At 43.1% G+C, this 109,492-nt stretch overlaps 2 protein-coding genes across 2 annotated transcripts; one reads left to right on the forward strand and one right to left on the reverse strand.

The window, feature by feature from the left end:
• Positions 1–27,181: 27,181 nt before the first annotated feature.
• ARL3 (ADP ribosylation factor like GTPase 3) lies at positions 27,182–79,267 on the reverse strand. Its single transcript, XM_015420134.1, has 6 exons — positions 79,178–79,267; positions 60,051–60,194; positions 53,933–54,049; positions 49,142–49,192; positions 47,419–47,604; positions 27,182–30,472 (listed from the first exon to the last, which is right to left on the reverse strand). Exons 1-6 carry the CDS (start codon positions 79,178–79,180, stop codon positions 30,425–30,427), a joined length of 549 nt encoding a protein of 182 aa, XP_015275620.1. The 5' UTR covers positions 79,181–79,267; the 3' UTR covers positions 27,182–30,424.
• A 216-nt stretch (positions 79,268–79,483) lies between these two features.
• SFXN2 (sideroflexin 2) lies at positions 79,484–107,713 on the forward strand. Its single transcript, XM_015420135.1, has 12 exons — positions 79,484–79,496; positions 86,621–86,785; positions 87,182–87,352; positions 89,890–89,988; positions 91,721–91,796; positions 93,075–93,160; positions 99,380–99,440; positions 100,562–100,628; positions 101,734–101,783; positions 103,522–103,571; positions 104,097–104,144; positions 105,567–107,713. Exons 2-12 carry the CDS (start codon positions 86,625–86,627, stop codon positions 105,664–105,666), a joined length of 969 nt encoding a protein of 322 aa, XP_015275621.1. The 5' UTR covers positions 79,484–79,496; positions 86,621–86,624; the 3' UTR covers positions 105,667–107,713.
• The last annotated feature ends 1,779 nt before the right edge of the window (positions 107,714–109,492 follow it).

Genomic DNA, 109,492 nt, shown 5'->3' on the forward strand with positions numbered 1-109,492 from the left:
GGCATCTGGCGGCTCCGCTAAGCCCCGTGCGGGGCTGCGAGCGCGGCGAGGTTCATTGGTGCATGAGAGGAGCCTCAATTTCCGACCATTCGGTCGAGAAAGAGGCTTTCCTCTCGCGCGCCCCAAGTCGGAGCCCCTCCTGGGGCTCGTCCGGGTCTCCGCTTGCGCGGATTCCCCCCTCGGCCGCGGGCGGGCGAAGACGCCCTCGGGAGCGCCCCGAGGTTGCGTCCGCCATTCGCGGAAGCCAAACCGGAAGCTCCTGAATTAACTTGTTTTTGTTCAACGTTCAAATTGAACACCATGTCAAGCATGGTTTGTGCCTGTGCAGTAGCCATTTCTACAGGCTCTCCTGCGTGTAGTGCTATAAGAACATAAGAAGAGTCCTGCGGAATCAGACCAGTGGTCCATCCATTCCAGCATCCTGTTCAGGCCTGTAGCTACAGTGGGGCATCTTGGGGCTGAGCCCTGACTTAACTGCCCAGGCATCCCGACTTCCCATCCAGCCAGTTTATTTTATTTTATTTTTTGCATGTGCCACGGTCGTGCTGTGCCCTGCCCCGCCTGCCAGCGCCCTTGCCCCTGTTTCTCTCTTGCTTGCTTTTTGGAAACTTTTACTCTCCTGTCGCTCCTGACACAGCTTTGGGGGTGTGTTCAGGGGTGCCCCCTGACTTATTTAAATGCCCCCTGGAGTAAGAAAAATCCTGGCTATGGCCCTGATCCTGTCTCACACAGTGGCAAACCGTTTACTATGCAGGGCCAGCAACAGGAATTAAAGACCAAGGCGTTCCCCCAATGTTGCTTCCTACCACTGGTGTTCAGAGGTTTTCTGCCTCTGAACTTCTGCTTTTAGTCTCATGGCTAGTAGCTTCTGGTGGATTTACCCTCTATTAATTTGTCTGATCCTCTTTTAAAGCCATCTATGTTTGTAGCCATCTTTACATTTTTTGATGGGAAATTCCATACTTCTGCCCTTTTGTCCATCCTGAATTTAATGTCCCTGAATTCTAATATTTTGGGTGGGAGAAGAAGTTATTAATACATAATTTTGCAAATCTCTGTCATGTGTATGTATGTATGTTTGCTTGCTTGCTATACTCTATAGTTTTGCTTTATTATTTTTATATAAGAGTTTAGCAAACAAAACTAGCTATCAGAAGGAGGGGGCTTGTTTGTAAATTAGGTAGATTCATATCATTTTCAACGTTTTCATATTGCAGAATCTGGATTCTCTTCATGTAGACTGAGTGTGACTAATCCTTAAGTTCGGTGGTTGGATGTCCTACCCAGACTCTGAGACAGAATTTCCTGCTTTCTTCATGTTGCCTCCTCCTCTCCTCGTTGATGTGCATGTGGCTCTAGTTTGGCACAGTGTCACCTGGCTTCCGCACTGAACATGTGGGGAACTTCCTTCCTAAGGTCTGGATGAAGATGCTTATTAAAGGGAAAGCTTTGCCTGTGAGAGAACTGACAAAGCTAGTGGATCTCTACATAACAAAAGCCTGTCTGTTCCCTGTTATGATGGAATACACAAGGGGGAGAGTTCAGACAAGTCCATTTTTGGTGAAAATGTGAGACAAAGGGAAGCTGGAAACAGTTTGGCTGGGATTTCTTCAAGGAGTTTAACCTGGAGGAGTTTTGGTGTGGGGAAAAATTGCTAAAAGCCCAGCCAAATCCTCCTCTTTAGATCCTGATGACAACGTAACCTCCAGCTATGAAACTTTCAGCTGGAAGCTAAACAGTTTCTCTCTCTGCTGTTCCCCCTCCCTAACTTCCCGGCTGCATCTTTTGCTACATCCGGGCCAGGAGGTGAACTTCCTGGTTGCCGTAGAAACAGAGATGAAGGCCAGATTCAAACAAAGCCAACCCAAAAGTGCCTCTTTGTCTGCTGGTGCCTCAGAAAGCATCACGATCCAAGTAGTCCCCCCTCCCATTTTGGCTGATCAGGGGTGTGTGTGTGTGTGTGTGTGTGTGTGTGTGTGTGTGTATAAAGAGTCAGATGGAATCTTCATGAAAGAGGATGACAGTTGGTAGCAGGCCCTTGCAATTGAATGCCTAGGGCAAATGTAGTCAGATAATCATGTCAGTAGCTGTACTTATTCTGAAGCAACACCCACTTTCAAAATAATTTTTAAGATGGGGGAAGGGGGTAAATGCAAGCTTTTTTTAACTAATGGGATCATCTGCTTCAATTGAAAGTTTGGAATTTTTCATTCAGAATTCCAGAATAAGACGGATTACAGTGGGTTTATGCAGACCCTTCACTGTTTTACCCTCCAGGCAGATTTTACTGTATTTCACAATGAGACATGCAGCTGCATGCTTCAGTTTTCAGGTGCTGATAGGTGTACTTTCAGATGCTGATAACATGGCACCAGAAAACAGCCAGATCTGTATTTTCCAGTACCATGTTTTTGGCACCCACTAATAAGGATTTATGCATGCTATTGCCTTAATATGCCAGCACCAGAACACTGAAAATATGCACTCATTCTAAAATATAGTGCAAATCCATGTGCTCAAGAGGCAGAATTGGCAGGTACCAAGAAGAACATACAAGCAATATAAGTATGCAGTCCAGTTCCTCTGTGCATGCTGATACTGCTAATGTACAGTCTTGCAGAAGTCCAAGCATGGCAGAAAGATGATGGAAATGATGAATACGCTTGGAACATTTCTGTCAAGAACTGAGTGATAACATATTCTGCATTCCACAGAGATCTGGATCATATGTGGGCCTTCCTGAACAATAATAGTCTTTTCTCATAGGCCTTGGATTGGAGATCTGTCCTTCCTTACACATAGTCCCTTGTTCTAAAAGAGATGGAATAAGGGGCCATCTAATAGGGGCATACACTCAAGGACTAGGCCCTGCAGCCAACCTAGATGCCAGCCCTTTCCTCATCCCTGTTTATTTCCTCATCCCTGCTTATGCAACACAACTGCTATTTTATTTCCAAATTTCTTGGTACAGGTTTTTTGCTTATTTATTGTTCAGCATGAGCATAATAAGATAGATGGGGGTGGAAATCTTCTTGAAATGGGGGAAATTAGATATTATAGAACTCAGCTAGCCTTGAAGGTTGATTGCATACGCCCAACCATCCTAACTGTGAGGCCAGGATGTGTGAGAGTTTGAAAATGGGAGACAAAAAAAGAAGGAACAGAGCTGGAATCAAAAGGATGTTATGGGCAGTACTATTATGTTAGAGACCAGTATAGTAAAATTTTCCAAGTGCAGGTTAATTTGGGTTTTCCCAGTACTGCAATTTAGGGTTACCAGCTCTGGGTTGGGAAATACCTAGAGACTTGGTGGGTGGAGCCTGAGAAGGGTGGGGTTGGAGGGGGAGGGAACTCAGCAGGGGATAATGCCATACAGTCCAGCCTCCAAAGCAGCCATTGGGACTTGATTGGGGTGTAATACAATAGAGTCCACCTTCCAAAACAGCCATTTTCTCCAGGTGAAGTGATCTCTGTCACCAGAAGATCAGTTGTAATCCCAGGAGATCTCCAGCCACCGCATGGAGGTTGGCAACCATACTGCAACCAGACTAGAAATTATTATTTTTTATTTAAAAGAAAGGTAGTTCTAATAAACATTAGAATATCGAGGTCTGGGTTCTTTTATAATTTAGACTAACTGCAGGTGGGGACTCACAATACTTGCGGGGGGAAATCCCGATACTCACCGGGGGATTCCCCTCCCTTCACTGGTGATTCCCCTTATGGCTCCATGATGGGGGAGACTTGCAGAGGGAATCCAGGTGTGCTCCTGAGCCCTATGTCCTCCTCCACCGGGCATCCTCTGCTTCCATGAGCTGTGGGGGGGGGGGGAATCCCATATCTCCTTCCCAGTGTTAAGTCCAGTGTGGCTCCTGAGCCCAGCAACCTCCTCCTCTTCTGCTGGGCCTAGCGTGGCTCAAGGGCTACCATGCCTCTGATGCTGGGCCAAGTGTGGCTCCCATGCTGCTGTGCTGCCAACATCAGGTGCAATGCAGCTCCCAGGTTGCCACACCTCTTCTGCTGAGCCCAGCATAGCTCCCAGGCAGCGGCACTGCCAGTGTTCGGCGCAGTGCAGCTCCTGGCCTGTTGTGCTGCTGCTAGGCTCAGCATGGCTCCCAGCCTGCTGCATCTGTGATGCCAGGCCCAATGCAGCTCACAGCCTGTCTGCTGCAGCACCAATGTTGGGCCCAGCGCTGTTGCTGTACCACTGGAAGTAAATGTGTTCTCTGCACTTGCACAGAGAATGCTTTTTTAATTGGGGGGGATTTAATTATTTTTTTAATTTTCAAATTTTTCTGCAAACCTAGGGGGTCCTCCAAGTTTGCAGAAAATCTCTTTTGCCTCCATGTAGCCCCAGTGTATGGATTTAGCTATCTGCAGATGAGAGCCAATGTGGCTAATAGGATACGGATAACCTTGCTGCTGTATTCAGTTTCACCAATAAGGACTAAGGACAGATGCAGTGTGTGAGCAGAATTCTAACATGCACTGTTGGAGTTATGTCTGAGGACTCCCCCTTGGAGAATGAGGATTCTGTGGTGGCTGACCCTGGGGAGGCTGTAACCCTGGCAGATCTGGTGGTTCCTGGGCTCTCCAGCTCCCCGGATCCTCAGAAGACAAACTGCTAGCCATGGCTCCTGGGCTTGACCTGCCTATTGCCAGGGATCCCACGGTTGCCTCAGGAATAGAGGAGACAAAAAGCCTAGCCGGAAGCTCAGCTCTGACAATGGACTGCTTGGATGACTGCATGGGGCCTCAGAAGACCAAGATTCACTAGCTTTGTAGGATGCTGAGGTCGGGGGGTTTAAAGGCCGTGTAAGAAGAAGTAGTGTAATACCATAGAATCCACCTTCCAAAACAGTCATTTTCTCGAGTTGAACTGATCTATGTCACCTGGTGATCAGTTGTAATCCCAGGAGATCTCCAGCCACCATCTTTCTTACATATGCAGGACAGAAAAATAAGTTTTATTCAGTACAGGGATAGGAGAAATAAGGATGTTCCGTAATGAGGCTTAAAACTATTTACAGGTAACACACGGCTTTTGCTCACATGCTCAGATTGGTAAGGAGACCCAATCTTCAATGGAAGCTTTGCAAATTGTCCTGCGATTGGTATGGAGTACCTTCTCTGTAGAGCAGTGATATTCACTCAGTGGTTTGGGTGACACATGTGGATGTTTGACATGCGATGCCTGACTCTTCTGAGCTCTGTTCCCCAATGTGGTACCTGACCCATGTTCCAGGAAAGTGAGCAAAACCGTTGACTTGTGAGGCCTGTGGATGGCAGATGGCTTGCACCTTGAAACAGCTGCCCCTAGAGGGACTGGAGGACAGGTAAATTTATGAGCTTCCCTGAGATGTGAGCTTTGTGTAAAGGGCCCATCCTCTCCAACTACCCCATCACCTTTCTCAGCACCTTCATCTGAACACCTAGGCAGCTATGGGAGGAGAACAGGCAGGCCACACAGTTCACTACCACCACCACCACAGCAGCCACTCAGGAGAGGAGAAAGCTGGTCACTATGGGTTAATGGTGGTTCTGCTCCCATCTCCATGTCTACCTTGTAGGGTTGTCAACCTACAGATGAGGCCTGAAGACAATCCCCATCCCCCTGCAGAAAATGGCTGCTTTAAGGGGTAGACTCTATGACATTTTACCTCACTGAGGTCCCTCCCCAAACCCTACCACCTTGCTCTTCTCTGGAAGCCTTTGAAGACTCACTTTGTCTCCTGAGCCGATGTGGTCCATGACGAGAGGAGAGTGAGAATATGTAGAGGGAAGTCCTTCTCCTCACTGCAGATACAGAAGAACTGGCTAAGGCTTCAACAGTAGTAGGGAGAGATAACCCAGTCTGCTCCGTAGTAATCTGGTAATTTAAAAGGTTTAATATTAATAGTTGCATTATTATGTGTGTGGGTTTGGTGGGGTGATACAAAGGCAATACAGTAGTGTTTTGTACTGGGCCCAACATCAATAGACCCAGCTTGGATACACAGAACAATAAACTGTTAGGATCTTGGGAGGAACCTATCGACCAGGAGTACCCCTGTAAATAACCTATCATGGGTAGTGGGTGTGTGTGGGTATGGTGTTGGTCACGAATTTAAGCAGGGCTTCAGTCCTGCTAGGGTTGTCTTTAGTTTGAGCTGAAATCACAATAAAGCATGAGTTGATCACAATCGCATGTCGAACCCAGTATATTTCAAGTAGTCATGTGGCTCTTTTGTTTGATGCTGCTTGTGAATGTAACTCTCTGTGATGCCGAAAGTGAGTACCACTGCTCTAGAATCATTCAAGCATAAATAAGAAGACTTTCTTGATGACTTCTTGCCAAGGGTTTGGATACAGAAGACTACAGTTAGAGAAGGACTGTTACTTTTATATTTATTTATTTTCAAAGCTTCCTTACAGATAGGATGGTTGAGAGAATTTGGGTAGAGGCAAGCAGGATGGGCTTGAGTCAACTGAGTTTGGAATGGGATGAATGGGTAGAGTTGGAAACTTGAGCACCACTAATAGTGAGAGTAAGAGTTGCCCTTGATCCATACACATGGCAACAACCATTTTCATTGATACCACCACAAAGTTCAAAAGACTTAATGGCACTTGCCTTGGGGGTGGGGGTGAGGCAATTACCATTGGTCCCCTGCTCCCACTGCAGACCCCCATTTTGTCCCCACTACTATTCCTAACGACCTGCTTATGCCCAGAAGTAAAATTTCAGCGAACTACAGCAGGAGGGAGATAAGGGAAAATCCCACTCTGCAGAGTCAACAGATAGTTGGGTAGCCCCAATACATATAATTATTATTAATCGTAGCTGTAATTTGTCAAATATACACCATCAAAATTCTATCTTCTATTGATTAATTATATATATGTAAAGTAAAGGTAAAGGTTCCCTTGCTCGAAAGCCAGTCGAGTCCGACTCTAGGGTTGCGGTGCTCATCTCCGTTTCAAAGCCGAAGAGCCAGCGCTGTCCGAAGATGTTTCCGTGGTCATGTGGCCGGCATGACTAAACACCAAGGCGCATGGAACGCTGTTACCTTCCCACCGAAGTGGTACCTCTTTATCTACTTGCAATTTCTTGCTTTCGAACTGCTAGGTTGGCAGGAGCTGGAACTAGAGACGGGAGCTCACTCTGTCATGCGGCAACTCAGGGCTCAAACTGCTGAACTACTGACCTTCCACAGCCTGCAGTTCAGCGTCTTAACCACTTGAGCCACCGCAGCTCCATTTTAAACTAATTTTAAATACAATACAACTGTTTTAATTGCAGCCAAACCGTATACTATGACAGCATCTGATATGCAGCACTGAACACCTTCCCTTAACTCTGTTACTTTCATATTAGCTGATGACTGTTGAGCTACTTTCTTCCAGTATATCAGAGGCATGTTTTGCCTGAGTCTTCTGCGGCAGATTCTTTTGTTTTAGAAGTCATCTCAGCTGACAGTCCTTAAGCATAATGGGAATTGAGTGTTAAGGGAGGGGAGCAGGTTTAATATGTCTGCTGTATCTAGAGGATAGTGTTTTTAACACAGTGTTTTTAACTAGAGCCCTTCTCACACTATTCCAGTTCTGTTTTGACGGCCTTGGTGGTACACATCAAGGAGCAAGTCAGGATAGGGGTCTCCCCAAAAGACTTGCCTCTTTTTAAAATGTCCTGTTATAGGCAGCATTGAAGTTTTAGCTGCCGAACATTGAAACAACTTTTCCCCTGCATATTTCTTCTCCCAGTGCCACTTAACATGTACAAGTTGAAACTTGCCTCCCTCCTCAAAACCTTCTTTGTCCCCAAATATCCCCCCCCCCTTTGCTGCTATTTAGGACACAGCTAATCAGTCAATCTCAGTGCTGGATTCTATCTCCTGCCGAATCTGTGCAGGATTCCCCCCCCCCCCCCCCCCTTCTTGATCAGGCCTGGGTTTTCCTTCATACCCCAACCCGAGATCTGCTGATTTTCCTCTGATCTGGCTGGGAGCTCCCCACGTGCCTCCAGCTTTTGATAAAGCCACCCCTCATTTTGTCATACAGCTGCAATAAAGGAGTGTAGCCTTATATATGAAGCAGCTTTCACAGTGGGATGGATGTAAAATATGCATTCATCCATATATTTAAGCAAGGGCCAGGTTACTGCCTTGCAGCCTAGTGCAGCGTACAAGGCATGTGAAGCCTGGGTGAGAGTTCCCAGATGCCTTTTTCCACTTAGGAATGCAGCCCCTTGCAGATGGTAGGAGGGGCTGTCCTGGCTCCCCTGGGGAATGGGGAGGGGACTTCGTACACAGATACTGAGGATGCAGCATGACTTGTTCAGCAGATACTGTCGATGTGGCAATATTGGAGCCGTTCTGTCGGGAAGAGATAAAAGACCAAAAAAAATATATATATTGTCAGATGAGACACTAGCCAGTACATGATTGTCCCTTGATGTAGGCTTCTTAAAAGGGCAATGCTGTGCTGAGTGCTTGAAATTGCTTGGACCCTTGAATCTTTCCCCCCATCTGCCCCACAAGGTCTTCCTTTAGTTTGCTTTTGTTTGACAGCTGGGGAAACTGTCTTAAAAAATGAAAGTGCAGATTCCTAGGCCAGGCTAAGAGGGAGAGGCCTACCCCACTCCCTGGAATGTGGATAATCTTCACCCCCCCTCCTCCCCTTCCATGTATACAGCCAGACAGTGTAATCTAAATTCTAAAAAAGTGCATGCCTTAATAAAAAAAGCATTTCGTCTGAGCATATATGAGCTTGGAGGGAGAGATAGGGTAGAAGAATCCTGAACATTAGTGTGTTTGTTCGTATTTGGTGGTAACTGGAGTTACTGTGTTGCTTCACTAAACCCTGCTGAATATTTGTCTCCAGCAAGCAACATCCTGTGGTCGTGAGTTCCACAACAACAGTTACAGTTTACTTAAGCAAACCTTTTATTCTCTGGGGTTTGAACGTGCCTTCTTTTTGACTGAGCACTTGCCTTGCTTGTTTTCAGAAAAAGAGAGAAGGCTAAAAAAGAGAATAGTATGGCCTGCTGGCTGATTTTAAAAATGAAAACATTGTACTTTTTAAAAAAAAACTTTGTGGTGACTACACTGATAGTTTTGTGCTGTCTCTGAACCAAAATACAAAGAAGGCTTCTTTCAGAAAAGATTCAGCTTGCTGTTTTCCCACTAGTAATTATGATAATGGAAGGAGGTTTTGTTCTGCTCCCTGTGGCCCCTCCCCCCGCCGCCATGTTTCCTGCTGTTTTGTCTCTTGGCACTAAGCTGATGCCTGATATATGAATGAGCCTTTGGGACAGGATGAATTCCTGAACCCACCCATATGTTAGTCACTAGAGCTCCAGGATCCTCCATTGTGGCAGGATCTCTCACTGCTCTGGAAACATTTGGAAGTCTGTGTTGTGGAGAAATCATTTGGTAGCTCCTGTGTCAGAGCTGTCAGCCTCCAGAGAAGCAGAAAGCAGGTATGAAAATATCTTGCAGCATGATCCATTCCACCAGGGCTTTTTTTGTAGAAAAAGCCCAGCAGGAACTCATTAGTGTAATAGGCCACACCCCTGGCAGCACAGCTCATTAGCATATTAGACCTCACCCCATGCCTTCCGTTGGCTTGCCCAGGTGCCCTGCGGCTGCAGGGAGCCCAGTCAAGCTGGCCCTTGGAGGGAAGGGAAGGCAATTTAAACTGCCTTCCCTTAGCTTGTCCGGGCGCCCTGCGGCTGCGGTGAGCCCGGACAAGCCGGCTCTTGGACAGGCCAGGGAAGGCATGGGGAGGCATTTAAATGCCTCCCCGATCCTTCCAGGCCCCCCCCCCGGCCCACCTGCCTTGGAGTCGCTGGGGGGTCACTCTCCAGGCCTTCCCTCTGTAGCCACACACGCAGAGGTTTTGGCTGTAGTGGGCATGGCCAACTCTGAAGCCAGCCGGAACTCCGTTCCTGTGCATTCCTGCCCAAAAATAGCCATGCATTCCATACTATTGTGACCCACCCATGGGGGAATGGCAATGAAAGAGCAGGCCCCTGTCTTTTATATTTGTGATGTCACCCACCCTAAACCCCATGGAATAGGATGAGTTGCAAATCGGAATGCAATGTTTTGAGGCAACAAGTCAGTATTTCCTTCAGCCTCAGTGGGTGCATGTTAAGTCCGATGCTTAACAAAATAGTCAGAGAGTGATTTCAGCAAAACTCAGGTTTATTTCAGCTCGACGATCACTTCTCTAACACGGTACAACTTCTGATAGCCCGAACAGCTATTCCATTGCAGCTGCTCGGTATTTAAACATTCCGGGCTAATGTAGCCACACCTACTATACAATTATCAACCTATCAGGTTGAGCACATAAAGGACCAATCAGAGTCTTTCCCACTTATATACATTTGAACCTGATTGGTCGCATTAGTCTTGGACTTCAATCCCTGTTCAAGACGAAGCTTAACATTGCTTCCTTATGAGATGTTTCACAATACATCTTAACGTATTCATGGCAGCTTCTGAATACATTACAGTGCACTTTTAAATGCACTATAACCAGCTGTCTTTGAAAGGGGTACACATTTTTTAGAATCATATGTACCAGAGCTCAAAGTCTACCTGAAAACTGCATCTTCTGATCAGGAAGCCTTATCCTCAAATCACAGATTTATAGGAGCTAATCACAGTCCCTCGGTATAGAGAGAAAGGCACTTTGCCTATGTCCAAAATCGCTTTACGTACATTACTTTACAGCTCCCAGAACCTTGACTCTGGGAATTGGTTTGCAGTTTATATTGTGGTGTATCTTGCTCAAATTAAGTCCTGAAAAATAATATCCCAGGAAAAACTGAGAGAGAGAATTAAAAATCCAGACAGTCACATCACAGTTTTCTATTCTGACAGTTACAATATCTACAACCACACAATAAATTAGCTTCCTTCACCTCCCCAATACATTTCCATGGGTAGCATTTATTAGCTGTCTGTTGACTAGAGCTCCATTTTAAAATAAAATAAAATCTACCCCGCCATTAGATTGGGCCCTCTAGTGGCTGTTTTGCCACCATCAAACTCCTTTGTTTGCTAACCAGCAGTTATACTTCATCAATATTTGGGTTGCTGGGGTGTCTACTTTGCTTATTCTCCAACTGTACCATTTTAGCCAATGTGCTGACACTTTAAAAAAAATTATTTTGGCTTTCTTAAAAGCCACCAGGTTTCTAAAGAATTCCAGTCTCTGCTGAATGCTTCCATGGACTGTAAAAATTCAATAGGAATTTTTTGGTGTAAAGTAGAAGAAACAAACTCTGCTCTCATTGGATTGAACTTGTTAAAAAAATAACAAGCTAACAGGTAAGGGTGAAACTGGGCCTCGTTTTGACATTTCCTGGTTTCCTTCTCAGAATCCTGAGAGATATAGCTTTATACAATGTTTTCAATATCCTAATAAATCTCTCACAAAACTATAATTCCCAGGACTGGCTTGGGGCAAGAGAAGGTTTGCAAAGTTTAGTGCAGAATGTGATTAGGGCTTTTTAAAAACTCAGTTTGTATAATTGATTCTGTTTATGTTCTTCACAGGTTGGATCCCACACATCCGTTTCTCTAGCGGAGGCTCTTTTCCTTGGTGGGAAGAGACTTCCTCTGACAAAAGAGGCTCTTGCACTGACAAGAAGACCCTCTTGTGTGAGAGGAAAGTCTGTCTGCTTGAGGAAATCACCTATGCTAGTGGGGCAAGTAGGGTTGCCAAGTGTAAATTCCTCCGGAGCAGGGGACTCCTGTCCAGTGTCTGGAGCGCGCGCAAAGCAAGCAAGCGCCGCACGTACGCCACCCGGAAGTGACGTGAGGACGCCGGGCATGCTGGGGGCGGGGCCACGACCATCCGGGGGAAAACTATAGAGTTTTGCCTCGGATGACTGTGGCCCCACCCCCAGCGTGCCCGGCGTGGTTGCGTCACTTCCGGGTGACACGCACATCGGGGTGGGTTTTCCCCCGGGGCCCAATCTGCCGGCGGCAGGGAACGGGCCTCTGGGGCGGGGCTTTCCCCGCCCCCCGGGGGGACTTGGCAAGCCTGGGGCAAGCTTGTGCAACCCAACCCAAGGAACAGTTGGTCACTGAATCCCCATTTTTGATCAGTAGAAATAACCAGCCACCTCGTTGGTTTAGGAAATTTAATCAGATGTTTACCACACACTTTCCCCTGAACTTATTCTTCAGTCATGTGGGCTAGAAAATCTTGTTTAAGATTTAAGGTTCTTACGATGCTTAGCAATATGCGTGTGTTGATAATAACCAGTGCTTAATTTCTAGAAAGAGATGTGAGGCACTAGTCTGTCTTGAAGACCCCACTTTCTGACCTGCAGTTCCTTCCTCCTTGTCCCTGGGATTCTTTGTAGCTGATGAGATAAAGGCTTTCTGTACCTGCTCAGGATGTCTTTCATTTGTTGTTTCTTAAGACATTTCAGGGCTGAGCCTTGGCACAAATTATACTTTGATAACCTACCTGCTCGTCTTCTGAATTACAGATGAATGTAACAGCCATGTGACAGTGTCTGATCAGTTTTTTTAAAAAGAGAAGGCCACTTTGTACTGTGGCAGTGTTTGATTGACTTACGATAAGGGGTACTCATTATATTGCACAGAGCTGTTATGCTGTGGAGCAGGAGACAATGTGTTTAGATAAAGCAGAACCTTTTAAAAACAAGACAATAAAGAGGCCTCCTTAGCACTAGTGTAATCTCGGCCCCAGACTATACCTTTAATGTCAGTCATACCTCTGCTTCCTTCATGTCCCATATACAGAGTGGCTACAAATTTGTAACCTTGCCTCTTTCTTAAAGCCATTGTCCCAAGGGTGAGGCTGTGTTCTTTATAGTTCATCATCCAACCTGAGAACTTGTTTTGAATACTAAGGCTGACAGCTCAGGAATCTGTGAAATAAGAATGCTCAGGAAGTGGGCAAAATATTTTTCTCAAGCCAGCAAGTAACCCTAGCTATTCACCACTTGTCTGGGATTAAAGAGGAAAGTTTCAGCACTAGTCTCTCATATCGGTTGACGCTCCAGGATCCGTTCTTATAGAAACGAAGCGCTCTCTCTCTCTCTCTCTCTCTCTCTCTCTCTCTCTCTCTCTCTCTCTCTCTCTCTCTCTGTGTGTGTGTGTGTGTGGAGGGTGCGTTTATTGTAAGACAAATAGACAAACTGTACTTCCCACTTCTGTTTCACCTCTACCCGTGCACATTCCAGCACCTCAGCCCATTTCTGCAGTGTCAGCAAAGACCCTGAGCTCAAGGAGTTACCACTGTTTACCTTCAATCAAGACGATTCAGTCTCAATCAAAAGCACCATTTGGATAAGCTCATCTTTGCACACAAAAAAACCAACAACTTGTGACTCCAAAGTAGGTCAAGTAACCCTCCAAAGAGAGAAGGGAGCATGCGTCTGGCAGCAGAAGAATCACAGCAGCTGTGTTCCCCATTTATATAGGGTTATGGGTATAATATGGATCCATGCATATGTATAGCCATTTACAGCTGTCAGGCCTTCTGTTCATTAGGGCCAACTGTCTGGGAGCCAGAGGAAATGGTATAGCTGAACACAGGATAGTATGCTGGCATGTTTGTAGACAAAAGTGCCACCAGCAACTGCAGCCCCCTCCCTTCTGTCCACCCCCCCCCCAGCAGCTGTGGTGCCATTGACTGCTCTTGAGTCAGCAGCTTTTGCCTAGCTCCAGCTCACAGTCATCTGACATGACCTTGTTGCCATCTTCACCATGGCAGATGCAAGAAGGTTCACCTGGATGGGAGGAGGTTAAGGGAGCATGCACAACTCCAAGCAACTGTTGCCATGGATTCTGAAATGCTGGGGTGAGAGGAGAGGAGCCATGAAATGGTGAAAGGGGGAGAGACAGCCAGAATCATTCCTGAGATCCTGTTTGCTAAAGAAGGCCACCCTGATTGAATAGGTAGAATGATGAAAAGAAAACTCTTGCTCATTGGAATGGCTGTGAGGAGCAGAGGAGATTAGTCACCTGTCATATGGAGGCTTTGTAGGAGCAGTGCAACTTCATGATACCTTGAATACACTGTGGCACCAAGTAGAAATCCACTATGGACATATAAACTCTCTGCTTGTGTATAGATATATTTTAGGTGTGAAACAAAGACTTTGTAGTAGTTGGATGGGTCATCAGTTATATGTGAGAAGCTACTTACTCTTAGAGCTGCGGTGGCTCAAGTGGTTAAGACGCTGAACTGCAGGCTGCAGAAGGTCGGTAGTTCAGCAGTTCAAGACCCGAGTGTGCCGCATGACGGAGTGAGCTCCCGTCTCTAGTTCCAGCTCCTGCCAACCTAGCAGTTCGAAAGCAAGAAATTGCAAGTAGATGAATAGGTACCACTTTGGTGGGAAGGTAACAGCGTTCTGTGCGCCTCGGTGTTTAGTCATGCCGGCCACATGACCACGGAAACGTCTTCGGACAGCGCTGGCTCTTTGGCTTGGAAACGGAGATGAGCACCGCAACCCTAGAGTCGGATTCGACTGGCTTTCGAGCAAGGGAACCTTTACCTTTACCTTTTACTTACTCTTATGAAGTGGTTTCTCTTTTAAATCTTCACTGCTTCTTTGCATTTCTGAACATTGTCCTCAGATCACTGTACAAACCAACTGGGGCTTATATGTGGTACACCATACTCTTGCAAACATGGCTGTTGGGAGGACTACCTTGCTTTCCATTCTCTTTCGCCCTCCCAGGATATTACCAAGGCTTTCACAAAATCTTAATATTAGCGACGGATGGAAATTATTTAAGATCTTATTTAGATGTCACAAACAAACTCAGGTTTAAGATGGGTAGCTGTGTTAGTCTATCTGTAGCAGTAGAAAAGAGCAAGAGTCCAGTAGCACCTTAAGGACTAACAAAATTTGAGGCAGGGTATGAGCTTTCGTGAGTCACTGAGTGAGCTCTTGCTCTTTTCTAAACTCAGGTTTGTTAATGACAAGCTTGAGACTGGTTTATTCTTGAGCTTGTGTGTGCTTTCCCCTTCCTGTAGCACATGGAGCCACTAGTGAAGATTCCTTGCTTTGGAACTTCATCAATCTTGCCATAGTTTATTGTGGTATCAAACTTCAGATGCTTCAACACACTGGAGTTTGTTTCTTGTTCATACACAGGGATTCTAAACCACAATTCAATCCTGGTTTGTGGGCTAGAAAAAATTTATTGAAGTGCCTGAATTTGGGCATCATTGATAGGGTTGCTGCTCTCCAGGTAGCACCTGGAGATCTCCCACTATTACAACTGAACTCCAGATGACCAAGATCAGTTCCCCTGGAAAAATTGGCTGCTGTGGAGGATAGACACTATGGCATTGTACCCTGCTGAGGTCCCTCCTCTCCCCAAACTCTGTCCTCCCCAGAGTCCACCCTCAAAATCTCCACGTATTTCCCAACCCAGTACTGTCAACCCTGATCATTGAGGACATTTTGGTTTAGAAATTCATCAGTCAGTTTTGTACATGAATAGAGGATGGAGGGAGTGCACAGGTCCAAGATTAAACCTGGCTCATGCTCATGATGAATAGAAGAGAATTTGGCCATAATATCCAGTCTAAGAGGTTGTGCTGTTATGTCTGTGTTGTACACAAATGCTGTAAGAATAAGAATATATTGTCCTTTGTTTCCACAAAGGAGAAGTATGACCACTGAGCCAGTGTGATGTAGTGACTAGTATTTGGGAACCCCAGGTCTGAATCCCCACTTTGCTAATGGAAGCTTACTGGATAACCTTCTTTAAAGCCCTATATGGCTTGGGGCCAGCATACTTTAAGGACTGTGTTCTCCCATATGAACTTATCTGTCTGTTCCGGTCATCTGCGGAGGCCCTGCTTCAGGTGTCCCCACCATCTGAGACTAGACAGGTGGATGTCTTCTGTTAGTGGGTAAAGAAAGACTTTCTTGCTTTGTTTGGTGTTGGTATTGGTCCTCCTTCCCTGTTGTGTTGTTATGTGCGTCTATGTGTTTTTATTGAATGGTTTTTTTATATATATACTCTATTTTAAATGCTGTTTTAGTTTTAATGTTGAAACATTTTAATGTTTTTGATATTTGCTGCCTCGGGGACCCTATTTGGGTAGAGAGGAGGCACAGAAATATTTTAAATACAATAACCAACACCATGGGATAAAATTTTGCAAGGATAAAGTGGAGGAGAGGAGAACGATGTAAGCCGCTTTGGGTTCCCCATTGGGGAGGAAGGCAGGGTATAAGTGAAGTAAACAAACATAGAGCTATATCATATTTCTCCCTGGTGGCTCTTCTGACAATGCAGATAGCCATAACCTTCAAAGGAGAGTTATCCTCAGCAGGGGAGGAGAAAGCCCCATTTTTCTAACTAGAGCTTGCTAGCTTTAATTGGTAGATTAATCAACAAAATTCTTAATAGCTCACTGAGGGCAAAATTTAATGTGGTGGTCTGAGAGAGTTCAAGGGCACTTGTTCAGTTATGCAGGTTTTTTGTATTTTGATGAATTTGTATAATAGGGAAGATGAAAGAGAAAATATTAAATGCCGTATTACTTCTTCCAATGCTGAGGGCCAAACTGCAAATTACAGGGAAATATATTATTTTGAAATGTTATGAAGCAGTTTTGTGGACCCTGATATGGAGCAGAACTGGGGCAGGTACTTCTTTCTTCTGCAGATTTTTCTGATATTCGTCCCCCTGAACTAATATTAGCCTTGTGGGGAGGGGCAATCATGTCATACTTGAGTTTTCCTTGCCAATGCAAACAACAGCTCAGGCATAAAGGAGGTGATTTCTCTTAGGGGAAATGGTGCAGAGGGAAAGGGTTAAATCCCCTTCCCAGGTGCTGTGGCCCAGATTTAAATGGAGGGGCCCTAAGGCAAGTTTTTACCCTTTAATGTATATGTCAAATTTGACTTCGAATCTGGCCATAATGTGGTTTGGCCTCAAGTTGGATATTTTGTTTGCTAAATGGCCACCTATCACCACTCCAACAGTATCTCAGAAAAGCTGAGGTTGCTGTGCTGTGCTAATGGACTGGTATTGAATTGGTTGCGAGGTGATCAATCTTTAAACAGTGAGCCGCACCCCTGCTTTTTCAGATTACAAACAACGCAGGGATTGGAGTGGGATTCTTATGTCTGCTTGGCCTTTTCTGTAGCACCTTCGAGGCAGCCCATCTACTGGAGAAAAAAGGGGGTCAGGCATCAATTTGGACTTGATTGCTCAGAGTTAGTCAGGTGTGCACTTTGGGGCAGCAGAGCTGCATGATCAGCATCTGAGAAGCACACTTGGTTGTGCCTGGAGAACATGCTGGGAAGAACACGAGGGAGTCCGACCTTCATTGTATGCCTGTTCATGACACCCAGCCTGAATGTTTCTGTAGTAGGGAGCAGGGGTCGGTTGGAGCCGGAGCACACAGGAGCTGTGTTCCGGGAGTGAGGCGCCCGGGAGGTGGGCACATCACCAAGCCCCGCCCCCTCCTCAGTTTTCCCGGGCCGCGCAGACGGGCTGCCTGCCTCATCTTCAGCTTTTCCGGGCCACACGGAGGCGAATGGAGAGCAAGAAAAAGTGGCACCATGGCCCAGAGAAGCTGCAGCCCAAGCTGTCTTGTCTGCCCAGCTGTCTGCTCGAAGCACCTAGTGCCTCCCGAGCTGTCGAACGCACCATCTACCTTGCTGGCTTTGCTGCCTGCCTGGCTAGGGACTACTACCACCACTGCAACTGCCACCTCCCCACCCACCTCTCCTCCATAAGCCCTGCTCGGCACGTTTTCCCAGGCGAGGCAGCTGCTGTTGCAGCAGCAGCCCCAGCTGAGGAGATGCTGGTAGCCACTAGCCGGGGTTTGCCCCTTCGCTCCGCCTCCACTGCCTCCTCCTTCCAGCGCCTTCTCTGAGCACACACTGGGAGCAGCAGCCGGGACCTATCTGAGCACTTTGGGCAGCTCCGACTGAGGGTGAAAGGCTCTGCTCTCTCCCAGCCCACCCAGCCATGCAATTCCGCCCAGCCCAGGCCCTTGGTCCTGGGAGAAAGTATCAGTGCTGATTAGTATCATCCACTGCCTCCATATACTGCCCGGTGGGGTGGGGCAGGTGGGAACAACGGCAGGTTTCCATTGCAACTATTTATCTGTCTTCCCAGCCTGCTCTTCCTAACGAAGCTCAAAACTTTCACATTCTTCTGCAAGAGCCGGCAAACACAATCCATGGCATGCCTTACAGAAGCATTCATTTATCTGTCCCTCTAGGCACACGTCCCTCCAGAGCTGCCTCCAGCCCAGCTTCCTGCTGCTGCACCTGTGGGGCCCTGGGAGTCTCCATAACTTCTGGGCGGAGGAGGCACGCAGTCCTTAACGCCCAGCTTTCGGGGGGGGGGCTAAAGCTGGATAGAAGCTACTTCTCACTCTGCGCGGTTACCTGTGACTAGAATGAGAGACTACGGAGTGGAATGACAGCACCTGGACATAGCAGGAGTGGTCTGGGACTATCATTCCTGTCTCAGAACACTCCTCCTACCCCAAGGGGCTCTCATTCCACTCTGTGATCTCTCATTCCAGTCCCAGAATACTCCTGCTACCATCAGGCATTGTCATTTCACTCTGGGGCTTGTCATTCCAGTTCCAGAACACTCCTGCTACTTCCAGAGACTGTCAATCCACTTTGGAGCCTGTCATTCCATTTGCAGAATACTCCTGCTACTTCCAGGGGCTGTCATTCCATTTTGTGGTCTCTCATTCCAGTCCCAGAATGCTCCTGCTCCCCCCAAGGACTGTCATTCCACTCTGAGGCCTGTCATTCCAGTCCCAGAACACAACTGCTACCACCCTGAACACTCCTACTACCCCCAGGGGCTGTCATTCCACTCTGGGGCCTGTCATTCCAGTCCCAGCCCACTCCTGCTACCCTCTGGGGCTGTCATTCCATTCTGGGGCTCATCATTCCATTCTCAGCATACTCCTGCTACCCCCAGGGGCTGTCATTCCACTCTGTGGTCTCTCATTCTAGTCACAGAACACTCCTGCTACCCATAGGGACTGTCATTCCACTTTGGGGGCTGTCATTCCAGTCCCAGAACGCTTCTGCTACCCCCTGGGGCTGTCATTCCACTCTGGGGCCTCTCATTCCAGTCCCAGAACTCTTCTGTTACTCCTAGGGGCTGTCATTCCAGTCCCAGAGTAGTCTATTTGGGCCCAGAAACCCTAATGGAAAATCCATTCCGCATTTTCTTTGCAACTCTACTTGTAATGGAGCCCATGCAAGTAAATTGGAATTCCTGGCTCCCATTATTTCCAATGGGCCTTCAAGTGTCTCCCATTGTTTCCAAAGGGCAATCCTGTCCTTCCTTTTAGTACATCACTCTGATGCTTTCTGCCTTTCTTTCTTTTCCCATCTATTTGCTTTCTTTCCAGCTCTCCACTTCCTTCCTTTGCTTCCTTCCTCCCCATCTCTTTGCCTTTCTTCCTTTCCTTCTTCCTTCCCCCCCCTCTCTCTTTCTTTCTCTGAGTTGGCAAATACCTGGAGATTTTTGGGGTGGAGCCTGAGCGGTGGGTGTTGCCTTCTGACACACTTCCGGTGATGTCAGGGTGTGTGGCATATGCAAATAAGTTATGCTAATGAGCTATGCTAATGAGCTCCTGCACCTCTTTTTCTACGAAATGACCCCTGGTAGGGAGGATTGCTCCCTCTAAGCTGTGGAGTCTTGTGAGCAGAAATTCTACTTTGTGAGCTACTGGCATTAAAGTTGTGAGCAAGCGATTTGGCTACTGCATAAATTAGTTTGCTCTGGAGCCATCCTTCCTAAGCTAAGACAAAAATGTGTGAGCCAGAGGCTAAAAAACTGTGAGCTAGCTCACACTAACTCAGCTTAGAGGGAACACTGGTAGGGAGTTCTAAGCATCATGCTAGAGCCTTGTCCAGCAAATGAAATTGCAAATCAGAACAGATGCCAGTAAAATGGATGATAAAACACTAGCCCCCATGATTCCCCTTCACATAGGCATCAAGGGCAATTAGCATCACAAATGAGCAACTTGGCTGGCTCTGCCAAAGAAGTTGTGTTGTGTGTGTGGTGGAGACAGGAGACTCATGGACATACCCTTGGAAATGGCCTGGTGCCATTACAGTGTCCTTCAAAGTCTGCACCACTTTGTGCAGCTTATGATTCAAAGTTTGGAAACTGTGACCTTGAAGGTACCTGCATTGTCACTAGTGGCTGTGAAGAGTGAGAAGATCTGGATGTAAACAAGGGCACATCTTCTGCCTCTTCCTCCTCTGGATATGTCTGGAATAAACAGTGATCACCCCACCACATCCTTGTAGCAGAACTGATCCCAAGAGGATAGCTGTGTCTCTTCCAGAAAGGTATCCAGCTAGAGCTGATGTGAATTTCTTCCCATAAATTCTTCTTCTCCCGTTAGTTGCCTACCAGTATAGTATTTATTCAAATGCTATAAAAACAGGGAGTCATTTTAAATCTGCATATAAATCACAGTTATGTCCAATAATTTTTAAAATGTATATAATATGGGGGTGTTGTTGCTATTATCTTACATTCAGAGTTGATTTCTATTCAAGTAAATGGGGTATTTGATACTTCTGTTGAGGTTTTATAATATTTGATAGCTGAGATACAACTACATGACATGCAATGATATTTTATATTTTACAGTTCTGATAGCCAATGTCCAATGGATGTATATCACCATGGTTTCCTGTTTACCTTTACAGAACAATTTCCACATGGTAGATTTACCAAAGAAATTTCTACATCAGCTGTAAAAACCCTGCAGAACAGAGGAATGTTCATGGGTATGCATTCAGTTCATTCTGTGACCTGTTCCTCAGTCGCCACAAAGCACCGAGGAAGTTCAGTAAAGGTGGGGAAACTGTCGTTCAGCCATTCTTCTCACTGAAGAACACACTTTATAAGCTTCTGAAGAAACTTGGGGATCTCCAGAAGACAGGCTGAAAAACATTGTTATCAATACAAACAAAATAGTATTTGAAGATGATGTATTTGACATTGCATTCAGTAAGCAGCATGCAGCAACCATAACGAATTAACAATTTACGAGATCTTCTATTTGAAGACTGCCAAACCAAAACAACCAAGAGATTGACAGCACAAGTCTCTAGCATTTGTCTTGTCCCATTCTGAAGGCGAAATTGAAATTTCTCATTTTAAAAAGATGACAGAATTGGAAGACTTGGCAAATTTAGAATATTTGTGTGACTCAGATAATTCCAACTCAATATCAACCCTTTAATTCAAATATGTGTTTCTCTCCCTTATGTCCTGTTAAGCAGTTCTGCTAGAAAGCTGTGCTTTAGGTAACTTCCAGGTTCTTTTCTAGAGATGCCATCATCTGTTCTTGTGAAACAGAACTGACAGTTTCTTTAACCAAGGCTGAACTCTGTGCTGATTGAGTTGATCTAGCTTTCTTCGTGCTTTTTTAAAAGTAATAATTGCCCTCATCTCATGTGTGTTCAGAGAGTGGAAAGCATGGTGTTCCCCAGGGCACTGAGGGATTTTCTTGGGTGTAGGTTTCAATCCTTTTTAAACCATGAACTTGCTTGGTGGCTTTAGACAAATGTCATAATCTCTCATCTGACAAACAATGCTAGTGCCCTACCTTACAATGTATTGTGAAGAAAAAACTAGATCAAGACTGGGAAGGAAAGGATTTGATGGATACTGTCCAAATATCTGGCCTTAAAACTTCTGTAGCCTTCCATATGGAGGAAATGTCTGCAGCCAAAGCTGTGGAGCTGCTTGTCTTGGTAACGTGAAAATGACAGCTTTTTAAAGGATGTGGTAACTTGTGTCTGCTTTTTCCCTATCTGTTTGGCTGGCAAAGCCACGTCTGAGTGGTTTCTCTGCCTCCAAAACAGTTTACTGAATCAGCCAGGCAGAAAGCATCAATTCTTCACATAGTAAGAAGAGAAAGAAAGGGATGGGCACTAACTGGCTCACAAGCCAAAATCCAGCACAAACTTGGGCCGGTTCGGAGCCCCTGAACTGATGTTTGGGGAAGGTACCTTCCTCGAACATTTACCAGACTTTGGTGTGGTTCAGTTTGGCTGTTCGGGGCCATTTAAACCCTAACAACTGAGCAGTGCAGTGGTCCACCACTGAGCTGTTAGGATGAAATCTATGTGAGCTATTTCAACCTAACAGCTGATGGGTGCACCCACCCCTCTGTTAGGTTGAATTGGCTGCCTACCATTTAAACCTAATAGTGGTGTGAGCCCACCCATCAGCTGTTAGGTTTAAATGCCTGCAAGCCATTAAATCATCAGTTTCACTCCCCCCTTTGAAAGGGGTGAAGTGAAACTGACAGGTTAAATGGCTGCCAGCCATTCAACCCTTCCCAGAAGAAAGGGGGAACTGAACTCGCCAGACTGGTTCAGTTTGGGTGGGGGCGTTTTGGTTCAGTTTGGGGTGGCCCCTGAATTCTTTCTGGAATAATTTCCTAAGTGCAGCCATTGAAGGGGGAGGAAACTCTTTTCAAAATGGAGCTGTCTGGATATCTTGTTCGGAGGCCTAAGTAATGGCTTACTGAGGACAGGAATTGAGGTGAGGTACTGGGTGTGGTGGACATGCTAAACAGCTAAGAAAATGTCGGTAAAGGCTCAGTGACAGTTTGCTTTTATGTTAACGCTCTTATTACCATATTTGGGGTTGGATAGGCATTCCCCCACACACACAGATCGGTGACTTGTTTCCCCTCTCCAGTGGAACTTGAGGCATCTCTTTTGCTTGAAGCATGTACATCTGTTTTATTAAACTTGTGCTACAAGTATTTCTGGCACTTTCTTAGATCTTCCACTTGCAGCACACTTTAATAATCTGGATCACATGGGATAATCTACTAGAGGTGTGGCATATGAGGTTCCTACAATAGCACAGCTAGATTCAGTAGCACAGTGATTGAACTAGAATATTGTCATGACCCTTCTGGTGTAGCTGAATGGTGGCTGTCAGTCAGAAACTACCCCATTGATTCCATTTTAGCTGATTCATGAATGAAATAGAATAAAATAAACATATCTTCAAGACTCGGAAGTGTAAGGGGGAGAGAAAATATTGCTGGAACTGGTCAGCTGGGGGACTGTGAAAAAGATACTGGCTTTTTGCAAAATTAAAGTGGCAATTTCAGAAAGGTGGGAAGGAGAGAGACCATTTCAGCAATCAGGCATAAGCTACGGTGGTTGAATCCTCACTTGGTACTTTGAAGCTTTTCAGTGAAGAGGAATGCACTCTCTTGTGGTAAGTGAGGCTACCACCATTTTATAAACAAGTGTTCTTCTGCCAGTACTAACTTTCTTCCAAAGAGATCAAACCAGCATGAACTCTTCCTCGTGTTGCCCCCCCCCGCGCCTTCATGAAAATCTCCCCCTCTCCACCCCCACTTCCTCTCACTAGCTTTCAGACTAATCCCTCTCAATCTTGTAGCACTTTAGAATGTCGCTCAGCTGTCTCCTGCCTCACAGATGGTGGGTGTGGCTTTGTAAAAAGTCTGCAGTTGGAATAAAGATAAAACAGCTGCTCTAATTGCTTTATGGCTTTAGCCATGTTTGCCCAGCTGTGTAGACCCCTCACTCTGCTGGGCCTAACTTGAATTCCCCTCTTGGTTCGCACCTGTTCAAAGGCAGCAATGACAGAGGGCAGCAGGAGGGAGAAATGTACCTTTTCTCCCCTTCCTCCACCTTCGTCTTGCTGCTCAGTATCCAAATGTCAACAGAGCTGTGAAAAGAAGGCATGTGGCAGCCGCATCTTCAAGGAAGTTTACAGGACTGGTCCAGCTCTTGCAGGCACTTGTCTTCCTTCTGTGTGGTGATAGTTCTACTTGGCTAAGCAGTTCGTTGCCACAGAGGCCAAAGTAACCTGTTTTTCTAGTAGAACTCCTTTGAACATCTGCATACTATGCAAAACATTGAGCAGGTAAAGCATCTGTCAGGACTGTATTTCTGTGCTGGAAGTTTAGTTGGTGACCTTCTGGCTGTCGCACAGCTGTTAGAGATACAAGAATTCTGCTGGACTGAAAATAAACAGGTTTGCCCATTAGCCCCTAGCCACCGTGGATGGAAACTGCATCCATTTGGGATCAGGTTAAAAAGGGCAGCCATTTTGAACCACAGAAACACATCCATTGGCAAGGCTCAGGGTAGGGCTGCCAACTCCAGGTTGGAAAATTCCTGGATATAATTGGGAGTGGAGCCTTGGGGAAGGCAGGGGTGGAGCAGAGGAGGGAGTTTGGCAGGATTGTGATGCCACACAGTCCACCTCCCAGAGCTGCCATTTTCTCTCTGATCTTTGTAGTCTGGAGATCAGTTTACAATTCCAGGAGAACACCATGTCCCACCAGAAGGCTGGCAACCCTGCCTCAGGGCTGCTGAAGGTCGGAGTTTTCTGTAGCATTGTGAAAAAGGGCTAAGCCATGGAACCCATGGAACCCAGTGGCAGCACTAGACAGACTCTCTTGGACGGAATTGTGCACTTTCAGCACCTCAGTTCCCGGTGGCACTAAAGGGAAAGAATGCAGTATCTTCCACTGTGAAAGCGTGTGGGCTTGGATGGGTGAAGCAAATGTGTGTAGCTGTATAAAAAGGAGACTATATCTGTGCCTGCCCAATGTTAGACAGGTATATAAAAGTGGGATGGGACCCATGGGTGCTTTTTGATCCAGAAACATGCACAGGAGCCCCATCATTTATATGTCAGATAATAAAACAGTGCTCTGCTTCTTGTATGTTGAAAACCATGCCTGCCATGTTCTACTGATAAAATATTAGTGAGAAGCTCTTTAGGAGTAGGACTTTTGTCGCATAAGTAATATCCGTATAGGGAAAAATATGTGTATCGGCATTCATGATTGTTAGGGATGCCACACTGCAACTTGGAGAGTGTACATGCCAACCTAAATTCGCTGATGCTGGGAGATAAGAGGTACCTCTGGCTTTTATCTACCTCATTGCAGAAGCTCAAGGAGGTGGACAGATGCCAGGAACAGAGGGAGAGGGAAAAGATGCTGTTGACACCTTCTCCAAGGGCAGTGGGGAAATAATATGCATGTTCTCCAAGTTGGAAACTGGCAACTGTACATACCATCAAGTCAGATCCTAACACCAGCACAGGTGATATGTGCAAAGGAGTTTGATTTCCAAATAGTGCTGGGAAAAGAAACTATTCGCTTGTCATCGAAACCCACACACCAATGCTGCCAGTGGAATCCTAACTCAGTTTGATTGACTTGTTTGGCACTACAGCTTAGCCAGCATGGTGGCTGGCACACTGTAAGAGAAGAATGTTCCTGGCTGGGTAACATGCCCCAAGCAGCTGTATGGGAAATGAGGCAGCAGGAGTGACTGTCTAGCAGCCTGGAGGTGGGTTTACAGCAATGACAGCTGACAGTACTGCAATCTATGTTGTGTTGAAGGGCTCAGTCAAGGATACAAGAATCTTTTAGTTCAAACAATAGAGATGCATCAGCAACCACAGCAATAAAACATGCTGCTTTCCCCAGCTCTGGGTTTCAACATACAGGGCCAAACCAAATCCTTGTCATGTTAAGAGCCCCCAATTTATCATGTAAATGTAAACGCTTCTGGGTGTATTTCTCCTTACCTGACATGCAAACAAGGTCACACAGCAAACCTATCGTAAATTACATAACATTCTGTAGTTTAAAAAAAAAGCAACAGGAGAAGAAAATGTAGAAACCTGGAAGCAAACAATAAATAATGGTTTGACAAGTTAAACTACTCCCTGGGCATTTGTTTGCCAAAAGGGCATTTTTCATATCCAAGCCATTAGGAAAATGAGAAGTGAAAGAATTTGCTCATTTGCCTCAAAAACATCAATTGGGATAAACCATCCTCCCAAAATTAAGTAGGACCATGTAATATTTTTCTCCAATGATTTGACATCATGCCAGATGTGGTGTGTGTGTGAGAGAGAAGAGGGAGGTCCTGATGTTTTATGGCCCCGTTTACTGATGATGACTTCTCTTCCTGTGTTTTCCTGTACATAATGCAAATTCTTGTAGCTGCTTGATTAAAGCACAACAAAATAGAGCTCATAGCAATTTGCAACATTCCAAGTTTTTAAAAACAAAAAACAAGCCCATGTGCTTAAAATAAAACACCAAGCTTAGGGATCAGACTTTAAAATATCATTTACATGGGGCATTAGAGTGTTCAAAGTAGTTTATGTACTTCCTCTCTGCAATTCCCAAGCACCTTTGCAAAGCTGGTTAGTATAATTATGTGAACTTGCTTTATACTGAATCAGACCATCAATCAGACCATCAGTGTCTGTATTTTCTATTCAGAGCGGCGGCAGCTCTTCAGGGTCTTTCACATCACCTACTACTGATCCTTTTAGTTGGAGATGGTGAGAATTAAACCTGGGACCTTCTGCATGCCAAGCAGAGCCACACCCGATCATGCCATATTGCAGAGGAACTTGTCTAAGGTAATTTATGAATGTACAGCTGAGGTAGGCCAGTGTCATAGAATGGTCAGAGCATTGAATTAGGGTTGAGGAGACCCAAGCTCATCCTACTGTGCCGTGAAGCTGTCTGGATGACTTTCACGCTTTCAGTCTAACCTAATTTAAAGAACTGTTCTGAATTGGATGTGGACTAGGGATGCCAGCCTCCAGGTGAGATCTGGGGATTACCCAGAATTTCAGCTCATCTCCAAACTACAGAGATCAGTTCCCCCTGGAGAAAACGGATGCTTTGGAAGTCTGGCATTGTACCCCACTGAGGTCCCTGTCCTCCCCAGGCTCCACCCACTCTGGAGCTGGCAACCCTACCCCCCCATCCCCCACTGGTGGCTAAGGAGGACCTTTCAACCCTGGTGTGGACATGTGTGTTGCCCTGAGCTTCTTGAAGGTTGGAATAAAAATGTAACTGCTCACAGACTGCACATTTAACCATTCATACTAGCTCTGCCACTTCTTAGATAACTATGGAATGAATACTGAAATGGTGCTGAATTCATGGGTACCCAGATGTTCTGTCTCCATCCAGTTCATCAAACCAGCTTGAAGGACTCCTATGCAGGAGTTTCATGCAACTGTCTTCAAGTGAGATTCCAAATACTTTGGACCCAACAAGCTCAAAGTGTTGTTTTGAAACAATCAAGCTCACAAAAGTGTCATTTCTACCAAATTTTATTCAAGGTTGCCAAACATATACACTGAGGCTTAAATATCACCAAATATCACCATGCCCCCTTTTGGTTAACTTCAAAAAAGAGAAACCAAAGAGCTCATAAAGCCAGATGTTCCCTAAAATAAGACAGAATGGGAAAGCAGAGATGGGTTTTCAGCTATGGCTTTTGTAGCATTTGAGCATCATCTGGCATATTAGAGAGGCCTTTTTTGAAAGCATACCCAGCCATATATAATCAAAAGGACAAGCAATTAAACCACATCTGAACCATTATTCCATTCTCAGTCTAATGTATTACACAAACTACTACCCAGGTCTTTCAAACTGTATTTCAGCCATTCTGGTTTGCCCTTAATATATATAAAGATGGCTTGGTGACATCCAAATAGGAAAGATGGGTTGGTTTTAAAATGAATGGTCATTTACCAGCATATTAGCTTGCCAGGGACTCAGAGTGTAGTAATTTCTCCATCCTTTGAGTCACATGAATTTGTACTTAAGAAAAAACATTTTTCCCACAGTATATACCTATAGTGTAGAACTCATTGTTTGGGGGTTCTGTGAAGGCCAAAAGAAGAAATGTTTAAAAGATTAGATAAAATCATAGAAGACTGGATCAAGAACTTAGATAGGATAATCAGATGACGAGAATTTTCCTGCTCAGGCATTCCTTTCTGTTTGATAAAGACTTCAACGATTCCTTGTATGTTGATTGTGAAGCATCCATTTGGTACATGCCACACTCAAATGCAGGATGCTGGGCTTCTGGGTAATTTGTTTGATCCAGTCATGTAGTTCTCAGAAGTTCTGGGGTTTGTTGATGCTTGAACCATGGTGGAGTCTGACTGGTTTGACAAGCTGCATTTGTACTAGCGAGATCTCATTTTCCACAAAAATATCCTCAGCATGAAAAGGTAGAGACAGAGGCAGGGCAAAAAATGCAACAACTGGCATCCACTGTTTATGGTCTAGGGAAATTCAGTTTTCATGCCCAAATAGAACAGTTGCAGATGGTAGGAGGCAGCAGGGTGAGTTAGCTCCAGTTTGTTATCTCAGTGCTGTTTGGGAATACTTTTATAAACAGCAGAGGGAGAAAGCATGCCTTTTCCTGAGCTGAACAGACTGACAGATGTCTGTTAGATTTTAGGGGAGGATGTTGCAAACGTTATGCCATGAGCAGACAGGCACTCCAACATCTGGTCTGAATAGCCTACAGAGGTACTTTATTTCTATTAAATTTGGGCTACAAGAGCAAAAAATGGTGTTTGCAGTAGCCTGTATATAGCAAACCTTTAGAGGAATATTGTTTGAAAAATATGGATCATTAATTACAAGAAGTCACTAGCTATCTGACATAAGAAGCATCTTTTAGTGGCCTTTCATGAGTTTGTGGAAATATATTTTTAGCTGTTTGGTCCACGTTTTTTTTTTAATGGATTGATTTTGATTGTAATCTGTACTTTTATATTCTGTATAATTCCTGTAATGTTTAGGGTTTAATTTCCTCACCCCCCCCCATAAACAGCCTGGAATAGGTGGGGGATAGTTTTAATATATCTAATCTGGAACAAGGAATTACATTTATGTTTGTTGCCTATAAAGAGTACAGCAAAGTCCAAGTCAAGGTTTATTACAGATGTTCTCTGCTGTTAGATTTGCAATTGCTTCTGTTAGAGTAACAGGGCATAAACAAATACCACAAAGCGGTGAGTGAAAATAGGTTATGTGATCAAAGAGCATCTGAAAATAGCTAATAAAGCACACATGTTGCTTGAGGTTTAACAAAGAGAGTTTACTTTCTCTCAGTCACATCAAGAAAGGGCATTATAAATTGCCTAGTCATTTTCAACCTCACAGACTGGTTACAAACTGCATGCTGAATTCACTGCATACAAGATTGCCCTTACCAAATTACTCTGCGCTCGAACTTAGCTGATGACCTAGAGGCAAGAAGCAGCCTCCTTATGTCAGACTGTGGTGTAGTGATGATAAACTAAGATGATTATTTCCTCAAAGGGCAGGATGCTTCCTTCATGCATCAAGTAAGTATTCTCCATGGAGGACTTTACAGACTGAGAGGGTGTTCTTCTCTAGCACTTAGTACTGATGCAGTAACACCTGCCCTTGCCAGATACCTTTCCCCCTAAGCCTGTACGCAAATGGATCAAATACTTCCTGAAGGGTATAATTTTTGAACGTTTCCAGGCTGTCACTTCCTGCACCGTTAGCTTTGCAATTTAGTTCTAAACCAGAAGCGTAAGAAGATTGGGCAGCCACAACTAATCCGAATTTGGACGAAGAAGCAGTAATCTTGCCAACCTTGCAGTCTACAGTATGCACTGCCTGGGATGCTGTATGGCTTGCAAGTCCTAAGAACACTGAATCAAAACCTACCTGTAAGCGTCCCTGAAAGGGGCAAAGCCTAAAACCATTGCTAATTCCTTACAGTAAGAATTTGAGCACAAAACTGACTGTTGCTATGATGTTCAGCTCTGTCCTCCCTGAGACAGTGCAAAAAGACTGAATGCCAAAGGGCTTTTGGTCGTACCCACTTAACCTAAACTCTGGAAATGTTTATGCCAACCATAAATGCCAAGCTGTGTTGCAGCCTTACACTATTTTATTTGAACAAACTGCGGCATGTCAGTGCCTTGCTGCTTTTGACATTCAGATTGTAACGTTTAATTACAACATATGTGTAGTGGCAAGAAGGGCAGGCATACTGAAGCATCTTGCTTCAGTGTATCCCCATGAATGTCTTGCCAGCATTATGCAAAGTAACTTACCGTTTTAAAATTGAAGCACACATGCTAGCAAAGCACCAGCATATTTGTTGATGAGACGAGCTCTGAATGGTACCAAGTGAGCATCCTGAGTGACTTCAGAACTGATGTGGGCTCCCATGCACACTGCTACGACCACCCAAAATTTATGGAACCCACTTGAGGTGTGTTTTTTTAAAGACCCAAATCTGCTTCTGTTGTTTTTTTCCAACTCAGTATCTAGGCAGATGAATACAGAGACCTTTAATACTATTTATGCAAAAAGGGGGGGGGGGTGCATTTAAAAGGAGGTTGTATGAGAATAGGTACTAGAGAATAGGTAAAGTTCCAATTCAAGCAGTAGGCTTAGCTGCTGTTCCCATTTCTAACAGCTGTTGCTGCGCACAGATGGAAAAATATTTGGTCAGACACGAGCAGCCAGCTAGTGCATTTGGCTCTGGCAGCCACTCTGTTCCCATGCAACTCAGATGGACTTATTTCTTCTTTGCATTGACGTTTTTGCAGACCCAGTTCATGCCATCCTTCAAAAACAAACAAATAATAGAAGAAAACGTTAGGTGACAGAGAAAGGGAAATCTGTGCCTAGATCCAAACAATACCCCCCCACACACACACGCACTAATTCAGTTCTGTTGACACTCCTCTCTTTTCCTCCTCCTGCTCGTTCCCCAGTCTGATTATAATTTAAATGATATACATCATGAGCCAGAAATGCTTGGCAACTATGGTCAAGAAAATGGATCAGAATGGCCCATTCTTTTTTTTTCAGAATTGTGGTCAAGTTATCAGATGGGAAAATTCTCACTTTTTCTAGGGCCCTTTTGCCACCATGAGTTGTTCAGCTTTGAACATAAGAAATAATAGTGACAGGGACCCATCTTTAACTGCAGGGCTGATGTTGCTCTCATCCCTTCAGACAGAATGGACTACAAATACAAATAAAAAAAGATCAAAGATTCATGGCTAATTCTGCTGTGTGCAACCTCAGATGAGCATTTCACTTATTTTTAGCTCTTCCTCCTCCCTAGACTGCAGGCTTTTGCATCACTTCCCTTTATTAAATGACAAAGTTGTGCATGCGCAACCTGATAAATATTATATGGTTGTCAAAAAATGGAAGGAAAAGTCCCTGAGATGAGAGAATGAAACAGCTTCCACTTGAAGAAAATAACAGATTTTTTTTTGGGGGGGGGGGGTTGCACAGCTGCAAAGCTTCAGCATTTAACAAAGGGAAGGGGGAGTAAATTGGGTCCAATAATAAAGGAGAAAGGGCACCATAACGGCCAGAAAGTGAGACAGCTTAGCAACTCTGTCCACACCGATCATTAACCTTTTCAATAAGGAACAAGCTTTTGCATAAAGGGAAAAGAAAAATAAAACTCAGGGATGACATGTAAAGAATCTCAGATTACAGTCTGCATGAATGTCAGCAGCAGACCACACAAACATCTGTTGGTCTGGACATGGCCTTATCCAAACAGGGGGGAAAATTAGGGCTAGCTGACTTTTTAAACTAGTCTATAGTTCTGTGTCAGTAAGCATGAATAATCAGGGCTGTGTATTTGATTGTGTGGAGAGTGGTACATGTGACAGCACTGGGAGTCAGCTCCCCCCCCCCTTTAAAAACACATGCAGATGTAGCATATGGAAGGATTAGCCTGGACAGTAACTTTCTAGGGATGGTTAGGTATTTAATATGCAAAATGTCCCTGGAAAAGATTTCGGGCCCCCCCCCCCCCAATAATGGTAGCTCAGCAGAAATCTATGGCCCTTATAACCTCAAGGTACCTAGCCTCCCTTCCTCCTACCACCAGAGGGTTTTTTTTATGAGAAACTCTCAGTTGTTACATACTGCAATCAAAATACAGGGAGTAAATGTTATACAAAACCAGCAGAGTTTTCCAGTAGAGGTAGAAAACAGCCGTGTCAACTGCCTTCGCTCTACTGCACCTTTTAGAAATCTGCTTGCAAAGAAAAAAAATGCTTTTTGCAACAATTCCTGCCTTCCTCTGTTGCCTCTGAAGCAGTAATCACATTTGCACACATCATGGCATACAAGGCAAGCATGTAGGTTTATTTGCTGAAGCAGAACAGCTGAGACAGCTTAAAGCAATAAATATCAGCTGACACCCCTTTGATATTCAGCACAACAATCCCATAAGCAATACATCCCTGCAAAACAACAGCCAGTCATCCCGTTTCCCAGCATGAAGCCGACCAGAACCTAACATATATAGAGAGACGCAAGCACCACCTGATGCCACAAGGGAACTCAGCCAAAGGGATTCTGGGCTACCCGAACATTATACAACCGAGGCTCATAAAGCAGAGTTTATGATGGGATTTACCGTGGCTGCAAGCCTAACTGCATTGACTGTATAACAAGGGCAAAAGAATGACAAGGCACTATGAAAGAGGAAAGGTGAACTGCACATGGCTTTTCAATTCATATCTAGGTCACTTAACTTTGAAGGCAGGAACTAATCTCAAAATAATTTTTTCTAGTGCAAGCTGATTCAAAGGGAATTGTGGTTGTCTCTCATTAGTTTGTGGAGGAAGGCTGAAAATTAACAGACCCCATGATCAAAGAGGATAAAAAATATCTACAGGTAAACCTCTTCCCATGCTCGCTCCAGACAAAGTTCAATGATGGGAAATAAATTTTCTCATCAGATAGCTCAAATGCAGAGAAGAGATAATGAATGCTAGTGAAATAACTGGTGGGTGCAAGAAAAAAATAAGCTGTAATTACAGAAGTGGGAGGAAGAGGGGGCTCAACTGAGAGCAGGAGGAGACTGGAAAAAAAATCAGTAATGTTTCTAATACACCTTCTTTACGAGTTTATTTTCTTTAATATTTCAAAACCTTGAGTGTATCCAGTTTAGCATCAGGTTTCCAACACTGGCAGCCAGATGTCCCCAGGAAGCCCGCACAGAGGGCACAAATACAAAAGATCTGCCCTGTTATTTGTCCCTAGCATCTGATACTCAAAAGTGCATATGGACTCTGAACTTGGAACTATTGTGGCTAATAGCTTTTGATAAGACTGATTCTCCAGGAATTTGTCCTTAAAACTATAGAAGCCAGTAAAGCAGCACATCATATGGTAATGAATGTTGTGTTACCTATCAGTTATGTGAAGAATTACTTTTGTAAGTCTGTCCTGAAGGGAGTGCCAATCAGCTTAATGGGGTGACCCTGAATTACAGTATTATGGAACAGAAAAACTCTCCTCCAAATAACTCCTAACATTATAAACTCCGATCATGCCATCCTTTGAGTAACGTAAAAAGCTTTTGAGTGCTTCAGCCCTTTCCTCACAGAGATGATGCGTTAACCCCTTGTTTATTTTGGTTGTCCTTTTCTCCAGCTCTGTCATACTGCTGCTGAGATGTACACAGCATTCCAAAGACAGCTGTACCACATATTTATATTACAGTCTTATGATTCTGGTTCCTTTATTTTCAGTTGCTTTCCAAATAATTCCTAGTATGAAATTTGACTTTTCTCATTGGTGCTCAAGTTATTTCTCTTGGATGGCCAGAGACAGTTTAGAACCTTAACTACAGCTGTAAAATTGGGCTTCCCCCCCCCTCCCAATAGGCATTACATTAATAATGTCAGCATTAATAAAATAGCTCTGCCCTGGTTTTAAACTAGCAACCACAACACTGCTGTGCATGGAAAAACCAGCCTGGCAATTTGTGAATCTGACTTGCAGCCCTGGGGCAGGGTTGGGAGAGGAGGAGATGTGGGTGGGTCTGGTTTTGTGCAACTAAGAGAAAGTTGATAAAGGCCACTGCTTGTTACCTCCCAGCGTGTCTCACCTTCTCCCCCCGCCCCCCATGCAGGGCAACCACAGTCTGTTCCCTTCCGTCCGTCTCAATGCTGATCAGACTCCACATTTTGGGGGGGAAACTAATTTAGTTATCAGATTCTGATGCTGTGTGTTCATGTTGCCAGTGGAAAAATCCAATAAATGGTTGATTTAAAAAAATTAATAAAATAGCATCAATAAAAACAAGATGATACTCTGGGAAGCTCATGAGGACATCTCTACATTGTTTCTTTTCCTGTCTCCATATGCAATTGAGGGGGCTTGTAAAGGAGCAGCTTGCCAGAGGCATGAATCTTTGGCATGAGCCAAAGGGCTCTTTGCCTGGGGCTTGCCGGCCTGGGGTCCAGGGGTTTCACACTGCAGCTAGGAAGAAACCTCATGGGTGAGGGGAGAGCAGCACTGGCCTATGAATGGACTGAGATGGACCTTATGGACAGTGTTAGCTTTGCTCCTGACTAATTTGCTCTTGGACTGCTTAATGGCTATGCTGTGTTCAGTAAGATAATGAGTGTTGGGGGCTTCTTAGTTATTCTAGAGGCAGCTTTTAAATGGCCTAGGATGTTTGATAAATACACTTTTTTAATATGGATAGGAGCTGGTAGATATGGGGGTGGGGTTTTTCAGAGATGGCCAGTAATAGTAGTGCTTGCTGCTTATCTAACCTTCATCCCATCCTGACAGATACTGGTACAAGGGGTCCCTGTTTCCTGTGCCTCTTCATTATTATTGTACAATACTAGATTGGTGAGGAACAAGACTGGCGAGGAACAACTCCTGTCTAGGTTGTTGTTGGAGGAGATTGATCTGGCTTGCACAACTGAGACTTAGTTGGAAAGCTGTGGTGTGCTATATCTGTCTCAGCTAACTCCACTTGGTTTTGTGGTCCTTCATCAACCTTGCAGTGGAGGTTGGGGAGAAGGGATGGCTATCATGCTCCATGAGTCCTTCCCCTTTCACAAACACTCATTGCAAGCTATGACCAGCATTCACTGTCTGCTCCTATTGAGTTCCAGGGAAATACTGGGCATTCGATTTATTTACTGGCCACCTAGTCCCCCTGTAGGCAGTGTGTCTAAGCTGGAAGAGATGCTCTCAGGCTTGATGTTGGGAATATCTAGACTGATTGTTCTGAGGGACTTCAGCATTCATGCCGAGGCCATCTTGCTTGGGCCAGCTAAGGATTTTGCAGCCTCCTTGGTTGTGACTGGCCCCAAACATGAAAAGGATGTGCATTGGACTTAATTTTTTAAGTTGAAACTATAGTGAGCATTGTAATATGAAGCTCCTGAAAGCTGTTGACATGGTTGTCTCTTGTCAACTGCTCTCATGGCAGAACCCAGCCCTTGGTCTACTAGAGAGCTGGATGACCTGAACACAGCCAGGAGGTGCCTAAAGTGGCATTGTAGGAAAACACAGAGTGAATCTAACAGTGTATTGTAGAGCTCATTGGAAGACCCATGCGGTGATGCTGACAATGGCACAGAAATTTTATTTATTTGTTACCATTGCATTAGCTAAGTTGCAACCAGCTCAGTTGTTTAAGGTTCAGCACTTACTGGCTCCAAAATTTGAGCCTTTAAATTCTCATGAATAAGTGATTAGTTCAGACAGGCTTTACAGTTTTTTTACTGATAAAATCTCTCAAATATGTTCCAGTTTGGGTGCTGGTTGTACTATAGACCAGAACACAATAAATATCCAGTGCATCACCTGGTCCATTTATGGATCATTTACACCCAGTTACCATGATGGATGTTGACAGGATCTCGGCATCTGTGAGGGCCACCACTTGCTCTCTGGATCCTTGTTCATCTGGGTTGCTGGAATCATGTAAGGACCACATTAATGAGTCCTTGATGTCCATCATAAATCAATCACTGACTTATGGCATCTTCCCTTGGCCACTGAAAGATGTGGATATCCATCCATAGCTTTAAAAAACCATTGCTACAGGAAAATGATGTGGCCAGTTATCACCTAGGTTTCTATTCTGCTCTTTCTGTACAAGGTGACTAAGAGAGCAGTTGCAAAACAACTTCAGGTCTTCCTGGATGACTCATTTGCTCTGGACCATTTTCAGCGTGGTTTCAGGCCAGGTAACAGGACATAGACGGCTCTCCTGATTTTAGTTGATAATCTACTTCTAAACACAGACGAGAGCCATGCTTCTTTGTTGTACCTACTGGATTTATCAGCATCTTTTGATGTAGTGGACCATGCCATCTTGTTAAAATGTTTGGAGGTAGAATCAGGTATCAGGGGAGTGTGCTCTGGACTGGTTTAATTAATTCCTAATGAATCAGGCTTAGAGGGTTGCTGCTGGAGACCAGTTGTCATCAGCGTAGGATTTCTCCTGTACAGATCTACCAGGACTGATCCTGTCCCCCACACTATTCAATCTCTATGTAAAGTCCTAAGGAGAAATCATTCATATTATTGGAGATGGCTGTCATCAATATGCTGATGACACCAAGCTCTGTATTTCTGTATCCTAATTGCCTGGTGATGTGGTAGAAGTTTTAAACCAGTGCCTGCTGTGGTTAAATGGCTAAGAGTGAACAAGCTGAAATGAATCCAGACAAGAAGGAGCTAATGTTGGCTGGGAAGGCTGAGGTCTTGAACGACACTATGCCTCCCACATTCTATATTGTTCAGCTGACACTTGTTGACCCAGTAAAGAGGGGTTGTACTGGTCTCCAGCATTATTGCTGGAGAAGCAAGTTAAGGCAGCTAAAAAAATGCTCTCTTTCACCTTCATTTAGTCCAGAAGATGGATCCCTACCTTTACTCAGCTGATCTGACCATATGGATCCATGCCACAGTGACCTTGAGACTAGACTATTTGTAAGGCACTCTACATGGGTCTGCCCTTGAAACTCAGAAACTCCAGTTGATACAGAATGCTGCTGCTCAGTTACTGCTGGGATTAGACAGAGTCTAATTCTGCAATCATTCCCTATCAGTTACTGGGTTCAATTCAAGGTACTGGTTATCTCATTCAAAGTGCTTTATGACCTTGGACCCTCATATCTACAGGGCTGCCTCTCCTGCTATGTTCTACCACAACAGAGTTGCTCATTTGAGCTAAGTCTTCTGAAGGTACCATTCTCCCACTGGGTAAGATCTATAGCTGCCTATACACAAGCAGTCTCTGTTGCAGCCCCCAACCCATGGAATGGCCTGCCTGAGGCAGTTAGGAAGGCCCCCACTTCTGTCATTCTGCAGAATGGTATATGGTATTAAAAGAATGATTAAGGAAAGAACTTTTACAAAGGCAGTCTATTCCACTGTTTATACATCTTCACATTGTTTTTCACTTTTGTAATTCCATTTTTGCATTGTTTATGACATATTGGCTGTGGTCACACACTTTCAATGCACTTTCCAACTGGTTTTTGCCAGTGTTTACAGTAAAAATCCAGCTTGAAGTGGACTGAAAGTCGATTATTTAGTGTGTGTGACCACAACCATTATGTTGGATATTTCTTCTTTTTGCATTATTTTTCATTTTCGTAATCCTAGTCTTACTGCATGGTCTGTTGGATGTCTCATGCCATTTGACTGCATTGCTTTACACTGCCTAATTCACCTTTAGTTTTAGTGAGAAAGTATAGTACATAAATAAATAAATAAATACTCTAGTACAGTGGTTCTCAACCTTGCTAATGCCACGACCCTTTAATACAGTTCCTCATGTTGTGGTGACCCCCAACCATAAAATTATTTTCATTGCTACTTCATAACTTTAATTTTGCTACTGTTATGAATCGTAATGTAAATATCTGATATGCAGGATTTGGCGAGATTTGGGAGCCCTATCCTAAGACCACTGAAAATTTGTGTTTTCCAATGGTCTTAGGCAACCCCTGTGACAGGGTCATTCGACCCCCAAAGGGGTCGCGACCCACAGGTTGAGAACCACTGCTCTAGTATATGAACAGTATAAACCACAATCCTTTTCTGTCCTGAAATCCCTTTTTGTCCTGAAACTTGCCTAAGTTTTTGCTATATGTGCAAACTAAACACACCAGAAATCCAACCACGAACTATAAATATAAAAAGTCACAAAGAAGCTAAGGGAACAGGGTCAGTAATATTTTCCAGACCAGCTCCACTTAAATCATCTGCTGAGTTTGGATGAAATTAAACCAAACAGAACAGTCCACTGTGTCCTAAGGTTTCATACAATGTTGCTGGTTTACAAAGATCCAAATAGCCCTGGCTCAAATATGTGCACTCAAATTTCAGTATGTCAGGATCTGGGGAATGAGAAGGTCCTAGGCACTATGTACAGTAACTAGCACGTCTTGTAATGTGAGATCAGTGTTGTAGTTAAAGCAGGGCAAAGGTACTGTTATGTACTAGCTTTCTACTCCCAAAGGACAGCTGTCAAAGCAGCAGTTTTATCTATCCTAGCTATGAAAGCTGGCTATAGCATTCCAACAGAACCAATCATAGATGCAGTTAGTAACGCTGTGAATCAGAGAAGAGATGGGGCATTGGCTGGCGTATAGAGGAGGGGCTGGGACTGCAGCAAAAGGAATATGTTAGAAGCCTGAAACATTTCCTGCCGACAGCTCTGCTTCAACAGCAGCAAAGCAATGCTTCACGTAGACCCTAAAACAGATATGTCAGCTAGGAATTCATGCCATAAATTAGAAATCAGGCAAGGTCACAAACTTTGACCCTTAACCCTGCTCTACAGTCCAAGGAGGCTTAATTCTTCCACAAAGCATGGGGTCTGCCATTATCAATTAGATCCAAGGAGTTTAAAAACTGGCTGAGAAAATTTAATAATCTCCTCTGTGCCTGCTTGTACAATCACAATCCTGTCTCTCACACCTGATGGGACTGACATGTCTGTGCTGTAGCACTGGCCTCTTGGTCCCTACAATATACAAGAACCCACTATTTTTTAAACAGCATATGCCTTTCTTTTGTTTCCTGTAGTCCAGCAATCACATCTCCTGCAATGACATATTCTTCAATGGCCCCTGCTCCTCCTCTACTGTTAAGCATTCATGAATGTTTGTAAAGAGACTTCCTAATAACTGATAAATAACAGTCTAATGAATAGCAAGATGTGCCCATAGAAAGTAGGCTGTGGAGGGACAACAGCTGAGAAGGAAAGAATTGTAAAAAAATATAGCCACTGCTATGATATAAGGACATTGATAAAGTGAAACAGAATTTGAGTCCAGTAGCACCACAGAGACCACCAAAATTTTCCAGCATATAAGCGTTCAGGAGTCAAAGCTCACTTTGTCAGATACAGCAGCAAAAAGAGTACAAATCTGGAAACCTGAAATACAAACTATTCCCTTTATGTCCATGGGGTCGCGAAGAGTCGGACTCGACTGTGCGACTGAACAACAACAAAAAGACCCATTGTGGAAATAAATACAGTGGGCGCTAGAAAGAGGCTCTGGGAGAGTGCCATGGCAACCTAAGCAGGGTATAAGGACACAGAGTCCACCATTTTCTCCAGGGGAACAGATCAATGCCATCTGGAGAGCAGTTGCAATTCTGAGTTATCTCCAGCCCCCACCTGGAGATTGGCAACAGTGGTTCCCCATTACGGACTGGATGGTTTGGAGGGCAGAGTCTATTGCATTGTACCTGTCTGAGGCCCTACTCCTCCTCAAACCTCACCCTCTCCAGGCTCCATCTCTCAAATCTCCAGGATTTTCCCATCTGGAGTTGGCAACCCTATCAAATTCCCAGCCAAGCATCAACCTACATTTCCCCCTCATTGATCAGCTTTCCATCCCCCCCCCACCAGTAGCCCCCACTGTGCTCTGAAGCCCTGACTGCCACATATCTGTGGCAGTAATGGGGTGACTGCTGGCACCTTTTCCTATCATTTTTTGCCTTGTGGTATTCTGCTTGTGGTGTGATCTGTCTTTTTTGTGGTGTGACATGATTGTGTTATTAGGTTTGTTTCTTTTGAAGGGGAAGTGATGTGTTGTGAGTGAGGACATATTTTACCTCAGAATACAGCAGGTCCCATATGCAACTGACAGTTCCAACTGTTTCGTGGGGGGGGGGGAGTTTGAGGTGCGGAATGGAGTGAAGTCCAGTCAGCTTCCATATCAAAATGACCTTGAAACGCTGGCCTAATCAGAGAAGAGTGGCCTAGGCTGCAGTGGGTGGGAAAGAACTCAGGCAACACAGCCAGTGGATAGAGACACCTTGTAATTGACACATCATGGAGCCAACTGATTTTGGAGTGCATAGAACGTTGTGGGACCACTACTCAATTATATATAAGGAGAGATTCCTAAAAACCAGGGAGTGGTGCTAGCCTTCAGCAGCAAGAACATACCTAGCTAAGAGTCTAATTTTTAGCAAATGTCCTGATGCTTTTTGAGCATTAAAACTCTTTTTCTAGGATATTATAATACAAACACAACAATATACCTTAAGATGGGGTAATTATTCTCACTGCAATTTTAAACAATGCACACAGTACTGTGTACATACAATCAGAATATTTTTGTTATAATACCAACATGTCCATGCTGCTTAATAAAGTTGCTTAAGATTTATAGCCTTTAAATAAAGAGGCATAATTTGCTTATTCTTTAAAGCTTTTCACCACCTGTTTTATAAAAATAAATGTCACAGACAAACCATAGTAAGCAAAAGGAAAAACTTATTCACTGAACAATTCACTTTAAAAGAATATTTTCTAGTTTAGAATTACCTCCATCCATTTTATATCAAGGAGCCCAGACTCAGAAAGCTTTCAGCTTTTATTTTGTTAAAATAATGGTGTGGAATAATTTATTCATGTCTTAAAAAGCATTCTTTCCCCCCCTGTGATTTGTATTTGAAGGTCTTTTGTTAAAAATGGATTTAAAGGACAATAAGAATATTTTAAAAAGAATAACCCTTAAAGAAATAGATTTTAGAAACTCTATTAGACAACAGGAACATGATGGGGGGGGGTATTAGATTTTTCATTACGATTATTATAAAGATTTTGGTTGGGTCATTTTTTTAAAAGAAAGCTGGCCCTCTATGTACTTCTGGATATTTTCCTCATATGTCTGGTTTACCATAAGACCCTTGAGCCAAAAAGGCATCAGGAAAAAAACCCCATCTTTATTGCAGAAGATCCAGATGTGCACTGACAATGATTTCAGCTGCGCACTGTCAGATTCAGTTGTCTGTGGTTCTTATTGCTAGGAAGGATGCTACATCGGCTTCACCCTGAAATGTGAAATTACTTGCTAGGCTTGGATATAAGCTTTCTCTAGAAGGGGAAACCATCTTTTCATTTCCCTTTCATCAGATTTGGCACAGAGAAGAGGGAACCAGTTCATCTGTGTGATTTAGACCATGCTGTACCTTTCCAGCATCTGAGGTTCTGAACTGTACTAAGTTCCATGAAGGGATGAGAACAAATTTTGATCGAACGTTTTAATGGAAGTAAACTTTTCTGGGAATGTAAAAGCATACTGAAAGGTTAAGAATAAATGGATAGTTACATCTATCAATTAAACGGTTGGAAGTTTGCATTCATTAAAATCATTAAAGTATAGTAAAAACTTTCTCCTCTGAACAATGCCAGAAAGCCTGTCTGGTGCAGAGAAGAGAAAACAAAGCTGCTTCATCCATGGTGACCATGAGGCTGCTCTGGAGTGGGGCTTGAAGTGGTGGTGATCTCCATGCTCAAGGGCTCTTGATCAGAACCTTTAGTAGGCATCCAAAAGATCACCAGGATTCTAGCAGATTCTTGTCTTAGTATTTTTTCTTGAATACACCCAAGTCAAATAATAGTTAAATTCTCTAAATGTATATCATGTATTAGCCATAATGTAATCTCATTAACCTTGAAATCCCCAGTCTTAATACTCAGTTCAGCACACTATAGCATCATCCACTGACCTAATTAAAATCACCTTCAAACTACCTCTCCTTTATTTGCGGTGCAATCCTGTGCAGAGTCACTGCAGTCTAAACCCAGTAAAAGCAATGAATTTAGGCTTGAGTAATTCTGCACAGGTTTTCACGACTGGTGTCATTATTTATTCTTTTTTGATACTCTGCCCTGGGGCTATCACAAAACCCACCCCTATTAACTCAGTCTCTGCATATGACTATTCTACAGAAAGTCCTGTTTTCTTCTCGAATCCAGTTACCACCTTGTACTTTTATTCCTGACACAATGGCCTCATGTGTAATTTCCTGCACCCAAGGTGGTATTTTAGCTTTATTTTTATAGCCTTCTAGATATTGGATGATGCCTCTGTTCTCTGTCACCAGCCTTTGGGCTGGTTCTTTAATGCTAAGAACTGGGACTGAAATGCTAAATCCCTTTTATTCTGAAGACATGGTGTAAAAATTCTTGTGTGTCTTTCTCAGTGCCACTGCACAAATGAACTATCCTTTAGACACATTTGGAGAATACTGGCATCTGTTCTAAGGTGGGAGAGAACTCTTAATACAATTCACAAGCCTCACCTTCACAATTTGATCTCCTTGCAGATGCCTAAAAACAGTAACTAATGGGTTCATCTGGAAGGTAGGGAACTAGCCCCCCTCTCTGTAATTTTTAGCACTGCACTGGCATCTGCATTCACACTGCAGTGCTTACCCAAAGCCTCTGTACCAGGTGGATCTTCTGTTGTCTAAGTAGATGTGTATTCTCACCCAGACCCAAAAATTAACATGCAGCGAATTACCCACAGTTAGACCTAGACCATCTTGACCAGGATAACCCAGGATAGCCCAGTCTCCTCAGCTCTTGGAAGCTAAGCAGGGTCAGTCCAGCTTAGTAGTTGGATGGGAGAGCAACCAGGAAATCTAGGGTTCCTATGCTTGCCATAAGTTGGCTGTGACCTAGACTGGGGCCCTACAGTTATGTGCCACACAAAGACAATGTGTTCTGCAAGCAATGTTTCATTCTATTGGTAATCTGTATGATCAGCACACTTCCTGTGTGCTGGCAACGTTCAATTATCATGGCTATGAAAAGTTGCCATATACAAAAGCAGAGATCAGTGAAAATTGTTTGGAGAATTAATGTCCATCACCATAGCAAAATGGAAAACATTAGTAATGTCCAATATCTTCATCTAATAAAATATTTAAATAGGCTATACTCATTTAGCTTATAGTAACTTAATATGCATTGACCTAATTCTGCAGAGGCATGGTTAATGTCTTCATTGGGTATGGATTTTAATAGAAGGCTAGAGCAAATGGCATTGTAAAGCCACAAAGAAACAAATAGGGCACAATTATTTGGTTTATTCTGGGAGGAAAACACTCAGACTGTGGTCACACACACTAAATAATCCACTTCCAATCTACTTTCAATGCACTTTCCAACTGGATTTTGTGGGAAAATAATTAAGCAGCAGTAAGGAACCGAGAAAGTGTGTAGTTTCATATTATTATCTTGTTACAAGAACATTTTGGAAAATGCATTGCAGGGTCCAATTTATACATTGCTACTTGAAGGGTAAGTGGTTTGTAGGTTTAGGCCTATACCCCAGTGTTGGGGAAGGGATGGAAAATGAAGTGAATCTGCTGACATCTTGTTCTTCCTGACTATATTTGTAAATTCTATTGAAAAATATTCTGTTGGTAAATAAACAGATCTTCAGTGTTTGCAACTTAAACATTATTCAGGACATGAAAGTAAAACTAAGGTAAAAGTCTCACAGTAACATTTTCAGAAAGCTGCAATGCTTTGAGACCAACAAGCATGGCTGCGCTTGTCATGTTGAAGGGATGGGAGGAAGGGTAAAAAGGGAGAAGGTTGAGTTGTATTTCAAGCTTCCTTTCAAAGCTGGCAAAATCACTTTCATCACTCAGTTAAAGCTCCCATATTCATTCTTTCACAACTTATGCAAAGAATGGATGCATAAAATTATGCTATACCCAATGTTATATTTTGATACTGGGAAATGTGGAGTGATTCGGGGGGGGGGGGGGGGGGGGGGGTTGGTGCATGAGTAACATGATTAGGAGATCAGACAGTGCAATGTCTATTTCAGACCCAGGGCTTATGTCTAAGATGAAGCTAAAATGAAGAGCCCTCTGTCACAACACTGCTCAGCTCACATGAGAGGGGGGGCCCTTTTCAGCAGTGTTTCTGGAACTAAACAGGGGTAAAAATATGGCATCTAGGCTTGCCAGCCTCCTAGTGGGGCCTGGATTTCTCACAGAAGCATAACTGATCTCCAGAATACAGAGATCACAGTCTCCCTAGAGAAAATGGCAGCTTTAGGGGACAGACTCAGTGGCATCAGCTGCCTGCTGAGCTCTGTCCCGTCCCCAAATTCTGCCCTCTGTAGGTTTCACTCCCAAATCTTCAGGACCTTCCCAAACTAGAGTTGACAACCCTAGAGGCAGCAACTGCCACTTTAAAGGAGGCAACCTACAGCTTGGTGCCCACTACAATCCCTTTCCTAGCAAGTACTTTGCAAAGATAAAAGATAGGATCCCAATTTTGTAATGATTTTTTTCTTCTAGTAAGACATTAACCTTGGCAGTAGAAAAGAGCAAGAGTCCAATAGCACCTTAAAGACTAACAAAATATGTGGCAAGGCATGAGCTTTCGTGAGTCACTGCTCACTTCTTCAGATACAGCTAGAATGGGAGTCCATTTGTCCTATTTATTTATTGGAAAGTGGAGTGATTTCAGATGTGGAATGACATTAGCAGGCAAATGACAATAGCAGGTAAATTACAATTGCTGACATGATTGGATTTAGGTGAGATGTGCAGAGGGGTAATAGACGTGGAGAAGTCAGCATTGGTAATGAGACAGGAAACCTAGGTCTCGATTCAGTCCAGGTGGATGCATTTTCTTGAGCTTATCAATTGCAATTCACCTTCACAGATTCTGTTGCATGAAATGACACCTTTCATTGCAAAAAAAATTAACCCCATGAAATTTGGTTCTATATCAGCAGGATCAATACCATTAGGACCATCCTGTACATAAAGAAAAAGTGCCATGTTGGCTGTCTATGTTGAGGATGGATTTGCCACCTAAGTTTAGACTCCCAGTGCAAGGTAATATTTATCAAGCATAGTTCAGCTATATTTAGTTAGACATGTATGGCAAACTCACCCTCTTCCCTCCCTCACACACAGGATTTTCTGTCCGTTTCCCTTTCTTTCCCTTTCTGCCTGAGCAGCCCCTTATCTATTTTCGTCTTATTTGAAGGTTTATGGCTGTCCCACCCTGTCACGTTGTTATATTTTGATGTTGGCTCAGCCCAGGGACTTGAGGGAAGAGACAAGATCACCTCCTTATTATTTATTTATTTATTTATTATTTTCAATTTGTATCCTGCCTTGCCAGAGAACCGGCTCAAGGCTTCCTTAACTTGAGTACCTTATACTTCTGAAAATGGCACACAAGAGGCTTTTGAGAGTTCAAAAATAAACAAAATATTTTTATTCAGCGTAGAGGGGAAAAGGTCAGAGGGAATCAGGAGTAAAATGTCTGAGGTGAATCAATAATAACTCTGAGGTAATTTAGTAAATTCATAAACTCCAGTTAATATGTTGCCAGCAAGTAAGAGTTTTAAGGTTTTCACGAAGTCTTAGAATCTGAGTTGAGAGGCTTTGGTCTCAGTGTCTGCTAGACACTCCAGTATAACTTCTTGTATTTAACTGACTCTTCAGGTTTCAGAAGGTTGGGATACACTACCAAGTACCCCAATTCCTTCTCTAAACAAACCAGGGATCACTCCACTCTTTAGCGCTATCTCTCTTTTCAAGTGGGCAAGGAATTACTTCTCTAAACTAGAAGCGTTGTCCCCTATTCTGGCCTGAATGGGGATCTTCAGCGATCCTCCCACTCTTCCTTGCCACCTTCCCAGTCCTCAAGTCAGTGCTAAATTGAATTCTCCTCAGCAGTCAGTTCCCAAGTCTTTCTGCTCAAATGACGCTATCCAATGAAATTCCTTTGAGCAGCCTGTCACTCAAGGTTCTCTGGCTCTGTGAGGCATTAACCCTTCACAGTCCTTCACATGTTTACACAGCACTTATGAGCTTTTAAAGAGCAGTCCATTACATGTTTACCTGATTTACATGTCCTGTGATGTAATATATTTGGATTCAGTATCTTCTCTTACTCAATTTCGTTTTGTTTTCTACTTGGTGTGTGACCGTACGTAAAAGCTCAATTCACACAATTTATCAACCAAGTGATAAAGAACAGTATTTTAAGAGTGAAATGGCAATACCAGGGAACGCGAGCTCCCAAAGAACCTGCCATGATTTCAACTGCAAGTCAAAACTTGGGTACCTAATAGATCCATGAGAATACTATAGGTGATGCCAGATTATTTTTATACTATTTCATAGTAGTTTTAGTCATAGCAGGAAAGTATGAAACCTGCTTCTTTTATTAATGATGTATGGTTAAAATATGAGATATATGACTATCTTAAAGAGAATGACTGACTCCAGATTATACACCCCCATTCATGAAGTCCATAAAAGGTGACCATGACCTCTGAATCATCTGACAGTTCTCAGATGTGCACATATAGTTAACGTTTCCATTTCTCCAGACGCCAAAATATTCTTTTAATGCTGGGATTCTATTCATGCCATTTACTTGCTATCAGTATGGCTGATGGTTAGCAAAGTTCATTGCATACTATTCCATCCACATTTCTAAGCACAAATAATCAGCTAGTTAAAGGGTAGTATGTTTCAAATCATCCAACTAATTGTATATTAAACCTTTCAAAAGAATTTATGTTAACAAAATTCCACTAAAATCTAGTTTACCAGTGCAAATTGGGGCTATAGGGATAAGAATTCTTGGGGTTTTGTTACATTACAATTTCCAAAACAAAGATACTCATGTTGAAATTTAAACCAGGTGCTTCCCATTCAGGTCTCATACTCTTAACCATCGACTCTACCCTTCTGCTTACTGGATTTAATAGAAGCCAAAGGCACAACTCCCTGTGGGCTTGTCATTCCCTGAGATACATTCATGTGACCCTAAATTACAATGTGGATGCACTTGGCCCTGTTTCCTCTTGCTTAGCTTGGTCTTCCTCTTCCCCAACACACAAAGATAAGTGTTGCGACGCAAGGCACTTCTCTGAGAACTTGAACAGCCGAGAAAGGCTTAGCATGACAGCTGGTTCAAATAGCATGAAACCCTGAAGAAAAACTGGCACTGAGAGGAAAATACACTTGTAGCCAAATACACTGCAATTTTCGGGGTCTAATAAGAAGACATGCAATTTGGGCAATAACTTACCATACAATGAGTTGGCTCATATGATACCTTTCCTTGAACAGAGGAGACTTGCACCAGAAGAAGGAATCCTGCTCTGGTTAAAGAGGCTTCCTTCCAGTAGAGCAAGACTTCTTACTCAGTCAAAGGGAATTACAAGGTCCAACTAAATGTCTTTTTTTGCAGCACAGCTTCTTAAAATGTGGTCTGACTCTTTGTGTAAGGCTAGGTTTAAGGAGGACGGGAAACCTCAGTGAGGAGGTGTCTTTGCCCCCCACTCCCAAGTTTTTAATATCTTTTGTTTTAAATTACAAGCATTGTATGCTCTGATATGGAACTATGAACTTCTCATTCAGAACAACATAAAAGCTATTCAGCCCGCATAAACATTTCTTCCTCACCTGCACACCCTCTCCTGTGAGGGCTGAACAAGACTGAATCTGCCAGACTCTATCTCGGATAGTGTGCAAGTTCAGACCCTCTGCGATCTCTGCAGCAGGGGCTGCCGTGAGCAAATCTTGTTTGTTAGCAAAGATGAGCACAGGAACACCACTTAGCTTCTCTTCATCTAAGAGCTCCGCTAGCTCCTGCAACAACAAAATGCATGTATTATTTAGAAAACGTGCCTGAAGACTGATCTTGTCTCTAATTAGTTGTAATTTTAATACTGATGCTATATGTTAGAGTTCTATTAGGTATGATGTACAGCAAATTAAAGAAATAGTCTATATGATCAAGATCAAAGTTTAAAAGTAAATTATTCCACATACATTATAGCAGACCTTAGCTTACTCTGATGTAGCCAGCTGCCTTCAAGGCAACGGTTCTGTGCCTTGCCATTCCTCACTCCACTCTGGGGACCAGCACTAATGACACAGCAAAAATAACATATGCTGGCACAGTTATAACTTGACTTGCCAGCATAGTGCAGCAGCCCTTGAAAACAGGTGGCTTTATCCTACATATGCTTCAAATTCAAGAGGAATGCTAACGGCAAGCTTTGAACTTTGATCCAGTTTAATCAACAGTAATTCATGGATGGGACCGCACTTGATGGAATCTCTTTCCAGAAACAAAACTCATTTTCATAAAAGGCAGCTGTTGTGGCTACTAAAAGAATGGCTGAGCATCTCTGTGTTATGAGTTCATGCACACATCCATTTGTTGGCAATGTCAATTAAGGCACTAGGGATTAGATGGCTTATGAAAATAGGAAATAGAACCTGCCAGCCTAAGAAATATACCCTAAGAAATCCTTAGCACTGGAAGGCCTGATGTCCACATTTAATGGTCAGATGCCTGAGACATAACATTCCCCAGTCCCTGTAATTTCAGGTACCAAAAGGAACCAGCACCAAGTACAAAATAGTGTTTAGCAAGCCATGTACATACGATGCTGAAAATCTTTGTATATAATGATTATTTTTTCTGTAAACCTTTGCAGTATACCATCACCCATTATTTGGATCCTTTTAATTTTGATCTTTGCTGGATTTTGTGCACTAGTTACTATATTCTTGTATGTTTCATAATTCCCTCTGATCTGGATGATGGTAGCCAGATGTCTGGCTATTTACTATTCTTGAAGAGAACAATCCTAAGCAGGTCTACTTAGAATCCTAGTGAGGTTTTTCAATACGGCTGTCACTCAGAAAAGTGTTTGTAGGATTGCACTCTGAATATACTTGCATACTACCTCTAACCATTGCTGAATTCATCTGATGATCTTGGATTCAATTTACTCAAATATTGAGAGTGAATTGCATCGCAGGTCAGATTTTCACCCAACTTGGAAATGACTTACTGGAAAACTCTCTGTATTTCTTAAATTGTTTACAAGAGGTAACTTGCTTAGGGTTTCATTGCAGATGTATACAGAGTAAGCAACAAGATTTCTTTGCGTCACATTCTGGGAAAGCTGAAAAGCCCCCTGAAGTGTTTTCACTGCAAATTTGGTTTTCATGAATAAATCTGGTAGAAAACTATTATTTAATGGAAGTAAGACCTTGGCTTGCTTCTTAAAAGGCAAACTATAACATGAATTCTGCCTGATATATTTGACAACACTCTATGAATTTACTAAAGGAGGCATGTGTTTATTTCCCAAAGTTGTACATTACTTACCTGACCCGTTTCTTCAAATCTCTTTCTATCTGCACTATCAATGACATAAATCTACAAAGGTAACAGGAGAAAGAGTTAAAAGATGAAACTGAAAATACAGGGTTATCTCATAGAAAAAATCAGTTCTAAATATCAAGCCTTAACACCAGCACTCACATTTATTTGGTAAATCAACATGTTTTGCACTCAAAGAACTCTGGTTAGGATCAGATTCCAAAACCTTTTTCATTAAAAATAAAAAGTACCAAGATATTTGTTCTTGTATGTGTTATCCTCTTAGGATTGCCAGGTTCCTTCGTTGCTCTGGCAGGGGGATTTGGAGGGTGGTTCTGGGATGTCCCTGATGTGATGATGACACCTGGAAGTGACATCATCACACCAGGATACTCTGGTTTAAGGGCAAAATTCTATGGTAAAACCGGCTTAAAATCAGAGTTTTGCCCTTAAACCAGAATGTCCTGGCGTGATGATGTCATCATGTCAGGGAAGTCATACAGGGACCTGGCTGTTTGGGGGCCGGGTTCCCCCTGCCAGCCAGCTGCCCAGTGGCAGGTAGAAGCCCCAAAATCCAGGGGAATCTCCACTCCGACCTGGAGACTGGTAAGCCTATATCCTCTGATAGCGAGAAGCTGCAGCTTGCTAAAATTAGTCAGAGATTTGGGGATAAATACAGAAAACTATTTATCAAGTGATAACTCACCCTAGTGTACCTGTAGTCACACTTGGCAAAGTAGTCATTTTATACTTCATTAGTAGGTAAGGTTACTAGATGTCCTCTTATTAGAGGACATGTTCTCTTTTTTTGGTGTCCATCCTCTTTTGGGGCCTTTTAAAAAAACCTGATTGAACATGTCCCCTTTCCGGGTTGGAAGGTTAGGAATATTATCACAGCTTAAACAGTAGGGATATTTAAAATGAGATTTGTCATAGTGATCACTTGTTTAAAGTAGTCAGTTGGGAACTATGTCCTTTTTTTGCTTTACAAAACATGGTAATCCTATCACATGTCCATATGTGGGGTGAGTGCAGAATTTGCGGGTGTCCCAGCCCTTTACAATGCAGCTGTCAAAAATTAAACATCATGATAAGAAATATATCCTAAATGTCCAGTAAAGTGAGCCTGTATGGTAGCTACACAGTGAAGCAGCACTGAACACTATCCAGTGTCGTTTGTCTAACTGAAAACCAGGAAGTAAACAGTGTAATCCTTCTAAACTCATTCACTTCAATAGACTTAGAAGGTACAATTCTGCTTTGGCCCGCACTGAAAAACAAACCGTGTAATCCTTTTGGATTTGTTCTAGCCATTGGGCCAGTTTCCCGGCAAGGCGGGATATACATTGAAAATAATAAATAAATAGTAAATAAATAAATAACCAGTTGCAGAACTGGTTATGGGTCCAAATTGTGCATATCATTCCAAAGATAACACTTCTAGCAATGTGGCATTCTGTTTAGAGATGGGCACAAAGCACAAAAATGCGGTTTGGTTCATGGTTCAGCCTAATCCATGTGGCCCCCAGATTGGAGCAGACCTCCTTACCTGCTGGCACCACCTCCCCTGTCCCTGGCTCTGGGCTCCTGGGGTGGGCCTGGCCACTGTACTGCCTCCGTGGCCTGCAGCCACATCCCTGCTGCTGCTGCACATCTCACCATGGCCATCTCCTTTGCTTTATTACCAGCCACCTCAGCTGGCTGCTCCTTCTCCGCTGCTGGCCTCTCCTCTTCAACTATTTCAAAGTTCCTTTAAATCCCTGTTTTCTGCTCTAGCCATGAACTGGCACGAACCCCATGAGCCACTTTAAAAGTTCATGGAAGTTCATGATGCTAGATGTTATGAATTTTGTTTCGTGAACCATAAACAGGGCAAAATATGTCATGAATTTTGCATGAATTTTGCTTCGTAGTCTGGTTTGTGCCCATCCCTAATTCTGTTACTATGATGAAATACTGGTTTAGTTCTCAACAGGGAAAGGCATACTTACTGAACCACCCGTTCCCTGCAGTACCTCACAACTCCCTAATGACCTAATAATCTAAGCTTAATTTGTGAGAACTGTCTCAGTCGCAATTTGAGGCTGCAGGCTTATGGAACCCCCCCAATGTATGGCACTGCACCAACGAAGGTAGGTACAGGCTAAGTGACTTCTTACAATATCTAGAAGGCTCCATGCCAAATAGCTGCAGGTGTCTGAATATGTAATCATCCAAATATAAACACCTTTATTTGACTGCACATAGCCTCCAAATAGTACAGGTGTGGGTAACTGGAGTATCTACCATTCAAACACACCTGCATGTTTATGAATGTGCAATCACTTCATGTGTTAAAATATGCTTGGAGGGGCCTCTCACTTGTATAATACTCTTCAGCTTGGAGGAAAGGCAGACATTTTTGGCTAGCATGCAATGTACTTATAAGAGTCCCTTCAAGGCACACCAAGCTGGTGTGGCTTCTGCGTCCCACTTTTTCCTTCATATGATTATTACAAATGGTAGGTCAGGATGGAGACTGTTTAAGAAACCCTACTCAAGGATTAAGACTTAAAAGTTGAAATGATGTCTGAGATAAGCAGGCTATAAGGAAGTCTAGAAAACGGAACACAGAAACAAATGTACAAATGTCAAGTGGTTGGATCTGAAGATCACTTATGGACATGGATCATTCCTGCCTCCCCCTTACTCCAACAGTCCCCTAAGATATCCAAAAAGCAGATAATCTCTTTTGCTGACAAAATCTCTTGCACCAGGGGAAATTTCACCACTGCTTTGAAGGAAAAGGATTGCAACTACACTATATTAGATATATCGTAGCAGCTGCCAGTGCAGAAAGGGTATAGGATTGTCCTGGTAGGGTATCTTTGCTTCCTGCATGGTTTTAAGCAACTATTCCTTAGCCTGAGCTTTTAATTGCAGTATGTGTGTACAAGGCATCTGGAAGCTTTACCTAAGGTTTTACCAAAGTATATAGCATTCTGAAAGCAAGCAATCAGACAACTGCTTCCTGTCTGTTAGTTTTTTAAAAAAGATTTTACAGAGTCCACATTACATAGCTGTGTCATATATGTTCCAAAACTATTTCTAAAGTGCATGTCTTCTATTGCTTTGTGTAGGGGCTGTCTTTTGTAGGGCTGTCTCCTAGGAAAGAGACCACCAGCATCACCACCTCCTTCCCTTCATTTGACAATCAGTATTGATCAAGTTAGCTTCCACACTAGTTCTCTTTGCCAGAATAAGTATAATTTGTTCATTCACACATTACAGAGAACCCAGATGATGTTATTGCCAAAACTTTGCATTCTAGTTTTCCCTGTAGGCATCCTGTCTTTTTACAGATCTGGATTGTGGTGCTTTTTCTACATTAAAAAAACCACTTGCAGTACCAGCCTTTCAGATGTGGACTGGCTAAGCACAAGAAATTATCTGCCACAGAGGTTGTCTGTGAGGCAGCTGGTTTCATAGTTTCTTTCACTGACTGTTTGCTCTTATGAGTGAAATTGGCATGACCAATTCCCTTGTTATAAAATTAAATAGCAGTATTATGTGCAAAAGCCTGTTGTCCACACGTGCCCTTAGCAAATAACAAAATTAACTCCCACACGCTCCTCAGAACAACAGAAGCATGAGGAAAGGAGTAGAGGGGTGCTCTAGGGAAGAAAGGGTGCTACCCTTTCCTCTTTCCCTTTAGTCTAGCAGTAGGTTTCTATAGCCTGAGGCCATGCAGTTGGCCTCCTTTCTCTTACTTCCTCACTCTCTCCCTCCAGGCCCAAAAGCCAGCAGCACCATCACATGAGCCCTGGGCAGAGGTGGGGGGGGGATGGGGGACAGAGACAGGCAGGAGTTGGGAAGAAAGAGTCTTAGGACAGCATGCCTGGCAGTGGAATGGAGGGAGGAGGGTAAGAACCACTGATGAACTGTGGGTACAGTGGAACAGAAACAGCCGTGCATGCCTGGGAAATGCACCTCACATTCTCCTTTGATCCATTAGTTTGACAGGAGGGAGCTTCAGTTTGGTTTTGCACTGAAAAGTAAATATGCTAATTTTAAAAAATGAAATAACCAGTATTATTGTTTTTGCTTAGGACTGCTAAGGCTGATACTTTTCCAGAGAGACAAGGACTGAGAGATTGTAATAGGGGAATACCAGGATGACCTTTCTGGATTTTAAGTCTCCAGCCACCTTTGCCAATATGCTTTCATGTTTTGCTACAAAATCTTAACAGCTAGAAAGCAAAAATTTTCAGGATGCTAATAAATCCACCAAATTCTGCACTGTATAGTCCAGCACACTTAAAACTAGACGCCTTTCTATATCAGACAGCAAAATCAACATCCTGAATTATAGCCAGAAACCAAACTTCTGTGGCGGTTGGTAAATATTATCTGCAAAATATGTCAATGGCAAATGAACCCATTAAAAACCAGGGTTTTCAGTCTGCAATGTGGCTGTACTTTAATGGCACCTTTTTCGGTCCATTTCGCAGAGCACTGTGGAGAGAAAAGGATTTGAGTGTAATGACAACCTTGTAATTTCAGTGATGCTTTTCAGGCCAAAACACTGAGTTATTTCAAAGGAGTGGCTACACCAAACAGAACTGTCCCATAGCATGCAGCTGAGAGACCAGTTAAAAATAAATGTTTCTGCAGGTTTCGTATGCACAGTGGATTTGCAAAAGTGTGCACACTGGCTGCAAAACAAACAGCTTTGATAGTGATTAAGAATGCCGCATTACTTAACTGTTAAAGTCAATGTGCTATTTAAGGCACCACTCAGCACTGGCCCATACTTACCAGGATATCAGTATTCTCAAAATAATTCCTCCAGTACGGCCTGATCTTCCTCTGTCCCCCAATGTCCCATACATTCAGCTTGAAGCCTTGCGACTGCACGCTTTTAATGTTAAAACCCTGCAGCAAAGCAAATGATAAAGCACAGCTAGTGTTAACTTGATGGCTGGCCCCTGATTTGCAGGCACACACCATTCACAGCTTATATATCACATGTCTGGAAACCCTAACAAGATAAGGGCCTGTGTTGCTATTCAGATGGATTGGCTGTGGGCAAGGTGAAGGATACAACAGCCTTGCATGGATCAGGGTCTGCTTCTGTCAAAGCTATAAAGATGTATGTTGCAGCTCATAACAAGAAAGGAGGGTGCAGTGGGAGGTGAAGGAACAATGCAGATAAGGAGAAAGCACAAGGCTGCAAGAAGTGAGCTTCAGCACTTGAAAGCGGAGCCCAATGTGCAGACTAACAAGAAGCAGAAGTCTACATGTGAGTTGATATGAGAAAACTAAGAGCAACAGCTGCACTTCTGAAGGGCCCATTTCATCAATTAAAGCTCCAAATGAAAGGGGTGTGTAACTGGAAAAACAGGATGTGGTGTGGGCTGGCAAAGAACTGCCATACAATACAGGGGATTGGCTCTACGCTTGGAATCCGAGGGTGGGCTTTTGCTCTGGGGCATCAGAGTTATCTTGAAAGGCAATGTGCTCAGTTTGGAAAGAGAGCCAGCCTGACACAATCTCTAGCACCACCCACTGGCCAGCTCTGGGATGGTGTCGGTTGGGTAAAAAAAATATTTATATGTTGGTGTGTGTAAAGTGGACTGAAGGCCACTTTATGGTTCTCTTTTAATGTACACACGCTATACAATACAGAAGTATAATGAGGTGAATTGCAATTGATTTTAGCTTATCAGTTGGGTGTTTGCCGCCTCAGTGAGGTTTAAAATATATAAAATATACAAATATGTATCTATATAGACAGATTTAATATTCTTCAAGTTTTACCAATTCACTGTGTACACAAACTGGGTCTACAATGTGTACTTGATAGTATCTTAACTTGTGAAGCAGTATAAGGTACAAGTCCCAGGAGACTCACAAATGTGGGCATGCCATTACTAGGGCAAACATTTTTTTTATTCTGGGTAATAAGCTTCCACATGCATGCCCTACATGGGGAGGATGGGGTAGAAATTGAATAATACATTGAAACAGAAGTCACCAACCATTACATATAGGAAGGGGGTGAGAGGGGGTGTTGCCAGGAAGGGCTAATTAGAGTAAAGATACATAACTAACTGAGCAATAGATATAGCTAAGATTGGATTAAGGCAGTAAGACCTGTCAATAGCAGCAAATCAGCATACAGCGTAATAAAAGTTTACAAACAGATGCAAGAACTGAAAGACGTTAGCATGTGTAGTGAGATAAGAGACTGATATCTCTGTTAAGCCCTGTGGGTTCCATTGCCCAGAGTGTTGTGATAACTTGCAACTATAGGTGTGCCATTTTTTTTTAATCAGTATTTTTCTTTTCTGGTCTATTGGACCAGGGAGAAAAAATTGTATTTCCAAAAAATCCCAGATCCCAATACCGGTATGGTATTCAGATCCAGGATTTTTCGGAAATCCCAATTTTTTTTCTAGTCCAATAGACCCAAGAAGAAAAATATCAGTTTTAAAAAAAAGCCAGCCCAATCCTGGGCCTGGCTTGGCTTCTCCTGCACTGCAGTTTAAACAGCGTCGCACTCGCAGGAGAAGCTGGCCCCAGGATCTGTGTGCCGCAGGGAGTCTCTCCCCGCTGCAAGAAGACCTGGCTGGGATAGCCTCTCCTGCAGCATAGTTTAGACCATGTTGCAGGAGAAGCTGGCCCCAGGATCTGTGTGCCGCAGGGAGTCTCTCCCCGCTGCAAGAAGACCTGGCTGGGATAGCCTCTCCTGCAGCATAGTTTAGACCATGTTGCAGGAGAAGCTGGCCCCAGGATCTGCTATGCCATGGCTAGCAGATTTTTCCCTGTGGCATAGCAGCTTCTGGGACTGGCTTCTCCTGCAGCCCGGTTTAAATCAGGCTGCAAGAGAAGCCAACCCCAAACCAAGCCCGCATGACAGTCTGTTCCTGCCAGCACAGCTGATCCTCAAGCTGTCTTTTGCAGTCCCTTTAAACTTTAAAGGGACTGCAGTACAAAACTGACAAAAAGCTAAGAGGTAGGAGCAATCTGTTCCTGCCTCTCCAGTTTTCAGATCTACCAGTAATCCCCAAATATATCCCCCCACCCAGTTTTCCTGAGAAAACCCAGATACCCAGCCAAAATACTCAGATACCCAGCCAAGATCCTGAGAAAATCCAGATACCCAGCTGGTTTTCCTGAGAAACCCAGCCAAAATACACCCCCAAAATACTGATAAGGTATTTTTCTGATATATTTTCAGCTCAGGTAGATCTGAATACACACCCCTACTTGTAATTCAACAATCTCCTGTTCTAGTCTGTTTCTGAAATTCTTTTGCAATAAAACTGCTACTTTGAGGTCCTCAACAGAATGTCCTCAGAGGCTGAAGTGTTTTCCTACAGGTTTCTCAGTTTTGTCATTCTTGATGTCAGATTTATGTCCATTTATCCTTTGGTGTAGGGTTTGACCTGTCTGCCCTATGTAGAGAACTGAAGGGCATTGTTGGAATTTAATGGCATATACAATGTTAGAAGATGAGCATGTGAATAAGCCTGATATGGTGTAGTTGATGTTGTTAGGTCTAGTTATTGTGTTGTCTGAGTGTACATGGCAGCAAAGTTGGCATCTGGGTTTATCGCAAGCTCTAGTACCAGTGTCCCATGTTCAAATTAGATGTTGTATTATTGAGGGTGAGGAGTTGTTTAAGATTGGGGTGCTGTCTGTGCAGAAGAAAAGGTTAGCCCCCCAAGTACTTGTGAAAGAGAATCTCTGTCTGTATGATTGGAACAGATGTAGCTGTAGTGTAGAGTCTGATAGTATACAATAGATTGTTTGGTATGTTTAGGATGGTAGCCGGAGGCATGTAGATGTGTTTGTCGGTCAGTAGGTTTCCAGTATAAGGTGGTGTCTGTGCATCCATCGTGCTTTTTACAGTAGTTTCCAGAAAATGTATTTTTTGCACAGATTAAACAGCTCCTCCTGTTGGCCTTCAAGGTGCCGCTGGACTCAAACTTTGTTCTGTTGCTTCAGGCCAACACAGCTGCCCCCCTGAATCTATCTAGAACAAACATCATATTGACATATGAAAACTGTAGTTGGTTTAATTATTTTTAAAGATGAAAGATCAGCTTGTTCTTTTGGTCCCATAAAAGACAGGTACTTCCACCAAACAAAATGGTTTACTCAGGATTTAGAACAACAGGTTGAAATTTGAATCTAGACTGAACTCTTAAAAACCACAGTGGCATAGTGCACATCCAACAAAACCATGGTTTGTCATAATGGGAACAAGCCTGAGAGATCCTTGGGCTTGTATAGAAATATTTCCTGCCTTCTCCCCTGGTGCGTGGTTTAGAAAGTTTGTGCTTACGTCCAGATCTCAAACTATGGCTCAGCTAAGACACAATGCCAAACCATGACAAAGGCTGCAATCCCAACAACACTTTTCCTGAGAGTAAGTCTTATTATAGAAAACAGAACTGCTGAGCAGACCTGCTTAGGATTGCTCTCTAACTATGGTTATTTTAACTGTCAAAAGGTAGGCTGAGGCCAATCCAGCTAGATCTGTCAAACCAGGATCCAAACATGGTTTTCAGTGTGATCCTAAGCAGAGTTACATCCTTCCCACTCCATTGAAATCAATGGGTTTAGAAAGGTATGCTTAGTGCTTCACTGTCAGTTTATCAACTGAACCAAACCTACAGTTTGTTCTCTTCTCTCTAAACCAGGATTAAATCATGGTTTGCAATCTTGGTTTGAAGAGAAGAGAACGAACCATACCTCTATGATTCAGGCATAACCACGAACTATAGTTTGCCATACAACAAATTTAGGGTCAAATGGCACCTTTAAGACCAACAAGGTTTATTGAAGGGATGAGCTTTCATTGTGCACACAGACTTTATTCAAATACATTAGAATGGCAGTCAAGGTTCAAACTTATAGCCAGAGAATGAACAGCAAATTAAAATGCAACATGATGATGATCAAGATATGCAAAGTGACACTAAATAACAAGCTAAGGTTATAAGGTAAGGTCAACAGTTGTAAAGCAATAAATATGTCAGACTAGCAGATAAATGTCTAAAGGTGTATTTTCTAATTGTGGGAAGTGTCTGGGAATCTTCATTCTCTCCTGTCAGGCATGGAGGGCACTTAACACTACATCCCCCTCCAAAAAATGCTGTTATGTCAGCAGACATCCTAATATCCCTTGCATACATTCAGTATTCTAATATACTGTTCTGAAAAAGAAATACTCTAAAATACATTTAAATACAGAGGATTTATAGTCCTTCTTGTTGAGAATACATATGTGAGGACTGAAGGAGTTAGCATATCTAATGAGATTAAAAAAACCAATATCCCTGTTGAGTCCTGAGAAGATTTTTGTTCCAAGTGTTGTAATAACTTGTAATTCAGCAATTTCCCTTTCCATTCTGTTTCTGAAGTTGCTTTGTAATAAAACTGCTACTTTAAGGTCACCTATTGAATGTCCTGGAAGGCTGAAGTGTTCTCCTACAGGTTTCTCAATCTTGTGATTGCGGATGTCAGATTTGTGTCCATTTATCCTCTGGCGTAGGGTTTGTCCAGTTTGTCCTATGTAGAGAACCGAAGGGCATTGTTGACATTTAATGGCATATACAATGTTAGAAGGTGAGCAAATGAATGAGCCTCTGATGGTGTAGTTGATGCTGTTAGGGCCAGTGATTGTGTTGTCTGGGTGTGTATGGCAGCAATATACTGCCATATTTAGTTATTTAGTGTCACTTGTTATTTAGTGTCACTTTGCATATCTTGATCATCATCATGTTGCATATTAATTTGCTGTTCATTCTCTGGCTATAAGTTTGAACCCTGACTGCCATTCTAATGTATTTGATAAAGTGTGCGTGCACACAAAAGCTCATCCCTTCAATAAACCTTTGTCCCGAGGGCGAGCCTCCCCAGGGATGGTCGCCGCCGCTCGGGACTCCAATACGCCCGACCCCCCATTTCCCAACCCCCATGGCACTCACAGGAAGGCAGGGGTGACCGACCCCGACGCCACCGAGTCCCCCAAGCCCCGACGAGACGCCAAACGATCTTCAGGACAACGCCACCCCAGACGAGTGACAAGCCAGGGGGAAGGAAGCCTCCAGAGGAAAAGCGGGAACTGCGCCGGGCGAGAGCCCACCCACGGCCCAGAGCAGCTTGGGGAGGGAGAAGCGCAGAGTCTGCACAACCGTCGGGCTGAGAGCAAGTGAGCAGGGAAGACGCCATGCCCACGGCTCAGCGTCTCGGCATAAGAGGAGGGGGCGGGGCCCTGGGGAGGGGTGGAGGGTGGAGCACAGGGGGAGACAGGTGACATGAAGAGGGAATAAAAGAGGACTGAAAGCAGAGGCCGAGGAGGATGAGGCACAGGCGACGTGAGAGCGGACAAGCGGAGAGAGTGTATTGTCTGACCTGCCAAGGAAGAGAAGAGGGTGGTGACGTAACCTCCTTCTCTCCCACAAGTCTGAGGCCTCTGCGGTTCCTCCGGGAGGTGGGGCACGGTGGCTGACAGCCAACAGCTAGTAGGATCGAGCGACAGCAAAGAGGGGTCATCTAGCTCGTGTGACAACTTTGTTGGTCTTACAGGTGCTATTGGACTCTAAATTTGTTGTACTGCTTCAGACCAACATGATTGACCAACGGGATCTATAGTTTGCCATGAAAGCAAAACTGATTCATTTCTGAGGCAGGACAGGGGAAGGGAGAGACTGCACTGGCTCAGGGATCCCGCAGTCTCATTCCCATTGTGACAAACGTTCACTATACAGCTAGAAATGCAGACCTGGAGGGAACTGTGTGTCACTGATAGCCCATTCAACTTGATTCTGTTTGTAACATCAGTTCTTTCCTTTTAAACATCAAGATTTAGCAATGGATTTGGACATTCAATATCTGGCAGACCAAAAGTATCCTTCCTTACCTGTGTTGGAGTGATGTGGGTGATATCTTCTGATGCTAGCTGTTTCAAAAGGGTGGTTTTGCCCGCATTATCCAGTCCCAGGAGGAGGATTCTTACCTCCTGATCCGGCGCACTCTTCAATTTACGCAGAATTGACAGCAAACCCTGTATCAGCCAAAAAGATGGGAGATGTTCCTTGCTAAGTACAGTGGCAACATCACTCTAATTGTTCATTATTTATGAAAGCATCTCAGATATATTAGTCACTATATATGAATCGTATGCACAAATCTGTGTTTGTAGGATCACAGACAAAATAAGAGGAAATTTGGAGAGAGGGAGAAAATGTTATATTCACTGGATAAGACAAAAGGAAGCAAAATAATGACAGCAAAATCTAGTCAATAATTAATTTACGAATATATTTTTTTAAAAATCAAGTAGGAAATCAAGAAAGAAGTGCAAGACATGAGTATAAATTAATTTCTTAAAGCAGCACAAAGAGGTCATCTGAAAATCTAAAGGGAGGAGAGTTCCACAAAAAAAGGGGCCGTAAATGCACAGAGAAGCGGCTTAGTAGGAAAATTAGTATTTGGTAAACAGAAAGGCCAAGGAAGAGAAAATATTTATTTATTTGATTTATACCTGACCCTCCCCGGTGAGGCAGGCTCAGGGCAGCTAACAGGGCTATTGGTATCATAAAACTCAGAGGTCAGGAAAAAAAATAAATTTAATACAGAACAGGAGAAACCAGTGCAAAGAAACATATCCGCGTATTCTGTTTACAAAGTGCCTAAAATTACTTGGTGCTGTACATTTTTTAAAAAACTGTTCCCAGACCAGAAGCTTACAAGCAACCAGCATATTAAGAACAGTAAGGGTGGCTATAAATCACATGCGGTGACAATGCCCTGCCCCCTACTCCCGGAGAGTTCCCTCCCACCCTTAGCCGGCGAGGAGGTAAGACCTGGCAACCCTAATAAATACGGGAGGAAAGCAAACAAAAAGAAGTACAGAAAGATTCTGAAATAAAAACTAGAATAGCATAATATGTATTAAAGAAAACATAAGGTAGGACAAGTGAGTTTCTGAAAGGAAATAGAACAGAAAAGGTGGCTACTAAGAGGAACAGAGTTCCAAGTGGAGGGGGCAGCCAGAGGAGAAGGCTGCAGGTGACAGTGCTAAGAAAACAGAAGGCCTCACCAGATAACCACACAAAGCAGAAAGAATGAGAAGACACATAAATAGAAATCAATGGAGAGAAACCAGAAACAGCAAGATCCCAAAGAACCTTAAATGCAACCAGTAGTAGTAGGCATAATGAATACAGGCAGGAAAAGCTAGCCAGTGAATTAAAAACAGAGGTGACATCTAATCAGAATAATGAAACAAGAACAAAACTTAGAACTGAAGATGAGAAAGTGAGATCTCAAGAATAAAACCATCAGCATAATCAAGTGAAGAAATTACCCAAGACTTGAACAAAAGCCCCTACACCAAATAAAAGAAATGGTCAAGCACTGCAATACTGTCTAAAAAACAAAACAGCAGCAGGTCTTTGCAAGGGAGTTAATGCACAGGTGCACAAGAGCAAGGATGCAGGAAAAATGATACATTCAGTTTGGTTCAAGTTCAGCTTCAGAATGCAACTTGGTAGAAAGGCCCACCAAACAAGGCTTTCCTGAAAGTTGGGAGACCCTCAGGAACAATGTGGGATGGAGTATGGAGTTTGTAGCAGTAGAAGGAATTAACCAAAATTGCCTGTCCCATCTCATTTACAAGTTGCAGAAGAGCTTATACAAAAGGTCCTGCCAATTCTCCCAAGCTCCTGTACTTCATATCATGCCATTTTCTGAGGATTTCCCAAGCCTCCATGGTGGCTTTTTATAGGGTGCAGAGGGCTGCAGGGAAGTGGCAAAAATTGCCTCCACAAAATTGCCAAACGTGAGGTTCTATGGATCCATCCTATAGAGGTGTGTTGAAGTGTGATAAAAAAAATTGTGTAGAAGAGCAGAGAACAGAGATAACATACTTCAGTTGAGGCAGAAAGACTGGGAAGCAAATAATCAATAAGTATTACAATGAAAGTCTGATTAAGGGGTTTACATAGTTGGTAGACAAGAATGGATGAATTTTAAAAATATTATACAGAGGGAATCCACAAACTTTTGCCAAAGATTTGAGGTAAACTGAGGGAAAATGGAGAGAGATGGAAGAGAGTACAAGCTCTTAATATGATTTTCCATACATGGGATCCACACTTTTGGTAATCCACAATGCTAGAATGCCATATATGTCAAGATCCTACGATTTAATCTCCTTTTCATTTCTCTAGTTTGAAGTCAATCTTTCTACCCCATGCAGCTTCCCCTGCTGTTAGGAACCACTAACAATGCCAGTATCAACTATCAACACATGTGAAAGAAATGGAGCCACATCATTCTCATCAACATGCTGGATTTCAAGATTTGAAAAAGTACAGAATTTCAGCCAAGCTGCTGAATGAGCCAGACAAACCCTACATATAAAACCCTGTAATCCATATCACCCTCTCTTAGTTACTACAAGCCACAGCATGAACTTCTTACCTAGTAATGATTCTGATTATCCAAAGCCCCTTGTATTTATCCTCTGAACCATTCTGGGCAAATGAGACATTCACATATCAGCATTTTCGGGATTTAGCTCTTGCAAACATCCCAATTCCCTGCATTGTGTGACTAAGAAAAGTTCAGCGTATTTCAGACTCTTGAACTGAGAGTCCTTTTCAAGGTTTGGAAACAGAATATGCCTGTGAATTTATTTGCAATGCAAAAATGCTAGAAATAATGGTGTTCATTGGTGGTGCAAGAGCTTAAACACCTGTGCTGTTATGAAAGGAGTATCAGCTGAAGGGGCATGTTGGGTACTGATATGTAAATATGTTCAAGCTGTTCATTACAACCATATAAGAAAGATCATCCAGAAAGTCCACTGGATGAGTCAAAGGATCTGTTTTCTAGTTCCAGCTTGGCTAGTGATCTGTGATGTCCACAGGTTTTACATGTTCCTTCCCAGAACCTGCTTCCACATCCTCCATACAGAACTCACTCTAAAATTCTCAAAACAATGTCTTTTAGTAAATGAAAACTAACACTTATCAAAACGGAGTACCTAAATTAGAACTCTTACAGTGTAATCCTAAACAAAATTATACTCTTCTAAACTCAGTGACTTCAATTGAGACAGAAGGCTGTAATTTAGGATTGTACTGTTAATCACCTATCAGAAACAATATTGATATTTATAGATGCATTTGGACAGCCAAAAGTTTATCTTCTAGAAGAGACAATTTGTTTGTGAATTTGTGCACCGCAGAGAAATCGCCAAAACGGAGACCAGAAGGGCACCGAAAAGAGCCGATTCTGACCCTGACGTTCAACCAGTTGTGAGACCAAGGACAGGCTCAACGACAACCCCCAAAATGTCAAAAGAGAGGGAGAAGGACAAGAAAGAATTGTATGCCGCCATGGAAGCGATGGAGAAAAGGATGATGGAGGCGATCCAAGCCATGGGGGAGCAGATTGAGAAACGAATGGGGGTGCAAGAAAAACATATGGAGAAGGAACTGGAGGAGCAAATGGCAAAGCAGACTCAGACTCATCTGAAACAAATTGAAGAAGCCCAGGAGAAAAATGTAGCAGCATTAAAGGAATTGGTTACAACAGAAATTACTTCAATCAAGCAAGAATTAGAAGGAGTCAAAAAAGAAATACAGGCCAGTGCAACCAAAACTACAGAGACAGAGGAAAAAATGCAACAATTGGAGGAGAAACAGGATTCTTTGACTCAGCAATTCAGAAGATCTGAAACAATGACGGAGTTCAGAAGGATGCAAACTCATTTGAGATTCAGAGGTATCAAAGAAAAAGAAAATGAAAATATAAGAGAGGAGATGATAAAAGCGATAACTTTATATTTGGAAGAGGAAGAGGGAACAATGGAAACAGACTTTGATTTGATATATAGAGTGAACTCCAGAATTGCGGAAAAGAAAAATTTACCAAGAGATGTAATTGTACAATTTGTAACAAGAGCAACAACAGAAGACATCTTTAAGAAACAATTTACCGTCCCATTTGAAATGGAAGGAAACAAGATCATGGTGATGAGAGAGCGCCCACGAGTAGTATTGCAAGACAGAAAAAGGTATAAACCTTTGGCTGACAAACTGAAGACCCTGAATATCAGATATAGATGGGAAATCCCACAAGGTCTATCCTTTACTTATAAAGGTGGGAGGATCCAGATCAGATCGGTGACGGACTTATATAAATTTAAGGCGGACAATTTAGATGCCTTTGGAGAAATCTAATTCAAAAATTTACAATGGATTACAAATTGTTGTCATGAAACGTGAATGGACTAAATTCACCAAATAAGAGGAAAAGAATCAACCATTGGATACAAAAACAAAACTGTAATGTGATATGCTTGCAAGAAACTCATATTAGAAATTCCGATACTAAATATTTAAAAAATGTCAAATTTGGATTAGAATTTTATTCTTCGGCCTTAAACAAGAAAAAAGGAGTTGTGACATATGTGAGAAAAGATTTACAACCTAAAGAAATTTTTAAAGACTTGGAGGGAAGATATGATTTGTTGGATAAAAAAGATGTAACTGAAATGTTAAAGGAAGAAACAAAGCAATTTTTCCAACAAAATCTGAATAAAGAGACCCCAATTCAGGTGGTGTGGGATGCGTATAAAGCAGTGATGAGAGGGATTCTCATCTCTCAAAATGCGAAGCAAAAGAAGGAAAAATTTCAAAAACAAACAGTAGTGTTGGAAAAAATATCACAAAAAGAAAAAGAATTAAAGAAGAAACCAGGGAAAAAGAAGATTATTCGAGAATTACAGTTGTTGAAAGAACAACTGAATGAAACTTTAAACCAGGAGCTCTATTGGAATTTAAAGAGGCTACAGCAAAAATCTTTTGAAGGGGCAAATAAACCGGGGAAATTTTTAGCGTGGCAACTTAAGGCTAGAAAAGAAAGAAGAATGATAACCAAAATAATAGAAGAAGGAAAAGAATTCGTTGACCCTACTGGCATAAAGAGAAGTTTCTTCAAGTATTATGCTAAATTATTCCAAGCAAATAGAACAGATCTTGAGAAGATTAAAAAATATTTGGACAAGGTTCCGTTACTTAAAATAAGCAACGAATTTCAGGAATTACTGAATGGCCAAATTCAAAAAGAAGAAGTGAGGAAGGCAATTGAAGAAGCGAAGTTGGGGAAGGCGCCAGGACCGGACGGATTTACCGCAAAGTTTTATAAAAAAATGAAAGAAGAAATTGTTCCGGTCATGGAAGCTTTATCCAACGATATACGTGAGAGTAAGAAGGTGCCAGACTCTTGGAAAGAAGCAATTATTTCATTAATACCAAAGGAAGGACAAGAACCAACGAATGTGAAAAACTATAGGCCAATTTCTCTTTTGAATAATGATTACAAGATTTTTGCAAAAATTATTGCAGAGAGGGTGAAAAACTATTTACAAACAGTGATTTCAGAAGACCAAGCTGGTTTTTTACCAAAGAGACAGATCAGAGACAATGTAAGAATAGTAATGGACGCAATTGAATATTATGAGAAACACCCTGAACAAGAAGTAGCTTTTTTATTTATCGATGCCGAAAAGGCATTTGACAATCTTAACTGGAAGTTTATGCTGCAAATGATGGAAAAAATAGAAGTGGGACAACACTTCAGAAATTGCATTGAAGCTATCTATTCTGAACAAAGAGCTAAACTGAATGTAAACAAAGAACTGACAGATAGCTTCAAGGTACAGAAAGGCACCAGACAGGGTTGTCCCCTATCACCGTTATTATTTATCTGGGTGTTGGAGATACTTCTACAAAAAATACAGCAAGATCAAGAGATAACGGGATTGACACACAAAGGACTTAAATACAAATATCGAGCATTTGCTGACGATGTAATGTTCATTGTGCAAAACCCGACAGACAAATTACCGTTACTATTCCAAAAAATAAAGGACTTTGGAGAATTGGCCGGATTTTATGTGAATAAGAATAAGACGAAGCTTATTTGTAAAAATATGACGAAACAAAAACAAATGGAACTGCAAGACCTGGTACAATGTGAAGTAGTAAAAAAGACTAAATATCTTGGTATTGAGTTAACTGCAAGAAATATAGACTTATATAAGAACAATTATGAAAAACTATGGACTAAGTTAACTCAAGACTTTAAGAAATGGGACAAAATGAATTTGTCACTGATGGGAAGAATATCAGTCATAAAAATGAATGTCCTACCACGTTTGATGTTCCTGTTCCAAACAATACCAATACTTAGTAAGACAGATTTGCTACTTAAGTGGCAACAAGAACTATCAAAGTTTGTTTGGGCAGGCAAGAAACCGCGAATCAAGATGAAAATTCTTTGTGATGCCAAAGATAGAGGTGGGTTACAATTACCAAATCTTAGACTATATTATGAAGCGGTCTGTCTAACCTGGATGGAACAATGGGTGAAATTAGAAAATGATAAGTTACTGGGGTTAGAAGGCCATGATTGTAGATTTGGTTGGCATGCATATTTATGGTATGACAAAACAAAAATGGATAGCTTTTTTAAGCTTCATGTGGTAAGAAAAGCACTATTTGTGGTATGGATGAGGTATAAAAAATACTTTTGTGATGTAAGACCATTGTGGATTGTACCAGTGGAAGTGTTAACATCTTACTCAAGACATAGAGATAAAGATTGGTTGCCATATAAAGATCTAATTAAAAAAGTGGGAACAGAATGGGTAATGAAAAAGCAGAATGAAATTGAATATGATTATGAATGGCTGAAATATATGCAGATTTTTGACCTTTTTAGATCAGACAAAAGAAACTATGGTTTTAGAGAGGAAAAAAATGAGATTGAAATGATTTGGGAGAGTGAAGGGGGAAAAAATATCTCTAAAATGTATAAAGTGTTACTAAAATGGTATACTGAAGATGAGACTGTAAAAGGGCAAATGATAAAATGGGCGATAAATATGAATACGGAAGTGGCTATTGAAACCTGGGAATATTTGTGGAAAAATTCTATTAAGATATCGCCTTGTACCAATGTTAGAGAGAATTGTTATAAAATGATGTATAGGTGGTACATGACTCCGAAAAAAATTGCAAATATGAACCAGAATATGTCAAATAAGTGTTGGAAATGCAAGAGCCATGAAAGCTCATTTTATCATATGTGGTGGACTTGTGAGAAAGCAGTTGACTTTTGGACAAAAGTCCACAAAGAAATGCAAAAAATTCTGAAATGCTCTTTCAAAAAGGCGCCGGAAATTCTGCTTTTGGGATTGAAAATGGAAGAAGTCAATACAACTAGAAAGACTTTATTCTGGTACTTAATCACAACAGCGAGAATGATTTATGCACAATTTTGGAAAACAGAGAAAGTGCCAGAAATTGAAGACTGGATACAAAAAGTTCTGTTCATGGCAGAGATGGACAAAATTACGAAGAAGCTGAATAATAAAGAAGAAGACATGTTTTTTCAAGAATGGAGTGACTTTAAAATATATCTGGAAAAGAACTGGGATGTGAAACAAAACTTAATATGTTTAGATCAATATTAAGTCAAATGATGTTATCTTTAGATTGTAACGATAAGAAATTGATATAGTTAATGATATGAAGTAATTTGGAGTAGGGGTGGAAGCATTGCGGGAAGCCACCGGAGGGAGGGGAGGAACTGGGAATGGGGTAGACAATTGATAAAATGAAATGATTTAATTTTACATGTTGTATTCCTGAGAAAATAAAAATTTGTTTACCAAAAAAAAGAGAAACAATATTGATATAGGTGCTGGAATAGGCATTGGATACAAACTAATAACTTTTCATAAGATGAGAAAGTATTAAATGCTAACGATATTCAAATTACAAATCATCCATCAAATGCCTTTATCCACCCAATCCCAATACTTTCAGCCATATTTGTTATGCTTAATGACGACAACACAACTGCTTTCCACCTTGTCTTTACCCTTCGTGCTGTTCATGAAGCCTAAGACAAAGAGCTTGACTTTTTCCTTGGAAGAGGAAATGCAATATTAGCATAATAGATCAAGGAGTAACATAGACAATCTACCGCAGTGGTTTCCGAACTCTGTTCGTGAGAATCCTTGATTCCTTAAAAGCACTTCAAAGATCCCCCAATAAGATCAGTAATGCTAATTTGCCCTGAAAGACAGTTTACCTACTCAATACTAATTTTCATCTATATCGTACCACTGATGTGTTGAGTGTGTTCTGGAGAAACGCTCTCAGCTCATGCAGGGTAGTAACAAGGCCCAGTATGGCATTTGACTGCTGACAACAGAGTTTTAAAATGCCGACTTTTTCATGCTTAAGCATGTAGGTATGACTTAATCCAGGTAGCCTTTTCTTTTCAAGTACTAATAGAAAATAAATAGCAACCTTCCATCCCTTTCCAAGGTTATCAAGTTCCTCGGTTTTATCTCTCTCGGCTGGGTTTCCTGATCAAGGAGTGCTACCTAGCATCCTAGTCAATGCTCTCTGCAATGAATCCACAAAATCATATTCTGATACCTCTGATCCTCTGTGACATCACATCAGTTAAGCTCCATCTTGCAAAATAGTGACTAGCCTGCCCCATCTTGAAGGTATGTCAGAATTGTAGCTCGTGTGCAGGGCTCCCAATCAGAGTCTCTCAGGGCCCAACTAAACATTCAGGGTTTTAAAGAGTTGGGTCCAGTTTTCCTGGACCCAACTTAGGTTCCCAGTTACACAGCATCTGCAGGGAATGGCTTTTGAAAACTAAATGAGAACCTGTTTGGGCTCAGAATGCCACTGAGAGGGGGGCAAAGGGCTCCTGCCTCCCCCCAAGCTGTTTTCTTGTGCTGAAATAGCTGGGGGGGGGGTTGTTTCCCAGTTTTACTGCTTCACAGGCACAAAATACTCTACAGAGTAGCAAAAATGAGGAAATAACTCCCTCTCCCACACTGTTTCCATGCAGGAAAATACTTGAGGGGCACAGGAGCCCTTCCTCCCCCACTGGTGGTCTTCCAAGCCCAAACCATCTTGGCTTAATTTTTTTTAATAGCCATTCCCTACAGCCGCTACATGGATGTAGGGAACCCATCTTGGGTCCATGGAACCTGAACCCATCTCTTTAAAAACTCAAAAGTGTAGTTTAGCTTTGAGGGGTCAGAAAACAGACACACAGACCAGCAAATACAAGGAGTCTGCAAGTACAGGTGCATGGTCCATAAGGATGAGAAATATTTTTAGAAGATTGCCATTCTCAACAAACTGGGATGTAAAGATCAAATTACTAATATTTATACCCTGGCAAAGATCTAATTATTTTAAAGATACATGTTAAAGCTTGTGTCTTTTGAAGTATATATCTTGTGGATATCTCATTTTTCTTAAACAGTTAACTGTGCCTTCCCTCTGGGACAGAGGTCTTCAGTTCTGGGTAGGTACCCTCAGGTAGGTTGCACAGCCTCATCTGTTGGGTCAAAAGCTTATTCTTATTGTTGCTGTTACATGCAGCTCGTAGAGAAGCAAGGGTGTCATGCCTCCTGCCTCTGTCATTTAAACTTTAATTGAATTTCATTTAAAAAATCCCACTTGCAAAGTCTACTAACTTTCTATCAATTATAAGTCCAGCTTCAAAATACAGTTTAAACAGAAAGGGCTTACATTTCTTGTAATGTTTCTCTTTCTTCCTCTCTGTGTGACGGTGAACCTGACCCATAGCTAGGGGTTTTTAGGGAGGGGGCCTTGGGGGGGGCACAGCTAATTAAATCAAAATTAATTACATTAATTCAATTTGGGGCCAGCCTGGGAGGGAGGGGCCCTGGAAAAAATGCTGGGGGGCTGGGCCCCACATTAGCTATGGGCCATGACCCCTTTATGTGTAACCTCTGTAAAGGCACCTCTCTGTAGTATTCTAATGTGAAGTGTGTTATGCTGCCTCCTTGCCTTCCTTATTTTTGCTGCCACCTTAGAATTCTTAGTTGGACTCAAAGAACATGATGGCTTAGTTGAATATGATTGGCAGAACAGTCAGCATGTGGGGGTGACTCTGAAGTAAAATACGATCCTTCACTCTAAAGTAAACAGTTGTTTTTCTTAAACATAGATTTCATGTATAACTGTGTAATGGTTTCTGTAGGGATAATAAGCTTAATGGTTTCAGATAGGTACATAGGCGTAATAGTTTCAGATAGGTTAGTTTCAGATAGGTTTTCTAAAGTTCCTTAAATAAACTTAGCCACTTAGGCTCGTCACTTTCACACAGAACTTATTTTCTTCACTTGCCACTGCCACAGGGAACTCATTCTCTTAACTTGCTACTTAGGCCAATAACTTCCACGCAGCTTAACTTCCCAGCTTGCCACACAGGCTAGTAACTTCCACACCGAACACAGATTTCTCTCATACTTTACAGCACCTCACTCAAGCTGCCTCCTACGCACACACATACAGAGCTAAGCACTAACTCTCACATAAAGCCTCTCTCTCAACAAAACTGTCAACTCTGGCCCTAGGGTACAGCCACCATCCAATCATAACACACTTCACGCACTCATCCAGCCCCCCTCTTTCTTACTCTACCGGCCTACGTTTTAAATCACACCAACATTCATTTAAAACTCCACATTAAAACATAGAAATAAAACACACGCACAATTTTTCCATGGCAAAACACCACAGCACTTCTAAAGAGGAGGGCTTACCGGTAATTTTTTCTATGTTATATTTGCTTTGTTGTACTGGTATTCTTTTTCCATATGCATATACTATTCAAGTTCTAGAACATGCTGTCTTTTACATTTCTGCTTTCTTCAGTGGCTCTAATTTTGTCTTGCTTGGATCATCCTTACATATTTCTGAAACTTTCCATTCTACCAACTTCTTTCAACTGAACTTTTTGTTGGGAGAACATTTTCATAATCTGAGCTGTCATGCACACGTATAAGTTGCTGGGCTAAAACAGAAGAAGTGATCAGTAAGAAAGTTTGTTTAAAATGGTACTTAGAGAGTGCAGAAAGACAGCAGCTGAGAAATGTCTGTCAGATTTTTATCTTGCCCTTCCTCCAAGAATCACAGGGCAGCACACATTTCTCCCTTCTTCTACTGCATCCTCACAACAACTGTGTGAGGTGTGAGGCTGAAAGTGATTGGTCCAAAGTCACTGAGTGAGGGCTAAAAGGGGATCTGAACCCTGGGCTCCCCATTCATGACACCATACTGACGGTTAAGAAACTAATGACACAATTCTGATTCTTCTGAAAGTTCTCATGGTGGACAAAGACAGAACCTGTAAATGTGTAGTTAGGTCCCAAGTAATATTTAAGAGATCCTATCTATTATACACCATAAGGGCCCAGTCATATACCATCTAGTCTGTGCTGGCTTCCAGCTGTGTCAACACATGGTGGGGCAATCAGGTATATATACCACATGCTGAATTGAGCACATACTGGATATTGGCATGCCAGCACAAACCACTCAGAAATGTTTGGGGCAGCATCCTGTACATAGCTGCAATATGAGTATGTCTGGAATGTTGCAGGCTGACGTGGCTGAAAAGTCCGTTTTGGTTGCAATGGTCATGCAGACACACCCTCAGCAAACAGGGTTTCTTTATGCACTATTTTCCCTACTGGCTTGTTGCTTTCCTTTCTTTATCTAATGCTTAAATTATTAGCTGTTAGCAAGGAGCTAGTTTTATTTTATAAAACACTTTGTAATTCAGGTATTATAATACAGAGCAGGCCTAGTCAGAACTAGCTCTTGCTGCGGTGGTTTTAGTATGTAAAGATGGGGAAGCTGTGCTTCAAAAGGGATGACAAGCAGACATACCAACCCACAGCATAATTCTTTCTGTGTGCACTTGGGATGGAAAGATGGCTACCTGAATGCCTGCAATTCCTATCTGTTCATTCTCAAATATATGCACAGCATAGATAAATACAAGCTCAGCTGTCCATAAATGGATAACATCTGTCAATAAATATTGTTTTTACACTGTACATTGGAAACTTGTTAATGTGTGTAAATTCTGTTAATAATTATAGTGCTAATACTAATTGCATAATGTTTAACAAATTCAAAGGGACAGCAGTTCTTTGAAACAAACGCTCCTTGTCATTTTTCTTGTAGCCCTGCTGATTTATGACTCATGCTGCATTTGTACCTATTCTTTCAAAGTTCAGCAGTAAAGTACTTCACCTCAGCAGGTGCAAACATACCAAAGTAAATGCATGTGGACAGTACAAAAGAGGAGTACTTAACTGCTGAAAGTATTGCTGGAGAACCAGCATGGTATAGTGGTTAGAGTGCCAGACTAGGATCTGGGACACCCAGGTTCAAATCCCTACTGTGCCATGGAAGCTTGCTGGGTGACTTTTGGGCCAGTCACACACTCTCAGCCTACCCTATCTCACAGGGCTGTTGTGAGGATGAAAGGGAGAATGTTGTAAGCTGCTCTAGATAACCACTGCAGAGAATAGTGGGTTATAAATGAATAATTTTTTTAAACTACAGTTTGAGCATGGAAGTGCAAACAGACTCCCAGGCAGACATAATGAAGGGGATATGGGTAGATTCTGAAAACCACTATATTAATGGCAAACACAAGCAGTGGGTTTTGTGCTATTTGGGTTAGCCCATATAAGTTAGTGAGAGCTAATCAATGGATATTATATTGTGTTCAGCTGCTTGGCCTACAGTGTGGAATTTTAAACTCTTAATCTTCTGTGCACAATCATTTGAGCAAAGCAGAACAACACAACACGCAGAGCAGATCAGGATTAAGAACACTGTAAATATCAACAGATCAAAACAAAAACAAAAAAACCAAACCATAATGCACAGAAAAAATTTACAAATGATCATTTATGTACCCCATATCTTATACTTTACAAGAATGAGCTTCCCAGCAAGTACAGTCTACAAGACATTAGATCATAATCAGTCCCTATTCTACTCAAGGGATTGCTGTTATCACATGGCTGTCTGTAGGAGTGTATCAAGGCTAGTCCACAGCAAAGGGGATAAAGGCATTTTACTCTGTGGTATAAATAGTTTGACGGAGGAGACAGGAAGAAAAACAAATTAACACCAAGGTGGTCTCCAGTTTAGTAGCTCTGTTTGCATCTATACTTTAAGACTCCTGTGTGCCATTAAAACGTAGTCCAATTTAAAGAAAAAGGCTATAGTACATTTATCCTACACTGACAAAATTATTCTATTCAGGTCAGAACTGGTTTGTTTTTTTTTTGTAGTGAAAAGATCATGCAGAAGTACTAGTGGGATTTTAAAAGTCATTTTTAAATGTTTGCTCTAATAAGCACACAAGATGGTATGGCATTAAATGATCATTGCTGGAATAGCAGCAGGGAACTGAATAAAGTATTTATGTTGTGTTTCTTTTGTTAAGGATTTAAGACATTTGCTTCCTAAAATATAACTGTTTGATTTCACTTGTTTTAAAAAAAAATTGGGGGGGGGGGGGACAACAGAAATAATGACACTAAATGTGTCCTTACAAGCCAGAATCTTAGGGGCCAGGAAGTACTACCCTAAGAGCCTGAAAAATGTAAAGCCAATATATTAATAAAAATTTGGTTCGAGTAAGAAAAGCCTATAATAATAATTCTCTCTGGGAAACAGGTTACTGTACGTTGATACACTGGAGCCTAAGGAGGTCCCCTGATAATAAGACACTGCATGATGTGATGTGCAATCTTCTGAGATCTTTAAATGAAGCTATCCTTCAAGATGTACAAAATTCAAAATTTTCTCTCTCTTCATAAAAAATATTTTATTATGGGGATAATTATATTATGGGGATTATTATCTATGGCAATCTTGACAGGAATCTGAACACATCAGAGCAATTACTCTAGCTGTAAACCCCACTTTTCAAGAGCCTAACCTGTCTCACACAGTTGTTGTGAGAATAAAATGGAGGAGGGTAGTGATGTTTTAAGTTGTTTTGAGTCTCCATTGGGGAGAAAAGTGGGGTATAAATATCTAAACAAAAATGGTTAAAAAGTAAAATAAAAAAATGCATGAGGCTGAGAGTGCATGATTTGCTTCAGAACAGCCAAACTAGGACCTGAATTCAGGTTTTCATCATCAGCTCTGTTATCATCAGCACTTGATCCACTGCTTTCTCATGACGACTCTTGATTATAATCAAGGACACTCTGTATTTGCATAAGTAGTGGAAACAGGATTCACCAGATATTCAAAAAGTTTATTTTAATAGTTATGTGCAGTAATCCCAAATAAAAATCTTAAATAAAAATACTATTAAATAGCTATAGCCTAATTTTTATAAACCTATTCAGCTTCAATTCCATGCTATATCAGTTTTCTAACAGTGGTCAATGCCACATAATTATTGAGAGAAAGAACTATATGTACATGTATAGACCAAGTGCAAAGGAATTTAAACATGGGGTTACGGCTAAGCACAGAAGTAAATAATCAATTTCTATATATTCTATTAGAGTGACCCACATAAGCAATACCAAGGAAAGAACTGCCACACATGCTATTGGCTAGCAGCACGGAGGGCCTGCCAATCATTAAACAGTAGAGAGTGGAATCCTATTAGAGGAGAGAAGCAAATATCTGCTGTTTAACCGGATTAGCCATAAAGCTTCAATAATAAATTTAGAGTGTAAATCCAAAGAAATCTGCCTGTGGAGAACAGCAAATGTTTAGATGCTTGATGTGGCATTTATCTGAAGATCAAATACAGCTGTCCTCTCACATAGATTGCTTTAGTGGATCACCCTGATATTCACCATCCATTTTGTCCCAATCTAAGTAGCAACTCAGGTGAGGCAGCATACAAGCAAGCGGCCTGTCACTGCACAGCTTGCTCTGAGGTAACACAGTTTTCCTGCCCCAGAATGTGGAATTAGGATAGGTGGAAACTCACAGTACAACAATTGACCACAGTACTGATTGAGCTGCAGCATGGTTTAAGCCTTGCACAGAGAGGTAGAAAAAGGAAGGAGAATACAGAAAAAATATTTTGTTTGCAATTCTGGTTGTCCCACCTCAAGAGGAGACTGCAGAAATGGAGAAGGTTCAAAACGGGGACAACTGCAAACCAGAGGGATGTTGAAGCATTTTTCTTACAGAGAGTCTGCATCTATTTCATTGGGAATTAAAAGAAATGGGGAACTTCCTAAAGGCTTATAAACCTATGAATAGTAGGGAGAGAGTGAAAGGATGAAAATGTATTCATTGTTCCTTTTCAAAACACACCCAAAATTATTCAAGGAAATTGATCGGTTCAGAACACAAATAAGAAAACATGCCTTCATACAATAAATAATTAAATGCCATTCACTACTGCATGAAAAAGGATAAGGTAGTAATGGTTACTATCTCAGAGGGCTTCAAATCAAGATTACACATAGTTGTAACAGGATGGGGCTATTAGCCAGGACAGTTAGAAAGTAAAACATCCATGTTCAGAACTGGAACTTTTGCTTGCCAAGTGCAGGGCATAAAGAATGAGAGGATGGCTATTGCCATTGTGTCCTGGCTGTTAATTTCCCAGTAGTACCTGGCCAGCCACCACTGGAGACCAATTGCTGCAGGCTAATTAGATGTTTGGTCTGGTCCCACAAGGTGATCCTTATGTTCTTATGCAAGTTCTACATGATGTGAATGTAACTAATTTCTTTCAGTGTCTACCAGAGGCAGTTTTAACAGCTAATGGTCCATTTTGCAATTAGTTAAACAAGTTGTGGGAGGATGGATGTGTGCAGCAAAGTGTCAGCCTCAGACAACTAGCTGATGCCCTGAAGCACAATATTTGACCTGCTCCTTCACTTTACATTAGGGCTGAGCTAAATACAATTCAGGTTCTCACTTCATCAGGGTCATAATTGTATATAAACAAGCTTCAAACAGCAGTGAATGCTAATAATCCATGTAGAGTCACAGACAGTTCAGTCAAAATATTAATCAAGAGCAGAAACACCACCATTTACTGAATCCTGGTTTAACAGAAATTTTGTGGGGAGGGTGGTATATAAAAAAAATAAACAAATAAATAAATATAATCCTGGTGCCCTCCCCCCCAATCAATGTTAAGCGATTAAATTAGCAGTTGTAAATGCTCAAATACTTTGAATAAAGTGAAATACAACTATGGAAACTATGAATAACAAGTATGAGTATTCCTTCTCAGGCCACTAGGGTTCTTGAGACAGTTCAGGCTGAGTACAGACTGTTCAGTATTGACTTTGTATTCAAAGCCCCTTGTTAAGACTGATATTGTTGCATAAGTCTCACTCTCTCACACTTATTTTTCCAGTGTTCAAATTCCACTGCTTTTGGAGTTTGGTAAAAACTACAGCTGTTGTATTGTTGTCTATCATGAGACTGTTAAAGGTACAGAAAACTCTACCAGGAAAAATGGCTACTTGACTTCCTTGCTCACTGGTACAAAGCCCATCAACAAGACTCTTTTTATATGCTTTGACTTGCAATGCAATTGGTAGCTAGAATCCACCCCAAAGAAATGGGACAGTTCATATCTCATAGTTATTGTTTCATGCTAACTGTACAATTCTATGCATATTTACTGAGAGGCATGTCCCACTGAGTTCAATGATCCTTACTCCACTGAATGAGATATATGGCCATTGGACTGCAGCCTCAGACTCCTACTAAACATTTAGCCTTTATGTTGCAGAGCTGAAAGTAGAATGAATAATATTGCTTTCCGAATGAAACTCAATGATAAATTCACTCTTAAACAACCCTTTTGAAGAAAAACTACAAACATTTCCAGATTGACTTCCCAGGTATACAAGTTTAAACCTTTTTGTGGCACATAAGAAGTCTTAAGAAAAGAATGGCGCCTCATCCAGTTTACAAAACCTCACCTGTTAGGAGGGAAATGACTATATACAAACTTGCTTTAGCCACTTCTTTAAAAATCCCTCTCATCAACTGGATGAAAAAGTACACAGGAATTTGGATCCCTCAGAACCTAAGGTTGTTGTTTTTTCTGTATTAAACATTTTTCATTGGACCCACATAGCATGTGTGTATAATGTACAGGTTGCATATGTATGTACCCATATACAACTCACCCAGAAAATCAAGGCAATTAGAACTTATAGCAAAAGCAAAGCTTTGTAGAGGTCTAGCAGAAATAAAGATCCTTTTAACATCCACTGCATCCCCAAGCTGACTATTGCATAACTCAATGTTCACACTTAATGCATAAGACAATGACAAATAGTAATGAGCAATAGTGCAGGGTAATAGTTAATGAAGAACTTTTCCACCTTGCCTCTACACTAGCGCTGATTATCCATACATTAGTAATAGCACTGTCAGTACAATGAATGACAAGCATAATCAAACTCAATTTCCCCTTCATCTCTGCCTCTGATCTCTCTGCTTTTCCTGCTTCTCTTGATGCCATTGGTTAATGTGACAATAGGCTTGTACAGACAGGGAACTCATGGCCCTTCTAGCTGCTATTGGCTTAGCTAACAATACCTTAGAAAAGCAAACTTGCCCAGGCTTTAGATTTTTGAAGTTGAATGGTAAGATTTTGTGCATCCTGCATGGAATGAGACCCAGATATAGCAGGTTTGATTCTCAAAAGTTCACACACCCCAAGATCTCGTTGGTCTCTAGGGTGCTACTAGACTGGTATCTAGCTTTGTATCTTGGCTTTGCATACCAACATGGCTACCCTCTGACCAATTCCAGAGAATCAAAGCTCTTTCTTTCAGATCAACTTTGACTCTCGAAAGCTCATATCCCCAAAATCTTGCTGGCCTCTAGGGTGCTACTGGACTGGTATCTAGCTGGTCTACTGCAGACCAATATGGCTACCCTCTGACTGATTCCAGAGAAAGACTGCAGTCACTCAGCCAGTATCCATCACCAAGGTATCACTGGACTGAAATCTAGCTCCTTCTCTGGAATGGCACAGATAACACTTGCTGCTTATCATGTAGGATGTTAAAAGTAGCAGATTTGGGGAAACTGGAATCAGAAAATGTTGCAATGCGTCCATATTTAATGTATGCACAACTAACAAGATACAGATTACATCTTCTTGAAAATATCTACAGAAAATCCTGGACCTCTTCCAGTGCAATTCTAAACAGAGTTGCGCCATTCTGGAGGTATAAGAACATAAGAGACGCCAATGTTGGATCAGGCCAAAGGCCCATCCAGTCCAACACTCTGTGTCACACAGTGGCCAGAAATACCAGTTCCATCAGGAGGTCCACCAGTGGGGCCAGGACATTAGAGTCCTCCCACTGTTGACCCCCCCCCCCCAAGCACCAAGAAGACAGAGCATCACTTGCCCCAGAGCCCCTTGTGGCTAATAGCCACTGATGGACTGATGGAGTGTAACTCTGCTTTGGACTGCATTGTTCATATCCCACTTCAGAATTCATTTCAGCCCTAGGACCGTCCACACCATGCTCCTTTCTCACTAACCTGTAGTACAATTCTATGCATGCTTGTCTGGAAAGTGTTCAAGCAACTAGACACAGGATTGCAAGCAACTAAGCAACTAGACACAGGATTGCAGCCTTAGCCACTTTGCTCAGGACCTCCCCCTGCTTACAGTTACCATATTCCCTGAACATTTTAATGCCCTTGAATAGGAACGTTCCTACATAAGATTATCCTTGAACCCTACAGAAGGAAAACTGTGTCATAGTTTGTCTTAAACACATGGGTTTTTTTCTAAACACCGATGCTCCTGATTTCAGACTCTCACAGCTCCTTAAAACATAATCTCAGATTTTCAAATACGAATATGATCTGAGTGTTCCTTTTTCAGAAATCTTTGTGTGGCAATCCCCACCTTCTCTCAACGCCCGTCACCCGGGGAGGTTCTCTCAGCACCAGGTAAGCTGCTTCCCCTGTCCTAAATCAGGCCCATTCAACCTCTCCTTAGCCATCCCTACGCCAAAACGGATCGCCTCCGCACCGATCCACAAGAGGGGGGCGACGCTTCGCTTCCCTTCCCTCCCCGATGCCGCTATACCCCCCCGCCCCCTCCCAGTCCGGCACTCACCATCCTCTACGCGGCTCCCGGTTACCATGGGCAACTGCGTCATGCGCACGCGCGCACTCCCTTACTCTACGTAAGGCGTCATTCCCGAGTACGTTTGCTCAGGCTAAGGTAGGAGCCGGTGCAGAAAAGCTCCGCCCCTTAGCTGGCGCATGCGGGCTGTCTCTTTGAAAGCGGACAGAGCCTTCAGTGGGGCTAGTCGGCTTCTTATTGGTCAAGAAGGGCCACGCGTCCCAGACAGAAGGTTGGGAGGGGCGGTCATATCCATGTGCGCGGCAGGGGGGGGGGATTTCTGTGCTGAATGGTGTTACGAGAATTGGAGGTATGAGTTGCACTGGGAAGAGGAGAATTGTCACGAAGCGTAAGAGAATAGGGAGGGCTGCCTGCAGAACAAGCCACAGGGCCTGTGTAGTTGAATGAATGGGTGTCCCAGAAGGCGGGAAAGGCAGGGCTCTAGGAAGGACAGGTTAGTGAGATGTGGCAAAGGGAAGAAGTGCTGGCTTTGCAAAAGACTGAGGCGCTGTCGAAACTGCCCGGCAGGTTCGGAGGCAAGCTCGACAATCTGGGACAGTCCCGGAGAAAAAAATTGGTTCCCAGATCCTCGTTCAGCACGACGTTCTGTGAGCAGACTGAATAAAGAGCTGAGGTTTATACGTCTCTTGTAATCCAAGATAGGTATTAGGCAACCCTGAATTATGCAACCCCGTGACCCGGTGACTGTTCTCTGTGACAGAAGAAACTAGGATCCAAGAACCCTCTTTGCCTTTATTGCCCCAGGAGTTTGAGCCCCATTAGGTAGTGAAGCTATTTTCTAAAATTATTATTTCTGAAGTATTTCGAAAGTTGTTGGGGCTGTTGCTTAGTCTCATCATCTGTAGAGTAGGGATGAGTTACAAAGTCAACAGAAGGGAAGAGGCTGCAGCAGTGAAATTTGGCATCGGATATGTGAAAAATCTTCTATAGTTGCTTTGAGAGCAGGTTGATGTCTTGGGTGGAGGGAGACAAAAGCAGTATAGATGCATGAAACTGCTTTTTTTGTTAGACCAAAGATTCAGTATTATGGCTTAAGCAGTGGCCTGCCATATGCTTCAAGGAAACTCTTAAGCAATCAATAGACACTAACTTTTTCTTAATTATTGGAACCAGCCATCCATATTTGCGGTTCCAGGGTTATAAAACTGTATCATGTCCCTTGCTTTTAATTTTCCCCCTTAAACAAAACAACACCATCACTTTTATTTTTTTTCTGGTTGTGAAGATTTGCCAACTCCTTGACCACATCTGTATTTCAGTTTGCTTTGGAATTTGCAGCTTTTTTTGCAATGCTATGGCTAGAACTGCATAAGTATTTTAAATGTGGCTACATTATAGCTTTACGTAGGGCTCTTATGGCCTCCAGAGATATTATTACTTGCTAATTGATTTTCAATCCCTTTCCTAACATGGGGCTGAATCCTATGCTCTATTAGCAGAAGGTACAGTTGGGGGTGGAACCTTCCTGTGTTCCTCCTTTGAAATGCGAACTACATGTCTAAATGTGCATGGAATTTCATCTTTCATGCAGCTTTGGAAGTTCTTCCCAATATGCTTTGGTTTTTACTATCCTGAATAATTTGGTCTTGCTACTGCACCATTCACCTCTGTTTCCAAATCATGTATTTAAAATTTTTATTTTTTTAAGGGGGCTTTCCAATTTATGAGCATGTTAAATAGCACTGATCCCAGTACAGATGCTTGTGAGTTCCCTATGTTTATTTCCTTCCATTCTGAAAACTGTTTGTTTCTATTTATTTTTTTAAAACCCAGTTATCAGTCCATAAACGGACCTGTCATTCTGGAATTGCCAAGTTTCCCAAGGTACCCAGTCCCAGTGTACAGAGTCTGCTAGATCACCCCTCTACATGTCAAATATATTAAACTAGCTAACATGAAGAAAGAAGGGGAGATTCCCCCCCCCCAGCTGAGAATGGAATGTTAGCCTAAGAGGCATATTTTACAGATTCTCAGTGAAGCATATGCCAAACAGGTGGGAGTCTCAGAATGAATTAAAATTGATTATCCTACTGCACCAATTGTCTCTTGTCTCTAGTTCTATTCTTGGTGCAGCCCGTCTTTTGGCACCTTGTTAAACCTAGAGAACTAGAAGGCATTGAAATACCAGTTGTACTGATAATGCATCTCTATTTACTAGTAACTTCAGGTATTCTTCCCCCCCCCCTTTTTTTTTGGCCCCCAGAAGGGGATTTTTTAAATTGCTTTTCTAATAACTACAAACAGAAAATTAGGAAAGGGAAACTACAATCTAAGGGAGAAAGTAAAGAAAACCCTCTAAAAACCCAAGAGATGGTGATCATACATACATTTGCAAAATTATCTTTAAGCTTAAACGCAAGTTAACTTTAGTTGAAAATGATCATCTATCTGTTTAAATATTTAGATTTTCATCAACAGTTCTAGTTTCATAAAAAGACTGTAAAAAGATATACAATATACTTGTTTTAGATACTCCAGAGTAGATTAACAAATCTGTTTTTTTCCCTTTCTGTGTCTCAATTGATAGCTTTGTTTGGGGGCAGCAGCCCCCAATTTACAGTCAGAGTCTTCTTCGGAAGATCCAGCCTCTCCTTCTTCTTCGCTTTCTTTGGCAGCATCAGTTGTACCTTCTCCTGCTGGGCTGCTATGTTGACGCAAAAACTCGCAAGCCTTTTCAACAGTGTCAATCCTTTCTTTTCTGTTTGCATATCTAAAGATTAATCCCTCGGGTGTTATCCATCTGTAGCAGACATTGTGCTTTTGTAGAAATAAAACCAAGTCTCTGTATTTCCTTCTTTTCCTTCTTATCTCAAATGGAATGTCTTTCAGTACTCTTATGTCTTTGTCTTTTATCTTTAAGGTCGCTCCATTAGATCCTTTCAATAGTTGATCTCTCACTTTTCTTCGGGAGAATCTTATTGTAACTTCCCCTGGCAGATTATTCTTTCTGATAAATTCTGTATACGATCTATGGACCGTATCAATTTTGCTTTGAAGTTGATCTGATGTCATCTCTGCCAAGGGACAATCTGTCTCAGAGTCTCTCCTTTCTCTTCTTGGACACCTTGAAGTCTAAAGACATAGCTTGCCCTTTCCATTTGCAGCTGTAATACTCGAGACTCTTCGATTTAGCATTTTCCTCCCAAAGCCTGTAGTTTTTTGTTCGCTTTTTTGAGTTGGTATCAATCTAAGTTCTTGCTCCATTTTTTTTATTTTCTGTGTATTCGCAGCCATTTGTGCTTGTGTATCGAGTTTATTGTCAATTGCCGTAATTTTCTCCAGTAGGGGGTGGAGTGCTTCAGACAACAACCTTTGAAGTTCCACTGTTGAGTCCTGTCTAGGCACAGAACTCACAGGGCTGGAACTTCCGGGAAGAAGCTTTGTTTTCGCTTGTTTGTCTCTCTGGTCCTTCACAGGTGGCACCATGTTTGAGAGTTGTTTACTTTTATTAAAAGTTTGTCAAAGTCTCTGAAAGTTCTTATATCACGCGGTAAGCTCTTACAGTCTCTTTATTTTAATCCATTTGCTTTTTGTAGTGCCCCCCCCCCCTTTTCTGGCTTAAAATCGCTTGTAAACAGTTCTTAGCGGAGGCGAGTCCCCTCCCCCCCTCGTTTTCTTTCCGGAGGGCTGTGCGTTTTTTCATTGTTCTTGCTTGTACTTAAACTCACATTTTCAACTATTGTTCGCTTGTGTCTGAAATCGGTTGATCACCAAACACTTGCTCCGGTGTGCTGATCTTGTTCCCATACGGGATGCTCCACAGCGGGACCGTCGAGGCTTGGAGTAGCCCCCCTCACCAGCTTGTCTGTTTAGTAACTCGTTGCTAATAGATTTTTTCTGTCATTTCAGACAGACCCGTTTTAGTAACTGGCTGCTAGCAGAATTTATTGTTCATACAAACCTGCTTGTGTTGGGTTAGCAAAGTATGGTTGAGCTGTTTTGGGGGAAAACTGCTTTTTTCCATTTTCAACCCTTTAGTTGCACTTCTGAATTGCTGTGGTGTGCTGTTTAAAATGTCCATAGCACCTCCTACAATGCCACTTTTTCCCCATGCAATCTTCCTTGGACTTTTTTTTACGTTCTAAGGTGAGCACTGTAATGTTCACCTTAGTCCGTTTTGTTACAGTCTGAGGAAGATCACACGGGAAAAAGTGGCACTGTTTGAAATGATCATAGCGCTTCAGAGACGGCGCATTAACAGAAGGAAATTCGCTGTATGGAACCCCCATCCCTGTATCGCTTTACTCAAAATTGGGCCAACAATGAATAACATCTGGTTTAGAATGGTAATGTGAAAAGGGCCACAGTGTTACCTGTCTCTTACATTTTTATCCCATTCTTCTTCTGAGGAGCTCCGTGTAGGATTTAGGATTCTTTTGTTCTCCATTTCCACATAGGTGGTTTGCTCCAAGTTCAGTACATTTGAGAAGCAGTTATTTTCCTGCTTCTCTACAGCATCATGGTGCATTTGTGCAACTCCTGGGGTTCCCCCAGTTTTTTTCCAGTCTTGCTCAAACCTGATTTCCTCCCGGATTTTGGGAAACATAATGAAACCTGAATGGCTGCTGTGTACGTGGGAAAACTTGAATTTTCCCAGCCACATGGCAGCCATTTTCCCTAACTCTTCCCCTGTGGCAGCCAGGAACATTTATTTTGCAAAAAATAGACCCTAGAATATTGTTATATCGATACCAATAACACTATGCCAATATGTGCATCGAGTTCTCTGGATCCCCAGCTTTCATTTTTTTTAAGGTAAGTCTTTAGCCCCTTCTGTTGCAGAAGATAAGTTGAAAGGCATGTCTCTGTCACTAGAGACTTTTTAAAAAATGAAAGCTGGAATTCAGATAACCTGGTACACATAATGGTATAATTATATTCTAGGGTGAATTTTTTTTAAAGTCGCAAAAGCGGGGGGGGGGGGGGGGGGGGGGGGGAGTAATTGCTGCTGGATAACTGGAGCAGTGAAATTGTGGGGAAACCTGTCATGTGAAGCTCTGTCGTTGCTGCACTTTATGAGCAGCCACACCAGCAACAGGGAACCCACACAAGCCTGTTGTCATGCAGAAACCACCAATGTGTTATCACAACAACACTGTCAGGTGTGCTGGGCTGAAAATGGGCTGAGTGGGGAATTGAACCTTTTAGTTCTTTCAGTCTTCCTGCTCCTAGTCTTACAATGCTAATGCATGTGTAAATCTTGACTCAGAAGGATTTCTGCAAAAGATGAAATAGGTTGTACATTTTGCTGCAACTTAGATACAAATAAAGGTAAAGGTTCCCTTGCTCGAAAGCCAGTCGAATCTGACTCTAGGGTCGCGGTGCTCATCTCCGTTTCAAAGCCGAAGAGCCAGCACTGTCCGAAGACGTTTCCGTGGTCATGTGGCTGGCATGACTAAACACCAAGGCGCACGGAACGCTGTTACCATCCCACCGAAGTGGTACCTATTTATCTACTTGCAATTTCTTGCTTTCAAACTGCTAGGTTGGCAGGAGTGGATACAAATACAGACCAATTAAAATGTAACCTTAAAGAGGGAATTGTGGTATAATGGGCATGGTTAAAAGGCAGTACCATGCCATTTGCTGTTGAGGTGCAATTCCTGATTCTAGTTTTGCCTTATAAGCTTTAAAAATCTTAGCCCTGTCACATTATCACAGCCAATTGTTCTGGTTTATTTACAGCTTTCTCACATTCCTAGCCAAAGTCCCTTCAACTGCACTTGGACACTTGAGTTTATCCCAAGGGATTCTGGACCAGATTCCCCATTAGGCCTTTTACTTTAGAGGATACTATCCATTTACAGAAGAAGTTGAATATTTATTCAGATGTTGCAGACTGTGCCTGGTTATGTGCACGTAATTCTGTTTACCACCCAGGCCTTTAGAGATCTAATTGTTCTATAACCCCAAAGGTAAAATGTACTCTTGCTGAGCAAGTTAGTGTGACTTAAGTGGCCCTCTAAAGATTGTGCCCTCTTACTAATAATGAGGATTATTAACATTGCATAAATTCCACTTTTTACAAGCTTGTTTCAGATACAATATCCACACCATAGTCTGGCATTGCCTGAATCAGCCTGAAGGAATCTTTAGCTCACCCACGTGGACCCCCCCTTTCTGCTCATGCATGGTGATACAATTGGTTGCTTCTCGGTGTTCCTGACGAGCAAATTGTTTGTGCTTGCCCTGCAAACCATTATTACAAACTGGGAAGAAACCATGGTTGGTAATATAAGCACAAGCCACTGTTTTCCAGTTTAGCTGTCACAGTAAGCTATGGCTTGCAGAAAACCAGTAAATATCTTACTAACTTGCCGTGCACAACTGGAGGAAGGCTTATGTGAGTGAACCCAAACATTCTTTCAGTCATGTTCATGTAGCATCAAACCACAATTTGGCATTACACCTGAACCAAGCCACTGGCTTCCTATTCTTAGATTATGATGTGGCTTGGATTTTTCTAACGGAGAGTGAGGTTTCAATTTTTTTAAAAAAGCATTGAAAATAAACTTGGGTTCCTTTCTGCATTCTTGACCTTACTGTTGCTTTATTATTAACTTGCCAGCTATTTGCAAAAGAAGACCTAGCATTTTTTGCCCTGTCTTCTCTGTCCCTTCCTTGTATTCCCCGTGACTAACAGATTCTCAGTGATGCTTTACTGAATGCTTGCTAAGGGTATTGACTGTTGGAAAATGATTTGTGTAAAGTGTTGACTATTGATGGTAAGCCCTAATGCAGTGCTAATACTAAGCCGGGCTGCTGTTGAAGTTAAAAGAGTGTTTGAGTTGTATTTCTGTAGAATATGATAGCAGTTATTTTGGGAGAGACAGCATTGTGGATTCCCTCTGTCCTGAGTATGTATCACAGGCTGATAAATGCTGTCCATTGAGTTATTAACATTTTTCTGTGGCTGAACATTCACTTTGAGATCCTGTTCATGCCAAATTTCATAGTGTACACAAGCTAGCAAGATGCCTTTATAGAATGGAATTTATACAGAATTCTCAACTACTTATGACTTCTTGCTTACGTTGCCCAGTCTGCTCAGACTACCTCCCATTCTAGGTTCAAGAAAATGCATTTGGATTGCTATCTAAGCTTGCGTCTTGTATGAGCTCCCTACTTCTCTCTTGCATTTTCCTCGAGGATCCAGTCTTGCACTTTCCACAGCCCCTGTTCAGCCCTGTCCAGCCAACAAAGGCTAAAATAATTTTCCCTGTAGCAGGTGGGGTGGTGGGCAGGGTGGGTAGGCAGAAAGACTGATGGATGAGCAGGGCGAGGATTAAGTACATCATTTTATTTTCTGTGTGCCTTCTACCCATTTCTAGTTAAGTACCCGGCAACCATAAGCCTTTGCTTAGTGCACATTACAGAGCTGCTGTGCTGACCTGTAAATTGTCTTTTCTGCAGTAAAATGACAGCCAGTCTTACCATGTTCAATATTGATGCGCCTCGCTGGGACCAGAATACCTTCATGGGGCGCCTGAAGCACTTTTTCAACATCACAGACCCAAGGACACTGATGGTGTCAGAGCAAGAACTGGACAGAGCAAAGGCATTGGTGGAGAGCTGCAGGTAGCTAGCAGTAACATAAACATTTGGGGTTATGTGCTCTTGGACTGTAGGCTTGAGTCAGATTCATTAACAAAATCTGTGTACAGGAAAAGTCTTTTGTTCCTGGTGTGTGTTGTGATACCTGCGACATCCTGCTCTGGAGAAAAGGGAAATCTTTACACAGTTTCTCTATCTTGCTCTAGTTTTTTAAAAAGATATTGGGTGTCATGGAATCTTAGATCAGGGAACATTAAAATGCAAAGGAGGAATGCAGAATAAGGCAGGGATTCTCAGTGGCCTGTAAAGGATTTGGGTACCGTTAAGGTTTTTTGGTCTGCAGATGTGTTTGCTCCTAGAGGCAGTGACTTCCAGTTCTCCAGTGTGTAACTTCTTCCGCTGCTTATTTCCCACTTGTAGGGCAGGCACGGTGCCCCCAGGAACCAGCCAGGAGCAGCTGTTCTACGCCAAGAAGCTTTATGACTCTGCTTTCCACCCTGACTCTGGGGAGAAGATGAATTTGATAGGGAGGATGTCATTTCAAGTTCCTGGAGGGATGGCTATCACTGGCTTCATGCTACAGTTTTACAGGTGTGAACAGCAGGTGGCTTTGTTGGGCTTATGACTATCTCCCCCCCCCCTTCTCCCATAGCTATCTCAGAGAGACCGCTTTGCCAGCCTGACAGCCAGGGTTCTGTGAAAGGTTCAAGTTTATTCCTCTTAAGGTGTTTCCTTTATCTGAACCTAATGTTTACGTTCTTCGTCATTTCTCCTGCAGTATGGTGTTTTTGGCTTTGTGCTGTTTGTTCCTCCTCTGGGGTTTCTTGCAGTAGTGCTTAATGGCCACTGAAAACCTATGTGTTGCTTTTTCTGCATTAACAGTAAAACCTTCTTCAGGCAGTTAATCTTTAATACTGTTTGCAGCTGTTACCTTAAAAAACAAACCAACCACAACCATTAGTACTGACACTGGTGACTATCAAGGGATACTTCTGGGAGAACCTGAAAATAGTTATCTGTATACTTATTTTGCCCCCTCTCCAGAAGCAAAATCATCCTGGTTACTTAGAGACGAAGACAGACAAACTACTCTGCGTGCGGCAACATTTCTAGAAGCTGTTGTCAAATCACATGACAAGTTTTGCAGTAGCAACCTTTAAATTCTTCCATGTTTTCCTGCAGAATGAGGTTTATTGTGGGATGAGGGTTTGCTGTTTATTACTCCAGTTGCAAAAACAGTAAAGACAATAAATAAAATAAATACTTATTTTGCTTTACAAAAAAGAAGTCAACCCCAAGGTAACTTGCGTTCTGCAACCTGTGTAAATTATGCAAATTAACTTAAATATCACTTTGCTATTCTGCAAGGAAAGGTAGAAGTTATTGAGGCAAAGCATTCTCACCACTCTACTTTTTCTCTTCCCTTTCCTCCCCCCCCCCCCTCAGAGTAGGGTTGCCAAATGGGGCCGGGGGGCGGGGAATCCCCTGCTTTGGAGGCCCAATTTCCGCCGCGGTGGAATTGGGCCCCGGGGGGAACCCTGCCCCTGAAGCTGCGTCACCAGAGGTGACGCAGCCACATTGCTGACGTTGGGGGCGTGGCTGAGCTCGTCGGGGGGGGGGGAACCATATGGCCCCCCAACGAGCTCGGCCACGCCTCCAATGTCAGCAACGTTACTCTTGCAGTCTTGTAGCTAAAAGAAGATGGTTCTCCATATTGTTAAGAGTACCACTTGGTAAATGTGTGAACAATTGCCATGCAGTTAATCACGCTCTTGATTATATCTTTAGGGACTTTGCATTGACATACAAGGTAAGGTCTGTGCTCAAAGTTCCTTCACAATGTAGCATTTGGCTGAGTTCTTAGTTGTATCACTTTTGGTCAATGTCTTGGCCTAATGTTTGCCAAGGAAAAGGGCTGCTGGTGTTGTCTGCCTAGCTCCAAGTCTAATTGTTTTGTTATTAACCAATTTTGCTATTCTTTAAAATGATTTATATTTGGAGATGGCTCTTAATACCAATAGCTCTAAAACCTGTAATCCTTCTATTTAAAAAAGTACACTGCAGTATTTTCTCAGAGTAGTTTCTATTAAGTTAGTACATGCTGATGTAGTATGTCAGTTACCTGTGTTTCAATTAGAGACAGGCTACCTGCCATGATAGCTACTTTGCTGTAGAGTAGGGGGTCTCCAGCATGTAACTCATGAGGTAGGGCTAACTTGCCAGTTGCTGCAGAATAGCCTTGTGCATCCCGTAGAAGACCCAGGAAAAGATCACACAAATATCTACCCTAGGCTTTTTTCAAAAAGCATTTATTTCATAGGATTTTTCTCTGTGCCGCTTACCCTGATAGCTTCGTTTCTGGTGCTGCTCCTAGTCCATGTTCTGTTTCTAGGACAGAGCACAACTTGGTAATGTGTGTGTGTATATAGGAAGTAGCTCAAGGTATTTTCCATTATTGAGAAGTAGCTCTTATTTAAAAAATTGGTTGGTGACCCTGGCTCTGGAGTTTGGGCAATGTAAGTAAATTGTATTGGCCCAGCATCTGTCTAGATCAGGCCTGAATGTTTCTGTCCAAACATAGAAGACTGCATCCTGGAAGACTCTGTTATTCTTCCAAGTGGCCAGGTTCCTAAGAGAGGCAGAGATGGGTGTCTAGGCAGTTTGAATTTAGCATCCAGAAGTTCATTTAGTATTGTCAAGATAGGCAGACGATGCTGAATGTTCGATTAAACAATCTGTACCTATTGTTCAAATGAACAATGCATGATGAGTTCATAAAAACAGATACAGCCTTTTTTCTTACCGGACAGAATGCGGCGGGTGAAGAGAATATCTAGATAAATTAAACAATCTCTGTCTATTGTTCAAATGAACAGTGCATGATGAGTTCATAGAAACAGATACAGCCTTTTTTTCTTACCAGAGAGAATGTGGCAGGTGAAGAGAAAATCTAGATAAATTAACTGATTTATTCAAGATAAAGATTGATAGTTGATTATGGCATGTGATTGGTTGTTAATATGGATTTAGTATAATGGAAGTCTGCAATATGAATTTAGTGTAAAGGGAGTCATTTAAGAGAAGACCTGATTTCTAGGTACCATTTTTAAACCTTTCTTTATCTCTAGGACGGTCCCAGCCGTTGTTTTCTGGCAGTGGGTAAATCAGTCCTTCAATGCCATTGTGAACTACACCAACCGGAATGCTGCCAGTCCTATCTCTGTCAAGTGAGTACATGAGCAAAGTTATCTGATGGCAGGCTCTTTCTGCTTATGTTTCCCCATGTGTTGCTTACTGGGCCTGGCTTTAGCTGGAATGTGTTCTATGACTTTGAGGGGGGGAGGAAACCAACTTGGAAATTCCTCTGGCAGATTAGATAATACAAGCAGGAGTCTTGCAAAGACTTGTGGGGGACCCCTCATTTCCCCTCCTCCACTATTTCTTCTTTACCTTCCCTGAAGGCCCCCATAGTCTCTTCCCTTTTACCTACTTTCTTTTCTCCTTCCCACCCACCAACCACCCTACTTTTATCTGCCCCCCCCCATCTTCAACTGTATTATTGTTTGTTTACTTTATGTATATCCTGCCTTTCTCCATGGTTCCAGTTTCTGGATTTAAGTATCCACAGATTTGGCCACATTGAGACTTAGGAATATTGATGGGGAAATCGCATGCATCCATATGATGTTCTATATGGTTGTGTAGCTTTTCTTAGGATGTTTTCTGTAAGTAGAGCATATCAGGAACTTCAGAGAGAGAATGCAGATAGATGCAGTACCAGATGACTTACTGCTGAATGAACATGGCTGCCTTGCCCACGATTAAGTCACTAGAGATATATGAGGTAATTTGAGTTGCAGATGATGAGAATTCCTCATAGGTGTTTGGAAAAATTGCACCACTTCTACAGAAGAAGGTTCACTAGTGAAGAGGGTTCATTTCAAATATGCTACTTCCAAGAGTTAAAATTAGAAATAGGGAGGCATGCAAGCCTAGTAGGAAGTATTTCCTATATAATCCTATAAGTAACAATTCTTACAGGGCACCTGTATCAGTTTTCCACGGTTCATTCAGTCTTGTGGCTTTTACTTCAGAGCCTCAAAGTGGTAGGATGGGTTCTGCCACTCATCTGAAATGCGAATGTAGCTACTCAACTACTCAACTAAACTGTATTTTATACATGTTTCCACTTGCTTGGATCATAGAGGAGGCACTAGAAAGGTTGCTTTTTTCTCTGCATGTAGCTGTCTAACGACACCATTGTAAGGAAGAGACCGGCTTGTGTGCAAAACAGCAACTTTGAAGAACTAAATGAGGGCTAGAGGGGGAGGATCAACCTTTGAAGTCATTGCAGGAGCCACCCGGTTCTTATTTTGCCAAGAGCTGCACAGCTGAGATATCTTAATTAACAGCTGGACTGAATAGAGGGAGGAATGGCATGTTGACAGGTTCCCTTAAGGATAAAAGCCGGGGGGGGGGGGGGGGGGGGTATCGCTTTTTTTGGGGCAGGATTTTTTCCTACCTTTTGGAGTTTGAGTAAGTTTCAGCTGATTTTATTGACTGTATTTTGGCAACCATCGAAGGATGCTGACTTTTTCTTTTGTCTAGCTAACTACTGTTAATCGAGGTTGCCTTGACTTTTCTTTGATAATAAAAGTATTTTTGCCTGATTCACTGAACTTGAATGTAGAGCCTGAAGCTGAGTATCTTGGCAGAGAACCCAAAGCCTGGGTCAAAGAACCATATCTAGGGATTTCAGGCAGGGTCTTCTGACACTCAGGATAGGGTGTGTTTTTTAAGAGAAATCTTACAGCCTATAGTAATAAGCAAGTGGATCGATGGATTTGCTAGAAAAATTGTAGACCCTTTGAGGCACGTCATCTGAACTGTCATTGCTTATTGATGGACTGCTGAATTACTATCTGTTAATAAGGATTCACCCCCTCTGAATGATTCCAGGCAAATTGGAGTTGCTTATGTCACTGCTACCAGCACTGCCTTGGCAACCGCCGTGGGGCTCAACCTTTACACCAAGGTACTGTCATAAAATGTGTTGTTTATCCACAAGGGGGCAGCAGGACCGAGGACAAAGCAGGTGATTGGGCATCTCTTTCTCCTTTAGATTTTAGAAGGGTGAATGTCTGCTTCATACGACAAGCCAGTCCTGGGACCTGGAGAAGAAGAAAGGGCACTTGAAATATCCTCAGTTCTTTTATGGCTTCAGCTGTTGCACAGCATTAAGCAATTAAAGAGACCCTTCACATTCCCACAGAGTGATAAATTTTCTTTTGGAACGTGGGGAAGAGAAATCTTGTACTTTGAAATATCAGTTCAGACCACACAAGATCATAGGAATACCAGGCAGCAGAATAACTTAGTATAAGGGGAAATCATCCAAAAACAACCGTAAGATAATGGTGGATTACACCTGTAGCTGCCACAGCACTTACCTACTTTCCTGGTGCCCGCCAAGTATTAGAAAGTGCATCTTCCCCCCCCCCACCCCCCATATAAATGTTTTTTTGGGTTTTTTATAAGAAAGTGCGGCTTTTGTCTGGCATGGCTTCTGGTTAGCTGTGCAGATTTTTTTTAAATGTGGCTTTGGCAGCAGCTGCTACTACAGCACAAGGATATTCATAATGTGCCTGAAGGTAAGCAAGAAAATATTTTAAAACAATATGCCCAGTATGTCCACTTAAAAAGGCATCCTGTTAAGCAGAGCTTCTGCCTGTAATGTTCAAGAGTTACTGCTGGAGTTCTGCATATCCTCACTCCCTGACGCTTTGTGGTTGGCTCCACCTCCTTCAGCAGCCATTTTATGATTGCACCCACCACTCTGTGTCAGAATTCTGAAGGTGCCTGTGGGCTCAGAAAGGCTGGAAATCTCTGGATTATGCCTCGGAAAAAATTCTAGTGAACATAAAAAAAAATTCCTTGCTAATTTTGTGATGTTTTACTTACTTCTAGTAGAGGTCCTGCCCTACTGTTGCTTTAGAATTTTTTCCCCTAATGGATAATATGATCACTGGAGATATCTAACCATTTATCAGTGTCATGGCTTCCTGGCTGCAGCCCATAATCCCCCTGAAATTTTGTTCCTGTAGGGAAGTCAGTCAACTCTCTGGAACAGCACAGAGGGGCAAAGTGGGAGCCTACAGTGGGGAAAGTACTTGGCAGAAATCATTGCTGCTCTTCCAGAAACCTGGAAGGGGCTGCACAGTTGGATAATGGTCCTCCCTAGGCCTTCTTCATTCTAAAAACCTGCAGACCTTTTCTGAGTCTACTCATAACTTTGTTATCTTTTTCTGTACAGAGAGCCCCAACCCTTGTGGCGCGTTGGGTCCCCTTTGCAGCGGTGGCGGCTGCCAACTGCGTGAATATCCCTTTGATGAGGCAGCAGTAAGTCTCCTGGCTTTAGACCTGAGGGGCCTTTAAGGAGGGAGGGTTAAAATGTATGATAATGAGTTGCTTCACCTGTCATTCCATTCAGTGGAGGGAGTCAGTCTCAGCTAGCGAAGTTATGTGTCTGGGGACCAGTCCTCTTGTGTTCTTCTCCAGTATCTAGTCCACTGGTTCCCAAAGTGGGCAATACCGCCCCCTCGGGGGTGCTGGAATGATTCAGGTGGGCTGGAACGATCCAGGTGCAGATCCACAAACTGCATCTTTTTGTCCAGTTCTTGAAGGTAGATTTCCAGGGGGGGCACTGAGTCATTTTTTTTCTGAAAAGGGGGCGGTAGGCCAAATAAGTTTGGGAACCTCTGATAGTGGCTGGCTTGCTTAGTCTCACCCAGAGACTTCCCAGAGTTGCTGCTGATGTCAGAACACCAGTAGGATAAAAGCACGCCAGTCTGTTAGTCTCAGGAGGAAACAGTGCACAGGACACCTACTTGTCATGGCTAGTACTGTACTTCCTGGTTTGTTTGTTCATGTGTTTAGTTCAGATACAAGTCTGTGACCATTAAAGAGTGACAAGATTTTGTAGGAATGGTCTGGACAGAAGCCGTCCACTGCCCCTCTTACACTATCACCCACATGTTTCCCTGCACACACTCTTAAAAGTACCAGTATGTATAGTCATTGTCAGTCACCTCTTAGCTGAATCTAAGTGTCAGTGCAATGCTGACCTGCCACTGCTTTGGTTCTGCTGTTGACCTATCCCAGAGACTCTCATTCGCTTTCCTCCTGAGCAGCCTTGCCTGCTCACTCCTTCTTGTCAACAACACACAGCCAGCTCTGTCTTCTAGGGTCTCTGAGTGGTTACACTCCACACTTACACACCCCATTTTCTTTTGGGTTCCTCTTCCACTCAGCCATTCTCTTCCTGCTTCTCGGGCCATTACTTCCTCTGCCACCCTTTCTTTGTCCTTTTTGCTCTGCTGGTACCTAGACCTGCATATCAACCTACCTATTTCTGCCCTCTCTGCTTATCCCCCCCCCGCCCATCTATCCCTTGGCTTCATCTCCTCTTTCCCAAATGACCTTTGGCTATTCTTATGGGAGCTGTATTGTTAACATTCTACTGCTGTTATCTTGTATAGTTGTACAGTTACAAGGTTCATAAATTTTTTCCATGACCTCCCAGTACCTACAGCCAGTGACTAAACACTTGCAGGCAGCCAGCAACAGCCAGATTTCATACTGTTCCATAATCTGTAAGAAAATGGCTCGATCAGTAGGGTAACAAGGACATCAGTTATTTTGTGACCAAAGTAGGATTAAGTTCTGCTAGGGTGAATTCTCATTACCCTTTTTATTACAGATGATGATGATGATGATGCAATGATGACAGCCTAGTCATATAAAAGTGTAACTCAAATGGCAATGTTTTCCTTGATTGCCTTTTTATTATGCACAAGCAAGAACTGTTAACAGGAGTGAGGTTCATTTGTGATGAACTTAATTTCCACATGCATGGGTTATCTGCAGTCACATTTAAATGAGAGGGTTAGAAAGGTTACTGGGCAAATGAGGACCCTCAACAAAACAAAACATAATAGAAGAATTTTAGCATGAAGAGAAACTCCACCCGACTACTTCCAGCACAATCCCTATTGGTAATTTCTTTATAGTCTTGCAAATCATGGATTGGGGTGTGGAAACGCCAGGACTTGCTGGGTGGTCTCTTATTTTGTGTGCCCCCCATCAACAGCAGCACTGTATGGAGATTATCCAGTAGTCTTGCAGATGTCCACATCAGGGATTAAACACTCCAGAGCCCAATCTTCATGAGGTTGTATTGCTCTTTCCTAAAGAACTGTTGTTGGCTGGATAGAGATAAAAAGCTTGATACTCCTTACTTTTCGTCACTGTTACCCCATATGGTTTCCCACCACCACCTAATGACAACAGCACCACACAGCTGCCCTTTTATAACTTTGCAAAGGGCTGGTTTGTTCCTTTGGAATGTGAAAGCTGAGATCCAGACCGCCGTTAGACTATATTTCCCTGCAGCCTTGTTCGGTGGGATGGCAGGGATGTTGTGTGCTAGAAAGTTTGTTCCTCTTTTCTCATCCTCCCCCACATGGTGCTGTGGGCCCTGATGCTTCATAGACTTACAAAGGAATGTATCAGGGCTTGGAGTTCTAATCTAGCCCTTTGTAAAACAATGGTGAAAAATCATATTTTTCTGTATGGTGTATGGAGGGCAATGTTCCCTCTAAGCTGTGGAGTCTTGTGAGCAAAAATTCTACTTTGTGAGCTACAGGCATTAAAGTTGTGAGTGAGCGATTTGACTACTGCCTAGATTATTTTGCTCTGGAGCCATCCTTCCTAAGCTAAGACAAAAATGTGTGAGCTGGAGGCTAAAAACTGTGAGCTAGCTCACGCTAACTCAGCTTAGAAGGAACACTGGTGGAGGTCCCCCTGATACGTAGAAAACTTCTTTGTGGGTGGTCCTGTTGCCCTGCTTTCATTGTGGGCAAGCAGCCTAGGCATTCTACTATTAGAATTATTAGATACACCAAAATACCAAAGGATCCAAAAGAAACTGGTGTTGCAGCCTCCCTTCCAGAATACTTGCCTTTTTAGGATACTCTTCAAGGGTAGCCCCATATACAGCACATTGCAGCACTGAGCGTGGAGATTACAAGTGCACACAGTTGAGCATTTCTATATATAAATATCTTTTCAGATATGGCTTTTTACAAAATGGCTACCATTTCACAAAATGACTGCCATTTCCTGCACAGAGAAATTCTCTCTTCCCAACTTCCCTGGACGACTCCCCTTTTGGCCAGAGCAGCTGACCTCAGAGCAGCTTCCTTCCTGCTCTAGTACACCAGCCAAACACTCTAGCCTTGCCAATCCCCAGTCCCCTTGCCTCTCCTGAAATAAAGTGGCCAGTGCCAAGGTGATTGTACAGCTGTTGCTAGAGGATGAACACATGAAGCTGTTTCAGTCTATCAAGGCCAGTGTTGTTTACTCTCCAGGGCCTCAGTGGTCTTTCACATTAAGTACCTGCCTGATCCTTTATTTTTTTAAAAAACGGAAAGAGTCAAGACTGAACCTGGCCCCATCTACATGCAAAGAAAGATGCTTTACCACTGTGCTGCAGCCTGACCCCTACTTCTAAAAACAACCCAGAGGCAAAGCAGGTTTGTATGGCACGTGTACAGACAGAAGTAATATTATGGCCCTCTAAAAGCTCCACTGACTGTCACCAAACAAAGTTTTTGCTGGCTAAGATTCTAGTTGCTGTCTAAATATGCCAGCTGCCTGGGCTCGCTGTACTAAAGTGGGCATTCTGTAAATGCACACCACTTGCCTTGCCTTTCTGCTCAGGCCCGTTTTGCATAGTTGATTCCACTGCTTATATAAAAACCTTGTTCGTTCTGCCGCAATGAGTAGTCAGTGAAGGTGTTCACACCCCCACTCCATAAACAGATGGCACTTGGCACTGGTGCTGAAATTACTCCCTTGGGAAGGGGGAGCGTTGTTCACAAAGTACAGCCTGCCACGCACAAAAGAAGTTGCGGGTACTGAAACCTGTAACGAGCAGGACCTAGAGTCAGCAAATTCTTAGGCTGATCTGCCATGCGGTACCATTCTGCTGCACTCATCCTGCTGTTTCTTCTTTTATCTTTTAATCGGCTGGGGGAAAGGGGAAGATAACAGTCGTTCCTTTCATTTTATCAGATTGCTTTGAATGGTGCAGGAGGTAGTTCCACTTGGAAAATGCTGGTTTCTAGAAACCATGATTTGAGCTTGGTTTTATTTATAACCTGTGGCATTGTTTGTGGGGGGAAATAGATTTTATCTTTGAGGGTTTAAGAAGGGAGCACGCCTGCTTTCAATCAGTGTCCCTCTGACGCATCACTTTCCTCTTAGCCTCCCTGCTAGCTGGCTATTAGATGTTGCTTTTGACTTACAATAATCAGTTCTGCTTTTAGACCAGCAAGTATCCCAGGGATATCCCATCATACAAACACCTGCTATTTAAGAAGTAGCCAAGGAACATTACACACATTAGCACAGATGGGAGGGGAGTTAAGTTTGACAGTAACGGCCCTTTCCTTCTCTTCCCCTTATACCAAAGTCTCTGCTCAGCACAAGCCACTAGGGGGCAGCAGTGTATTGTCAAGTTGGCTTCACATGCTCCCTCAGCTTCTCAGCAATGTAATGTTTGCTAGTGGAGCATTGTGTTCTGTAGGGGATTCCCTACCTTGAAATGGCCCATTGCCAAGTGATTCTGTGGGGTTTTGTGACCACTTTAATCATTATATAAAGAGCCTTTTTAGCTCCTGTTCAAAACCTCAGCAGGGCTTGCAAACAAAAATATAACAAGTGCATCAATAAAGAATATGAGTACTATAATTTCTTATAAGAGCAGCAACAAAAAAGTCAGAATGAGCAAGAAGAATATTAAAAGGTTCAAGGTTATGGTCGTGGCCTTTTAAAGCCCTACGCAGCCAGGGACCAACATCCCTATGGGACCGATTTTCCCCGTATGTGCCCTGAAGAGCTCTGCGCTTAGTTGAGCACCACCTTCTGGTAGTCTCCAACCCAAAAGATGCCTTGACAAGGGCCAGGGCCTTTTCTGGCCTGGCTCTGGCCTGGTGGAACGTGCTCCCCCTGGAGACCAGGGCCCTGTGGGCCTTATTACAGTTCCGCAGGGCCTGTAAAATGGAGCTCTTCTGCTAGGCCTTTGGCTGAGGCGGCAGATGTCTAATTCATCTCGGCCTCCCCCCCCCCCCCCCCGCTTGCACTGCCCACTTTGATCATACTGTTGCAGTGCTATAGTGCCCACTTTGCTCGGCCCAGCTAAGAGACCAGCAAGCATCACCTGGTTGCTACATATGACCACCTTAACTAACTTCCATCAAGAGGCACCTGAACTCCCAGAATTAGGCTCCCATCTTTAGGTTTTATTAGAATTTTACTGTTATTTGGTAACTATTGTGCTTTAATGTTTTAATCCGTGTATGGGGAGGGCGGGATAAAAATCAAATAAATAAAATGGCATCTGTAAGCAAGGGTTTCACGCTACCACCATTTGTAATGCTGAAGTAGATGGGTGTCGTGTCAGTCTGACCCTAAGCCTGAATAGGGACAAAGTCAGCCTTCAGTGTCTTGTTCACACATGCACTTTGCCCTTCCCTTCTTCCCCCATCCCCTTTCACAGGTAGAGTGTTGAAGGAATCCTGGCTTACTGTGGCATACATATACTAGCACCCACGTGAAGTTAGTTATGCTCACACAAGCTGGGCTTAGAGGATGACTTCTTCACGTGAAAAGAGGCCAGGGGATAAGTGAGCCATGTGCATGATGTGGGCATGGCCCTAGTGGACTTTTGCACATGCAGAGTTCACATCAGCTTCACATAGCATCTGAAAATGAATTTAACATGGGAGGTTATGGTTCATTCACTGGTTGAAAAGAGGGCCTTGAATTAGTAAAACCATGCCATGCGATTGGGAGAAGAGTGGTGGAGGTATTATTCTAGCAACAATGCCATACCTCGGCCTAACATCATCCCCACCCCCTAATATGTTTTGTAATTTCAGGTCACATATAGAACAGAGAACCACAGGGAAGTCAACACACATGAAGCAGATAAACATATTAGATAAGCATATGGAGCAGAGGTCCATCAGTGGCTATTAGCCACAAGGTATAGATAGGAACTCTCAGTCTGGAGCAAGTGATGCACTGTTTTCTTGGTGCTTGTGGGGGGGACGACGACAGTGAGAGGGCTTCTAGTGTCCTGGCCCCACTGGTGGACCTCCTGATGGCACCTGGTATTTTTGGCCACTGTGTGACATAGTGTTTGACTTTATGGGCCATTGGTCTGATCCAACATTGGCTTCTCTTGTGTTCTTATGTTAAGCTCATAGGTACATACATCTATGTGTAGAGCATGAGTGGTTGTTTCCTACTGTAGAGAGAAGAGGCTATTGACCTACATGGTCTTTGACTAGCTTTCTCTGTTTGGGACTCTATACTTAAGTGACTTTCCCCTGGAAAATGTGGGACTGGAGGTTGAATGTCCTGGCTCTGGATAGGGTTCTCCTCATGCATGGTGTAGAGAGAAGAAGGTCCACTGACTGAGCCATTGAGAGTGATGGGCTGAGGAAAGGAGGGCTCAGCAGATCACTTGTAATATGTCTTTGTCTGTGTCAGGGAACTCATTAATGGAATCACAGTGACTGATGAGAACGACAATCGTCTGGGCGAGTCCAGGGTAAGTGCCATCGTCTCAGGTGGGTAGTGTAATTGTTGCTCTATTCTGGTGAGAAAATCTTTTAAGAGTATTTGGAACTTGTTTTGCCAGTAGTGCTGGTAGCCAAAGGAATCCAGAAACTTTGATCCGCTCTAACGCACTGTAGTTTAGCAGGTGGTGCCTTGTTAACAGCTACTGCTGTGCCTTAGAGACTGATTTTGTTGTTGCCTTCAAAAGCTTAATTCTTCATTAGATGTACAAAATGAGTCGATATATATTGCAGCTTCTGTATAGCTCTTACAGTCTATGGGTTTGTAATGAGGAAGGGATTGGCCACTTTTAAAATAAGGGATTTCTGTCAGCCTTGAAGTACCGGGACCATTTTCCACATGGAGAGGGGTGGATGGGTATGCACACAGTTCCATTGTGATCAGGAAGCTACTCAAGCCAGTTTTGAGCATTCTTGTTTTTAATATGCCTTTCATCCCTGATACTTGGGCTGCTTTCGCATTGCAATAATTCTCCAGGTAACCCTTGTGGCTGCTCTGAATGTAGAGGCTTTTTAGAGGTCCGCTGCAAGCCCTTGCGGGTTCCTCATGTATGTGTGGGTATGCACCTGCAGAGAATTTCCCCTTCTCAGTAGCAGTTTGTGCTCTCTAACAGCACTGCGTTTTCTTCTCTTGGCTGTGTCCTGCCTCAGTGTTTTCTATCTCTAACCCACCCACCCCTTTGCTGGTGCACATTATTTTCTGCAAGTGTGTGCTACTTATTCCATTTTTAAATAAACATTTGTGTATTCATTTGGTGCCATTCAGTTGTTGGCTCCTGCCAACAAGAAAGACTGCAGTGTTTGTTTTTAATTAACACAGCGTTAAATGCAGTGTTTCGTTTCCCCCAAAGTGGGGGAATTATTTTACTGCTTTGGCGTTGTTGGGTTTGGGGTGGGGCTTCCACCAAGGATGGTTCCAACAAGATGTTTCCCTGTTTCTGCACGGTAGGCCTGTTTGTCTGAGATCCTAGGAGTGCTCACTGATTGGTAAAAGGTTTTTTTCCTAAATCCAGCCTTTCACTGTAAGTAGCCATCTTGTGTCTTCTCATTTGGAGAGCCAGCGTGAGCCTGCTGTTCCTTTCTTCCTTCTCAGAGAGCTGCAATCAAGGGGATAACCCAGGTGGTGATTTCCCGCGTCACTATGGCTGCTCCTGGAATGAGTAAGCATCCAACGTTTCTCCCTGATTCAACTGCTGGCTGGTAAGCTGTGCTGGGGTGGGGGCCCCCCTCTGGCTTGGGAAGAAAGCCTCCTTGGAAGTGATGACGAGAAGGGGAGAAGCGAGTGGCGGCTTGTAGCTGGCTGTTCCTGTACCTCTGCGTGGTCCTTCCCTGTTCCAAGGAAAGATCCTCTACTGGGTAATGTACAGGATACGGAACTGCCTCTGCTGTTATCACAAAGCAAAACGCAGTGTCTCCTCCCACCCCGAGGAAACTGATCCATTATGCTGAGAGACGATTAACAGAGAGCAGGTGGTGGTGGGGGCGTGCAAAGAAGGCAAGTGACATCTGGAAGAGCCACGCCTTTATTGGGACTTGCCAGCATGGCTAGTCATTCGGGACATGTCCTTCAGTTTATGATCACTGTGTGGTTGTTTATGAGGTGCTGTAGTGCAAACTCAAGGGTAGTCCGAGTTGTTACCGCACTCATAAGTTAAGAACATAAGAACATAAGAGATGCCAATGTTGGATCAGGCCAAAGGCCCATCCAGTCCAACACTCTGTGTCACACAGTGGCCAGAAATACCAGGTGCCATCAGGAGGTCCACCAGTGGGGCCAGGACATTAGAAGCCCTCCCACTGTTGACCCCCCCCCCCCCAAGCACCAAGAAGACAGAGCATCACTTGCCCCAGAGCCCCTATCTATACCTTGTGGCTAATAGCCACTGATGGACCTCTGCTCCAAATGCCTATCTAATTCCCTTTTGAAGCCATCCATGCTTGTAGCCTCCCCGGTCCCAGGGAGGCTTGTAGTTCTTTCATGCTTCTTGGCAAGCTGGTGTTGTCCAGCTTTTTTTCCTGTATATTGCAAGCCTGCTGCCCTCATTTTCTCTGAGCCTAGGTGGAGAAGGCACTCCTAAGGAGAGAAGGCCTCTACTTAATGGATCCTAAGAAGCCGTGTTTGTGTGTGTGTTGGTGGACTGGGATTTGGTCCTCCTGCTGCATGTTGCATGGCTAGCATCAGAGGGCATGATATGGGGAACACAGGACTCTAACGCACTGAGTTGGCTACTAATGCTGTCTCCCTCTATCCCTCCCTCTCTCCAGTTTTGTTACCCATCATCATGGAAAAACTAGAAAAGTACCCTTTCATGAAGGTAAGTAGCTCCTGAAATGCCTGCCTTTCCTTCCTGAAATGCCTGCCTTTCCTTCCTGGTTGTTTTTGTTCCTCCTGAGAGATTCATATGGATTATTTTTCAGCTTTCTTCATAGGAAGACCTCTGCATGGCTGAAAACATGGAGTGTGGGGCTATTTCCATATGGGGGTGGGAAAAGGTGTTCCTACTGTGGAAGCAGCAGTGGGCAGGGTGGGAGGTATATGGGGACTGCAAACCTTGTGATAAAACTCAGGGAACAACTGCATGGCTATGGAAAGAGAAGCATAAATGTAGTTGCAAGTAGTACAAAGTTGCCCTGACCTGGATAGCCCAGATCTCATGAGCTAAGCAGGGTCAGCCCTGGCTAGTATTTGGATGGGAGACCTCCAAAGAAGACTGGGGTCATGATGCAGAGGCAGGCAATGGCAAACCACCTTTTTGTGTGAGTATTTTGTATTTGTGTATGCAGGGGTCATTTCGTAGAAAAAGAGCTGCAGGAGCTCATTAGCATACAGTATGCTAATGAGCCACTAGGCTATTAGCATGATAAATCATTAGCATATGCAACGCCCCCTGACATCACCAGAAGAGATGTCAGAAAGGGAAGCAAAGGGGGGGGGAGGCATCTTCAAAAGCCTCCCTTCCCCTTCCCTTCCCTTCCTTAGCCGGGGGGGGGGGGAGGAAAAGAGAGAGCGGGTTTACTAGAGTTGGGCCGCAGAAGGAGGGAAGAGGGAAGGAGAGAGAGAGAGAGAGAGAGAGGGTAGAGAGAAGGAACGAAGGAAGGAAAGAGGGAAAGAAAGAGAAGGAAAGAGGAAAAGAAAGAAAAGGAAAGGAGGGAAAGAAAGAGAAGGGAAGAAGGAGGAAAAGAGGAAAAGGAGAGAATGAAAGGAGGGAAAGAAAGAAAGAGAAAGATCAAGAAAGGAAGAAGGAGGGAAAGAAAAGGAAGGGGAAGGAAAGGAGTGAAAGAAAGAGGGCAAAGAGATGGGGGGAGGCCCCCCCAATCAAGCCACCCCCGCGGATCCCTCACCCCGCTCCGGTGCTGGCTCGGGGAGGCGGCAGGGAACGTCTTCTGGTCTCCCTCCAACGCTGGCCCAGGGAGGCAGTAACAGGCCTCCCTGGGGCCGCAGCGCTCCAGTGCGGGCCCCGTAAAGGCACAATGGGCCTCCTCAGGCCTCCTTGGAGCCGCAGCGCTCCAGCGTGGGCCCCAGTAATGCGGTGACGGGCCTCTCTGGGGCCGCAGCGCTCCGGCACAGGCCCCAGGAAGGCGGCGACGGGCCTCCTCCGGGCCGCAGCGGTCTGGCGCTGGCCCGGGGAGGCGGCGACGGGCCTCCCTGGGGCTGCAGCGCTCTGACGCGGCCCCCGGGAAGGCAACGACGGGCCTCCTTGAGCCTCCCTGGGGCCGCAGCACTCTGGCGCGGGGCCCAGGTAGGCAGCAACGGGCCTCAGCCTGGGGAGCTGGGGACGGGGCTTGCTGCCGCCACCATTTTGCCACCTCCTGGGCTCCTGGAGCAGTGCTCCAGCGCACTCCGGCCCCAAAAGACCCCTGTGTGTATGCCTGGAAGTCATAGTTGACTTCTGGCGATCCCTGGTGGGTCTTGGATGTTTCAGAGAGGTGGCTTTCAGAGTCTAGAAGGAGATGTTTGAGGTTTGGTTTTGTTCTTCCAGTGTGTCTGCACCTAATACTTCTAGAGCTTGAAAGTTTGAGTTCTTGCTTTCTCACATGCTGATTTCTTGGCAGAAAATCCAGGTTCTTCATGCTCCGTTGCAAATACTACTCGTTGGAGGATTGTAAGTATGATGACTCATTGCTTGTCTAATTGCTAGCCTTGGATGTATTCTATAGATTTTGCTTGTGAGTGTGCTGTTATTAGTGTGTGTAAAGTTACTTATATGAGCAGAGAGAGAGCTGCAAACAGGATACCTGCAAAACTATTTTCCTTTTTTCATGCCTGTGCAGGCCAGGTTTGAGTAGTGTTCTCACACCACTAATGGTTACCATTTATCCATCTTAAACTGGATGTCGGAAGGAAAAAAAATGGTTAATTGAATCTCCTAGCATGCTAGGTACAATTACTACTGTTGTGCATCTAGTGTGGGGTGAAGGGAAGGTCATTAGCAGCTAGTGTGGAAAGGTTTCTGGCAAGGATTTCATCAGGTGCTGGGGCAGATGGGTTCTTGGTCTGGCTCCATATAAAACAATTTCATATCTACCCACAAGGAGCTTGTGAATTGCGGCAACTATTACATGGTAAATCTCCAGAAACAGGTTGGGAGACACCAATTTTGTAATGGTCTGTCTTTAATGTCTTGCAGCCTCGTGTTCATGGTCCCATTCGCTTGTGCACTCTTCCCACAAAGGAGGTAACAGCCTTCTCCTTCTCCCTTGTCCTCTATGCTCTTTCCTTCTTCTTTCTGTACAAATGTGATATCTTCTGGATTGGGAGGGCAATGCCGGTATCGTTGCGAAACAGCTTCAGCTGATGGGCAGGTTCTCATTATCAAGGGACATAGTATGATGGGAGAAGGAGTTCATCTTTTCTACCCAGGAATGGTTTGGGTTTGTGCTCAACAAAAATACAGCATTCATGTCTGCGGTATGCATGTCTGCTGGGCAGTAAATCCCACTGACTTTAATGGAGACTTACTTTCTCGTAAACATATTTAGGAATGCAGCCTTGATGACGAAGAAGTCCTTTTACTGTTATTGATGTGTTTGTGGAAGAAAGAACCCATCAAAGAGCCTCCTGGGCTTTATTTCCTACCCAGAATTTTTTAACTGAAGGAGCCATGTCTAGCTTTGTTGTGTGTGATTCTTTGAATTCTGCCCATTCACACACAAACAAATCAATATACGTCACATGTGGAAGCAAACCAGCTGTTTCATCTGTGATCCCATGACTTTTCCTAAGAAAGCTCACCAACGGCTCTTTATCTTTGTCTGGGATTTATTTTTATATTGGTCCCACTCTTTTGTGCTTAACTGTCCCCAAAATGGGATTGGACAGGGAGTATGATCCTCACTCGAATACTCAGGAGCTATAAGCCTAGATTCCCCAGGGAATCACTGGCCTCAGATACATCTGCATGCTCTCTAATTTACCAGTATTGACCATGTGGCATGCCCCTTAGGGAGTGCATGCATTGTACTACTTCAGCTTCTGCCTCCATTGATCACGTCTTACTGTTGTGGATAGAAGAGAGACAAAGCTGCAGCTCCCTCAGGGGGATCATCCATGCACGGTTGCATCAGGCAGCTGCCCACTTCATCTCACTCAGATTCCTTTGGCGAAGGAAAGTGTGTTGAGTGGAGATACAGAATGGCAGTTGTGAGCAAGCCACTGGCTCCTCCAGTTACTCGACTAGAGTTGATGCTAGTGCCAAAACTAAATGTGAATTGCAGCTAGGCCTATAATATGTGAGCTGCACCCCTTCCTTTGGTCCGTTGCTTTTGCTTCACACAGGAAGAAACAAGGCCTGGTAATGTGAAGCTGTTTGTTCAGTTTTACACAAAGGTACTCAAAGGGTGAGGTCATGGCTTAGTGGCAAAGCATCTGCTTTGTCTGCAGAAGGTCCCAAGTTCAGTTCCCATTGTTTCCAGTTAATAAGATGGTGTGTTCGGTGATGCAAAAGACCTCTGTCTGGGACCCTTGAAAGCTGCTGATTCAGTAAAAGGCAGATTCATGTGTTCAAATCTAAGTTGGGTTGTCCTTGCTAAAGTACTGCCTGTCCCCATGGTCATCTATACTAGCATGGTAGCCAAATGTCTTTCTCTTTTTATTCCAGCTCAATTGCCATTTCAAAGCTGGAGCCTGACCTCAGAGAGTCTGTTGTGGCCAAACACGGGGACAAAGTGTCATGTGTCTATTTTAACAAAGGCTTGTGAGTAGAACTTCTGTTCGAAGAATGGGCTGGATCTGCTGACCATCTTACCCCAGAATCTTCACCTGATGGCACATGGTCGACAGATTTGCTCAACATACTCCAGAAAGAGCAGTGCTTTACCTTCATCCCTCTGTTCCCATTGCTTTGGGGCGAGGTTGCAAATTGATGGGCAAATATAAGAGGTTTAGCCTCACATCTCTTTTTTGCATCCCCATTCATCTGTCAGAAAATGGATTTGGGCTTTGATGTGAGGTAATAGCTTGTGCTCAGCAGAGAGAACGTCTGGTTCTCTGCCTCTGCCTGGTCAGAAATGGAACAATAATCTTTAACACCCTAGTTCTTCTTTACCCTGTGAGGCTTTTCCTCTCAGCTTTGAAGTTTATACCTCAGTGTCCTTGCCTGCTCCAAGAAAGAAGCTTTCCAGTTGCCTTACATTTTTCCGTAGAGTCCGCTCTGCACATAGGAACACTATCTTAAGTCCGTGTATTGTGTAATGAATCAAGTCAATCATAAAGGGACAGAATATCCTTGTATCCATTTCTGCTGACTTCAGGAAATCCAGAAGGGGATTAAACTCTCCCTGAGCTTGTTGTAAAGCCCATACCTGCATTTGACTATGCTGAAGGCCAACACATTTGGTGTAGTTCAGATTGCCCATAGGTGACTGAAATATTCTGATCTAGGTACCATCTCCTTAGTTTACTGACATGAAAGCTAGTTTGTTCATACCTTTGCATTCCTTGATCAGGTAGCTGGCTCAATTCTAATGTCTTACAAGCAGACCTTGCATGATTTTAGATTTAACTCATAGGTGCACAACATTTGGCCCATGGGCCTCATGTGGCCTGGTAGAGCCATGTTGTGCAGTCCATAATCCCCTCCAATAAGGACCGGGGGAGGAAGGTGCCAGCACAGTGATGTTTCTCCTCTCCTTGGGGTGGGAAGGTCAGAATGTTAACTCTCAGTCCAGAGAACAGCCAAGAGGCAGTGTTCTGACACCCCCCCCCCCAAGCCAGAGATGTCCTAGGATGGTCTACTGGTCAGAATACCTTAGGGCCACATGGTATGCACCACTGACTGAACTAAACGATAATGCTAGACAGCTGAATATGTTGCTGGAACAGCTGGCATTCACTACTCCTTTTTTCTTAGCAAGTTTAGCTGAGTCCTTGAGAAGTTTGCCTTAAATGGCAGTGGTATTGCTTAGGGAACCATGATGCAGACGAAAATGGACCAAACCACAGCAATGTCTGGTGATCAGTTGTTCCAAAGGAGGAGAAGAACTAACTTTGACCAGCTCAGATAGGCTACTGGCATTAACAATACTTTGATGATTTTCGCTATGTTACTCCCAATGAGGGCTTGTAGTCTGGGAGTTGTGGCATAGTGGCCAAGAGAGCAAGTTGAGATCCAGGAGGTGGCTGGTTCAGATCTAATCTATGCCACAAATTCACTAGGTGGCTTTAGGTCAGCCATTCTCATCATCTTCCACTCCCAATACAGGGGCAATACTGCTGACCTGCCATATGTGCTTGATGTAAAGTTTACTGTGATAATCTGTGTGAAGTGCTTTGAACACTGCAAGTGCTATGTACATGTTAAGTATTATTATAACTTGTCAGTTATACTCCTCTCTTTGTGGTCTTCCTCCACCCTTGCCTGCGCACGCCTCCATCCTCTGTGCATCTTAGAACTATGCAATTGGGTTTTTTTCCTACTAGGCGCTATGCCTGTCTTTTCAGAAGGTCTCTGTTATACTTGTTCATGACCAAAATTTCTCCTAGGTGGTTTCCACATTGGGACCAGGCTTGTGCAGTTTTCCTGTGGCTGCCGTGGCTGGCGTGCAGTTTCCCTGCCCCCAGCAGCTGCCATCCCTCCTCCCCCAGTGCAATTGGAGCTTTTAAAATTTTTTAAATCTGCAGTTTCATATTGTTATATGCCTTTCCCCTTATATCTGTGCAATAAAAAATGAAAGCTGAGATTTCAGAGAACCTGTTACCCTTGTTGTTATAACAGTGTTGTCAATATAACATAACATTACTCGTTGTTGTTTTTTTTAAATACCCCCTCTGGTGGTAGGTGGAGGAAACAGGAACAGGATCCAGTGAGAATAGCTGCCAATTCTGCTCATATACACAACAGTCTCCTCCCTCTCCCATATTGCTCCTCAGGGATCCATTTTGGGAATGAAGTGGTTGCACAATATCTTGCTTAAACAGAAATGCTATTGGGGATACAATAAGTAACTTAGCACAAGTGACTACCACTGCCTTTTTTGGGGTGTGTTTCCCCTCGAGGAAGAGCTCCAGCGTAAGCAGACGTTTTGTGCTGGGTCCAATCCATTATTTGTGATTTGACCTGTGAATGAGTAACTGTCTAATCAAAATCAAGTCAGTGAAGTGATTGGATATTGGTGCCATTTCCCCCTGAGATCTTGGCTCCCCATGCCCATGTATGGGAAGTAATGCAGGTTGCTTATATGCATATAGGCAAAGGGATGTGATATAAATGAGAATGTTTTCTGTTTTCCTTTAAAAAGATGGGTCTTAACTGCCTGCATTGCCTCCCCAGCACTAACTTCCTGAAAAGAGAATAAATGCCTAGACCTAATTCTTACAATGGAGATAAAGCCGTGTTTGGGCTGTATCACAACCCCCCCCCCCCCCCCCAAGTTCTCTGCATATGGAAAACTGGCATGTCTGGGAAAAGCCTAGGCTAGAATGCTTCTCTCAGGTTTCTAGATCTTAATGTGATTTTTTTTGTGTGGGGAGTCTTCAGTCATACAAGACCATACCTGCACTCTGAAATTATGCAGCCCAGATATGTGGGGGAAGTAGACCTGTGAATTAAGTTACTGCACCAACTTAGTGTAATGACTAAAGTGTTGGACTGGGGATCTGGGAGACCCAGGTCCTGATGCCCACTGTGCCACTGAAGCTCCCGTGGCTACCTTGGACCACTCACTGTCAGCCTAACCTACCTCGTAAGGTTACTGTGAAGTTAAAATGGAGGAGGGGAAACCTATGCACATAACTTTTGGCTCCTCGCAGGAAGGATGGAATAAAAATGTACTTCATAAATAAAAACTGTTCCCCCCCTCCACCCCACCCCACACAAAGCTGTTAGCCCTTAGAAGGGAAAAGGGGTGGCAAGAGACTAACAGAGGCGGTTTGCCATTGCCTGCCTCTACGTCACAACTCTGGTATTCCTTGGAGGCCTCTCATCCAAATAATACCCAGGGCAGGGAGCAAAGTGGAAAGTGCCATCAAGACGCATCTGACTTATGGCAACCCCCTTAGGGCTTTCAAAGCAAGAGACATTCAGAGGTGGTTGTCCATTGCTTGCCTCTGTGTCATGAGTCTAGAATTCCTTGGCGGTCTTCTATCCAAGTATGAACCGAGGCCAACCCTGCTTAGCTTCTAAGATCTGATGAGATCAGGCTAGTCTGGGACATACAGGTCAGGGGCATACAGTTCAGGGAGTGTTAAACCAACTTGTTCCCCCTTGGCACCCCACATTTTAAAAAAACTTCTGAGAGGATCCGTGGGTCTCCCAGTCTTATTTGTGTATCTTACCCAAGAGACTACCGGGATACACTCTGAAACAGCTACTGTTTCCCCTGGCACGTGGTGATTTTTTTCCTGGTAAAGGGGAAAGCATGTCTGCCCATAGTGCATCCAACTGTACCATCATAGCAGCAGGGTCTAGGATGCAAGTGGCACATCACTGCCACCACCACTGATTCCTGGCATTTGTCTGGGTTGGAGCCAACCAACTTTGATTCTCCCTGCTAGCATTACTTGAGAAGAAGGCAAGTAGCACGGGGG

The sequence above is a fragment of the Gekko japonicus genome, unplaced genomic scaffold (genome assembly GCF_001447785.1).
Source record: "Gekko japonicus isolate JY-2015 unplaced genomic scaffold, Gekko_japonicus_V1.1 scaffold29, whole genome shotgun sequence".
NCBI classification, from domain to species: Eukaryota; Metazoa; Chordata; class Lepidosauria; order Squamata; family Gekkonidae; genus Gekko; species Gekko japonicus.

Coding starts and splice junctions, on each gene's coding strand:
- ARL3 (XM_015420134.1), bottom strand. Junction 54,050..60,050: donor CCCACATCACTCCAACACAG/GTAAGGAAGGAT, acceptor GCTTTGCTGCAG/GGTTTTAACATTAAAAGCGT. Junction 30,473..47,418: donor TCACAGGAGAGGGTGTGCAG/GTGAGGAAGAAA, acceptor TTGTTTTTGAAG/GATGGCATGAACTGGGTCTG.
- SFXN2 (XM_015420135.1), top strand. CDS start 86,625: ATGACAGCCAGTCTTACCATGTTCAATATTGATGCGCCTCGCTGGGAC. Junction 93,161..99,379: donor ATCCCTTTGATGAGGCAGCA/GTAAGTCTCCTG, acceptor TGTCTGTGTCAG/GGAACTCATTAATGGAATCA. Junction 101,784..103,521: donor AAAAGTACCCTTTCATGAAG/GTAAGTAGCTCC, acceptor ATTTCTTGGCAG/AAAATCCAGGTTCTTCATGC.